At 33.8% G+C, this 144,179-nt stretch overlaps 13 protein-coding genes and 1 pseudogene across 23 annotated transcripts; 7 read left to right on the top strand and 7 right to left on the bottom strand.

The window, feature by feature from the left end:
• Positions 1–33,497: 33,497 nt before the first annotated feature.
• Positions 33,498–98,791, bottom strand: LOC126872939 (membralin). Of its 2 annotated transcripts, none has more exons than XM_050633223.1 (13): positions 98,610–98,791; positions 97,460–97,874; positions 97,161–97,396; positions 96,836–97,064; positions 96,631–96,754; positions 96,278–96,512; positions 96,104–96,194; positions 92,754–92,811; positions 81,347–81,430; positions 70,869–71,001; positions 45,248–45,347; positions 37,927–38,275; positions 33,498–36,067 (listed from the first exon to the last, which is right to left on the bottom strand). In XM_050633223.1, exons 2-13 carry the CDS (start codon positions 97,724–97,726, stop codon positions 35,850–35,852), a joined length of 2,124 nt encoding a protein of 707 aa, XP_050489180.1. In that variant the 5' UTR covers positions 97,727–97,874; positions 98,610–98,791; the 3' UTR covers positions 33,498–35,849. The 2 variants fall into 2 exon arrangements, with proteins under 2 accessions (XP_050489180.1, XP_050489181.1); XM_050633224.1 differs by lacking the exon at positions 98,610–98,791 and adding an exon at positions 98,405–98,590.
• Positions 81,603–87,311, bottom strand: LOC126872944 (cytochrome P450 9e2-like). Its single transcript, XM_050633235.1, has one exon. It carries the CDS (start codon positions 86,796–86,798, stop codon positions 85,248–85,250), a length of 1,551 nt encoding a protein of 516 aa, XP_050489192.1. The 5' UTR covers positions 86,799–87,311; the 3' UTR covers positions 81,603–85,247.
• LOC126872951 (cytochrome P450 9e2-like) lies at positions 87,321–89,606 on the bottom strand (annotated as a pseudogene).
• On the bottom strand, positions 90,122–92,461 carry LOC126872945 (cytochrome P450 9e2-like). Its single transcript, XM_050633236.1, has one exon. The coding sequence runs from the start codon at positions 92,000–92,002 to the stop codon at positions 90,464–90,466; it is 1,539 nt and encodes a 512-aa protein (XP_050489193.1). The 5' UTR covers positions 92,003–92,461; the 3' UTR covers positions 90,122–90,463.
• A 100-nt stretch (positions 98,792–98,891) lies between the features above and the next one.
• Positions 98,892–101,278, top strand: LOC126872946 (putative protein tag-52). Its single transcript, XM_050633237.1, has 8 exons — positions 98,892–99,295; positions 99,368–99,498; positions 99,584–99,805; positions 99,872–100,058; positions 100,135–100,547; positions 100,625–100,762; positions 100,837–101,001; positions 101,075–101,278. The coding sequence occupies exons 1-8, from the start codon at positions 99,199–99,201 to the stop codon at positions 101,237–101,239; spliced, it is 1,518 nt and encodes a 505-aa protein (XP_050489194.1). The 5' UTR covers positions 98,892–99,198; the 3' UTR covers positions 101,240–101,278.
• A 317-nt stretch (positions 101,279–101,595) lies between these two features.
• Positions 101,596–108,658, top strand: LOC126872934 (1-phosphatidylinositol 4,5-bisphosphate phosphodiesterase gamma-1). 2 transcript variants are annotated; one of them, XM_050633211.1, is made up of 20 exons: positions 102,075–102,236; positions 102,818–103,013; positions 103,227–103,346; positions 103,919–104,068; positions 104,158–104,296; positions 104,372–104,534; positions 104,613–104,926; positions 105,004–105,210; positions 105,281–105,701; positions 105,781–106,092; positions 106,176–106,357; positions 106,428–106,605; positions 106,677–106,742; positions 106,807–106,998; positions 107,074–107,295; positions 107,394–107,600; positions 107,677–108,058; positions 108,129–108,268; positions 108,345–108,452; positions 108,530–108,658. In XM_050633211.1, exons 3-20 carry the CDS (start codon positions 103,337–103,339, stop codon positions 108,548–108,550), a joined length of 3,414 nt encoding a protein of 1,137 aa, XP_050489168.1. In that variant the 5' UTR covers positions 102,075–102,236; positions 102,818–103,013; positions 103,227–103,336; the 3' UTR covers positions 108,551–108,658. The 2 variants fall into 2 exon arrangements, with proteins under 2 accessions (XP_050489167.1, XP_050489168.1); XM_050633210.1 differs by lacking the exons at positions 102,075–102,236; positions 103,227–103,346 and adding an exon at positions 101,596–101,747.
• Positions 108,659–110,610: 1,952 nt separating this feature from the next.
• LOC126872952 (uncharacterized) lies at positions 110,611–112,448 on the bottom strand. The gene is made up of 4 exons (XM_050633242.1): positions 112,292–112,448; positions 111,583–111,687; positions 111,213–111,493; positions 110,611–111,116 (listed from the first exon to the last, which is right to left on the bottom strand). The coding sequence occupies exons 2-4, from the start codon at positions 111,680–111,682 to the stop codon at positions 110,820–110,822; spliced, it is 678 nt and encodes a 225-aa protein (XP_050489199.1). The 5' UTR covers positions 111,683–111,687; positions 112,292–112,448; the 3' UTR covers positions 110,611–110,819.
• An 11-nt stretch (positions 112,449–112,459) lies between these two features.
• Positions 112,460–116,430, top strand: LOC126872953 (ferritin subunit). The gene is made up of 5 exons (XM_050633243.1): positions 112,460–112,744; positions 114,930–115,051; positions 115,128–115,289; positions 115,396–115,539; positions 115,617–116,430. Exons 1-5 carry the CDS (start codon positions 112,675–112,677, stop codon positions 115,770–115,772), a joined length of 654 nt encoding a protein of 217 aa, XP_050489200.1. The 5' UTR covers positions 112,460–112,674; the 3' UTR covers positions 115,773–116,430.
• Positions 116,431–116,584: 154 nt separating this feature from the next.
• On the top strand, positions 116,585–119,041 carry LOC126872950 (aurora kinase C-like). Its single transcript, XM_050633241.1, has 4 exons — positions 116,585–117,126; positions 117,448–118,021; positions 118,206–118,731; positions 118,858–119,041. The coding sequence occupies exons 2-4, from the start codon at positions 117,462–117,464 to the stop codon at positions 118,957–118,959; spliced, it is 1,188 nt and encodes a 395-aa protein (XP_050489198.1). The 5' UTR covers positions 116,585–117,126; positions 117,448–117,461; the 3' UTR covers positions 118,960–119,041.
• Positions 119,042–119,601: 560 nt separating this feature from the next.
• Positions 119,602–124,563, bottom strand: LOC126872935 (nuclear valosin-containing protein-like). Of its 4 annotated transcripts, XM_050633214.1 has the most exons (12): positions 124,431–124,563; positions 123,842–124,167; positions 123,257–123,478; positions 122,941–123,192; positions 122,418–122,762; positions 122,112–122,331; positions 121,746–122,028; positions 121,200–121,656; positions 120,938–121,105; positions 120,540–120,866; positions 120,245–120,469; positions 119,602–120,153 (listed from the first exon to the last, which is right to left on the bottom strand). In XM_050633214.1, the coding sequence occupies exons 2-12, from the start codon at positions 124,016–124,018 to the stop codon at positions 120,028–120,030; spliced, it is 2,802 nt and encodes a 933-aa protein (XP_050489171.1). In that variant the 5' UTR covers positions 124,019–124,167; positions 124,431–124,563; the 3' UTR covers positions 119,602–120,027. The 4 variants fall into 4 exon arrangements, with proteins under 4 accessions (XP_050489171.1, XP_050489172.1, XP_050489173.1 ...); XM_050633215.1 differs by lacking the exon at positions 124,431–124,563 and having other exon boundaries at positions 123,757–124,379; XM_050633216.1 differs by lacking the exon at positions 124,431–124,563 and having other exon boundaries at positions 122,941–123,188; positions 123,757–124,379.
• A 1,307-nt stretch (positions 124,564–125,870) lies between these two features.
• On the top strand, positions 125,871–132,370 carry LOC126873476 (cilia- and flagella-associated protein 410). 5 transcript variants are annotated; one of them, XM_050634353.1, is made up of 10 exons: positions 125,878–126,349; positions 126,779–126,844; positions 127,724–127,891; positions 127,964–128,126; positions 128,394–128,465; positions 128,669–128,788; positions 129,046–129,150; positions 129,718–130,020; positions 130,093–130,203; positions 130,273–132,370. In XM_050634353.1, the coding sequence occupies exons 1-10, from the start codon at positions 126,270–126,272 to the stop codon at positions 130,381–130,383; spliced, it is 1,299 nt and encodes a 432-aa protein (XP_050490310.1). In that variant the 5' UTR covers positions 125,878–126,269; the 3' UTR covers positions 130,384–132,370. The 5 variants fall into 5 exon arrangements, with proteins under 5 accessions (XP_050490312.1, XP_050490314.1, XP_050490310.1 ...); XM_050634354.1 differs by having other exon boundaries at positions 125,887–126,349; positions 130,111–130,203; XM_050634355.1 differs by lacking the exon at positions 128,394–128,465 and having other exon boundaries at positions 125,871–126,349.
• A 143-nt stretch (positions 132,371–132,513) lies between these two features.
• On the top strand, positions 132,514–134,290 carry LOC126873478 (protein OSCP1). 2 transcript variants are annotated; one of them, XM_050634360.1, is made up of 4 exons: positions 132,514–132,967; positions 133,087–133,406; positions 133,506–133,783; positions 133,851–134,290. In XM_050634360.1, the coding sequence occupies exons 1-4, from the start codon at positions 132,856–132,858 to the stop codon at positions 134,221–134,223; spliced, it is 1,083 nt and encodes a 360-aa protein (XP_050490317.1). In that variant the 5' UTR covers positions 132,514–132,855; the 3' UTR covers positions 134,224–134,290. The 2 variants fall into 2 exon arrangements, with proteins under 2 accessions (XP_050490317.1, XP_050490318.1); XM_050634361.1 differs by having other exon boundaries at positions 132,514–133,000.
• A 145-nt stretch (positions 134,291–134,435) lies between these two features.
• LOC126873477 (enoyl-[acyl-carrier-protein] reductase, mitochondrial) lies at positions 134,436–136,333 on the bottom strand. The gene is made up of 5 exons (XM_050634358.1): positions 135,997–136,333; positions 135,687–135,923; positions 135,217–135,438; positions 134,927–135,157; positions 134,436–134,845 (listed from the first exon to the last, which is right to left on the bottom strand). Exons 1-5 carry the CDS (start codon positions 136,186–136,188, stop codon positions 134,615–134,617), a joined length of 1,113 nt encoding a protein of 370 aa, XP_050490315.1. The 5' UTR covers positions 136,189–136,333; the 3' UTR covers positions 134,436–134,614.
• A 364-nt stretch (positions 136,334–136,697) lies between these two features.
• Positions 136,698–141,317, top strand: LOC126873475 (solute carrier family 12 member 9). The gene is made up of 11 exons (XM_050634352.1): positions 136,698–136,807; positions 136,892–137,008; positions 137,224–137,503; positions 137,607–137,741; positions 138,036–138,373; positions 138,430–138,643; positions 138,728–138,997; positions 139,083–139,290; positions 139,372–140,160; positions 140,240–140,668; positions 140,761–141,317. Exons 3-11 carry the CDS (start codon positions 137,236–137,238, stop codon positions 140,957–140,959), a joined length of 2,850 nt encoding a protein of 949 aa, XP_050490309.1. The 5' UTR covers positions 136,698–136,807; positions 136,892–137,008; positions 137,224–137,235; the 3' UTR covers positions 140,960–141,317.
• Positions 141,318–144,179: the final 2,862 nt, after the last annotated feature.

Genomic DNA, 144,179 nt, shown 5'->3' with positions numbered 1-144,179 from the left:
CGTGTTCCTTCGAATTTAGATTTCTTGAACGAAGATTAATTTTCATAAATACGGACGTTCTAATTGGAATTAATCGTCTCAAAATCAGCGAAAATTTCAATAGTCACTATTTAGCTTATAAATTATATTTGACGTCGCGAGAGCTAATTAAATAGGACAAGTGTTTTAACGATACTCGAGTGGAGAGTCGAGCAACAGATTTCCTATATTTAGCGATATAACAAAACAATTGTCGAGATAATTACGTCTTCTGTACCGTACATAATCATCGCAAGTTTTTAAATCCTCTTGTATATTAATTTTCATTCAAGTATTACTCACATGCGACACGCGCTTTATTCATCGACTTGTTTTCGTTTAAAGTTTACTCGATCAACCGACTTGCTCAATGCTCGTGATACGTACTCTGCGATTGTTGTTAAACAAATTAGCCATTAGGTTAATACAAACTTTCTTGTCCTTAGTCATGCAGACTCGTTTGATTTTCTTTCTGATTTCGATTCATATATGTAAAAGATCATATCGATTCTATTTTTCTATTCTCTTATGGTAATGGTAAGGTATAACGTTCTGCGTAATGGATGTCCTCAAACTTTCGAGTCCATTTCTTGTGAAATTTCAAAACATAACGCATAATTATTTCAAAATAATTGGAAACGGTTTAAACACAATTACTAAATCCAAATAACTTTAAATACCAATCGTAAAATACCAAAAGTGCGAAATGTTCAACGTCTGAAACGTAATACCATAGGACGCTTATGAGAACGAAATATTTTGTGTCTGGGAGAAAGGTACGGGCAGAGTTGGTGAACAGAGTCTTTTTCCAGAAAAGAATCATAGAAAACAGGGTGAGAGAGTTGGGAATAGAGGAAGGCCGGATGTAAGGTAGGGGAAAATACGGGGTAAGTTTCCGTGACGTGTAAATCACGCTTTACCAAGAGCTTTTGAGTCTGGCAGCAAGGTTCGTTGAAAAGTTAACAGGCCGAGGAATGAGAGAGGGCCGTGTTCCCTTGCGCTTGTGCCCAACATCGTCGGGTACTGCTTTTACTTAATGCTTTCTCCCAGTTTCTTCTCCAGAGGTGTTAAGTAACGAGCTTGTTGTATATGAATGCCACCGGCAAAAACGAAGCAATTCTCACCGGTGATTCTGTTCTTGAGTTACTTATTTTTTTCCATGGTGAACTTGCTTCGTCGGTGCCCGTCGTCGTTGGCGACCATGTTCTAACCAAACCGCGATGGGAGAGAATAAGAGTCGATAGAATATGCTATTTTACTCGAGGGTTCGTTTCTCAAATAATTATAATCAAACCTTTCCACGATCAGATGTTCCTTCGAAACCGCGAGACTATACAAAATATTACTTATTTATTATTACATTGTAATTTACTACAAACTGAATTATTATATATTGCTATATATTATAACGGAATAGACTTTTTGGCGTAGAATGATATAATGTCAGGGAAACTAGTACACATACATATATGTAGTATCGAGGAAAAAAGCCTATGGCGGCACTCGATAGCAAATACCAGCACTCGACACTAACTAGCGTCGGACGACGGCAGCGCAGTGGTTAGCGCCTTAGGTTACGAATGTTCCGGGACCCGGGTTCGAATCCCGGCGACCGGAGTCCAATTTTTCTTCCACGATACAAAAATGAGAAGAAAAGCAACCGTACCCAGCAGCGACATCTACATCTTAAGCGCTACGGTACCACATATATGTTATGACGAAATTTGATACTGACCTCATTGTTAATGTAGCAAAAAAAACACAACTGGTTTGGTAACATGAATACTACAGCCGCTACAACTTTTATCCACAATTGACGAATAGATAAAAGGAAGAAAAAAATGAAATAAACTCGGATTTGCATGATCTATCTATCTATATATGATATAGAAGATATTTTACACATATACCCGAGAAGGATCATATTTTTAGATAGGATACATCCGGTAAAGGACGCGTGGAGCTCGACACGCAAGGAAATTTACAGAAAAATAGAGGTATCTTCAAACTCGCGTGTGCCGCGATTTCTTTTGAATCGAACATTTTTCAGGACTCACTGGCAGATCAAACGAAAAACATTCTTGCCTCGGTACAATCGCGACCCGTGCACACAAGATTTCCAAAGGATCTGCCGTCGCGTCCCGTCGAAAAGTATTCGAGATCCGATGAATTCCGAATAAAGGAGGCGCATCTGGAATCCTGGAAAGCGGAGCGACGCGGTTCTGCCGGCGTGCAGTCGCTAGATGTTCAATGCACCTTGAATTTCGAGCGCGTCTCTCGCACTACTTTCACCCTTATATCGCCGGAAGTATTTCCAGTTACCTAAATATTTCCTCTGCGAGAAAAAGACTGTTCCTCTTCGTTAAATGACCAGTTTTGCGTAGTCTTTACTAATTTAGTTCCGCTCGTTATATTATTCTTATGAGCTTTTATTAGTCTGTTAAGCGTTATTGTTTATTTTTCGCTTGTTACTTTCGACATAAAAACATTGTAATCGTAACGAAAATTAAATTTCAGTTTGGAATCGAAATTCAGTTAGGAATCGAACAGTCAATACTTCACGTTCGTCCAAGTCTTTTTCAAAGAAATCTCAAACCAAAGAACTAGTGAATCTAATCCTAGATCGGGATACTGTAAGGAATCTCACAATTCCTCTACTTTGATCCAACCATGCCACAAATGACGCCGTAGTCGATGCCCTAGTAACATGCTACGTAGAATATCGTCAGGCACGAAAGTGTTAAAGTTCCAAAAGGAAGAAAGAATTCATCGTTTATACTCTATGGATCAGGTTATGGTGCACATTTAGGAGTACGGCTGCATCGGCTGATGCGAATCAGCCACGTGGTTGGAAAACGGAATGACGAGTCCGTATAGAAAGGCATTGACGCGGACGAATCTATATTCGCTATACACTCCAGGGACGGTCCTTATGAGAGATATCCTCAATTACTAACCATCAAAGGGATTTAGGAGCAAGACCAGATTAGTTTAAGCATCTTGTAGCAACAGCTGCTATATGGGATTGAGAGAGATGCTGCCGAGAGAGCAAGCTGACAATGGATAATATTGTATGCAGTACCGAATTAGAGACTAATTAAACCTAAGTAGCTCTAATCATAGATCCTGTACTATGCTTATGTAACGCACTCTAATTGAAGATGTACATACTTAGGATCCTTCGCAGCTGTTTACTAATGCATTCGAGATATCCACGTAATTCCTATCAATCTTCTTGAGCTCCAAATATTTGCGAATGTCCTAGGCGATTTTGAACATTTCCTGAAAGCTCTTGTACCTTTCCTTGCAATTTCCAATCTTTCCCACGAAATAATCTTTTCGAAATCGTAGAATTAAGCTTTAATGTTTGCAGATTTTTTTCATTCGTATGGAAAATTTAGTCGATTTCGATGGTTCTACGAAAAGATTAAAGCATTCCTAAGATTTGATTTTCTCACATTTTCGATTATCGATCATATTTGGCCATTGGCAACCTATTTAGATAGCACAGTCGCTTGCATGTGATTTTCAGGGCGACAGAGTACACTTCGATTACGGGATACAGACCAGCTTCCTATGTTTCTACGTGTGTTCTACGTAAAAAACCGTACTTTGCATATTTATTACAAGAAACGGTTGGCACACGTCCCGCGGGAGGCATTCGGCTTTAAACATCCGCTCCTTCATGCGGCTTATATCTATTATATCTGCGAGATAGCGAGACGATCGATTGACAAGAAATACATAATGCGTGCGAGGTCGACAATTATTGCGATGGTGGCCGAAGAAAGAGGACAGCCACGGTGGGAAAAGCGCAAGAAAAGCGATAACAAGTCGTTTCCTTTCTAGCGTTTGCTTTGTTATCCTCCGACATCAGCTTTCTTCGCGGAACTTTGTCGTCGTTTACGCCTTATGTAATCTTTTCAGCGAGCGATACGTTCCAGGGAACGTGCGAAGGACTGCGGGTATAAATAGCTGGGAACTTTTGCGAAACTCCGCTAGAGAATATTATTACTGGCTGATATTCATGATATAATTTATTTGACGAAGCGTATGAGTTCTTCACCCACCTTGGAAACCTGTTAGAAAAATATATTACAACGAAGCGATAGCCTTTCTTATTTGCTTATTTTACTACAGAAACGTTCCTAACTTCAACGATTCGACAATTTTACACACTGGCTAGAAAATGCCAAACAAATCGATCGAATAAACAGTATTCTTATACAATTTGTCCTGGATCGACTTCCGTAAACCTTTGCTCCACTTCGGTCATTATTGCGTCTCATAATAACGTTGACTAGGTAGCTACAAGCAGCAGCACCTTATTTAATAAGAGCAAGAAATCCGTACGCGTCGCCACAAAGCCTGAAAACTGTTTACCGAGCCGGTGTGCTGCAATTGTAATAATAATGCCATTGTTCTTGCAATCGGCGCGACATGCACAAGGAAACGACGATGGCTCGCTCGCGAAACACGCTGTTCGAGAAGGCTGGGCAACCAAGAACGAGTAGACGACAAGAACGACAAGGAAAAGGAACGACGATGACGACGATGATGGAGGCCACCGGTGAAAACCAATGTCAAATTAACAAATCAAATTTCTCCGAGAATTATTTCAGTGCGAGTTGCTAAACAGCCTGCGGCGGAACATGAACCGCTGCGACGAACCCGCGCGTATAGAAGCGTGGAAAGCTGCCGAATTTAATTCCGGTTGGTCGAAAAAAAGAATAAAGAGCAACCGACCGTAGGCCGACTCAACCCGATTCTGTCAGAAATTCTGACTTTAGCTTCTTTGCTCACGAAAATTTTCATTAATGTAATTAATTAACTACTAGCTGTTCGATGAGACGTTGCGTTGGTGTTCGCGTACCTCGAAAATTCTTGCATCTTTTGTGTTATTCTCAATGTATGAATGATGTGACGAGGTTGATCGTCAATCGACAGCCGATATAATTATTATTATACACAAAGCTTCTGAACAAATATGTATGAGCAAAAGTAACATTTCATCTCAAAAATACTGGACTGAATGAGATCGTTTCCTTATGTAATTGCTCGATGCTCAGAGCTTCCAGCGCATTAACGGAATTAATATGTGGACATTTTACCGTACTCTCGAATCACCGGTTGAAAAGCCTATTTACTTTCTGACACGTGAGATTACGCTAGACCCGTATTACATCGATTACAAAGACGTTCATGAATATTTAAATAGGATAGTGTAGTTCAATATCTCACGGCGAGCTGATGCGCCTGAATAGATAATGATGGCTACAATTTTCGAGCCACCCAGCCAGACAAAACGTTACGTGCGGCCTATGTTCTACCAGAAAATCATTTCCTTTCTATCGATCGAGAATTTTCCTAAAGATCTTTTCCCAATATCCAGTTCCTCTAAGTACGACCAACATGTAAGTTGTCAGACGAGGACGATTCTAACAATAGTGAACAATTTTTTGTTCTCGTTTCTTTTAAATTTCCTAAATTTGGTTTAAATTTCGTAAATGTATCGTTTGATTATTGTGCTATTTTTGGGAAAATGATGCATCAACTAAAAATAAAGTGGGAGGTAGATAGAAATTTGTCTCCTTGTTAAGTTTTCACTATATATATATTTAGTATGTGTTTTGTACATTTTGTATATTTCATGTTTTCATATTCGATTTAAGGACGTATGGTCAAAGTATAATGCGTATTTCATATACATTCTATAATATATTTTTCTATATATTCTATATATATTTATTCTATAAAATTCAATATCACTTAGATACCCAAATTTCTAAAGAAATTAGTAAAAGTGAGAACGTTACACGAACGTTGTATACGTTACCAAATACAATTGCTACTAACCGATAATAAATGAACGTTAAGAAAGTATTAACTAAAATTATTACCTAAGAAAAAATTGTGTACGAAATAAAGACGATATTAAAAAACATTGTATCGTATTTATCGTGGAAAAAAATCACACGGTTTAAATCAGACGATTAAACGAACAACCTTATAAAGAAAATGGAATCGAACGAATATTTCGATGGTAAAAATAAAATTTTCGTCTCGTTTGAAATTGTGAATCGTTATCGTATTTATTTTCGCGTACAACTGTTCCTCTCTCGCGATTTCAGTACCGAAACTACGGTAACTCGATCCACGAAAAATCATTTTCGTTTCCCTTCTCCATTTTCGCTCGGCACGAATGAACCTGGCTACTCGCATAAGTGGATTCAAACATGTCGAATTTAACAAGTTTGCCAACGCAACCGTCTGCTGCTCGATGTAAGCGCTAACAAAACTCTAATGAGAACGAGGCCTCGAATTAAGCAGAACTCGGCGTAATTGAAATTGAACGAAATTGGAATTATCGAGAATTCGATTAACAGCCAACTCGAATTCACGGTGCGAGCGACTTTACACCGTATAGCAGCGTAAGAAGTTGTATTTTAAAAAATATATCTGGCACACATTGTCCGGAAAGAAATCTAAATATCGCAAGTATCACGATAATTTCGAAAAAATTATTCGAAAATAACTTCTAATTTTGAAAATAATTCCGACTAACAATCGCGTTAGAAAAACAGAACACAACGATCGATTCAAGGCGAATTAGAAATATCCGATTCTTAACGGAATAACGTTCTTTTAAATCGTTCCATCCTCAAAATGTAATTTAATTTGCCATGCGAACGACACATACGATTTTCCTTAGATCCATTCAAAGGAAACGCGTTTCAATCACCTTAACGACCGGCTATTTAGTACAGCTGCTTATTCTACGAATGGAAACGGAAGAAATTGTTGTGATTGTTCCTGTCGTCAAAATCAGGAAATAATTTATCATGGAATATATATATCGCGGCCCCAAGCTGCGTTTAACCTACTGTTTTCATGGTAAATGTACACTGATATGCGATTGTATTTTCCAGTAGCAGTGGCGGCTTAAAAGCTCGCTGATTTCCATGTGTTATAAATGCGACCGATTCGCTTCATGCCTGCCATAAATTGCACGACATTTCGAAGAGTAATTGTGGACACTAATTCTGTATTCGATTCGCAACGGATCGGGAAACAAGAGACAGAATTCCGTCAAAAACGTTCCGGGCTTTTTGTGCTTTTCATTAGTGTCATATGATTTGAAGCCACTTCAAAACTCATCAAAGGAAAATTATTCTCGATTATAGACCGTAATTCTAAATTTATGCAACACCCGCAATATCTGACGAAATAAACGTTTACAAATATTACAGATATCACGACGGTAGAAAAAGAAACGGAAGCTTAACGTTCCGAAGGAGAAAAAGATACATGCTGCTAAACGCAGTCAGTTCTTCAAATTACAATCATGCGAAATCCGAAGCAAATCAATTTAAGAGAGATCCTCGGTTAGAGGTTACCGAAGAAATCCAGAACGAATAGACGAAGCTGATAGAGAAGAGGGGTTCGCTGAAGGGTGGGTGGGTCGAGAAAGAGGGGACACCCGAACCACGTGAAATCATCGTCCCTGAGGGATCGACCAATCGTCGCTATACCAGCCTCCGAAGATAAACTCTTGGCACGTCTTCATTAGAGTTTTCTAGTCTATTTACGGGCATGGGGGACTTCTCTTATTACTGGACCAGAAACAACAACCGGCTCATCGGCGGCGTTCGATCCGCATAGTTCGCTTACGTTTCGTTCTATTTCTCCTTGTATTTGTTCTCCTGGACTACGAATTTTCACGCTGTTTCCCTGTGTCCGACTCTTCGTACGCGTTCATTCCCGTTTCCCGTTCGCTCCTTGTATTTTCAAGACCGTATCCTGGTACAAAGTGCAACGAAACTCTCGTTTAATGGTACTTTCGTCGAAACCATTTGTGACGAAGACGATGGAAATGCTCAAGGAACGAGCCAATAAAAGCATTCACTTTCTTTAAGTAATCGTCTTCGCGAGATGCCTCTTCCCGATGGAATACAAAGTCTCGTCGACCATTGGACAAATTATTTGTTAGATAAGTCCCCCCGCCTCTCCCTCTACTAAATTGTTTCTTAATAATTGTCAAATTACTTTACAGAATTAATCGATAAGATTTAATTAACCGCGTACGTATTCAAATTTATTTTAGTTTGAATTTTCCCCTATGGATAAACCGCAATTTAATCTTGCATTGTACGCGAGACAGGGCGTTAAAAAATAAATGTGTGTATCGTTTCCACTGTTCTCCATATTCCCCGTAATAAGAACTGATTTGCTCCATATTATACCCTACAGTTTCCCTACAGCGAGGGTTCACCTAATAACCAGCTACTTACTCTTCCGCGTAATACTATTATAGATTAACAACATTGGACTGTCACGCGCTTCAAACACTTTGTTATGCAACTTTCACCCTCGTGTAAAGAGGAAAATTTAGGACACGACATGCTAACCCTTTCGTTATAATCAAGTATAATTCTTTTTTTTAAATAATTTCAAAGGAGTTACAATAAAAATACATTATTGGGATATTAATGTAAGAACAATTTTTAACTTCTGAACGATATCTCTCATCTTTATTATTACTATCTATGCATCACCGAAATTATCCTAAAAATTCATCCGCTACTAAATTAAAAAAACTTGCCACAAAAAATACAAAAATGAAAAGAAGCAAAAAGTAGCACCCATGGGTTATCCATGCCATTCGAAACATTACGATCATTATAAAAGCACGTCTCGATTCCGAAAAGGGGCATAATTATGCAACGCTGAGTAACGTGACACCAAATAACCGGTGGAACAGTTCGGAAACTAAAAGAGAGCAGAATCGCGGCTGAAATCTCTGCAAAACGAAACCATCCCCGGTATTATTATCAGGCTAGCCTCCCCCTCTCTTCAGTTAAAGCTACAATTTCCTAACGACTTTTAACCAAAGGGGTGAATACAGGGCCGGCCATGGATCCTTGGTCGAGACTCGGCTTCGAGAAATCGGAGAGTAGTAGTTTAAAATAGGGCAGAAAAGGTAGGTGGTCTTCAGCAACCAGAGAACGTGAACAAAAAAAATACTTCTTCCATGGGAAATTTCAATATCCTGGTTTGTACTTTGCCTGCCTACTTGCCTTCTACGATTCACTAGGGAGGACAAGAGCGAGTAAGACAAAAGAAGCAGAGATGACGGAACGAAGGGAGGGAGGAGGGAATCGTCGCCCTCGTGACACTCTCGAGAGGTTCTTCTTCGTTCGTGACTCCAGTAGACATCGGGGGATCACTTCTTTCTGTTGGTCGGTTCTCCGGCGAGAGCCGTCTTTCGTACCGGCTAATTTAATTCTTAAACCGAGAGTAAGGGTGACCGAGTGTGACGAAAAAAATAAAAGGAACAAGGAAAGTCCACGAGCTTCTATGGGAAATGTGGGAAACCAGCGAGAGAAGCCATTGCCTTTTACGGCGTTTGGTGTATGCCTGATGATAATTGGTATAAGTGTTACTCTCGGCGAGGGATGCGCTCTTTTGAGCCACGCTATTTTCACTGATTCGCTTTTTTATGTCTCCGCACGAACGCCTTGCTCGTTGGGATCAACGGCGTAAGAGAAGGAGACCTCGTTGTACGTTTCACGTTTGGCATGATACTATGTTCGCTATGGTACGCGGAAAGACCTAAGTATACAGAGCAAAAGCAACGCGCGTTAAAGGGACGCTCAAAGGAAAGGCAAAACGATGGAAGATACTTAAATGGTCGTCGAATGTGTTTGCGTTCAAAGCGACGAACCGTGAATGAAAAAGAAACGTGTCGTTCTATCGAAGGAAAAATAGAGTTTTAGAAAATCTTTTTCTTCGTAAAGAGAGCAATCTTCGTAAATTTATTTGGGAGAGCGATTACAAACGGGATGAAACGACATTTTTCGAGTTGTGAATCGAAAACCCTTTCCTAACAATTTTCTCAATTTTCTAATATTCTACCGAGATTCTATCGTTAAAAGTTTGACCAAGCAACAGCAGACCAGTCGGTAATTGCATCTAAGAGTCTCTTATTTCGCATCGCCTCCTTATCACGAGTAATCTTGAAAGGATAGCTGTATACGAGAGTGAACGTAACCACGGATCGAGTAAATGCGTTAGACTGCGAAAATGGATTATTTACCCGCCTTTTAAGCTGCCTGCTGAGAAAGCCAAGGTAGACCCCAAAGACATCTTCTAACGACATTGCGGACACCAGTCGTGACCAGCTTCTTCTTCCAAAACAATGTTAGGACATGGAAATTAGAATCAAAGGGGTACCGCGATAACGCGCTTAAAGAGAAAGATGCATCAGGATTCATAACGTTTTAACGTCGAAGAATGCCGAGGTATTCGAAATCGACCACCTTGATCTTTTCTTTTATGTCCACGTAAAGAGACAAGCTTCTTCGTCCGACTTAATTTCCAAATCCGATAAAAAATCAATCAATGTTCCAAAAATAGCATCCATTTTTCCAAAATATATTGTATATTCGATTTCGTCGATTTTCGTTCCGCGAAATGCGTTTTTCTTCGCACGCTTCAGTATCACAACACCGTAACGAGATCGTTAGTGGACAAGAAAAGACCAAATATTTACCTTACCGCGCAGAGATTTCTACGCGACGACCGTTGGAAAAATAGAAGCGAGATATACCAGTATCAAAAGCACATACGTTCTTTCTAACGAGTCGTTCATTGTACAGCAGCATATTAATCAGCCAAAGACGACAAATATTATAAAACTTTCTCGAGTCAACCATTACGTAACAATATGTTCATAAGAATTTTCCTGCCATTCTTTCTTGAGGATGAAAAAATTAGCATAATATTCGATATAAGAATTATGGATATTTGGTAAATCAAGAGGTCGCGTAGGAGACATTGATCGGATCAGAGGTATAGAGAACAATGACAATGACAGCTTGATGGCGAATCACGTCAATGGCAAAGGCATGAACGACAAGGCCGATGTCTGCTGGCGTGGAACAACGAAATGGACGAACGAAGCAGCACAACTGGGACGAGATATTCTCTAACAAAGGCGACATAAGTTACATAAAGTGGTCCTATACGCTCCCAGCCGACTGGCTATTCTTTACTGACTACCATATATGGGAGAAACACGGCCACGTAGTCGTGGCAAAAGACGCACACGACGACGACGACGACGGCGGCGGCGGCAGCAGCGGCGACGGCGACGGCGATGTGGAGGCATCGCTCTACTCTTTGAACAGGCATACAGGTGAAATACCAGCGCAGCGGAGCACACGATCAACGATATACAGACATAGCATGGATGTTGCTTCTCTACAGCGGACAAGCCGAGCCGGAAAATAGCGGAGCGGAGAGAGAAGGAAAGAATAATCCGTGTATATATATATATGCCTCTATATACAGGGTGTAACGCGGGTAACGAATGTTATTGATGTCCAGCACGATAGTACAGGATGGCACGCCCTTATTGTCATTTTATACGATACCTGCCTCCATTTTCGGTCACAAATATCGGATAACGGCGCGACTCCGTCGTACGGGTCGCCCCTTTTTTCGGAGCGTCGTATACGACGACGGCTATTGGCTTCGTACGGCAAATTGGACGACGACGGATCGTTTCCCCATAGGAAAATCTGTTCCCGCCAGTGTGGAGGTGGTAACGTTTTCCTTTTCATGTCCTACTTCTTCCATCCTGCATTTTCTTCGTCTCTCTTTTTCCTTCTTTCCTTCCTTCTTTTTTTAAATTCTCACTTCACCAAAGCGTAATTGCCATTCCAACCGTAGCTATTCCAAGGATCGATTTTTATCGCATATAACAAATAATTATAATTTTATCAGTTTGTTGTATGTTTGTATGCTGCACGGTAAAACGCAATACATACAGCGCATCGTTAAATGCACGATAAATTACGATACAGATACGTCGATACATACATTAAGAAATTTCTTAATGATAAAGGAACAAGAAAAATGAATCGGAAATTGTTCAAAGTACGTAGCGGAATTATGTCAAACATATGCGCACGCGACATTTTCCTTCTTCCTTTTCTGGTGCTTCTTCAATAAAGTTTTTCTCGATGTTCGAAAAAAAATTTTTTTGAAGATTCTTTTTGTTTTGAATATCGACTAAGAGTAATTAGAACTGGAATTATCGGAGAGTATAAAGGACTTTGTCCTTTTCGATACATGGACGCGTGTAATTACATGGAGTAGATACTGATGGCAAGCGTAACGAATGTGCTGCTTTTCATTACGATGAAAAGGACGATGGTCGATGACGAAGTAACAAAAGGTTACAGATTGCGTAGGGATTCATAAAAATTACTAGTTATGGAGAGTAAAAGCTTTCGATAAAGGAGAGAGAGAGAGAGAGAGAGGAAGAGAGAGATGGCCAGGAGGGAGTCCTATTAAATAATAACTCGAATAAAATTACCTTTTCATGCGTTGCTCTGTTAATTGCGCTAATATGTACAATACACAAAAATAGTATTAATAGTGTTCTATGCCTTTTTATTATCCCTTCAAAACAAAACGGGCATTCCAAAATTTTGCGATCCGACTGATTCTGGCTCAGGATGTATTAAATTTCGAACACAGTCCGTTATTCGCGTATTAAAATCGATATAAGCTGTCGATTCAACGCGTCAGCGCGTCCTCTATGATCGTTTCAACGGAAAGAACCTCCCCCGATAGACCGTCGATTCAATGCGCAAACGTATTAAAAACCCAGATGAATTGCGACAGAAAAATAAAAAATACACCGGATTTACTGTTTTTTTTTTTGCGATTTTTCTAAATAAATAATACGAGACAATGCTCCTCACCACCCTCTATTTTTCTCTGTTTTACTGAAAATTCCACCAAACGAAAGTGCGCGTCCACCAAACGAAAGTTTAAAGTACCAAGAGAATTATCGTGACATCCAATCGAAATACAGGTGGAACAGGTCTGAACTTCGAAAATCTGCTCGACCCCGTTCAACCTCCTTTTATGCATGAAAATGCCGCTCGTTTCCATTCCATTATAAATCCAAAAACTGCCGCGCGTGTTTCAAGTGAACCGAAAGCATTAACACTGATTATTTGGCAATTGCAGAAGATTATCTCGAATTAAATGTGAGCATTGTCGATGGATATCGAACGGAGGTACGTTTAGGACACACGACAAAATCGATAAAGTTCGCTCCTGCGAACCAGCCAAATTAGCGACGAAAGTAACGAATACGCAAATTATTATTATTATTTCATTTTGAAACAGTTGATCCGCGTTACATAGGAGAACAACTCCCGGAGAGGGTGAGGTACTCGTAGAAATAGGGAAAAACACGAATAGAATTGGCTACAATTCTATAAGAGAAAATTCGGCGACATTCGTCGCCGCGCTGCGCCGTGGCTAAAGCGAATTCTCGGTGTCTCCGTTGGGAGTTGGGTTCCGGCGGAAGTCCCTCTCTCGGCTTGTGAAATGAGAAAGCCGCCCCAGTCCCCCTGCAGCGATGCAGTCGATATCCGCCATCCATCAGCCTCGAGACACCAAAAACAACGACTATTGGGTTTCGCGCTACCGCACATAACAACCAATCACCCGCAAAACAATCGGTTGTATACCTGCGTCCTACAATTGATCGATACGGGAACAATAAAGTAATTAATAAAAATCCGCCCTTAACTTGGACACTCACCTACGACGATTTTCTCTGAACGTGATCGAAAATCACCCACGATAATTGATTTGAGATAGTTGTAATAATTCCGATAAAGCAAAATTGAACGCTAATTATGACTAATTAAATCAATTATATCGTTGGTGATATTTCGCCTGTTGGTCGATTCAAATTAAAAAAGACTCGAATTGGAAAATCGATCGATTGAAAATAACTCACCGTTCCATATTATGCTTTTCAATGATTTACTTTAATTTCGAAATTTGTTCTCCGAATATTATTCATGAAATTCGTGTAACGAGATATCTGTTTACTTCTTCGCGTATGAACATTATTGTTTATTTTCAATTACAGCTGCAATTTTGCTATTACGAGATCGAACGAATATCGAGTTTCAAGGTATCATCGCATTCTAATTTAAAGAAGTTTTGAATTTTACGTATAGGTGAACAGATTTAATCGGTTCATGACCTTTTTCTTCCTTTTAACGTTTGTTAAATAATTCTTTGGGTATTTGTTAATAAGACGACTAATAAAGTAATATTCACTCCTCGTTAATTCGAAACTGATCTTTCAGTGGAAAATGTTTCTAGCGAAGTCAAAATTTCCTACGCCCTACGCGCTTTAAAATAATAGTATGCGATGTTGGGTGTTTATCGAGAGTAACGAAACACTAATAAGCAGAAATCTTGATAGCGAGTCTCGTTGTATAATTAGATTCGTTTCAAACTTTAATATAACGAGAAAACTCAGGAGTAAGTAGGCTATCCATTTACTGTACATCGCGAACCAGTTATTGGTTGATAAAAAGAGTAAAACACCGATAATACTCGTTTAAACGTTTCTCTTTTCTTACTCGTACTTGCGATTCAAGAAAGCCTAAGTATTCTCTCGTTCTACTCGAATCCTACTTACTAATTAATATATGACGTACTGTATTTTTTGATAATTTCAAAAATTCGATGTCGTAATAACATATAACGATATCAAATTAAAATTGAAAAATTTTGTAACGAAATCACTTTGCAAAACACGGTATGATCTACGAAGATGACTCTCCAATTGGAAACATCTACGTTATAAGCCGTACTGCATAAAAATCGTGAGCTTCAACATTTATACATTGTTGAAGGTTATGAATATCTTGATACACGAGTTGGATATCTTTCAGACTGCGACAGCGGATACTATCATCGTTCTGAAGAACATTATAAAATCAGCGAAGCAGCAACATTGCAAGTGTAGCAACTTTATAGCCGTGTATAATTGATGCTTCAGCTTGAAATAATGAACGTTTATAGACTGTAACGTATTATTCTTCGAGGTGCATAAATGTCATTATAATTTACAATCTAAAATTAGTCAATACCCGCCTGTACATCCCTTTCCATAAGTATTAAGATATATATCGTAATCAAGAGCATACAAAAGAAAAAGATATTCACGAAATTTTTATAATATCGAATATATGAAAATATACGTTACGATGATTTTTTGCTGAACAATTTTCTTCTCTTATTATTACCTTTATTTTTCCAATGAAAACACGCAATTTTTTCATAATTAGTTAATGAATATGGAAGCACGTAATTTTACGATAATTGATTAATTAATTATCAACACGACTACGGTAATAAGGAGACCGTGTGATTCGAATGAGATCGGTTTATCCAACCAGAATATTGCGATAGAATAAAACTGTGTAACGTTCCATCTACGAATATATACATCGCACATTGTAAAATATTAACGCGGAAGGGAAAGGTAGCTTCGTGTGTTCCACTTCGATAAAAACCGAAAGTTAACGTACAAAGGCCAATTTTCAATAGAAATTCGTTACAAGTTCGGCCCGTTCTACGTCAGGTTAAATAATTAAATAATAAAAATAAATGATTAAAAGTTATCGCTAACGATTGCTTTACGATGGGCAAGACATATCCGACCCGGCCAATTATACTTTAACAATATTTTGGTTGAAAATTTCGTCAAAAATTGGACCGTTTCATCAATATTCGCCTGTAGGTTTGCCCATTATTCTTAATATTCCGAATTTGTTTCCAGACTAGTAATTCTCCATAAGAGACAAGAAATCCTCGTGCCTCTGATCAATGTCGTATCGCGATGTTATGTCGTTAAATCTTCAAAGATGTATGTAACTCTATATGTTCATGGCGCTGTAGTGTTATTACCTTCCCATTTTCTGGTTCGAAGTTTTACTTTCTTCGACTTCTACCTTGCAAGCAAAAATTTCCTTAAACCGATGCGACATGTAACGACAGCGGGAATAACGACGTTACCCGTAACATGGTCACGTCCTCCGCGTTAAGTGACGACCAAAGTGTTAGCTATGCGTAAGTAGGTATATATATGCGTTAGCCAACAAGTAACGACGTGGTTATCCTAACAAGTATCACTGTGTAATGTTATTTTGGTATCGAGACTACTCAGTACCTTTTACCTTACCAACCTCCCAGAGATACAATAATAAGAATTTCGACGATAATACCCAATAAAACGTGAAAATTATCACGGAAAACATACACATTACGGAGAATTGGTCGTGAAGAATTTTCTTGCTCACCTTACTCTCTGGTCAACTCTTTAACGCTAACCGATACGTCTTCCCGAACGATTAAACGAAACTAGTTGTTTCTCGTTCGCGCTCACTTCCTCCAATTCTCACCCTGGTAACAGATTGGAATCTACGGTTGCCAAATTGATTGTTGCCGATCGATCACCAAGTTCGCGCTAGATCGAGTGGCAAGATATTGGTGTACGGGCGACAAAATGCATCACGGCGCGAATACTTGGCGTCTTCGCGCGATCGATCATTGACACAGCACATGATCGATACGTTTGCCGTCTGATGGAAGTTCTGCCGCGGCGTATACGCCAACCGACTGGACACGAGTTTGACACAGCCCGCCCAAGTATTTGGCAAATGACGACAGATAATCCATAATGATTCGAGGTCAAGCATTGCACGAGCTTAATATATTGCCACCGTCAAAAATGTCAGCGAACAAAAAAGTTTCCGATCGTTATACGCGATGAGTAATATGGCAATTATTTTAGAGATAGAGAGAGAGAAAGAGAGAGGTTCACGGCTTTTAACCTCTTAGGTACGGTTGAATTTTGTGCGGGGCTGTTTCTCTGTACGGCAGAGTACACTGCAATGTGTGACGGATAATGATATTCTCTACACAAGCACATTGGAATGAAGTTTTTGATAATTAAATTATAATTTTTCTTAAAGATATGATGCATATACCTTAACTTTAATAATTTACTTTAATGATTAATATTACAATTGAGTGTGATATATTTTAGAACACGGTACTACACATAGACCCACGTCACAATTTTCACACTCGTAGCACGATTGTATTTTTCAAATTGCTCTTCGTTTTCTATTTTGAAGCGATATTTTGAGATTGAAAATTCTAAAAAATTATAAGGATACGGATCGGCATGTTAAAAAGAGCATCTAGTAATGGTATATTTATTTTAACGAAAAGCAACAATTGATGCCTAACACTGGTGTATCAAAAACAAAAACTATATATTCTGTCTGTATATTGTTAACACTGTTATAAAACGTTGTGAAGGCAAAAAAGTGTGAAGCAAGACAAATGAAAAAGATCATTTAGTTCAAACGGAGCGAATGAATCAGTAGAGTGAGTCACTATAGTGGCACATCGTACCTGAAAGGTTAAGACGAGAATATAGGTGCGATAGGACCTCGTCGACTGATCATTTGAAAAATTGTAGATTAAATTTTCTTTTGGAATAAAAAGAAACGGATACGGTGCTCTCTCCTAATTTCCAGTATTCACTCAAATTTTTTAATATCTTTTGTTCAGCAAACATGTCAAAAAAAAAAGTAAAAAATAAAAAAATCACCAGCATTAACGCGTGAGAGTTCACTAATAGACTTCTAAGTAGCCCGAGTCAGACCGTAATACACTAATAATTCACAAAGTGATTCTTGCAACGCTGCGCGTTACGAATGTGATACAAGAAAGATGAAAACTCCGGTAATTGGCGAAACAAAGTATTGATAAAAGTAATTTTAAGAAAGTAGATGGCCCAACGGGATGAAACCTGAGGATAAGATAATATATTGGAGGCGAATTGCAATGGACAGAATCACCCCTTCGCAATTTACTTCGAGGCAGCCAGCCGGCCTCACTCTCACCCTCTCTCTATACTTTTCTTCCTTTCTCACTGATAAAGAACCTTCTGACAATCAATTATCCATCCAAGACGAAACAAACACGGTAAAAGAGATGCAGACCATAAACCAGCGAAATACAACTTGATTAATAAAAGTCGAATAGTGCATCAAACTACGACTAACAAATTATTCCACAGCCTGATAGTTTATCAACGCCGAGAACTCTTTCCTTTGAGAACTCGTAATAACTAGAAATCTAATTTTGATGTTACTTGTTCCGACCGTATTTTTTTGTATCGATGACTAGTTGCGTCGGAATTGAAATTCTAAGAAAAAGGCATCGAGCGGGGATCTAATCATTTTCTCCAACTTTGATCGTTTGTTAATGATAAAAAGACACGCTTGAATCGAGAATAATACAAAGTTGTAGTCAGATGAGACAACCGGACTTAACTAAAGTCAAGATAGAATCTTGAATATCGTAGTATTGGTTGACGCTCGAGAGCCTTGTTACATGTGTAAAGTCCCCCTCAACGACGTACAATCTAGACAATTTCAGCAATCCGAAATGTGATGTCGGATTTAACCATCAAGTCCTCGCTTAGCCATTATGATAATAATAATTAATACACAACAGTAACTGCAGCTGCAAACTGTGGACTAAGATGCGCCGTCTAATTCCTTTGAGTTTCTATGAAGAGTACCTTGTATTTAAATGGAATACAGTAGCAAAGCTGGTTATTAAGCTTGTTCATATACAGGTTAGATTTCTCTATCGTCCACAGTGTGCTATTAACTTAGCTTCAAGCACAGATTGTTATAATAGCGGCAAACTTGCAACGAATTGTTGCCTTTAACGGACCAATTACTTCGTGTAAATTCCAAATCGGATTAGAGTTTGTGCAGTGGATTGCCAACGTAAGCTTGCAATTGAAAGACCATTCAAGAAATTAATGCTCACATTTTCGCCTCTTTCGCGTTGGAGATAATTTGTTTCGTATCTTGATATAACCACCAATTAAATTATTTAAGCATCCATCGGCTTTCGTTGTTCGTGGGATAACGAAATTATATTATCAGTTGTCGTTTTACGTCCTTTATAATATCTTGATTCCAATTCAACAACGACAGATGATATTTGATGTGAAATTTAGTTTAAACTCCAACTTCCAAATAAATAAATTAAATTGAATAAAAATATTTGTTCGAACGGAACCATGTAGCTACCAGTAAATATCACACATCAATACAAACCAACTTTTATATCGATGAAAATCTTTTTCCGAGTAAAATTTTAATTCTAACCCTTTCAAACCGGTTGGCTTCTCATATTCGTCGTTTTATGCTGGAAAGAATTAGATACATAGGGAAAACGAAAAGTTCGGTTTGCAACAAAACAGAAGCAAAGCGTGGAGAAGAAGAGCTAAAAGGAAACAGAATTGGGATGAGTCACACTCGAGCGGATTCCGGCTTTTAGGACATGACTTTTCCGACTTATTGGCACTGCCTGAATAAATTTAATTCCGCCATTCTCGACGGGCGTCGCTCTTCTATTCTTATCTGGTTCGCTAAGAATTTCATCTTTGTGCCCTTTTCGATACGTCCCCGTTTCAATGATACGTCCTCCTAGACAACGTCCTTGAAAAGACGGATCCTTGTACAACTCCCTATATTTATTAGCTAATAACTGCAAATTTACTTTTCCTCGCTTCTCTTTTCCTTTCACTTTCCTCTTTCGCCTTTGTCTTTTCTTTTTCTCCTTCCCGTTCCTTTCCTTTTCCATCTTTCTCTTTTTTCGTTTGGTCGAATTCCTGATGAACAACCCTGAATACGAGGAGATTTTTAATATAAGTACCGAACGATTCGAAGGATGCATTTCCTTCGACGTGAATGATCGCTTCAATTTCTGTTTGCATATTCAGATGCGATCAATCGTGAAAAACGGGTCGGCAGCGGATATTAAGATTAGACAGATATTTCCATTGTGTGAGTTATTAAGAATCCGCCAACAGTTATGCCGAATTCAAGACGAACCAACTTTCTTTCGACCAAATTCGCGCGTGTTTCTCTTTTTCTTTTATTTATCAAAACTTTATTATTTTAAACTGTACTGTGACGTCGATGGTGTAACAATGACATTGCTGCATTAAAGTCCACATTAATCATCCACAAAAAAAGGGCTGATACTGATTAAAATTTGTATCATCTATTCTGATTGCTTGCGTAAAAACAACTGACTCCTTGGAGACAATATCTCTAATTGCGCACGTGTATTCACGGAAATGAACAGCTACCATAACTTCAAGAATAAGTATTTACCTACATATGTCCAAATACTGTTTTGGCTATATGTTCGAAGACGGCAATTCGATCCGTCTTTTATCTTTTTCGTAGAAACGGTTAACCGTACCGGTGTGTGTACATAAACTTTACTTTCTTAGTAATCAGAATTAGCAAATGTACGGAACAAGAGTTCATTAGTTTAGACTCGAATATTACACAACAACCTAATATTCTGTGACAAATGTTGGCTGACACGTTCACATCGACATAACGCGTGATATACGAAGTACTGTTGCGGCTTAACGCGATCTACCACGCTAGTTTCACGACAAGAAAGGAAAGGAAGGGAACTCGCGTTATAAATAAAGCGGCACCAGCTGCTACATACTGATAAACCCGAAAGACTAGCCATGCGCGAAACAAAGGTTAACTTTGACGGCCGCTAACCTATACAAGCGTATAGGTTCAAGCAGCAAGCGTGATGAAGCAGCCGCGGGAAACAGAACCCTATGATACCGGATGTAAGTATCTTTCGATACGTATTATAGACGTGCTTCCGTTTGACGATGGTCGATCCACTTCCGCGTCTTCTATTTTCGAGCGTGTTCAATCCACTGTAAAATCGTTCGCTTCCAGTGAACGTTCGTACACTCTGCCTGCTAAAAATTTGTAATCGCGCGTAATTACATCAAGCATATCCGTATTTCCTGTTAGATTTCATTATTAATATATTAATAGCGCCTGACGTAATATTACATCCCACAATTTAACCATACACATTACAAAACTCGTAGGGTTACCGAGTTCTTAATACTAAGTTAAAAGATGTTCGCAATTCTTGTACCAGAAAACATAAAAAAAAGTCTCAACTGTTTTATTAAACGATATCTTGCTCTGCCCTGAGCGTGAAACGAACCAAGAAATTGCGTTGTTTGCTAGTAACGAAAGACGGAAAAAGAAAGAAATACGAGCCAGAACTGGATATAGTTTGCCATTCGTAACGAGAGAGAAAATATCCGGTGACGAAGAGGAACTGAGCGAAATATGACGCTCGTCATTTGTAAATATAATTCCATTTCCAATTTTTGTTGAAACATCGACGTAGTAACAAGAGAATTTCTCATTCACAACGAGTCTATCTTTTAACCAATATCGATGCTGATTCTGATTCTCATCCTCTAATGAGCGGGCAAGAAGCTTAAAAAATTGTGAAAGTTTACCATGTCGCATATAGTTTTGTAGCACAGTGAGGTGTGGAACTTTATTTCTGGAACTTAAATTCTTCACAGTTGGAATTTAGTTTCTCCTATCGCCTATAAATGCACGCAAAATTTCATAAAGCTGGAAGGTTCTAGTAACTATGACGAACACCTAACGAAGGAGAAACGAACTTGTTCGAGCAATTTTCAAAATCGTCGTACTCCCAAGTACCTATCTAAGTACGACCTGGCCGCGATGATCAAAGAGAAATGGTGTCGAGGTATATGATACAGCGGTAATGCGGCTAAGTAATGCCATTTTCCACTCGAATGTACGAGTTAATGCACTGACAATGCATCCAATGCACATGACTGCTTGATTTTCCGATAAACGCGCACTTGATGGATTTAGCGCGTCTGGCTGGAAAACGTTATAAATCGAAAGTTTAACGTTTCACACCCGTTCGAATTTCCTCGCAAAAATCCTCGCCTCTGTTTTATTTGCTGCAAAAATTTCCACAATCCGATAATTACTTGTAGAGCTGGTACAGATCTCTCTTTCGTTCGGAACTCAATTAATCGGGGATCCGCAACGAAGCAAAATTTCATCGATGAAGGATCGAAAATAAAAAGATTCTGTAACGAGAATATGTCTGACTGGGAAAACGTAAATCGAAGTTTCAGCGTTTTACACTTGCGGCAAATTCTCCTTGAAAAATATCGGGAGATTATCATAAATATCGGGATGTTTTGCAAACTCGTAACAAAATTAAGAAATTTCCATATTCTAATTCGTCGTTTAAAGCAAAAGAAATGAACAAGTTGCTGTGAAGCTGTAAAACAGAAGAGTATTCGCACTGTTTATTTAATGTATCGTTATAGCATTACGAATGTTTTAATCAAGAGAAAAGTGTAAGCGAGATTCGATAACGAAGAGAAACTCGAAGGAAAAAAATTAAAGAAAAGATCAATATATTCGTGTACGTCTCGTACACGAAGACCACGACACGATGCTCGAGAAGATCCGAAAACGGGGAAACACGAAAAGAGACGCATGAACGTCTCTCGCCGGCGTCGTGAAACAAATTCAGTTTCATCTGTAGCGTCGTTTCGTACTAGTCGATTACATTGGCACCGAGTATTCAAGAGCACCAGAGTAGGTGCTGCATGGATCGTGGTTTGGATGCAGCATGGCACGCATAATCATATTGGCATTCTATTAGGCAGCGTCTTCTCCCTGGCAGCTTCGGCTTCCTCCCTTCCGCCTAACACTCTCTCCACGACCCCCTTTTCAGGCTCCCGTATACCAGACCGCTGTGCAACCCTCCATGCACACGTCAATCGATAGTACAACGTGATTATAATATCTTGCTCATCCAACGAAATAAAGACCAGCGGCTCTCTGGTTGCTCTTTTCAACTTCATACTGTCTCACGATCAGCTACCAACAAATTTCGAAGGTGAATAATCCTCAAGTTTTCCCTCAAATTTCAACGAATATCATTGACAATCAGAAATTTTCTAACTTACAATTACGAAGTACGATCAAACGAAAAGGCCGTATTACAGTCTTGCGAAGATTAAAAACCCTCTATATTCTAACGTTACTTTTAATTACAAGAATTAATCAAAGCAATGTTTTAACGTAAACGCTTTAAGAATCTAGATCATCTTCCGGCTTACGTAAATATCCAATAATTGATATATCATCGGTAGAACGCAGAGCAATGAGGAAAAGGGAAAGCCAATGGAAAGCATTTAACAAACCACACACGAAAATCAGTGAGAGAACGCTGGAATTTCTGCAAACACGCAAGAGATCAAAAGTATCGTGCTCGCCTCTGTCTGATTCGAAAATGCAGAAAGCGTACGCGCGGCCAAGGCAACTGGCGTTTTGCAAATCCGTCAATATTCATCTCACTCCCCTGTTAACACATGTGAAAACGATCAAGCGTAAGGGAAACTACCGCGCCTCTGAAATCAGCCGCTCTCAAACGTTAATATACACATATATATGTATGTACCTTTAATTTTCGCGAAATGAATTCAGTCAAAAATCGTTTACCAACATCTGAGGTTAATTCGAAATCCACGAAAAAGTAACTAACATTGATCGATTTAAAGTCAGCGTCATATCATATGCAAAAATTATAAATTATTATAATCGGACAATATGATGAAATTATAATACAATAATATATATGTGATACGACAGTTCAAGAAAGTTTAGTTCGAGAATGCGGGCTAGCACTCTTTTAAGAGGTTATTTTTGTCCATCAATGAAATCAATTTCCACTCTCTGCGACTTGTCTTTTCTGGTCTCGTAGCCACGAAAAAATGGTACAAAATTAACGCCGTATACATGGGAATTTCACCAACACTGATTCTGAACGATTATGCAGACGAGAACCAACGCTAACGATAACGTGACCCATAAGTTTCGCTTAACCACAGGTATGAAAACCACAAAATTGAGTTTATAATACATCGCAACTTGACAGCGAGAATAGTACCGTTGGATTTTATAAAGAAATTATTATAACATCAGAAAGCGGAAAAAATTGTGAAAATTGAATATTATATAATTGCGACGTAGGTATCTTTGGTATTTCAAGGACATACATATTGAATATAAACAAATGAAATGCTTATGGATAACAAAGTAGATATATCATTGATGCAATAGACATTAACACAAGATGTGCAATATTCTACGTAACTTTTCCTTATCATTTTAATTAATAACGTAGAAAATTTTTAGATATACACTTTGCATCCTCTATAAAGAATGTTACAAAAAGGAAAGATCTAAAATTTTAAGGGTCTACTCACGAAAGAGCAACTTGTTACGAATTGTTTATTTATTCGCAATCGTTTCCAACGCTTTTAATACAAAGAGCAGTATTTTTAAATCCGACTCTATATACTTGTAAATTAATTGTACCGGTAGCGAGAAAATATGCAAGTGAATGTAACGGCTTCCATAGCAATCAAAGTAAGGGAAGAGGTGACCATAAAAATAATGGAGATACAAAGAAGTACGGACTTGCCGAAGTGAAAAGCAAATTCATGTGATCGACAGTGCGTAAAATTATTCGACGAGTTATTATTCATGTTGGCTTTTACAGTGACCATGGAAACGAATCGAAATATGAAAATTAACACGTGTGAAAAAAACGAGACATTTTTCCATTAAACAGCGCCATTTATCTCATACGACTTTCATATGGCAGTTTATCGTGAAATAACCTTATTCTTTGGCGTTTCGACGTTTTAATACTAATTAACTACTGTGACATAGCTGAGCAGAAAAAATCTAGGACACCCATGGCTCTAATAACAACAAAGAATAAAATCACTACCGATCCTTATCCAAGTGTCTTTTGCGTGATAACACAGTCACACGAAAACTTTCGACCAATGGAAATAGTAAAAAAAAAATAGGAATAATTGGTTTAAAAACCATCGAAAAGCATAATAGATTATGAAAATAACATTGCACGGCGTGAATAGAAATCGGTGTTCCATTAAATACAAAATCACAGGAAATAGCGAAGACAAGGGATGATTATTAACCAGATCATAAATATGGAAAATGAATCACCCTTAAAGGAGGGCTCCAGCCATTCTCATTCAGGGCTCCAGCCTCGAAAAATACAAAAATTTGTCGCATAATTTTTAACACGATCGAAGCAACAGCTGAACGAGGAACGAGCATGAATAGAAGCGACGCGAATCGATAATGGAACGGTACAAGCGAAGCGTATAAAAATTGCATTATCTGTTCCTTGACGAACACCTCGTCGGATTTAATAATTTGACATCGACGATACGAATTCATAATTTCATTGCACCTACTCCGAACCTGAAATTACTTTACCAACCGGAAAATATATTTAAAAGGCAGCACTATTTCCTCGAAATTATAATAGTTTATTCATTGATCGTGACGCGACAATTCCATAGGAATATTTTACATATTTTTTTATTAATACAGGATTTGAAATGACAAACAACGCAAGTGCAAAAAAAACAGGAAACAACTTTTTTTATTCTGAATGGGTATTTGAAAACACGCAGATTTCCCCAATAAAGTTGTGACTGTATCCACGAGTTTTTCAAATGAAACATTTCGTCAGTCTTGTCAGCACCTTTCTTCGGAGCCCCACCATGTACGCAAATGTCAAAGCGTACACGAAGATAAAAAGGGCGAAGGAACCAAAGAACCGACGCAAGGAAGACGATCGTTTAGCATGCAAAAGAAGTAAACGTCGTTCATAAAGGACAGGAGGAATTCACAATGGACCAATAAGCGAATAATTCTACAAGAACAAATGAGGGTTAGCGAACGAAAGAGGGATTGACATCCATAATACCATAAGATGCCGCGATATTATTTATCATCAATCGCGATACTTTATTTTTCAATCAATGAAGAAAACCATCGATCTTAACGCATTAATAATATTCAAGGAAAATGTAGTCTGCGCCAATAATTTTGTTCATCGTTGTATCTCGGAACCTTAGTTACCTGAAATAATTAAAATCAACGATTGTATCGCAAATGTTCGAGTTAATGATCGTGTGATGTTAAGTTAGTACCGTGGGAAGACTTACGGGAACAACGAGTTTCCAGGCTTACATAAGTAATTACCACGATCGATAGGAACCGCTCATAGAGCATCTAGGCGCAGAGAGGCAAGTCGATTTAAATAGAAACCCGAGTGCTTCGTCTTTACAGTACTTTTCCAGCGTTACTCCGAACAGGTAGACACTTCTCTAACAATCTACTCAAACATCAAACGCCTCCCTTTCACATTCACGTTCACGTTCACGTTCACATTTACGTTCATCCTACATCCTCTACCCTCCTCATCTCGTTCTCCGCCAATCTCTCCAGGCTTTTTACAGGTATACACTTCACTATTATTCCGCCGTTTCCTTTCGAGATCGAGCTATTATATTCGCACCTTTGCGTACTCGCCAAAAGGATATAAACTCGCAAGGATCGTCGTCGAGGTACGACTAGAGGAGAAAAGACGACGACATTTTTTTCTCATTAAGAAAGCTTTAAATTCGACTTTTGAATTGACATTGAATTGACGAAAAATGAAAAAACGAACGAGAAAAAGAAACAGATAGCGTTCCTTTAATGGTTGATGTATCTAACAAGATGTTCAAGTGGATTCACGGTAAAATTGTACGACAATATCGCTTTTTAAGAGATAAGTCAACATTGGCTCTTGCCTTTATCACTTGTGAAACTTTGATATACCTCGCGCTGGAAAGGAATGGAAGGAAGGCTCTTGTGAAATTGTTTCTAGAAACTCCGATGCCTCGCGATTCATTAGAATTATCGATATATAGCAGGCCTGTTTCCTTGTCTTTTTCTAAATACTAAATTTCTTACTTATCTAAGATCCATTAAATAAATGCCTATATTCTATGAAATTAAGCGCATTTACCATAAATATGAGTGTGGAAGGTTAAAAACTAAAAATTTTTAAGGATTTGGAAAAAAGGAAAGAAAAAGCACTTGAAAGAACTCGATGCTGCGAAAGGTAAGAGAGACGTGACGTAAATTCGAAAAGGCTGGATTACGAGCACGAAAGACGAAATCTTCTGGCAATTCACGCCTTTATAGAGGAAAATTCGACTCAAAGGAGCGTGCTAATCGGTTTGATGTCCCCGCGAAGTTAATTACGAACGAGGAGTCGCAAATCGCGTCCGTTAAATTCGTGTTAATCGACCATTTGATGTTGTAATTACAATATTGTTGAAGCCTTTCCTATGTACCCGCGTAGGAACGTAGCCAGACCATCAGAGGAGTTTCAAACTTTGAGAATATCGAACACCTACTTTACCCCTTTCCGTTGATTTCCGTCAATGCATTTCACGGGTATCGTCGAGAGATTGTTGCCGAATCTATGGAAACTCGTGAAATTTACGCATCCAACAGACCAAAAAATACACCGGAGTGTCAAACTCAACTGCAGATATAAACTGATCAGAACGTGGAATGCGTTAAAGTTTCTGTAAATTTTCCTGTAAAATTTCGTATCATCTGATAATTGAAGTATGGACAACGATGTGAATTTTGAAATACTGAATGGGAAGTGAAATGCGTTCTAAAGTCGTTTAAAAAGCGGCAAGTACGAGAGAATTTTTCAGTCTAATAACTCTTGTTATAAACAAAGTTCAAGTATACTTGAAATAGAATACTGTGTTGTTGTAGAGTGTCATGTAGAAGCAACCGATCGACCAGAGAAGTCTCGTATATTTTCTTCGGAAAAAGGAAATCGACCCACATATACAAACAATCGTTTTAAAAGGGTAGCGAGACCATTTTTTTCTGTAAAATGTTTTATTACTTTTGCAAACAAATTTTACGCTCCGATGCTAATTATAGTAGAACGTAGTTTAATAACAATAAAATATTTAACACATCTGCACAAACGTGCAATTATCGAAAATAATATACCGAATGGAGTCTGGAGACGAGCAACGACGCGACGTGCATAAAATCGCACCGACAAATCACGTTGATACGAAATCCTGGCGAGTGTATTTACTCATTCTTAGAAGGAAAGTCGGTCTGCGTTCGAACGTTCCAAGTAATTGGGCACTATTAGCGCGAATATGTGAATCAACCGTTCGATACGGAAGTATCGGTAGAACGTACGAAGCGACGAAAACGGATCGTGTGTGAAATTAGACATTCACGCGATTTGATTAGATTGGGAATGGATTAATTCGATCAAGTGGAACCTAGGATAGGAGGGTACGAAGTTGGCAACCTCGAGTGGAAATCAAGGGGAAAACCCTTACCATAGGCGTAACGAATGAACAGCGACACCAGCGTGGAAATTTCCACGATCGTGCTTTAAAACGCTGTCGTGTTTATTCGGATGTATGTAAACGCGTTCTCGCTAATTCACCTACCATCTACGGTAAAAGATTTTATTTCTTCTATCACTGAACTGGATGGAATTTTAAGTTGCATCGAAGAACGATCTTTTTAAAGCGTATATTCGTTATTGGGACAATCGATCGATAACGTTAGTAGTAGCGTCATTTTGTAGTTGATATTTATAACGGTGTTTGTATTGCTTAAACGATACAAATTACACGGTAAAGTAAATTGTCGACCAAGTTTTCGAATGGCAATTTTTCGCAGATAGGATTAACGATCAACGCGTATTTTGTTAAACACAGAGCATGACAACTTTCATCGTTGGTTCAGGTTGTTTGTTCGAATTTGAATTTGTTAAAAGGATGTATCAGAGAAACTTGGTTACGCCTATGAAGTCTCAATTCACCCTTCATCATGTAGGGTTTAAGCTAGGTCGTATTTCTACTTAGTCTCGAATAAAGATGGATCGTGGAAAACAGTATCGTCTCGATTCAACAGCCTTGGTGACTCTGCCGTTCATAATTATCAACTATCGATTTAGGCGGTTAAAATTAATCGTCTGGCGACGTGTTATTTTCTCGACTTGATGCTTCAAAAGATATTTTCATCTATCGTACAATTTAATAACTACAATATTAAAAATGAGAAATGCTTTTTTAAAGCAATTTATTAGTCTCAATAAATTCGTCTCTAAGGAAAATAATAGTTGAGATAAATGAATTAAAAATACCAAGGTATCTGACGAAGGTGAATTTACAAAAGCTACACATTTCTAGCTAATTGTAAGTTCATCTCCCGCGACAGATAGTCGAAACCGTAGCTCAAAATGCGGGTAGTTCCGTCGCTTTCCAGAAGGGACCAAAGTCCAAGATACTAAAGCTACAGTGACACGAGAACCATTATTATCGAGAAACCATTAAGTACTGTGGTTAACCCCGTATTCGCGATGAACACGCATAAGTACGTCTTCCGAGGGCAAATACGCAAAGTGTACTTTACCACACTTCATCGTTCGAAATCGTTTGGAATCTTGCACCGCGATATTAATATCCTCGATAACCAGTAAAAATTGCATATCGCGTATTCTGAAACTTTAATTTTACTTCGAAGATGAAAGAATCGGGGGAAACGTAAAATAGAGAGTGAAGTCACGATATTTGTGTGACAGCTTATTATCATATCGAAGAAAACTGACTGCGAATTAATAAAATAAATTCTTCAAATTCTAATACCGACAGTAATTTGCACGAGTTTAAACTTGCTTCTGACTTTTACTTTATTGCTTTACAATATGCATCAAAATGTAAGAAAACCATGTTAGTCATTAGCTAATTAACGGCATATCCGACAATAACATTCGTATAGACTAAAGAGTAAAAGCAAATCGTTTAATTCGCTTTGAAACGGAACAACCAACTTTCCACGCGTAAAAGTCGTACAACTAGAATTTAAAGTTACACATTAGTTCATTATTACAATGGCCATAACGTAATAAATGGTAAAAACTTGTATCATACTAAGTTGCGTTGTGTCTAGCGTGTATGGAACGCGGCAGGAAACACGTACAAGGAAACATTTACACGTCACGAGATGAAACCTATTGCTTGACAAAAGGAAACGGAGATGTCTGTGTTTCTTCGGTTTATATTTCCATTCTACGAAAAACATAGTATAATAGACATATAATAAACATAGATAATAAAGATATAACAATAGCGATATAGCACAATAGCGATATAGCACAATAGCAAAGACAGAGATTCTATAATCTCTAATCTCTATCTATATAAACAGGATAAATATCGTATTGCAGGAATATACGATATGCTAATAATGCGGACAGTAATAACACTATTCGAATTTCGATCAAAAAGAAATACAAAATACGCTGACACATAACCAAAGAAATAACATCGTCGTAACTAACTCGGAAATCACGACATCCCTGACAAAGTACACATGTATATCTTTCTAAGAAAGTTGTTTAAAAGACAGCGAAGCCGAGGATCAGTCGCGTATGCTTACAAAGTGAAAATCGCTTAATATCGAGTGGTACAAAGTGTAGATAGGATGCAAGAACTTTAGCAACGGTCTTTATAATACTAGTTATGACTTGTTCTGCAAGCAACAGTCCATTGTTTCGCGGGTAAGCCGTTTTTATTAAACCGGATGATTATTCCGACGTCAAGCATCGCCGATAGACGATCAGAAAAAATCGACAGTTGTTACAGAGAAAGTCATTAAAAACGAGCAAAAGCTTACCTTATCGCATGTCTTCGCCTCCATTCAGTTGTCCAGTTACCAATGACTTTCGACGTCTATTAAACACGATGAGCTTACGTTATAGATAATACTGGAATATCTTGGTTCGTAGCAGGAGATCGTGACACGATGCTTCTTCGTAACCGTTAGCGAGCAACTGAAAGGGCTCCACCGTCTGGAAAATTACTCGCGGTCAGATTTCGTTGTTATATTTTGTCGGCTGCCAATTCATATAATCGAAACGAACCGAGCGAACGAGAAAGTAAATAAATATTGGAGCGATACGAACGACTCACGTAGAAAAAGCGTCGTAAACGTGACGCGCCCGTAATAGCCTCGAATAGAACGCTTTCAGTGATAACAACGCGCCTCTTGGAGTTGAATTTTTCGAATATAATAATTACATAGTATCGTTTCTATAGTACACGCTTCGCATAGCCTTAAGTAAATTGTAGAAATCCTTTTCATAAATGCTTCGATAAACTATATTATTTAATAAACAACCTGAATCCTCTTAAACAAAACTCATTCCCGTCGCTTGAATGAAAAATATCATTTACCCTTGTTAATTATTCGTTTATTCACACATCCACTGCAAAATATAATCGCATTAATTTAAACAAAACCTCATGCTTGACGCGAGCGTTACAAAATAATTGATTAAATAGCCAATGTGACTTTAATTAAATTACTACGTTTAACGACATAAAAAAATAATAAAAATAAAAGGACGGCTATGTACTATTCTTTAAGATCTATAAACATAATCAAGATTCGTATAGCGAAAATAAAGATACGATAAATGTTCGTATAAGAGAAATAATCTGTTGATTTCTTACAAAAGAAAAAGAAAAAAAAGGAAATGTTGGTCAGTGCTTGCGCAGACAGTCGATGTGAGAGTTCGATAAGAGAAGTATCGTAGAAATTCCTACTCTTTTACGGCGTAAATCCGATTCGAGATGCAGAAGAAAATATCCTAAGAAACCTTAACCACTCGTTTATGATCTGTAAATCACGGATCGTTTATTATTATAGACTATTTCGAAAGAAACTGAAAGGCTTAAGGTCGAGAAAGGAAAGAAGAGACCGAAGGAAAAATCTCGAAAGAGAGAGAGATAAGATATGAAAAAAAGAAGAGAAACATAGCGAAAGATGACGATGAGGTGAAGAAGAGTTGAATAAAAGAGCGAAAGGAAATGGGAGAATGTACTTTTGTGTGGACTTGTAGGAGTGGAAGGCAACCCTGCGGGCAGCCAATCAAATAAAGTAGTCCGAGGTTGCTTTGCTGGATGCAAATTCGGCCCCCGTGGGCTTTCTGTTTTCCTCTCCTTCCCTTTCTGTCGCTCTCACCAGTTCGCTGCGCTTCTCGCCCTCTAACTCTGTTGGAATCTGTACACGGACTTCTGGGACACACGAAAATCCTCTAGCTACCCACCGACACCGACATATTCCCTCTACGTATTGTTCCATCCTGTGAGCTCTTTTCAATCTCGATCCACGAGAAAGCATTCTGCTCGCTTTTCCTCCCAACTCGATACACACGGCTTCTATAAACAACGGTTCTAAAAAGTGATAATTTTACAGATGTTTAATCTACTGCGAAGATGTAATATCGTTAACAAAATATCGAAATAACTATCGAAATTGAAATGAAATTTGTACGATGTAAATACGATGTAAACTCCGTTTATTTTTCGAAAGTTCGTTTACCATTTGTGATAGAATTTTTGTTCTTTGCGAATATATCTGAATTTCATATAAATTTCAAATCGTTATACTGCTTGAAATAATTAAGAGGTTTCGCTTCCATCCCTCCGTCTGTTTATAAGTTCATTAAAATTCATAGAATTAAGATTTGGTATTTGTACAATGGAATTTATACCGTGAATGGTTAAAAGCCAATAAAACTTAACGTAATTATTATAATTAAAGGCCGTACATATTAAATTAAGAAATATAATATAGAAATATAATATAATAAGAAAGAATTTTAAAAAATACGCGTACGCTAACACAACCTAAGTACAAGTTGTAGTATTTCATTAATTTGTAATGAGTGATACATCAAGGTGTTCCACGATCGAAGAAAATCTTAGCGACATCTGCTTAATTCTATGCACGAAATCCAAGCGACTAACGGAGTACGAAGATGCTATATCGATCGAACCCGTGTATCTCCCCGAGTCTGTAACTTCCTTGACCAAGGTGTGTCTGTGTATAGATCGTAGTGGTCGTGCAAGAACACAGCGAACAAACCCGAGAAGGAATCGAATCACGAGTCTCGTTCCTAATTATGCCGTAATGAAAATAAATCGTTACATTTGTACGACTGTCGTGTTCCTTTAGACATTTTCGCGAGATCATTCTCCCCCTTCGTTTCACCCTTTTTCCATCGGCGAGGAAAGGATTCTCTCTTCCTACCGGGAACTTCCTGATCGTCTTCTTCGGCTTCCGCTACGCCACCTGTTTGATTCTCTCCAAGGTACACTCGCTATCTATTTGTCTATTTCGGCATTTCCACGCTTCTTCCCTCCCCATCCGGAAGTCCGCGACTTCGACAGGATTCAACTTCCAGCTAGTAGTTGGCTCACCCCGTCGCTGTCTCGCTTGAACAATCAATTCCAATTTCACGGGAATCTCTTTTAAATCTTGCATTTTCCGTGTTTCGCCCCGGGACCGTCGCGTCGTCTGAGGCTTCCTCCGTGGCCAGAGGTATCCGACAAAGAGAACGATACAACCCGGCTGGAGCGATCATCTGCATCAGTGTTTCCCAACCTTTATCAAGTCATCTCACTGACTTTTTATGATAGGACAGATAATCCGTAATCTTAGCTCGAATTCTTATAGAAAGGCATTTTTAATAGTCTGATCAAATAATTAAAATAATGTAAGACGTTTAATATACAGAGCGTGACAGGGCGCGTGTTACAACCAAATATTTTTACATGTGAAGCCTCGCTCTTGAGAAAGTCCATGTCAAATACTACTGGATTAAATACATTCAGAGAGAAGATCTGGATTTAGGTACGACCACACTAAATTGCAACACCTTTACGTTTATTTGTAATATATCAGTAAGAGCAGCAGTATTATAATTATAATAGTAATAATTATAGCGCAATAGCTATTATGTACAACCAAACAAAAAACAAATTCTTATGTCGTAAGTTTAGGAAAATATTTTACATAGACGTATCGAATTTAAAACCGCTTAAAACGATGAACGACATACATGTTCCCCCTTTTTTGTCTTTTTACTTTACAATCCCCTTAGAACATCTTTCGTCGTCCTTTATACGGAAATGTACAGTGCTCGAACGCCACGAACACATCCTTTTTCTTCCATGATAAATTTACATATACACGATAGAAGAACGTTTACAGTAAAGAATAAATATATGTATATATGTGCACTAAGTATCTCTTAACAAGTTCTGTCACCAATTAATCCTTACATATTATGACCACTATCGGTTAAAATTGATTGCTCGAAAAATCTGTGTTTGATCCTCATACCCACGCTAAAAAATCATGCTCATTCACATCAGAAACACTTGTCGAATTAATTAGAAAGAAGACAAAATAAAAGAAAAATTTATTATCTAATACACGCGACACAAGGTACCTGCGATCGCTACAACAACGTTTCATGTCGGATGTATGGTACAATAAGATTCCTTTCACACTGACCAGCCATTGTAAGCTTTTTCAAATAACGACGCGACAACATGGAAACTTTGCATCGACAAAGTAGAAGATATTTTCACTGACGTTCTTATTAATCTACACTCCTTTTTGTTCATTTCATGTTCCCTTAATCATAAACTTGTGTATAACGTTACAGTACGTAAAAGAATGTTAATGTTTCGCACGACACCGACACATATCTAGCGTACTACAATCCCCTTAATTAACTAAGACCTAAAGATAACGATATTGGAGAACTTGCTGGGAGATACGAATTGCTTCTGACTTCGCTCTGTACAACGGCGTTATCCGTGGAGAGATTCGAAACGTTTTTTCTATAGATTACCAGAAATCACAGATCGATCGAATGAAATTTCGACGAAAACCAAATCATCGATAGTTCCTCGAGTTTAATATACAAACGTGCGAAGCTCAGAAAGAAAGTGCATGCAGGAATGAGTCTTTGACTCGTTGAAAGTCGTAAATAAGATCGTAACGAAAATTTCAGCGATTCATCTCGCGAGATACACGGCGAAAAATTTGAATCCTGTTTCCACTAGTTTGTCCATTGTTCAGCGTACTACGATCAACATTCGTCCAGGAAGAAGAAATCTCTTTTTACGTATCGCGAAACAGGCGAACAAAAGAAAGGAAGGAATATTCACCGAAGGCACTCCAACTTGTTGCGCCCAGGAACTGTAGTCTCGCTATTCTCGCGATGTCGTTAGATACATATAATCGTCGTCACCCGAGAAAAAGAACAATAAATAAAAATCGTATGTTTCACATTCAATCAATCGAATACTACAAACTCTATCCGCTCATCTTTTAAAATTTTCAATGCGAATGACATTACACGAATCCTCCATGATGCAAGTATCTACGATACAAGGTGCGTATACGCGTATACTCGCGGCAACGGAAAGACTCGTTTTTCCTTCAGATCTCGAAAAAAAATCCTATTTTATTCGTTTATATTTTCATGATCTATTATTCATTTTCTCTGTGCTCTTCATATTCCACACATGTTATAATAATAAAATCTGGAATTTGTTTCTCGCGCTTCCTTTTTTTCGCTTTCCTCTATGACCTCGGGGACACAATATGTAACTGCATACGCTAACCTTCCAGTAGAGGGAATATAAATATATTTCGCAAGATCTGGCCCTATACCATGACAAGATTCAGTCACTAGTTATCCCGTTTCACGTCTCGGTCCTCCAATCCCTAGTTACTCGTTAAAACCTAACACCTGACCACCAACTGGAGTCAAACTACTCTCCCTGTGCTCTCACCCCTCCCTTCCCTTCTCTCTCTCTCTCTCTCTCTCCCTCCCTCCCTCCCTCCCTCCCTCTCCTCCCTCCCTCCCTCCCTCCCTCTCTCCCTCCCTCCCTCCCTCTCCTCCATCTATCTATCTTTCTATCTATGTATCTATTTCTCTCTATCTCTGACTGGAGGATGAGCCTTTTTTCAAGATACTTGGATATCGAACTGTTCAAAAATAGACGTATTATTCCGGCCATATATGGTCCATGTTGAACGATACGATCTCTCCTCCTCGATTCCAATTGTCAGCAAACCTCGAGGTCTTCGGTTCCAAAACGATCTATTCGCAGATGCTGCCGCGCTGAAATGACAACCTCTTCTCCTGGACTATCCTGACTATGCAACTGGCATGGCTCGAGGCGTTTTAACGTTTCTCTACTTGTCCTGACAGGATGTCGTTTCCTTACGCGTCGTCTCTGTAGCCTCGATCACCTCGAACCCTTCCGATGTAGAGGTATCGGTGGATGATCCATTGTCTCCGATCTTCGAGGAGGAAGCAGCGTTCCTAGATACTCCCACTTCCTCTATTTTCGGTTGCGTCCTCGCTTCCGCGCTAGTGTTCGAAGCTGTTGACTCCGTGAGATTCTCTGTCGCTAAGATTCAAAGCAATGTTCAGCAGATCCCGGTGTAACGATACGGGGAGAAGCGACGCACACAAAAAGCCATGGGAAGATTGGAAAACGAAATTAAGTGAGTAATTGGCAGGCAGTAGAACCGTGACGAGCTGGGATCAAGATGAATGGAAAAACACGGTGATATATTTAAGTAAGCGTGTCAGCGGGCGTGAAACATTCGTGACATGTTAGATCTAATTAACCCTTTGAGTATTTGTGTCCTGAATAATCTGAACATGAATATATTTCCTATAAACGATGCAAGATTTGCCATGATCGTTAGTACCAGTATGATGGTTTATGTGAACGATATACATATATATAACTTAAAAATTGTTCTTTTATGGAACACCTAAGTATTTGGTCATGAATTGTCATGCCTCCTGTGTTGCCATTGTGCGTAAAATTTTATAGCATAGGAATAGGTTTTCTATAAACATGATCTACTAATGCATAGTTGGAAAGAATCAAAATTTGATCAACAGATAACGTGCTGATAATTGGTATCGTTTGTTCGTTCCACACAATTGGATATTCGTTCAAGTTAGTATTCGAATTGATCAATACCTTACTAAGGTAGGAATTATTCGTTTTATTCGTACCTTTGCTTATACTTTCATTATCGAGGTATCAGTTTATTTACGTAAATCAGATAGAATTAAGAGAGACGCATGGGTACGAAAATAAATGAATAACGAAGAAGATAAAAAAATATTTTGTCGTTGTATGTGAGCGTATCAAAGAGCAGCGTTATCCGACTATGATAATGAGCGAGTTGTAAAAACAAACATCCAACTACAAAGTGTCTTTTATGAAAATTAATATTACATGGCAGATTAATGAAATGTGACCAAGGTATTCTTACGAATTCACACTCATTCGATAAAATCATTCTCAGCCAGGATTCGGAAACAAAAATAGGTATTTTTGTTCCATAAAAATCATTATATCGGTAATTTTAATATAATTTAATGGAAAAATTAGGGAAGAATCGAAATACGTATAACTGTTCGTTTTTGATAGAAGAGAAGGAAGATAAGAACCACTTTGTAATCTAAAGTCGCATCTAAAGTAGCTAGCTTGATAATCGTTTTCCCTTATATCTTGCTTTATTTTATTATTATTTATTATATATTATATAATATATAATATATATTATATATTACACATTATATATTATGTATTATGTATTATGTATTATGTATTATGTACTATGTATCATATATTATATATTACATATTATATATTATATATATATTATTAATCACAGTGACTGCAAAATATTCTACCATATTCATTATTTCATGACGAATTATTTCTAACAGAAATATACAAATTATATAAGTACAAATACTATTCTATGTATCCATTTTACTCGTTGAGAGAATTATGGGCTGCTCGAATCACGGAGAAATACGATAAATAGAATTAAAAGAGGGAAAACTAATTAGTGCAAAGCGTCAGTGCGAATTGGTACATGATCATAAGGTATCGTATGCTGAATGATACAAACGATTCCAGAAGTGACAACTATCTGTAGCAGGAGCTACAAAACGCACTTTCAACATTGTATAATGTTTCAAACCGCATAGTTTTAGCAGTGTACATGCATGCGTTAATCACACAATCTCGAAACAACAAATGAAAATCAAAGCTTGTGTGTGAAAAGTCAAGGTGAGGAACTATGTAAGTGGTAGAATTAATGGAAATACGTTTTCTGTTTTTATCGAAAATGTCCACTTCTGCGCTTACATGGTTTGCCATTTCGACTCGTACATTACAAAGGAATACAAAATGATATATGCAAATTATCGTCTACTTCTACCTTCGTTATTTACCTTTATTATTTTGTTCTTCGGTGGACGAAGGGGTTACTATTGTGACTTCGACTCGTTTCTCCAAATGAACAACGGAAGTGGTCGAATTCGACTCAGCTGGCGATGGACTGTTCGATGATGTTTCTTGTGTCGGTTCAGGTTCTGTGACACCTGCTGACTCTCGTGCCGGTGAAGGTTCAGGTGTTGGTTCTGTGCTAGTCAGTGCCCGATTTAGATTAGGCGAAGGCTGTTCCGGTGAAGGGTCAGCCATGCCAGGCTGTGCATGATTGCGGAACAGGAGATGCTGTAATTGAGCCTGCTGTAGGATCACGGGCAGCTCGTAGTGATGGAAGAAGTATAGCATCGAGTGCTAAAATTGGTAACAGAAACGTGGATAAATAAACTGATTACTTTTTACTCAGCTTTTTTTAATAACTTTCTGTGAAAGGACTACATAAAGGCTGACTCTGTAATAACCCTATAATAACTGACTCTAATTGTATGTCTCTAAGTCCCGACCAAAAAATCGAGATGATAATTTAAAAAGTCTTAGAAAGACTAAGAGATTTCTTCAAACGGTAAACGGTGTCCATTTTTCCAACTGGAATTTCGTTTTCAATAATCGATTAATAAGCAAATTTAACATCATTGATTTGATGGTGTATTAAAACTACGATATTTAGTTTGTGAATTTGTGGCGGTCACTATCGATAGTGTTAGATGGAATATAGGTACGAGATACACGGCCTCGTGATATCGGCTGTTCAACGAAGTACACGCATGTGTGTGTCGCTCCTGCCCAACAAATTTATATGGAAATTCACCAAATTTGTTCTATACCGTTTCTCTCGTTCTCTCCGTGCTCTTCGAAAGCTTTGCGTCATCCATCTCTCTTTATCCCTCTTCGTCATGCTTCCGAACTCACCGCCTATCGCAATACTCTCATTCAACTGTAGTTACAAACATTCCACGCGTGTATATGGGGTATAAATAATTTCGCTGTTACCGTAGAACAAATAAGAAAATTTCTACTGATACAATGAAGCAAGATTGGCCATTTTTGCTCCATCGAAATTCACCCTCCGTTGCTAACATTGGCGAAACTTGATTGGCCGAAATTGGCATAAAACTGAGAAACTACGCAATAATTATTGTCTCTTGAACATGGTAAATGATATCAAAATTCTATGATGCATTCGAACATCTTTCTACAAAATATCTAACAACAGTTACATTTGTCATCGTAATTCATCATAATTTATATTATAACAAATTGCTACATTTTCTGAAATGTTTGTCGGTAGAATATATTTAGAACATCTGTTGTACACGACTGTTATGCAGGTAACAAGAAAAAAAGAAACCTTAAGGTTAGTTCTATTATCTACCTTGTACTACGCTTTGGAATACTACGCTTTTATCCTACCCAATGATACCCATTTTCAGTTGAATGACCGATTCCATAAGTCACATTGGTCAAGATAACACGTCATGTTAATCAAGATCCGATTAAATATTTACAAAGATTACTGATAACTTAGAAACAATAAAGTTTCAAGTATCTATTACCAAAGATGGTAATGCAGTCTTTACAGTCCTAAAGATCATTTTATGTGGATATCGCTCTGATCATTGAAATTTTTCAAAAAAATGTTTAAGTCAATTTATGGAATACCAGTCGCAGATTAACCCATAATTAACAAAGGACAAAGACAAATGTTCTCTCGATTTTTCATTTTCGCATATTCTCGACGAATTATCGAAACGATATTGATCGATACGTTCACGTTCGGAGCGACATACAAATGTAGCCAAGATTCTTCGAAGTGGCCCAAATTGAAGATCCAAAAAGAAGCAACGTCGAAATGAAACGCGTAAACCGATAACTTAGGAGATACGAAACGGTAGAAGAAAAGAACGAGAGAAAAGAAGGGGAAACCGGAGAAAGAAAAGAATTGGAAGAATGAAACAAACGCGGAGAAGTTGAATATGGAAAATAGATATCTCGAGACATCGGGCACCTGTCATCGACATGAAGGAAATGGTATCCACGGTGATTCGTCCGATATAACGAAACGAATTTGCATCGTTTCAGAAAAAAGAACACGTCTACGCGAGTGATAGAGTTCGACCGAGGCAGCTGCCATCGGTTAGGTTCGAGGAAAAAGGATGACCAGGATAAAACGATAGCTAGAGTGAAACAGGTTACCGAGGAAACCGGATTTTCGTTTCCTGGATAATCAACGCCGATGACATCGATATCGACCAGCATATAATCACGCCGCGGGGCTAATCGCCCCGATTTTCTCACCTATATAGAAAAGAAGCGAATGGTTGGATGAGTGAGGATGAGGATGAGGATAAGAGAGAGAGAGCGGGGGGAGGGAGGGAGGGAGGGAGGGAGAGAATAAGCGAGAGCGAGGTAGGAGTCAAAACGATTCGGTTTAACCGATCATGTCTTGTTGCCCGGCGGGTTTTCGAATTTTCCTGTGGTCTAGCTTCTATTCATAAACTCGTTCCGGGGAAATAATTGCCGATCGTTGCTTGGCCGGCTGGTTGCTCTTGTTAACGAGCACCGCTTAACTATCAGCTGATATTAATCGCGACTAGGACAGGAGTAAGTAACTTAATTTCAGCGCTCGAGGAATATTATCAAAATTCGCGATAGCTAGATCACCTGATGGTTAACCGGTCATTGAATATAACCCAAGATGAATATGAAAATCCTCAAGAACAATATCGCTTCTGGAAAAGTAATTTTTGAAATGGTAAGATAGGTATGTATTCGTCTAAAATAGTATTCTATATACAGCGTATGTGATTTAAATAGTTTAATATTTTACATTAAACTACCTCCATCGAATCAAGCGATATTCGTACGAAAATTTGTTTGCATTTTTTCATAGAGGTATTGTTAAATTAGATATGTTGCAGATAAAGAAACTAAAACTTTGAAATACTTTCACGTTAGATTTAATCATCGATTTATTTCCAGATTAGATTTAATTATTGGCTATAAAGTGAAACAAAAGCTATTAAGAAATGACGAATACTTTTTTTTCTTTTTTCTTCTTCTTTTTTTTTTGGATTGGATTTGATTTTTATCCTATTGACGTAGTCTCGTTATTCATTTCAGATAACCACTTAATTATGTATTGCTTTTAAATGTACTAATTTTGGGCTTTTCTAAACCACTCAACAAAACAAAAAATATTTGAATGCGTTATAATTCGTTTCACATAATTTTTCATAAAACGAGATTTCTTTATTATTTAGTTAAAAATATTTAATTATACGTCAAACTAAATACGATCGACTTACCATTACGTATATCAACCATATTATTTTCTTCTAAAAATATTCATTTAACCGCGTAAATTCGCGATCTGCTCGAGATTATTACGAATTCCACCGTACTTTTAATACGCGATGGTGTCATAAAATGAATATTCCTTTTGTGAGCATATAACAGTCGAATCTGTTATTCATTCGTATCTTTTATCGGCTAATTAGCCGCTCCATTGCACTTTAATGGTATTTAATTTTTCCACGCAAAATATATATACAGTACATACCGAACGCAATTATTAACGTAACAGCTAGCTATTGTAACGTCATTAGAGTAATAACTGTTAATACGCCCATCGCGATGATCTAATTATGATTCATTGCATTATCAAAATACGCTATCGAATCAGATTACCTAGGATATAATTGTTGTACTGAAAAATTTACTTTTTTGAAAATTTGCCAATTTCATTTACGAAAACGAAATGTTTACGATTACATAGTTAGTCTTTCTCATTTAACGATAAAATAACGAAAGGAAATCAATTATCAAGGTATGCTATATCGTTCATTTAATTTAAAATTTCTTCAGTAAACTTGAAATTTGCAGTCAACAATTAAGACGATTACGAATGACTTACAGATACGATGCGAAGTAAATACTCATTCGTAGAAAGACATGACGAAATATTGAGTTATATCATACATTTCAAAAAAATTGCAAAACATTTGTATTCGTGTTAAGTCCGCTCTTTATCAGATCTCCAAGAAACAGTAATTTCGAGGTGATAATGACAATTTCATCATCCATTGTTCTTATGGACTAATCTAATCAAACGGAATGAAACATACTCCTTGCAGAGACTTAATTTTAGTCTCTTAATCGAAGATATGATCTCTTTTTCTGGCGAAAGGCAACATGATGTCTTATGATACGATTGAATATGTAGATTAGATATATAACTAAATACATTTAATAACAAATTAATTTTGTATTATTAACGTATATCGATATAGAGCTAATTAGTTCATTATTACAACAGGTATTGTTTTCGCAAAATATTATCAAGCTAGATGCAAGAAAAATTATAAATAACATCCGTGGGGATAAATAGGATTACGAATATCTGAAAATTTTCAAGAGTAAATGGACTTGATTCTGAACGTTATAAAAATGTATGTACAATGTATTCGGAGAGAGGAAAAGAGAGAGAGAGAGAGAGAGACAGAGAGAAGGAGAGAGAAAACTAAAGCAAAGGAGAAAACTAGAACTGAATGGTATTTATGCCCGCTCACTGAAATCCTAAGTTGGCATTAAATTATTCTCATTGATTGAACTGTCAGGTGCATTGTCCTGGTCGCGTTTACGTAACTTAAGTTTGAGCGATGGCAGGGTCTAGACTGCAAAGCAATGGCTCTTCATTCGCTATCGTTACTGTCAATAGCAGAACTTTCACCAGAAGCCACTGGAATTCCTTGTAAAATATTCGTCCTTCGTTTTATATCGTTCGAACTGACGGAAATCAATCCCCGAACACCTAATTATTAAATCTACCGCGAAAAGAACTCGGCAATATAGCTCACTATACGCTGTGGACCACGACTCTTCTGGATTGGACAACACCTCTTTTAATTTCTAACAAAAAGTAGCTATGTTGTATTTTCATTTAGATATTATAACGATTCAAAGTTTTAATCAACTTTGCATAAAATCTGTCTCTAGATAAAACATGAATGTGAAAAAATGTAACCAAAATTTTTTTCATTCGGTTACACTTATTTGAGCCACAATTAGTCTTTCTCGTCCATCAAAACGAATCCACCCTGTAACGTTCCTCGTCATTATGGTTCTCATCGATTTAATTCAGCCGGCTTCAAGCGTCCAATCGAACGAGCTCTCGACCGCACAAGAGAGAAAACATATTTTCACGCACGACGAACATCCGGGGCTAAGCAATTTGAAAGGCAAACACATTTGCAGCCCTCTTGAGAAATTCACGATCGATGTCAGAAAGGAGTGATCGATCGGTAGGCGGTAGACGCCAAAGGGGAAAAGTACTCCGTGACATAATTTCTAAACGCGTGTGCTCATTGTTTGCGCAGAGTTCTTTGATAACCACCTCGAACGACCACCACTGTTAAATTCGCCAGGAACATATTTATTCGGCCGAGTGTTTCTCAAGTAGGTCGCAAAGTATTCTTGATTAATGCGCAGGTTTTCAGTACTAACGAGAACAAGTGTTCTTGCGCTTTCTACTTGTATTCCTGTTGGAACCGCTTACGATTATTTTACCATCCACGACGACTGCTCGTTTGCGTCTTAATCCGGAAACATTTTACCCAAGTACACGCAATGCTAGACTTTGAGATATTCTCATATTTTTCTCTTGTTAAATCGGTATATTTTAGAACTGTTTAACTAAATCTACTTTCTTTTAAAAAATTATTAACAACGTCTAATAAACGTAAATCTCTGGTATCGTATCCTTTCTTCGCGCTATTTAATTGTTAAGCAAGGGTACTGAAGATATGCTACCAAAAATGACTGAGTTACGAAGAAATGAAAAATATTATTTGCCTAAAAGTGTATCTTGAGCGACGATATCAGTTGAATCATAAAATAACAATAATAATAGTGTTTATTTGTAATTAACGGGTAAGAAAGCTTGTAGTTACATGTTACTACAATTGGTGATTAATGATTGCGGACCGTGTTGCAAGCTGATAGTTTGATAAAACCTAAAGATTTACAAAACAAGTCAATAATATTACAAAACTGGTTAGCAATTATGCATACATAATATTTAACAATTTGAGGTAATAGTTGGATAGGGTTCGGATTTAAAGAAAGTAGAGAAATGTAGAAGTTTACTTCGTATAAGATATTAGGGAAGATGATTATGTTATGGTGCGCCGCTGCTCAACGGTCAATAACTCCAAACGCGATTGAATAATTCCGCAATCATGACAATACTAAGACATAGGTGTATTAGTTAAAATATGAGGCGAACCTAAGAAACTTGGCTTATACTGATTCTAATTGGATAATTTGATTTTTATATTAAAGAGATCAAATAACAGAAACGTGTTCAAGATGAGGACGAACTAAAGAATTATAGAGCACGGCGTACATAGTGCAGAAATATTGGGAAAAAATTTAGCGGTACGATAAATAAAGCCAAGTGTTTTGTATGAGGTATGAATTACAATACTTGTTAGCAGTGAACTTGAAAAGAAAGGTTGTTAGAAAAGAATATTCCACGATCACGGATGTGGTTGACAATGGATAGATAGAGGTGAGTTTACGATTGAAGTGAATTATATTGCGTTTGGAATTGTTAATTTCTAATCTGTTTCTGGGGCATTATTGAGTAAATCTATCAAGATCCCTCTACAGGATAGTTGCATCTTTCACACACGCAATTACTCGATAAATCTTGAGGTCGTCGACAAAAAGTAACATTTTGTTGTGCAAGAAGACAGAAGAAATACCATTTATAAAGAGGATAAAAATTAGCGGACCAAAGTGGGATCCCTGAGGGACACCTAAGAGAACAGCAATTGCCTTCGAGTAGCATTCATTAAATTTAACAATTTGAAGCCTGTTAGCGAGGTAACTATACTGTATAACTAGGATAGGTTAACATTGAAGCCAAGGGATTTAAGTTCTAAAATAAGAATGACATGGCTAGCAGAGTCAAAGGCTTTACATAAACCAGTATAGATCGAATTTGAGGTGAAATGTTGAACCAGAGACAAAGTCATGTTTTGTTTGTCAATTATTAAATTTTTAAGATACAGTGGGACGTGATTAATAAATTTCGGTTGCCTTTTATGGTCTTCATCTAAACATTGATTGATTGATATTATAAGAATGAGAATTTAAAACAAAATAGCATTACAGTAGAAATTTGTATTACAACATGTAAATATTTACTTTCATAATTTTTGCCCTGTGAATATTATTTCGTAGATGTCTACTCTCCATAGTTACCAAACAATATAATATGCAAGAAAATTCTTACACCAACCATTTATCAAAAAAGATACTTACCTGTATGAAAAGCCAAGATGTAACAAGGGCCAAGCTGCTGTACTGCCCATTAAATCGGTAATGATATGCGTAGAAGGAGAAGTGATAGAGGTAAAAAAATCTGAAACAAAAATTATTTCGTCTATAAGAAGAAAGCATGCGGTTTTACTTTTATGTATTATATCATATTTCTATCAACACCAATGTTATTTAACAGATTATATAATTCCCCGATAATCACAATATAGCGGTATCCGTGCAACAACATGGAGGCTTTATCGATCAAATCATATCAGGTTCCTACCTATTGAAATATCAAGGCTGGCGCGTTATCTGGGACGTCATTACTATGACTGGAAAATTATAAGTAATGCCACGTTTACAATTTTTCTCGTGATTAAATTTTTATACATAAAACTAAACGAAAATTCCATCCGAAATTAAAATACGAAATAACAGTTTCTAATAACAACATAGCAATATATCATTTACAACATCGCCGTTTAGATAACAGAAACTGATAGCACATTTAAAACAATAACGATTTACTTAATAATAGTGATACTCAGTGAAGAATGATTGCGGAAAATATTTAATAATCAGATTTAATACATATATTATTCGTAATCGTTGCAGTTACAGTAGAGCAGGAATATTGTAAAAACACGTAAAGATAGCTACGTAGTAATGTTACTAGCTATTAAATAATAACCACCTATTTATTGTAATTTATCGAAACGTTTTTGTATCGTTATAAACAGGTTATTTCGTTTACTAACGTCCATGGGGTAATAAAATATTTTTAAACCGGCAAAACTTTCCGATTTCGCGTCTTGAAAAATCATAAAGTTCTTTCTCATCGCGTCAAGAATTAATCCACCTCTAGTTTATGGTAAATAAAACACAGAAACATTTTATCTCTTAATCTTCTTCTAACTTAATTACTTGTTACGGTATTTCGTGCTACCGCGTTCGATGAACAAAGTCGCAAAGGTTTTTCTTCATAATGGTTGCTTGCAACTGTCCGAAACAAGATTTTAATTTGTTTGTTGAAAAATTTACACAGTAACTAGCAATTTATAAATTCATTATTAGAGCAATTAACTTACTTTACTAACTCAAAGAACGTTCCATTTATTTCTTACCTCTTAGTAAAGAATGAGAACCACTGATCCATAGAATATTGAAAGTTTTTTCGTGCCAAATTTCGTGTTTTCCTCAATGATCATAAAAAGGACGTAGGATGACTTTTTTTACTTTCCGCCTCATCTTACGGTGGCCCTCGAGGTGATATGGGAGGGGTTGTAATCAAGTGATTTTTACGAGTAGCTGTTACGGGGTAGCCAATATTTGCGGTTCAGGGTGGAGTTCAGAGTGCAACGCCAACCTTAAGTGAGGAAAAGCTGGCACGCGAGGAAAAAACCAAGAAAAATGGTTATCGTGTACACCCTCGATAAATAATCTGACTAATTTCCTAACATTTATGCTGAAAATTCCTTTAACTTTCCATAGCGCACCGTGCTAACCCATAAAATTTCTAGTAAATCTGCGGAGATCGCGATCCCAAAAATTTCGTTACAGATGGTGATGTATCTGCTGACTAATTTACGCGATGCAACGCCATTTTTGCATGACATTTCCTTTCCCGTTAGCAAGTTATAAAGCGTATAGGAAATATCGAACGTTTACGATATCTTCCAAGTTTAACGAAAATGACATGTGTCATTAATACTTGACAAGCGATACGCAGAAATGTTTATTATATTCAACCGATTATCATTATGCCTCGGATGTGTATTCATGAAAACTTTATGATGAATTTAATCCTGAAGTAACTAATTTTACATATTAATGATAACGTGATAACCACGTTGTAGCGAAGTTGTTGCATAATTATATTTGACGTTCTGTATGAATATTAAATATATTCAGTTTAAATAGTTATAATTAATCATATGCAACGTACCGGAGACCTAGGAAAATAGACTACAACGCGAAGATGCTACGAGCAAATATCCTTAAACCATCGGCCGCTAAATTTCATATTATCATTTATAAATATAAAATAATCAACAGTATAAGAGAGAAGCAAGAATACAATATCAAGCCAATGTTATCATTGACTTTGCCATTGATGATAACAGATTAAACTTTACACATGTTTGGAATACGTTGATAGTTGTTACTTAAACAATGACTATTTGTCCATAAACGATTTCATCTCAAAGTACAACTCTGCCAAAATCTTACATCGTGCGAATTTATGTACGTCAAGCAACGTTCCAAAAGCGTTCTGCATTACGTTTTACGATGCTGTCAGTCGTAAAATACAGTTTAGGGGTCCGGTCCATTCCGATTTTCGGTTTAGTACGCAAGTTACACGAACATCTAGTACATCGAGATGATCAGACGAAGGATATGTAACCTAGATCACACGACATAACAGGTGCAAACCTTTATAGTTTTCCTTGGTATATTATTCTGCAAAAGCAATGAAATATTTACAGAAATTGAAGGATTTCATTTCCCCAAGTATATTTGTTGAAAAAATAATATTTTTGGATATATCAAACAGAGTGATAGTTTAGTAACGGATATAGAAAGAATAACATGTTTATTATTATTTTAATAATAAATTTATCTCTGCGATATTAATTTGCAACATCGACTAGTTTAGAGTCGATGAACCAAAGACACTATATTTGTTCTAGTAGATACTGCCAGTCAGCCGGCCTTGGCCAGACAACGAGAGATTCGTCCGAACGGATGATACATTCTCTACGTTTGCATAACAGGATAATTCGATTTTAACGTAAGCGCCGAAAAAATAGAAAAAGTGGAAAAGCATAAAGATAGGAGGATAGAGTGCAGAAGGAAAAAGGATAAGAAAGAATGCACGATCAAAATCCCGAGTTACGTATTCCGGGGACATAGCCTCTAAAGTGTCCCACGCTCAGGGAACCGCAACCATCCGACGACGATTCATACGTCTTTCCCGAGAATAGTAAAGGTAAAGAGGGGACTGGAGACTCTCCAAACGCATTCTGAATTCAGTGAATAGCACTGCCCCTTCTCTGGATCGCGAGAAGGGATACCTTCGGACCTTGACGTAAGATTTTTACAAGTTACCAAGTTCCGGTCCATTCCTTTGAATTTTCTCGCACAATAAATTCTATCATTATCGTATCAGCTGTTTGTCTACGTATCTTTAAATGGCTCGGACGATTCATTTATTGATACACTTATACGATATCTATAAATATTGATAAACAGAATATATCTATAAATTGATGAACAGAAGTAAATTCTTTTATTAGTTTGAGAAGTAAGCTACGAAATATTCGTTTAATATTGATATTTAAGAAAATCATGGTTTGATAGAAATATTGAAATAGAAGTACAACTGCAGATTTGTAATTTGCAATTTGCAGTTCATCGTTTCCGAGCAGTGAGGATTTACGATGCAATATACGGGTCTCTGGGTGGAGCAGATCACACGAAATGGTTTCGCCAGGGTGTACTTTGTCTTTCGTTCACTTTCTCCAAGGGCACAATTCATGATAGCCCAACATACCGACAATGGATTTACGATACACACCAGTCGACAGTTTCCTATAAAATAACCACTCTGAAATATCGAGATGGCCTGTATTTAATTCACTTCGGGCAACATTTTGCGTAATCCGGAGAATAGGGAACAAACAAACTTCTAAATATATCAGTGAACTTGAAACAAAAGACGCGTTGCGTAACGCTGATACGGTTAAAAGAAAGGTGGCTTTCAATGGACGAAACGGATATCCTTCAATGTTTTTCTATACAATGATTCGGAGTATTATCTTCTTCTGCCCGGTATATTACCAGAAAATGGTCATCACTTGATAGAAGCGACAAAAAGATAAAGAAAAATGGAAACCGGAAAAAGAAAAACGGCAAAGTATATTATGAGTATGTAGTAGTATGTAAAAGTATGTAAATATAAGAAAATGAATAGATAGAGACAAAACAGCCAAGAGAACAAAAAATAAAGACGAACGAGAAAAAAAAGAAGAAGAAATAGAAAAAAAGAAGAAGAATAAGGAGAAGTAGAGGAAAAAGAAGGCAAGAAGGGCTATTCAATGGGGGGTGTGACCGTCTCCATAACTGTACGGTCCACTCGACTAACGTAAGTATATTGTCAATCAATCCACGGTATAAAAGCAATCTGAGGTTCGGTCGACGGGGTGGCAAGATCCCGTGGGGCGTGGATGGGCCGATCGAGCCAAGAATCTAAGGAACAAGAGAAAGGAGAGTGGCTCTGGAAAGGAAGAGAGTAAAGAGTGCAAACAATCCCCCCTTGGTCCTAAGAGAAGGAACGAACGGGAGAGAAAAGTTGATAGAAAAGGAGAAGTTCTTTACTCTGGCCACTCGAAGGGCCCTGCCCAACAAGTAGGATGAAACGAAACTCCTGCCAGGCTCTGATACCTATACTTATACTCGGTGGGCACGAGTGTACGTGCGTCGCGGGATATGTGTGCCGTATATAACGAACGACCAGCGTAACCAAACGGATATAGCCGATGCTAGGATATATCTAAAAATGTCGCCGGAAGACCTCGATGTTCTCGGGAAAGTGACGTGTCCTGCTCATGCCGAGTTCCGAGTGCTAGGAAAATATATCGATTCGACTAGCGGAAGAGACAATGATAGGAATAAAGATTCTCAGATTCATGGACTTTCTTTCGATAGTTCGTTTAAATTTATCGATGACCAAAACAGACATTTAAAATTGACTCGTTTCAAGTCTGATGAATCGGCCGTTTCGATTTATAAAGATTTTAGTTAATTTTCTTTCTTTCAAAGAACAGAAACGTGACAGGATTTTCCGATCAATCTAATTTGTATATAGCATATTTTCCTTTAAGAAGATGCTCGAAAAAAGAACAACGATGAAGAAATAAAGGCGGCGATACCGACAGAAATAACTCCTATCTAGGTAAGATAACGTAGATGACTTCAACCATGCACCAGCAAATAAGGTTACACATCCCTTATAACCCGACGGGAAGTTGTCTCTGCAGCGTCCAACGGAGAGTGGGCTGGAGTAGCGGAAAATGAAATAATATCGGCGCAAACACACGGGACTGGACGCCAAAAAGGCCGTGGAGGATAAATACGTAAGAGAGTTTACGGATGTAACGGTGGGAAAAGGATATTGGAAAGGAGAAGAAGAAGAAGAAGGAGGAGGGAGAGAAGAGGTGGAGGAGGAGGAGGAGAAGAAGAAGAAAAAGGAGGAGGAAGCGGAGAGAAATTGGAAAGCAGGGAACGGAAGAAAGACGAGATACGTCGTGGGATCGTACCACGTGGCAAAGCTCTTTGGATACCGCAGGTTTTTCGACGTTGAGACGGCCAGCAAATCTGGATAATGTATTTACAGAATCTTACGTTGTGACCCGTCGCAGTCACGTAAAAATTGCTCGTACCATCTTTTTGCAACGCCCTCTCGATCCTCGAGCTCGTAGTTCACATGATAAATTTTCTTATCAGATATTAAAAAACAACGAATGCGAATTCGGATTTATAGACTACCGTGACAATATAAAAAAAACGAAAAATACGAAATAAGATCTAAACCACTCTGTGAGAATTGTTAAAGCAGATACACGAACCTCATGAAATCCGTTGAGTGCGATAGAATGATCTCTTTCAGGCGTGTTGAGCAAGCAAGGCGTAGTAAGAATCATTAATCATGCGCTACCACCTGTGGACCACCTCGAGTTACACTCGAGAAGTTCGAAAGAGAAGGACGAAGAAGAATAGAGTGGCACGAAAGCAGCCTCCCAAAGCTCGTACCAGTTATTGTACGGCTGGCAGGTTTATCCGGCCTTTAATGCGTCCCACTGCATTATACCAGTTATATACAAGGTCCGTGCTGTAATAATACAGAATAGAACGTGGAAATTGTTGATTATTCCATGGAAGTATACCGGATTACCGTACACCATGGCGTAGAATGTTACATCATGCTTCTGGAGTCAGAAAAAATGGCCATGGTAGCACAGTTACGCATTCTATTCTACGAAGACCAAAACCACTTTTACAATTTTATTATCACTTCCATTTCGTTCTTGCGAAGAAATATTTGATGTCTCGAGCAACCCGATAGAATTCAAAGAACATTGATATTTTACATGTGTAAACCTGTTTAATCTATCGAAATGCAGTTAGAGAACTCCGGCGTAGCTAGAAACCAACATTAAAATTGATCGAATCGAAATGGACATTAGAAACTTCCGATAGAACATCTACATATGTACGCGAGTCACGAAACTCAAAACTTTCTCTAAAATGCACGAGATGGTAATCAACTGTCCCAAAGGATCACATCGATTGCTAGGGAAACGAGGATTCCCTTACGCATTTACGAACTCGTGACGGTCGCGAAGCAGATTCAGGAAGATCGATGATACGATGATCCGATAACCGTACGGTATGTCGTTAATATTTGATCGCGCTACGTCCAGAAACTTTGCGGTCACGCGTTCAGTTCGACGATCGCGATCCTTCCACTCACGGGACGATCGAATGTGTAATTTCCTCGCTATCTTTAATGAATGATTATTTTTAAAACCCAAACTGAGAAATATATTTTTTGAATACGCTGGTTAGTGAATATTTGCACCGAATTTTTGTGTACTTTCCAGTTGGTTTTCTGATAAGTGAGATTGAAAGAGCGAAATTAATCGCAGAGAGAATAACGGTTAATATCTAAAGCAGCTGGTGTAGGTTCAAGCTAGTTTCCATTAATACACACCAGCAGAATAAACCGTTTTATTGTAGGCGTAAAAAAGCTTTCGCGACTACGTCGATTGCAAGTTAATCGTTTTCCGTAGGTCGGCTTTTACATCACCGAATAAAGTAAAATTGCTTATTTTCCCAAGACGATAGAAGGCAATAGAACCATAAAATGCGTCTTTGTAGACAGCATAGTGACCACTTGGAAGCGGTGGTATGTGGCTGAATTAGAGTTTAAGAGATCGCTTGCTAGAGGCAAGCTGCTCGTGCAAATCGTCAACGGTCTCAATTGGGCGAGTTTCCATGTCTTTCTAAACGATTGTAATTACTTTCGAACATTCGAACGAATTTAACACGTCCACTCTTGAAATCGATTTACAATATCCCGATTTTTACACATCTTCTTTTCGCTTGAATTTGAACATATAACGCGTTAGATTAAAATTCACTACATTAGAATCCACTTCGAAAATGTCTAAATTGTGAAAATTGTTTGTGTAACAAACATGTAGAGTCTATTATTTACTGGCCCTTGGTTTAATAATATTACTAGCCAATAAATGAATATCTCACAAGATATGTAAAATAAATATAACATAAGACACTTTGCCTCCCTTTTCATGGTAGACTCGTTTTCTAAGTGCGTTGAAAAAAGCCAATCGCTAGGTGGTATATGGAATGACACAAGCGGTGCATTACGTTCCACTACCGGATTTCACTTGTCATTAGATGACTTTTATCGCGTAATGTATAAAATCGATATCAAAACCTCGAATCTTTTTGTTCATTAAATAAGAAGCACTTCTTCTAATGACATTAACAATCGATCAAAGATTCAAATTAATTACGAATTTGTCCTGTAAAAGCATTTTATATCTCTGCAAAAATACCTTATTAAGAAACAAATATGAAATGGTTAACCGATGAGCGCTCACATTAGCAGCACAATCTCCACGAAACGAAAATAAAAAGAACACCATGCATCCGGTAGATTGCTAGATAAGCCATTTTCATGGAAGCATAGCAGAGGAGAGCAGAGTCGACAACGGCTTTCGTTGCGACGTGATACCACTCCACTAATTAGACATTAGCGCAACAAACAACCCCAAGGTACCGTGTACCTTGCTTCCACCCTGTCAACCACCTCCAGAAACCGCCCCAATCCTCCGGGCGGAATGCTCAAGTTACAAATTAACTTGCAGAGATCATCCGTTTCCACCTCGACGCTCACCGACGCCTATTCGGATCTCTCAGAGTTCGCTCCGGTGGAAATTCAAACACAGACAAAAAAAGAGAAGCGACACGATCCTGCGCACCCACGACTAGTGCTCTCTCCGTTAATGTATTTTAAATCTGCAGTATACGGCCGTGAAAGAGACTAAATCCATACCTCCAATCAATCTTTCTTACGAATATAGCATCAAAAAAATTTTCGAACACAATTATATTGTTTGCTTACTAGAAGAGTGACAAAAAATCAGCAATTTAACATAACCGCACGATCAAATTATATTATTTAAGAAGGAAAGCGTGACAACTTAACCATTTTCGAAGATTGAAAGCTTCGAATAACTTAAATTTCCTTATTCGCGTTCAAGTAATTTATACCTTATTCTTATCGTGACAAGGATACAAAAAATATAGTAATAACAATCCTACAAATTACAAACCTACAATCAAGTCAATTGCAAGGTATCGTTAATCACGACAAGAGTTCTCAGAATTATCGTTTTCGCGGTTCAGGGCCACAAGAAGGATGACGCGTTAACAAGTAAGAAACAACTCGATTGCACAAGATATTTTCAATTTGATCGCTCCGACGCTCTCGTAATTTCTTCTACCTTTTTTCCTTCGTTTCTTGTTTTTCTTCCTTTTTTCTTTGCCTCTCGGTAGACTAGACAAGATAACTATGACAAATGACGAATCATCGAGGCGTTTCGATTACGCAAGAAATCGGAAAAGTAACGAGGATTTTATCGATATGCGAGAGCACGACAACCATTGAAACGCCATGGAAACGCCGCTTGTGAGTTATGCTACAATGCTACATATCTTCGCGTTCGGAGGCTCCGTGTTAAGGTTCAGACGAGAAGAAGGAAAGCGGAAGAAAGATAGTGAAGCAGCTTGTAACCAGAGAGCCGTGAGAAATTCGAGAAAGAACGGGTGGGTCGAAGGATACCAATTATGAAAGAAATCACGGCTGATCGCGTTTAAGATGTGAAATTGCGTCCATTTTTGCCCTCAGCTTCATTAAGGACTTCGAATCAGCGATAGAAGAAAAAAGAAAATAAAACTAGAGGAACATATTTTTGTCATTGCTGGTCTTTTTAACAAAGCTATTATTCTCTCATAGATAAAGAAAAACGTCGTAATCATTAGTTAGGAGATACTTGTAATGCCAGGTCGTCTCATAAAATGATTTTTACGACATAAATTCCGAAAAGACATTGCAATTCATTCGACGGTTGGGTTTTGATTCTGACGAAGAAACAAAGAATTGTCCGAGCTGATCAAGTACACGCAAGTTCGCGGCAAAAGCGTTTCGAAAAATACCGTAGAAGTTAAAGAGTAGAGGATAACCGTATTTTTATAATTGAAGGAAGCTTCAACCGTCTGGGTGTGACCGTACCCTGGCAACCGAGCCAAAGCTTTGCCTTTACCGAACCTTAGAACTGCAAGAAATGCGAACGGTAGAGGGGATGAAATTGAAAAGAGGAAAGCGAAAGAAGAAAAGCGTAAGTGAGAGAAAGAGAGAAACGAAGGGGAACCTACAATGCTCTCTCTACTTCCACCGATCTTCCCTCTCCACAATCACCCCTTCGTAATTAACCTCCATTACGGCAGTTTTCTGTTACTCAGCCATTCCTGTCCGAACAGTCCCCTCCTGTTAACCACCCCCTGTTCGATCCACCAGAGGGATAGAGTTGCCTGTTTCCTAGGAAGCAGTAGATATCGGTTATAGTTTATTATTCTTCTAATGGAAAGCAGCAGACATCCTCCTAGTCCTTCTTTCCTCCCGCCAACCCAGCAACCACTTTTCACCCCGTTCATCGTATTCATCGTCGTCGATGTCTACGGTATGGTAGTGTCGTAATCGTCTTACGCTTTCCAAGCAAGCTCCTAATTATCGCGAACTCCGTCTCGAGATACATTTCCATGGATATCTGGTACGGAGAATTGCGGATTTTCGGAGTATGCGAGATAATTAGAATTATAACGAATAATTGGGGGTCGCGACTCATTGCTCGAGTAAGCTTTAACTCTGTCTCTTGACTGTCTTCTAACCGGTGAAACACCGGAGCCGGTTCGCAATAGCCTCCTAATTATCAGCAACATTAACACTTATATGAATTTACGTAATGAATGAATTTCACGATTTCAATTACACTCGTGTCAAACGCGTATACGATACGTTACTGAATATTTTAACGCTACAACTAGCGAACTAATTCTTCGCAGTAATTTTATGGATACATAATATAAATCATATACTCTAATCTATAAATTTCGATCGAACTTTTTCCAATTAAATCGCAAGTAAACGCTAACGATATGTGATTCGTGGCGAACATAAAATTTTCTGCTCCGTGACTAAAGAAATTGGAAAAAAACATCGCGTAACTATGGAAGAGCAAATATCAAGGAATTAGGAGAAACTTTGGTGTATCCGGCAATATGAAGGAACCATGGCGAGAACTTCTTCGGCTGAAAAGCTTCCGTATCGGTATTTATACGTTAAAGGGTGGCGAGCCGGAGGGTGGAGGAGGAAAGGGAAGCACGGCGCCATTACTATGCAAATAGATTCAGAGTGACACGACGAGAATGGGCCATACCCCGGTGCACCTAACTGGCGCCCGTCAGGACACCATTTAATAGTGTAGTTTCGCCTGCACACGCCGCCGCACTCGCCAACCGTGCGCCACCCACTGGTCGAGCCACCCACATCAGATCTCCCCGCACCCTTCGTGCCTCTCGCTTCCGCCATCGCAACCACCAGACCAGCGTCACCAAGCCCCCGATACAGGTAATGAAATTGTCCATGCATGAACCGACGGGGTGGCAAACGTTTGTTCTGCGATCGAGCGAATACGTCGTTGCGTGCCTTTTGCGCAGCGAACCAGATTCCCGAGGATTTGCAGGAATTTCAGGTACACAAATGAGTGCCTATACGGCGCGTACACGCTCGCGCTAGAAACGCGATCCGACACGACGTCACGGTTTTGAAACGGGTATATGGCCATAGCTAGGTCGAGAGGAGACGGTGCCGGGACACGTAATACTACGTACACAGAATCCCAAAGGATGGATGGAAATAGACGTGATAAAAATATAAACGAGATGATGAGAGACGAATCGCGCGAGCAACACGGAACATCACGAAATTCCTCCACGGTAGATTTGCAGGCCGCTTTTCGCATCCACCGCTGCTTCCGCCTCTGCTAATGGCTTCCGTTTCGTTTCGTTTCGTTTCGTTTCATTCCATTCCATTCCTTCCTTCCTTCTTTTATTTATTTAACCAGTGCTGCTGTTCGCACGGTAAGATTTCGTCTTCCTCTGGAGGTATAGCAGGACGATGTTTAACAGGAAAATGTACACGTGTAGACTTTGGATTTTAAGGTGGGGTAAGGGGCTACGAGAGAAATAAGTGTGTGCAGCGGTGGAAGGAAAGCTTTCGCGTGAATTTTTTTTATTTATCTACAAGAAAATCACACGGGGAGAATATGATAAGCCCATTTCTGTTGATTTTCTAAGTTTGATATTCTTTTAAAAGAGGGTAAGTATATATTCCGATATAACAGAATCGGAGATTACTAGAAAAATTATTCGAGATAGAATTCTATGACTTTAATTTCCAAAATTGCTTTGCAACAACAGCTCCTAATTTGCCGCTTTAATTCGTTTAGACGCATTTGAACGCATTATTATTTTCATTACTTACGCATATAGAACGAATCATATGTGGCACAGAAATAAAATTGATAAAAATATACACAAGGTGATGAGAGATGGATCACGAGCGACAACACAAACATCACGAAACTTTTGTACAGTAGGTTCCCTGCTTGTTTGCGCGCGCGTATTGTATTATCCGCTGGTTTGTTTTCTCTTTGTTTGACCACGTGCGATTTTTAATATAATGAATCCTTGCGCGAGCGGTCTGTACGAATACAAACCTATGATTTTAAACATTACACACGGACGTGTGATATCAAAAACCAGATGTAAAGGAACATGACGTTCCTCCGTAACATTATACGTTAGTTTTATAAAGCAGAGAAAGCAAGAATTGCAATCGATCTAGATATCGATTAAATTGTAATATCTTTTTCTAGGTATATAGATTTAATATCAAATATCAAAAATAACGATTAACGAGTTTTGTTCGGTAATGTTCTGACGATTTAAGTTATTTATACAGGATACTTATTTACGCACGTTGTCGTAATTTGTAAAGCCTAACGTTGTCTCATTGAAAAATGATACATTTCCCATTAACCAATTGTGGATTTTTCTGTTTAATTGCTGCGTTTAACTAGGACCAATATCTGCTCGGATTCGGTATTTTGCTATTTGCTAAACGCTCGTAATGGATAATCCTTTTTCAATCCAACTTAATACTCCATAGAATTTAATATCGATTGTCAAAAACGATAAGATCTTCTCAAACAATTCAATACGATAGTAATCTCTATTACCCAAATATTTCGCTATTCAAACATTCTATTATTTACACAGTGCGGTATATTCTTTCCATTGCTTCAATATAAAATTGATATTACGCAGGTGCTTTCGACAGAATTAACGTTGTCCTCGATCGAGCTGAAAACACGAGTACATATGTATATGCGCTCCTTTATTTTCAGCTTTATTTATCACTTTAATTACAATATTCTATCTATAACATGTATATTTAGGTACGTGATAAAGATTGATAATTTTAGTATGAATAAAAGTACTCGAACGGCAGGCCATGGTTCCCGAGTGCAACAATATTTTTCAGAATGATTGTCTCTGTTTAAAATGAGTGTTCTAAATCTTAGGGACGATGGCATACGTCTTGTAGACGCATGAAAATGTATCTTGCGATGAACATTTATAGTCTTCTCGCGATGGGAGCGATGCCATTTTGAATTACGCATACCATGAATAAACAGGAATTTCATTTTGACGATGTCGTAAAACTTGGTCCGGGGCCGCGTGCATTTCCAAACTTCTACCGAGCCGATGCTTTTGATGACACACGAAATTAAATATGCAGGCACACTGGCAATATGTGTTTCGACGAATACTCTTTCCATTGGCGGTACTTTAAACAGACGCGATACCCGGGGGCTTGTCAAATGAGATATTTATCGGCGAACGTATATTCCACTTATTTAGGATTAATTAAACATTAAAGAGACAACCTATGCTTGCCCAAAAATCCCATGAACGTTCTCGCTCGAATCAAGCTTGATTTTCCAAACGTTCTCGTGCATAACAGAAATTTAAGAGCATCGTTCGCATTTTATTATGTGCTAACCACTTTTATTTGAACATTTCGGTGGGGCACGGTAGCCGTGATCCAGAACAAACGAGCTCATAAATCTATGGTACGGTATTTACCAGTAAACGTTATAAAATTATTTCGATAATCGTCTTAATTCCTCGCGATGATATTCGGCGTTACCGAAAACGGAAATCAAATGATCGCCGCTTTAAAAGCACTGGACAAGCGTTGTAGGCGAATGAAATATTAAAACTCCGCGAAACGGTTCATAAAATTTAGCGATATCGCTGCGGATCGATCCTCTCTCCCCGGGTCCGGTACCGGTCCAAGTTAATTTGTTACAGAATATTCCGTCCGTTTCGCCTGTTTCATTTTGTCCCGGCTCGCTCTTCGAAATGATATTTGCACTTCGCGGAGGTTGCCCCGGCGATATTAATATTTCAATATTAACGACTTTGGATTACCGCGTGTACGTTCCTCGACTGAGGAAAAAAGACACATACTCGACTTGTCTTGGGTATTTTCAGCTGCCACGGACCGTATTAAAAAGTTGCTAAAAGAGGAAGGAGTTAAGAGCGGTTAAAGATTTTCAGAAAAGTGACGAAGGGTGCTTAGAGCACAGGAGCCATCGAGGGTGCTTCACGAGTCCCGGATAGCCAGACTGCGCTAGCTGACAAGTACGTGGAACTTTTGAGAGTGATCGAATTACTGTGCTCGATATTCTTATAAACAAGAGGCGTGTCGAAAAGTAAACGAAAAGAAAAGTGAGAAAATTGGCGTAATCGAACGTAATCGAGAATATGAACAAATTTCATTTCCAATGACCATTTACTTGGTTGGTTCTGCATTTGTTGACTCTTGTTCGTAAAGTCGATTACATAGCAAATAAGCAATTGGTTATACACTGTCAAAGCTAAGTCGAAAAAAGAGTAAGGGAACTGCTAATGATTAGTTCCTCGACATTATTTTACAGGCTAATGCGCATACTTTCTCGTTCTCGACCCTTATACCGAGTTAAAACACTGCGAATCTGTATTCATTTCGAGGCCTTCCCTTCAGCGACGTTGCCTCGATAACGCGAAGAAAATATCGTTGTGTGCAGATTGTTATCATTCTCGTTAATTCTCATTATCCCTTAATTTTATAAGCGTATCCCAGCGGAAGGCTCGAGATCGAATATTCTTCCGTACAACTACGTTTAACACATTCGCTCCTTAAGACGACAATATTCATCTTTTCAATGTCGCCGGAATTTCGTGTTGGGATGTGAATTATAATACGCCTCGAAAAAATTCAATTTCTCCGACATAGTTATCGTGCGAAAAAACTCGCGATTCGCACCAGACGATTTTCAATTTGTTCAAAATGAAATTACAAACAAAGATGCAACTATGTATATAATCCCTCACACTTACAATCTTTCCTTTTTTGTAATACATTACGAATGCTATTTTGCGAATTACTTTATATTAAGAACCATCGTTGAAATGTATTCGAAAACCAGTTCGTTGCTTCCTCAAATTAAAAAATTTTGAAATTTTATATCAATCGATTTGATTAGGAAATTGATTGACAAATATTGTGGTAGATATCAATGTACGCTATGTTAACGTTTCGTCGACAGAACTCAGAGTAACGCAGCAAGTAACATAAGATCGATTACTATTCCTCTCTTTAGACAAAGCATTTTTCTGAACATAACCAGCAGTTCCTGTTTGGTATTCCAAACCATGCTGCCGGTAGTCAAGAAAATTAATTATGTTAACTAATTATCTTAGGGGGACTAATTTTCTATCCACTGTTTACGATTAATCATGTGTCCTGTGCGGTAAATAACGTACCTACGTTTTCGTTTCGGGAAAACAGCACTATACCCAACACCTTCTGCATAATGGTATATCCGCAGCATTGAATAATTCAAATTCCACGACAAATAAAACGTTATCGAATTGCGACTAAACTTTCTAAATCTTCCACGGGTTTATAAAAAAGAATTTCCAGCTATCGTGTTCTGTTACATCGTTCATCTTCGTTCCAAGACTACACGAATCGATTTGGGTTTGGACGATGGCAGTACATATTTTTCAAATTTTAATTCGAAAGAATAAATCAAACAGAAATTAACGCTGTCGCAAAAACATGGATCGAAGAGGACAATCAATAAAACAGATAAACAAATGACGTTTAACGCTATTTAAATTAAGCATTTTGAAGAAAAGGGAAAGGTAGAAAGAGACAAGAAAAATAATGTCAGAACGCGAACGACGAGGATTTCTGTTGGGCAAGCTGAAAATTCCTAAACAAGGGGTCCGAAGATGGTATCCTTGTCAGGAGAATTTTTCGCACGCGTCGATATCGGTTTCATATCCAGAGCTATCGATCTTCGTAGCGGGGTAAGACGTAAATCCATACGTCTAGAGGTAAAAGGAACCCCCTGTGGAGGGTGTTTCGGCACCCTGTCGCGTGGACAAAAGCGTTGACCGATCGTATATAGACGGAATGCGAAAGGGCGATCTGTGGAAAATGAAGTCAGCTCTTGGTTCCGTCAGCGTCGGAGCCAGAACACCGTTCTGGCTGGCGCCTGTCTGACGCTTCTCTGCTTCCATGCATCCCGTATCACCGTCCTATCCTAGATACCCGAGACGAACGCGACACCCTGATTAAAACGCCAACTCCGTGTGTATCGAGCTTCATCCCTTGCCATTTCCTTCCGAAGTCCACCTCTAGGAGGTAAACATCAGAGGTTGGTGGAAAGTAATTATAGGTTCTTGCGATGTTGCCCTCTTTGCTCGAATAAGAGAACGAGCAATGTTCAAAAAATTTTCACTGGGAAAGATGAAATAATGTATAAGAATTCTAGCGAATTACGTTTAAAATGTATATAGGAGTAATATTGAACATTAAACATGAAATATATCGGAGCAAATATAGAAAGAGTATATAGAAAGAAAGATTATCTTTTAGATTGTGAATATTTTTTAGATAGTTAACAGGTATAGTTAAGTGGTAAAAAACAAGAAATACCTGTCGAAATATAAAGCTTTAAATAAATAGGTGTTATCAAATATTATTCTATCGTATTTTGAAATTGTTACCTTAAACTTGTTTCTCTGAATTTTTACATATTCGTGTTGCAAAGCTTTTAAAAATATTTAAACACAATTCAATCAACAAACAGGATATTTTCCAACACGAGGAGATAAGATGAAAACATCGCGTTTAAGTACATAATCCGAGTAAACGTGCGTGAGTGGTTTCAAAACAACTGCATAGCTACATAGTAGTTAACACCATTCGGAATCGCACGTAATTCGCACTAGTTAAATAAGAACTATTATTTATCGATTTACGCGTTCCAACAAAATATAAAAAAGATCTCTCGATAGTCTGTTAACGCGATGGCGATACTTATTACTTCGCTCGAACCTTCGTACAATCCCAAACAAGCGAAACGCGATCTCATACCCATTGAAATTAAAAACCAGCAACCTTGTAGATCGTACAACGTTCATTAAACAGCAGACACTCGAATCTCATTTTTCATCCCTCATAAGAAATTAATCACACTCCAGCTACCTTTCGGCAAGCTCTACCGTTAAGGATTAAACTTCAATCTCTCCCTTCTTCGACCACTCTGGAACATCAACCTTATAGTCTTTTCCGCAAATGAAAGAACGGTGTTACGATCAATTTTCGGAGACTTATTTTAGCTTGACAATATTCATGATTCTGTTTGGAACAGCGTCAAGAGATCGAACTGATCGCGGAGGTTGGTAGTTAAAATGATAAGAGTTCGATGGTGGAGAGGCAAAAGGAAGGGAATTCGAGATCACCGGCCCCGCCTAACGGCGTATACACTAACGTAGCAACGCGATGTGCCGAGGGCACGCGGTATACATATAGGTGCAGGTTATGTTTGCACTGTAATTTTCCAGGCAACTCGGCTGGCGCTCCTGCCTCGACAACCAGGCCAGGGGAGAACGATAAAGAGAGAAAGGGAGAACCATCCCCCGTAGAACGAGCCATACCCCCGTGCCACTCTCTCCCCATCATACTGAAATAACACCCCAGGCTGTCCACCAGTCGCACTCGTGGTATGCGTTTATGGGGCCCGTGTTCCGTCTATAAGCTTCTGCTGGCTGTCGGTGTCCGTGGTGTGTGCTTGTTATTTATATAATTGCTCAATAGCCTCAATTACGGGCCTTATTCAATCATAATCATCCTCCGGTGTTATTTGCGGACAAGCCCAGCTGATTGTAAGCACTCGACGCGCCACTTGCGAGCCGTGGCGACACACGCGTGGCGTCGACGCCAGTAATGGCACCCACCGACACGACACCCACCGACGAGGCACCCGCGGCGACAGGATACTAGTTCCTGCGAGAGAACGATGCCTTTCGTAGGGTTAATTCGCCGCTAGCGAAATGTAAATACAGGACAAGTAGAATGGAACGGAAATGACGTGACGCGACGTACACCGTCGGAACTCCAGTGCCCGGATTGAAAATCGATTCGATTCGATTCGACTCGAGTCGACTCGACTCAATTCGATACGATCTCATTCAACTGAATTCAATACGATTCAATTCGATTCGAGTCGATTCGGCAATGCCGTTTTTTGCCGATACTTTCAAGCGTTGGGTCACCGCTTTTCCGCAAGTATGCTTACGGTAGTAATCTAATATGTCAAAGTAAATTCTTTGGTAAGGCCCATACGAATTAGGTATAAATAAACTAAGCAACCAAGTTGCTCGTAAAGGTCAAATCTAAAGGTAAACTTTGCCAACTAAGAATTAACGTTTCGAACGTTGAAGAAGATTTTGGAACAATCTATTTCCATTTTATCTCGCAACAAACTATGCAAATATAGCGAAAGTATGAAGAATTTTAGCAGGCAATTCTCGTTGGCATTAAGAACGCTGTTACCCAAAGTTAGAAAGTACAATGGAATTATAGCTGCGTGAGGTCAAAATTTAGTACCATCTTGTCTCGAAATATAAATTAGAACTAAGGAAGTTGCACATATACACTGATAACTCGACGAACTATTTAGAAAATCTGAGCAGAGCAGAAATGACGCTTATATTAAGTTATTAAATTTTAACGTAGTCTTAAATATCACGATCATTATCACAACCTACGTTGTAACTGGAAAGTTGCTCGTAAATACACAGCTACGCTAATGAATTTCCTTTTGAATTTAATATTATTCAACAAATTGCTCTGGGAACAATTTGCAAATATTCAGTAAACTACTAAAAAACACTTTTACGGTTATTATGCCATGCTTATAATACGAAGTATAAATTAGATGCGAAATATCTTACAAAATTTTGTTTTCTACTTCAAAACGCGAACGAACTTCAACAAACATTTCGCATAAAATATACAATAATGGAAAGATCATAGACAAACTATCAAGTATGTACATTGGCTCGATGCCTCTTTAAACGAAATCAAAATTTTATCTATGTATCATGTAAAATAAACTAAATCATCGGAATAATTTTCATCATGCAACTTCGTTTAAGTAAAATTACATAAACAACAATTGTATTTCTTTAAAATTACACAAGACGGGAAAATACTTGAATTTAAAATAACCTCATACGCATGAAAATTTAATAATCTAAAATCATTAAACCAATTTACATACTACATACCTAATAAATTTTTGGTCCAATTTTAAACTTCCTACGATGTTAATCGCTCTGCTAAATACAATCGTTAATCCTCAAGCGTCACCAGAGTAGTCAATGACGAGCGAAAGTATTAAATTATTACATTAGATCATTATTCGAGCTAATGTAGCTATTTACACGAATTCAGCTTGAAAAGAAGAGACTCCCGTGCCTGTATGTGCACACAAGGTCGGATAAGTCAGCCAAGCAGAATGCTGAAGGAAAAGACAGCCCTTCTAGGCTCAAATGGGACTGAACGTGCGTTATCTACGAACCGCTGAGAATCCAGACCCACGTTACGGATTGAAAGTAAAGTGCACACCCCTGGCGACGACCTAACACCATCGCGTATCGTGAAACTAAGACTTCCAGGTCGCGTTCTCTCTCTCTCTCTCTCTCTCTCTCTCTCTCTCATCTTTCTTTCCCTAACTATTCCGTCGTTGTTCATATCAACTGGAAGCAAATACATTCGAACAGCATGAAAAGAACGATATATGTAAGTAAAAAAGAGAAAAACAAATCTTGATTCCACTTCGGAATACGGTGATAGTAATTTAATTCAATGGAAATGGACGAGGCATTTTCTTCTCTTTTTCTAAAGCAATTTAAATGTCGCCCGCAAACTATGTATCTAGATGAAATTACTCTCATTTATTTAAAATGATATTTTATGATCATATTTATTTAAAATGATATTTTAGAATAGTATATATTCAAACAAAAATTTACGAAGAAAATGATACAAAAATTGCAATGAAACTAAAATATGGTACAATTTTGGTAATTCCCCTAAATGGGGAAAACACAAATATTTGTGTACATCAAACCCCTATGGATCATAATATTTGAATACTATTGGCAATGACAATTCACTCGGTAATCCGAGAGCATCCACGCCCTCGCATCAATCATACTCGTCGCCCACTAGCTCATCCTAATTCTTTGTAATGGATCTCGCGTAGTTCTCATTTTGAAACGTACGTACGTGCTACACACGGGGTGGATTATCTGGGTTATCGAGTTTTAAACACCTAATAAAAATACATATTTTCAGTTTCGCGACTTCAAACTTTATCAAATGGCACCGCTCCAACGTTCTTATATATAGATGTAATTTAATATTCACGAAGAAACGTAAAATCACATCGTAATAATTTTTTCACTACCCGGTTTTCATAACCGTGAAAAAGAAGCGTAAAAAAGCTGCTCGCGTGTGAAAACAAGCGAGAAAAATAATTAAGAGATTCACGGCGGCGGAAGATAATATGGGCAGAGGAGGAGAGAGCATAGAATACACTAAAACCGCCGGAAAGAATAAAATGTTCCGGCCGAGTTAAATTAAAAATACGTTTCGTCGTTAATTATGCACGATTTATACTCGACCCCTCTCTGAAATTATTTGCTCGACCATTACACGGAAACTATATTAATTTGCGCTTTGCATGAAAAACATGTACGCTAGACATGCGATGAAACGCGCACGAAGGGAAATTACAAAATAATCATTAACGAATTGCGATATTAATTTCGATTGCTTTTCGAGGCAACAAATATTTGTGCGAAAGTGAAACGTGCTTGCTTTCCTGTTCATCCTGACAGAATTATCATAAATTGAACATAACCAGGATTTTCTAGCATTTTGCGTCGTGTAACATAAAAAAATTAAAATATTTCCATTTTTCTTTTCGATATATCATCTTTGTTCCGACTTGAAAAATTTTCCAATACGTTTCAAATTAGCAGATTTTCTCTGTTACTTTTATGTTTCAACACAACGACCGATTTTCTTTTTACATTGACGATCACGGGGTTCGAACATTGTTGTTCGTCAATTATTAGAGATTTAAATCTGTTAAGCGGACCACTTCTTTCATCTCGATTTCAGAAGTCAAACACCAAATCCGTATTATCGGACACCACGCACCCTGAAACGCTTCAACAAAGCACTTTTCTAATTGTTTTCGACAACATACAACGTGCATGCTGGCTAGACTACGAACAGTGACCCTTTCCCTTGAACAAATGAATGAAACTCTTACTACCGGGGTTGAGGTTTTAACAGGCCGAGCCTGTGAAACCAATTGCTCGATTGCATTTATCCTCCAGTCTTTAAAACAAGCTCATCGCAGATTGGTTCTTATGACAATCAGTAAATGTATGTCGTATTCAAACGTTGTGAACGGTTCGATATCGATAGATATCGTTCATAAGCATCTGTCTACGTATTGCCACAAAGAAATGTTATTTTGTTATATTATATGAAATAATTTTAAATATCATTACTATATGATACAATTAACTACGTTCATGCTATGGGAATGAAAGCAAGCTCACAATCTTTATCGTCCAAACAATCTGTATAAAGTCATTTCGCATATTCGGATTTCTAAAGGGTTAATAAAAAATTATTCGTTCTATTTTTACGATACAACCAAAGGATTCTTTACTTGTAGAAATTGGGAAGAAAAAATATTGTTCGTAAGTATCTAGGTGTCTACGTATGTGGTATGTAAAAAGAGCAAGAAACACGTGAAAATACCCAATTCTACGAGCAACAGATATCAAGTATGGCAATCACTGAACTTTCAGCAGCTTTTGCCTTCCGGCAATGTCTATTCTTTCGTATCGCTAGCGATTTCCAGCGTGTGAACGAACGAAACGTTACTGTACTGCACAGCATTGATTTCACTTCCAGAGTTTCATTCTGATCCGTAGTAAAAGTATACGCAAGAGAGTCGGACAAATTTGCAAGAAAATTTTTTATGCATCGCGTAGCCCAAAAGATATTCAAAACAAATCGAAGATCCATATCATGATGTTCATGTATACGAGACTTCGCTAATTTAAAAACAAAACGAGAAATTGTTTGTACGATGCGATTCTTTTCCTTTCACAGCAGTAAAAACAAATAAAAAAAAGTTTATAGTTAAGGAGTTAATCATTTTTGTGTATTGACGAATCTTTTAACCTGTAAAATAACTTTTAACTTTAAAATGTTAACAAATCAAACTATCGTAGATCTTTGCATTAATCATGTTCTTCGTTTCGATCCATGTTCCCACCGATAAAGGCTTTGGATTACGAATGATGGGAGAATAGAGACGGGAACCGAACACGAAGTATCGGATAAACCACGTGTAAGCGGAAGTCGAGTTTCTAATTAAAAGCGGATGACCCGTAGAAACAGTCGGTCGAGGGTGTTCGGTGTTACATAGTTGCATACCTATCGTAACCCAAAGTCAGGCAACCAGAACTCTAAGAACTGAAGATCGTAGAGCAGTAAATTGAACCACGCTTACATCTGGTCGATAGAAATGACTTCGGATAGAAAACGCTTTGCGGTTAATCGGATCAGCCCACGGTTACTTTCATCACCATTTTCGAACAATATACTTGTTATTACGACATACTTGCTATCGTCATATATAATTTTCACAAGTGTAGAAATTATTCGTTCAACGTATGAAACACGCCATTTCATTAAAAATTTAGTATAAATTAAATGATCAAACCGTCACTTATTTACGTACTTATTTATATGTGCTTTAATTACTAATAAAAGAATGCATTAGATTAACACAAACTTTATATTCATCTAAATTCTAAAAGGAACGAATCTTGAGACAGCGCTCATTCGCCTTTAAAAAGCCAATTTTTCTAAAAGGGGCCATCACCGTTCATTAAATCTATTTGGTTTACGTGACAAAAACCGATCCGAGTTGAAGCTCGAGCGAAATAGCTCTGGCACGGAAAAGAGATCGAACCAAGTACTTTTCCTTCGTTTTGAGAAAACTAACTTGCACGGATAAAAAGAAGCCGATTACCCTGTTCGTCGAACGAATCTTGTTTATGCAATTAAAGTCGATCTAGTGTAAATCTCGCAGCCAACGACGTAGACTGAACACAATGCAACACATAATTCTGGTACTTGGAAGCGGTACTACAGGAGTATTACCACCGTCAGATCTGCTTAATTGTTGTCTAACACCGGTTGTTCTAATGCTGCGTGTCTAACCTCGAACCTACCTAAAGGAAACCTAACTGTCCTTACGACCATGTTTCGCCAGAGAGTAAAGCCGTTTAGATCTATGCCCTTTCCACGCTTACTACCAACTAAATCAACGCCGAGGTTAAACTAAGCTGATCGGAAAATATATTCCAAAAATTAAGATGTAGCGAATAAAAGAATGTCTCCTTTATGTTTCGTTCTGAATAACATATTAATCCAGATATATCTGAATTTTCTTCTTACTGATATTTTTGAAACAATGTACATATAATTTTCTCTTTATTCGAAATCTAAATCCAACGCATTAAGTAATTCGTACAATGCTACACAAATGTCAAAATATAATAAAACCTTGCAACGATCCTTTCCGAAGAATGATAGACATGGGTTAATCGAATGTCTGCTTAATTTTTGCCCCTTTGGAATTGACTGCCTTATTCATTAAACACAATTTACTTGCATAAAAATGCAAATACTAATTTCAACTGCCAACCGAATAATCAATGCACTACACAATTGTATTATAAATAAAATTTAATCCTTTCAGAGCTAAATTTCTTTGGTCTGTGAAAAAACTGTTCTTCAACAAATTTATTAATTACTCATATAACATTTTCCTCGATATATTTCCTAATTTCAACAATTTTATAGAATTTTATTCTGGAATTTATCATTCTCAATTGCTCCCTGTTTGATCGGAACTTCCTTGTTCCAACCAACTTGATTTCTCAAACTTCCACGATCATTTAAAATGTTCCGCTTTAAACATGTCATCTCCTACCCGCGAGCAATTTCGGTGACCGTTTACTTGCGCGTCACCAATCTGTTCAAACATCCCAAGCAACCGGCGACAATTTTGTTTAATCGCCGTCTAATGTCCCTAATGTTCCGTCCTATACCTTTGTCAGTCTAAGGAAATTGCATCGTGCTTCTCTCTCTCTCTCTCTCTCTCTCTATCTCTATCTCTATCTCTATCTCTATCTCTCGACCGCTGGTAAGACACATCGAGCGTAAAACTCGATACCTCTACGCGAGGGATTTCATCCTGATCCGGCTTTGACATCCGCACACAACCACCGACGGACGGCGAATGGTCGAACGCGACAATTTGCCAAATCTAGGTTGATCGAAAGTATTTATGGCAATGGAGTGACAATCAAACCAATGCGAAAGACAAATCGAGTTTAATAACCACGAGGACCACGTAGCAGGAATGAGCAAACGACCTACGACCTGCATGAACATACGGATGATACACTTCGTAGGCTGCCATAGACCGCACTGTTTAATCAGGATTTCTCTGCACATACCGCGCTCGAGATCTACGCATTCCATGCTAATCAATAAACAGCAATAATTACCGAAGGTATACGCATTCGTCCTCAATTATACAGAAATCTGGTAACATATGCGAATACCGGCCTAATTGTTTCATTAAGAAATATAGATCGGTATTTCTCAGAATGTCAGAAAGATATTTAAATCCTCTGTGACTATGTGAAATTTTGATTTGTTTATATGTAGAAAGGTTTGAATTGATTCCTTCTACATACAAACTAAGGAGTAGCAATTACTATAATTATTGCCATTATTAATCGATATAACAGATGGAATTGATCAGTATTCATCGATCAATTGATGATTTTGAGATTAGGGCATCAAAAAAATAAAAAAATAATTTTTAATAAGTCGAAGGAAGAATTCAGTTGAAACGTAATTTAATAAAGTATCCATATGTCCTGGCAAGGCTTTGTTCAACTTTCCTCGGTACGTAGTTTCAAGCATACAAAAGCATCAACGGCTCGTTCTTTTTTAATTCGCAAACGCGTTGTATATTAAACTCCTGTTGGTCCTCTCGTAAAGTTACTGTGACAAGGCAGGCAAGGCGTTTTATCGTCATCCAACAAAGGCTACTCTGAGACAGAGTAGATACTTTGATCGTTTCAGTTTTAGCCGGAGGTGCACGGGCCAGGATAAAGAGAAAAGGCGAGGTCTGCCGATATGCCCAGAACTACGACTGACTCGCTACTTAATACAGCTTAATCCTTTTTAATTAAATGCTCCTTCGATCATCTCTGTCCCAATCTAAAAAGGACGGGATGTATAACGACCCCTGAGACTTCTACGAATGAACTCGTTATAACCGTGCTCTCCATGACGAGTAAGACGAATAATATTTGAACAGGAATTTCCTATGTTTTCTTGATAATCCTAGCAAAAATAAAATTGTAGGATGTTGGTCGCAAAACAACGCTATTAACAATTTATCCGAATAGTCTGATTTATGAGTTTAGTCGTATTTTTATTAGAATTACCTCAACAACCTATTGATATTATTTTCATAAAAATAGGATAAAAATTACCGTAAGAATTTATTCTATTAATCATGACTGTTTTTAATATTGGTTTTCCAACTTTTACCAAATTACACAGATATAATTCAATAATTTTGCGTTAATCAAGTCCCTAGCGTACCGGATTATTGGCAATTCTACTGCATGTATCTTTCTATACTTAAAAGATATAACTAAAGATTAGATTCTTATTATTTTATACATATTATTTTAAGCAATATTCCTGTTAGAGGAAAAGTTAAAGTTAAGGGTTGCAAACAACTGTGTTTATTACTAAGCAAAATAGGAATTTTAGCGCAAGTGATTCGATAGCTACAAACAGATCAAAACTCACCGTAACCAGTGTCTTTTTGTAACCGGTGTGTGACAGCAAATAGCATCGTACTGATCAGCGATCCAAACGATCAATATGATGTAAAACGCAGTCGTGGTATCGTTAAAGAATTCTGACATGATCGCTTCCATTCCTGAAACAGAATAATTTATTTTTGAATGAATTACTCATAGCATAGAATAGTCATAGAATAGTCAATCAATTACATTTGTGAAAAGAAGAGAGGTAGTCCAACGACCATTCCAACAAAAGCAAGATACGATTTTCGTTTAAAACTAATTTTAACCAATTATCGAAGTTAAATCGTACTTCCGATACATAACGAACGCCGTTCGTTCCTCGAATAATGTAACGACAATTATATCTGCGAACATTTTCAAGTAAATCCTTCCGACAAACGTGTTCTTCCCTTTTCCCTTTGGCGCGTAGTCGTTAATTGAAGCAGCTGCGTTTGAAAATTTAATTCGAACGAAAGAGGAGATTCGGGAAAACGAGGTGGACAGGAAATTTTCTTTGTCCATGAGATTTACTAAGACCGGGTTGTACGATGTTTTTCGAAGCCGTGTTGCTTCGGCTATCGAGGGCCGCATAAACAACTGGGATTATTAATTTGCGGAACAGAGCAACGAAAAGGCGAAAGAGGAGAAGAGAAAACGTTCGAGGGAGCTTTGTAGAAATAGCGAAACAACTTCATGGCAATCGATACCGGCATTCGTTCGCTATCGAACCCACAGGCCCGTCCTATTAATCGAATAGTTTCCGCACAATTAAAAGTTCGCGGCACGCTGTACAAAACCTCTGCCCATGTAAATTTAATACCGACCCCCATGGACCATTATACCGTTAAAACAATACATTTACTACCGTTCCGCCAGCCGTTTTTATTGTTTCCCAGGCGTTGAACGTTAAATCTCACTTATCGGTTGAAACATCGGCTAAGTTATTCCGTTTGAAACAACAACAACAAATTCGATTCTTTTCGTCAAACTATCCGTAAACGAAAATCAGGGGTCTCAAACCGAAAACAATTTGACGAGGGTTTCTTTTTTTTCTTTTTTTTTTTCTTTTTAGACTAACAACGTTTAATAGTGCTCTAATAATCAGAAATCGGACGTGGTTAAGAAAATAGAAATTCGATTTGAATAGCTGTCAACCAAAAGCCATAACGCAAAGGTACATAAGATAACAACCAATAGATTTGCAACAATTTGTCATAAGATGAGCCAAACGTTCCCGCGCGATAATCAAAGAGTCTACTATCGAATCGTCCGTAAGCGTTGTTTCACGAAATGCACGAGAACTAAAAAATAACGTGCAATTTTCTATGATATTTCGTGCAAACTGTTGCGGAAAAATTCTTTGAATTTACATCTCCCAAAATAGATAGAAAAAAAGAGTCTAAAATTTAAGGCTGAAATTTTAATTGCGAGTCTTTGAATTTTTCAATATAATTTTAACTCAAACAGCTATAAAAACGCAAAGGAACGCTGAAACCTTCGTTGAAAACTTTCTAGAAATTTAATATAAATTTTCTCTCGATTCGTAGCTACAAAAATATCGGACGTGCTTATAAATATTGTTGTGTTAAAATTAAAAAGTATTGAGATACAGTTTACAATGCAAGTAATCAACATATTAACGTATCGTATTTTTGACTGGATCACTGAATCATATAGTATAGGTATAGAATAAAGTTAATGTGTTTCGAGGAAAGTATAGAACAATGTTGTACAGCTAGCGTGTTTCCTAATGAATTGTAACGATATGACCCCCCCCCCCCCGGGACTGAGCGGAAATAATAAAAGTATCCTAGGGTGTGTCGTGGCCAGGTCACGAAAGTGCAAAATGACCAACCTGAAATATAACGTTCCAACGTTGATTAATGACAACGTTGAAAGTTTTCCGTTGAAAAATCGACACGATATTTCCTCGATTAATTCACGACATACGAGTGCGAACGCGAACGCAGTCAATTAGTTATCTTACCAAAATTTTAAGGACAACTTAATAGTAATCTATGTTTTAGATTAGATTCGAATTGCAATATTTTTCTGCTATATTACATTTTTATTAGAATCGATTAATCACTGTCGTTTCATATTTTCAACATCACCAAAATCGCGAACATCCATTATATTCCCGTTTCTTACAAAATTGTCGCCAACTACGAGTAATATACATAAACCGTATATTAACGTCATCGTTCAACGGATAAATCACGTGGATGTATTCATTATAATGTATTGTGTATTTCAGGTAATAATAACACACGGTGAACGAAACCATAATAATAACAAACTAGAGATTTGATGTGAATATTAAACCGATTGGCAAAGTCCAATTAATTCTTGAAATGCTAAAAGCGTGTGTACTTTATTTCCATTATTAGAAATCTTTACTTTTGGTGGCACGTCGTTTATGATATATTTTCCAACGGAATCAGAGATTTAGGAGATTCAGCTTGAAGAATCGATCTTAGATAATAAATATCTATCCTAAGCAGTTGAACAGAATGATACGCTGAAACAAATAGAGAAGAGGAATATCTAAAGAAAAGCAGTACGATCGCGTAATTATCTCTGGTCTGTTTGGGCTGACGTACCCGAAGAAACTAGGCACTCGATCTTGGGGGGCTTGACATCGGTTTTCAAAATACACGTTAAACCGATATTAGGCGAAGGAGAGAAGACGCCTGGTATATATTGGACAAAAGGTAGCGGAGCACGCTGGCAACCGGGATGAAGGCACTTCACAACGAAAAGGATGAATGGTTCATGGAGTACGAGGGCGACCTCGGATAATTAGTTTCTTGATCGGACACTGCGCGACAAAACAAGAAGAAAACAACACGAAGAGAATGCTAACGAGTATCCTGCCAACAGTTTACACTCCAAATGTACACGACAAATCGACGAACACGCAACGTGTAACGTTTGTCATAGAAATAACATAGGAGCGGAAAATTATACGTCGACAAAATTATTTTGTACAGTGATGAATGAAAATACTGTCACGAACTAAGATAAAGTGCAAATTTTTTGAAAACATGATTTTTTATTAGGTTTATTTTTATGGTGCCATTTTGTTCTATTGGGACAAAAATCATACATAATTCGATAAAATAATATAGAGAAAAAAAAGTTGTGCATTTATTATTTTTTTATAAAATGAAAGACACTTTTGGAACAACCTAATATTTAATTTTCTTGTAGAACGTAGTCTTCAAGGATGGAAAATAGTTGTGACATCAATTCCAATTCTTGAAACGTCCATGTAGAATCTTTTTAAATATTATGAAATAAAATATACGATTGAGCAAATGGAAAAAAGAATTTAAAATCGTAATGGAACTGTCCATTATTCAAATTGTGGGAATTGGAATTTCAAAGTGAAAATTCGATTGGAATATCGAACATGGTTCATTAACCCGTAAGCGTAAGATGCGTTAAACAATATCTGCACGCGAAACATATTAATGACATTCAAGTAAGCAATATAATTATACGTGTTCAATCATCGAATATCTATCGACAGCCCCGATGAACAATGAACATAATTGGATATTAAATGTCACAGTCTGACAAATGTGCTAATTGCTGTTGAAAATGCCAATATGGAACATATCCCAATGTACGTAGGCGGCGATGGAAATCGAAAGAAGCCATGCCAGGCTGATAATAACGCGTATTATACGCAACAATGGTATAATTTTTACATATATCTTACTAAAATCATAAAAATTATAATACGTTTGAAAAAAATAGAATTTTTTGCAAAGGGTATATGTAAAAATTAGTACCTTCATTGGTACAATTTTTATATAGTATAAGTCAACAAAAAAAAAAAAATTTTTTTTGGAGATTTTCAAGAGAGCGGATGATGATGTGCAATGGACGATCAATGTCGCAAATATCATTATTTGGATAACAACTTGAAGACGCATGAATCAGTTACATAGAGTGTCTAGGCCGAAATGATCTTAACGCTGGATAATGCACGGATAATGTACTCGTTTAAATGCATACTAGCTGGACATTACCTCAGCTCGGTAAGCCCGTTGGCGCAGGCCCTTGGACAAGTGTGCGGCAGAACTACGGCTTCGACATTTCCCTCTTGCTCTTCGCTTTTATAAAGACGTTAAAATTCCTCGAGCAACTACGACGAACGCTCGATAATCTCGCGCGACGGTGAAATTGCACGGGGAACGGTCCAATTTATGTCGCCAGCATTTTTCCACTACGAAAAAACCGATCAAGGGGATCCGTCTCGTTATTTGAGAAAAATTTCTCCGTGTTTCGACAGAAATGACAACAACGAATGGGGATCACTGGATATTGTTAACGGAGGATTCAACATTTACGCAACTTATACAAATACGTTTCGCTTTAATTGCATGCTAAAATCTCCCGCTCCCTTTGTTCTTCCCATTTTTATTTTCTAATTTCTAGAAAACTATCTAACAGAGACATAAAATTTCATCGACAGGTTCAATTAAATAATAAAGGAAAAAGGAAAATATTACGAATAAAGGAAAAATTACAATCATTTGAAAAACATTGCAAAAAAGATTCGAGCATGTCAGAGTTAATAAAGTGTCTTTTTGCGTTTCAAAATGTTTGAGGTATAGATACCTATATCTAGGAAGGAAAATAAAATAAAGGGAAATTAAATGAAATATCACATATAACACAGTTTTTTCCAGCTCCTATCCAATTGTCAATAAATATGATCATAAACTCGATGCATTTGAGATAGTATGAGTGTCAGCATGCGTACGCGTATTCGCCGATAGAGGATGCACGTATGCAGCTCGTGTCAACTATATAGTTTCAAGTAAAATAGCTTCTCACGGATGGAAAATGGAAAATAAAGTCTTGTATTCGCAATAGGTAATAGCAATTTCGTGAAATGCCTGGATCAATGTTACCATAAACCGAAACAATATGTTGGTTTCCTTCTTTCCCATTAAAACAATTTCAAAGTATGATTGTCTATTCATGTAGGAAATTTATATTGTTAAAGAAATAGTTAGGAAAGTAAGCGCGAAAATCTATTTAATTAAGTTGATTACTCTGCATGCGCAGCAAGCGTACGACGCAGTAAGTCAATTATCTGTAAGCAAAAAGTTATGAGTCATAAATCGTTGAATGAAAACTACCTTAACCCACATATGGTTCATTGACTTCTGAGCAAAGAGAGTCTTAACACATAGGTGGGTCGGTGAACCGCGTTCGCGTTAATGGCAATGACTTACGTATCAGGAAAAGAAGATAAGCAAAATTATGGCAATTACAAGGTACAAGCATTGCTAAACGGAATTTTTAGATATTTTCGAAATACTGAACTAATTATCGATATCGTGCATAAAAGTGTATAATATCCAATATCTTTTTTCGTTGTGTAATATAAAACGTAATAATGCAAGTAATAAGTAATTTTTTATTAATCGCGGAATCCTATTATTAAGCTGATTGAAAGACAATAGCGTAATATGTATCGCGCTTGACGTTATAGTTAATACGCGTTCTTTCAAACATATTAATTAAACAAATATATCAATTATAAAAGGTTCCAATTGTAAATCTTGGAACAAGCTCCACTGTTCCGTTTTACGTTCTTGCGCAACATATTCTTCTTCCAAGAATAGTAATATAGCTAATTAAAACAATGACAATGTAACTTAATCCTGTATAAATGGATGTAATACCGGTCACTGAAACATTCTATAAAAGATACACTCTGTAGACAAAGGACGAGGCAAGTTCACATTTACAAAATGGAAAAAGCATAACAAACCGAAAAAGGACTCTCTTCCGAACGAATGAATTACATGTTTAGCGTATTGTAACCGTGGCATAATTATCATTTCTACCACGTTCGATTCCACGAACGATTCTCTGAATCAAAATTAATTCACGATCGTGATTGACAAGATAGATAGATGTACAGTTGGTGACACATGTGACACATACATACGTATTTGTGCACGACGCATACGTTTTACACGGTCTTGCACCTATGCGCATGAAACGGTGATACCGATCGATCATACATGAACATCGATGTCAACAAACTTCAAAATTCCGATGTTTATCGTTACATTCGGAATTGTTTTTTCTTTTAACTTTAAACCATCGACAAGATGACAGACAATAAATATATAATATTCGTTCCTAAATAATAGTTATATTTGTAAAAATGACTAACATACCGTGAGAAATTAATTGAATACTAAATTTGTTATGGCACCCGAACTTTTCGAAAATTAATTCTACTCTTCTGAAAAGACCAATCCGCACTTCTTATTCAGGAATGTTACAACATTGCATAGTAAGTTGAGTAAACCTTAGTCAATTCGTGTTCGATGAGATTGAAAACGAAACAGCGCGCAGTTACGTCGTTTCTGCAGAAACAACTGCTAATAATGTGGTTGATCAGTGGTCAGCTCTCCACGACCGTCGCTTACGTGTCATCGGCGTCGAACAAAGCCTAGCCGACACTAATTTCGTGCGAACTACCAGAACAGGGTTGAACATCTAGAACCTGATGGACATAATATTTCCTGCTGACCGAACATACTGAGCGTACTTGAGCTTGATGGTATCTGGGATTGGACGCACTTGTCCCTAATCAAAGTGAAATGGGGCCAAAACGCATTTTTCGCCAATATGCCATAAAAATGATCGAAATTGAATTAACCCATATCAATTTACTTCTTTATTACTCTAATGATATTTGAAAATATATTACATCCTTTACAATATTAATACAATAGTTTCTCTTTTTATCCTGCATATATGAATGTTTCGAATAATAAATAACGATACTCTTTTATCGAAATCTGACGACTGTACAATTTTTCTGAAAGATGTTACAGGAATGATTTCTTAAATTAGTAAATATACCAAATGTCTTGCAGCGACGATTGTGGATTAACGTTGTCGAAAATCTATTGTATTTATGATTGATAATTTAGCAGTACGGTTGCTGCTTCTGAAAGCAGATTTGGTATCTATATATGTAACCATACGGCATCTCATCTCTCCACATCCGGTGGAAATGCGCCATGGAATCTGGAGTTGAGCAATAGTTACAGAGCAAGTTGTTAGGGTTAGATAGTTGAATCAACATACAAAGCGTCATTGATCTGCTCATGTTCACGAAGCTCGAAACATATGCACAATACGCCTACATATATTCCAGGTAAAGCAAATATACGCTATGCTCGATTTCTCTGTTTCTATCTCCTTTGACCGCATTTGCTTTCAATATAATCTACATTATTCCCATGGTAAATCAAAAGTGTTGCAATACAAGAATAAGATCGTATTCCTTATCAAATTCTGCGCAGAAATTGAACGAACGGATGTTAAATGATGTTTGTGCTGAGATATAGGCCATATTACATCCAGTTATGATAACATCATTTTTGTTGATCCGACATTCGGTGAAAAGGCACAATAGCAAGAATTTACGTTTATTTCTAAACATTATGATCTAACCCAATTTTTGTAGAAACTTCTTAACACGAGTTAAACACGTTACACGCCACGCGTAAAGTATAAGGAGATTCACATGTCGCCCACAGCATTAAACGTCCTAATAGAATCTTTCTATTCAAATTTAAAATCCTAACAGTACGATTACTTTTCTGTGAATAAGGAACGTGTTGATAGAAAGCTTAACCAAGTGCGATATAACGACAGATAACGGATCAATTAGATAACCAATCCCCTGAAAACGACAGTGATATATATCTTTGGCGAAACACGTGTTAGCGATTCGAAAATGTCCCCTGACATACTTGTACCACGATACGGTTAGAGGGAAAGCAGTTTCGACGGGGTCGTAAGCAGATAAACGAAACAGCAGCGAGTGCAACATGTTTCGACCGTGGCTGAAAACGTGTTTACAGCATGTTAGGTGGTCGATCATGCGTCACTGATACGCAGGGGCGCCGGTAACTCCGTTCTTTGACGTTCCATTATGCAAAATCGTCTTCGTAGTCATTCCTGACGCCAAATGCCGCGCGACGCGTGCTCGATTTCACGCGAATTCACACCGATGATGATACGCACCGGTCGCGACAAAATCATGAACGCAACAACCGTGAACGACGAATGGAACTACGGAAATTTTAAAGAGATCGATACAAAAGCTACGCAAACTCGACTCGTATAAGCGTACGTATATAAAGGTCAACAGTGATTTGATTAGAGATAAAATCAAGTCGTCGCGTCGATTTACTAGAAAGAGTAACGTAAATGAAACAAATGCATTTTTCAAAAAATTGATTTGCAGTAAAAGATTGTTAATAACTTCCGTCTCAGAAAATAATCTAGTTTTAAATATTGATAATTGTGGTAAAAGGACAATTAATGATTTTAAAGGAAATAGAAAAAATCCCTTAGCTTTATCTTGCGTTCAAACAACGTTAAATGGGTGTGTATTTTAAATGAATTTCAGAAGAATAAGAAAAAGAAGAAGAAGACAAAAGAAGGATTGGCTGTTATAATGACTTTTCCTTGTGAGAAATTATTTGCTGACTATTTCCGGCGGCATTAAATATTCCACGTCTGAGTTGGACAATCACAGAAGATTGACATGAAAAAAAGATAGCACATAATAGAAAAATATACTTGTATGATAATCAATTTCTTGGAATTGCTGCTATAAATGAAAAAAAGTCAATAACATTTAATATCGAGAGAATTATATAATGCAAGCAGAGAAGCGGAAAAAGGAAGAATACGATTATACGGAGTATTTTTAAAGCTACTTTATCATTGCTTTACCAACACAGCCTAATATCTAAATCGAAATTCTACTAAAGATATGATTATCTTTCGAACGCTTATTTTTTCTTTTTATTTTTCTCTTCATATCTCGAGAGAAATGCTCATCGTCGAGTGACGCACGATGCAACAAGCGTGAAAGAAGATAATTTCGAACGTTCGAGTCAATGATACTAAATTTTCTACCTTATATATATATAGTTGAATTTTCTTTTGGTGTTCATTACCGCAGAAACACATATTACATGGAATAGTCTTTTTCTGCTGAAAAAGAGAGATAGAAAAGTAATAGGTATGTATTCTATAGATAGAAGGACAGAGAACTGTGAACTGGATACACATAGGTATAGAAAGCTGAGAAATCCTACAAGTATCCGCCAGAGAGAGCTGTAGGATGACGGATGGACGGCAGGAAGCGACACAGGAACCGGAACCCATTACTCCAGATAACAACTTCCCTAAGGCTTCCTTTCCTTCTTCAACATCTACTGGTAAACCCCTTATATACACACAACCATAGTGCAACCGGTTCTTGCAGTACGAATCCGGAAATTTACCACTTCTGTTGCCATTTTGCTCGGATACCAGCCGTGCAACTGGTGGCCCCGTGATATACCATAAGCGAGTCGCGAAATGGACCTTGACCACTTCTCGCGAAAATTCATTTCGCTTTATCGACTAGATCTTTTCTGAAAGAAAGCGATTGGTGTACCAGCATCGAATAAAGAAGCTGACTACAATTCCGCCGCTAAAAGCGTAACCTTTCAACACGATTTTTTTTTAAACATATTTTCAATCGAAAGAAGGATTTCATTGCGGCGGAAGGGAAGACGGCAGGCTGAAAGCGTCTGTATATTACATTTGATCAGCATTTTGAAAACCATTGAATAACCTTACTGGAGGATTAGCGATATCGCACTTTATACGGGTCAATTGGATGGCGCTGACGGACATGCGAAGCGTGAAGAGGAGATTCAGGTTGAAATGGAAATGGGCGTCGCAGTGGTAGGGAAACCACCGACGTCGCCGCCACCGTTACTAAATGGGCTCCGAGCGGGTTACCCAACTGTTGCGCCTTCATCAGAAATTTATGCAGAATCCTGGGTTAACCGTCCCGGCCAATCAGCTTTGTAACAGAGCTAACGTCGTATCAGCGAGGGAACGAAACCGAGAGAGACTCTGATTTAGTAAAAAGCCTTTAATATTTTGCGCCTTCGCCATACTGGCACGCGCGTTCCTAACTTCCAACTGCTAGAGCAGAGCTTAACGCATCGCCGATTCAACGGATTACATTTCAATTGCCTTTCAAAAAGATTTCTCTAGTCAGCAGAAAGTCAACCAGAGAATCTTTCAAGTATCGGTAATACAGAATTTGGAAGTAAAGTTCATTATATAAAATGATAAAAAATAAGTGTATCTCTAATTTTCTACTTGTACGCACTCGCATCATTTACTGAAAGCATTGCAACTTTCCAAATGTGCTTCCAAATATTTTATCTAATACTACTAAACTACCTTATTAATGATAAAAAAGTTGATAATCTACTTTATTTTGGATTATATTGAAATTCAAATTGAATACCAATAATTTTCCATCAAGGAAATAACGTATAAGCTCAAGAAATGAGTTCGGTGTGAGTTCAAGGAATGACTACAAAATCAAAAGAAGAAAATACAACTCACCAACAAGAGCCAGAAGCACCGTGAGCAGAGATGCAGCAGGAAACGTTATCGTTAAGTTGAACTCCAACATTTGAAGCAGATCCACTGAAACAAAGGGAAAAGAAGTATATTTCACGTGAAAAATAGGCAAACCCGTGCGTGCAAATGGCTATTCGACTCATTGATATTTTCTAAGTCGAAGGAAATGAAACGAAAGAGAAAAGGAAAGGAACGCAAGAAAGAGAAAGGAAAAAGGGCGATGAAAGTGTTTAAAGAATTCATAAAAAATATACTTTATATTCCATGAAGTAAATGCATGGCGACACGATATTGTATCGAGATCGTTATGCTCGACGACGAACGGTTCGAATTTAATATTTATTAGATACTCCGTGACGAAAAGTTCCTGAGCGAAAGGTTATTACACAAGTTGAGGGCCGTGAAGAAATCGTGTCGCGTTCGACGAGTCGGTTCAAAGCTCAATAAGAATTAATTTCAAAACTTCCTGGATCTCGATTTAAGTTCTCGCAAACTTTCGATCGGCGTCCTGAGATGAGAGACAAGGTCCCGCTTTTCTTGCTACACTCAATCCATACACAACCTTTTATTAATTTATTCCATTCAGTTTTTCGTTTCTATCTTTTCCTGCAATGGCTCCATATCGCCATCTTATACACGATTATTAAATTGCAAATCAAAATTTTAAATTTGCAACTCGCACTTGGTTTTATCGTTTTGTTGTTTCGTTGCCGCTAGCGTAGATTTTATACATTTATAAATTTACATTATCAGACTGATCTATCGACTACGAAGCTTCGCTTTCCAAAAAAGGAACCAAAATTTAGTAGAATACACTTGTATCTTCATTGCTATAATACTTTACGTAACTTTGCTAAATACTTTAGTCACAAACTACTATTCCACTTATTCTTGTATAATAACAATACACTCTCATAATAGCAAACAGTCTCTGTTAGCTACGTTGTATCAAACGCGAAAACAGATCTAGTAACGATCTGTAACGAAAGCAATTACACGAGGTATCAGTCAGATGCACGTGTACTCGATTGGATTTCAAAGTTATTTTTTCTGGAAAATGGAGCTCCGTATAACAAAATGTTATTCCGTTGTTCCGACCTGTTTCGAGTCATAGAATACCCTACGATTTGCCCTGTTGTAAATTAACTTTTTTACTTACATAGGAATGAAGCATACAAAAAGTTCGCATAGAAAATATAATTAAAATATTAAATATTTTTTCATGATTATATGATGAAATTTAGTATTTACAAAAAAAGCAGAAATCTTTAACTCGCCAGTAGTGAAGCTGCACGCTGAACGTTTAATTATTCAGAAATAACTTTCATAAGGGTACTCTCTTCTATAACTTAGTTAAAGCGTGGCAACGTAATTAAGAAGTTGAGCTATTCCCAAACGACGACGCATGTCGCGGCTTCTTTATAATAGCCAGAATATTACCGCTTACAAATTTCCGCCACAAGCTTGGTGTGTTCCGATTTAATGAATTTTAGATTTCAAGATATCGCCCACTAAAACCACTCCCACTGCTTATTAAAACTCTCGAGTCCTCCATCTTGCTCTATATTAATCTAAACTCCGCTTGTTGGCAACTGTATTACGAAATTATTTTTTTACGCAAATCAATGTGTCCACTGCATTTTATCTTTTCAAAATTGGTTTAACAAACTTCGGATAAATAAAATTTTGATATTTTTATCTCTAAGGAACTAAATTCATGGGTATAAGGTACGCGAGATCAGCAAGCCATCAAACAATTTTTCTCTTCTTCATTCCCACGAATTTATCATGTTAGAAATATGCCGAGCTCTTAAAATAATTTAAGTTTGGCAACAATAGTAAACAATACGAATTAAGCGAAAAATAACAAGAAAACTATATAAACAAGAAAAATATATATATGTATAAGTATATAAGAATTTCTTATTTGCTTTAGCCTCGAAACAATCATCTCTTAGACAAGCGCTGCGATTTTAATAAAATATTTAAAATTCAGTCGCTACGTTCGCAAACTGAATATTCACCAGACAAAAACCGACTACGTAAACTTCAAGTATTTTCTCTACATATTTTAGGTAAGGCGCAACGATAAGAAAGCTGAGGTGAGAAAGGGTCTGAAGGAATGCAGAAAAGGGGGAACAAAGGAACGAGAAACGTAAAGAGGAGGAAAAGATTGGATATAACGAAAACAGAATAGTAGAGATAAACATGAACGAAAGACGGAAGACAAGAACTTGAATGATCCTGAAGCTGCCTAAAATATCCCAAATTCACTGGTGGAAAGCAAGAGGTAGTTCCTCCCTACAATGTTTTTCTATGCAAATTTGTATTTCAAACGATTAACCTGGGAAAATAGCTCCTCTTCTACATCACGTTTCAAACTTACAAAGTTTGCCCTTCGCCCCTTTTCCTTTTTTTCAAAATGTAATTTCTAAGTCTTTCGATTAGATAAATAGATATCGAGAAAGATGGTTCATTATCGTTCGTTATCAGCCTACTGTCTAATCGCAAACACTTGGAAAGTCAAGGAACGGGAATGAAATAGAGAAAAAATTGTCTATGAACGCCGGTATCGGCAGTGAGACCATTGTAATTTTCTGATTGGCTATTGACTCATTCGCTAACAATAAAATTAATCAGCGACTATATGGCTGTTTCGAAAAATACTATCAGGTCGTTGAACCCGAAGCTTCCTACTCGTGTCTTCTAATCAGCACAGTCGTTCTTGAACTGTACTACAAAAAGACGAAGACGATATTTTTGATAAAAAAAATCAGTATTGTATGAATAAGCTCTGAGAAATTAATCTCCGTACAGATATTACCAAAATTAGAATTTTTCTGGGATAATACCGAGATATCTTTTGAATATCTAAATATTTCTTATCCTCAAACATCATCTACGTTATATTTAATTTTATATTCTTTTTTTAATTTTATCTTGTTTACGTATCACAATTTTTCTATCATAAACAAACAAAGTGAGTGACAACTGAGCTGTTAAGATTTATAAGGAGGAAGCGATAAGTACATAGAGAAAGAGAAGCAACTGAGATAATAAACTATTATAATCTTCGTAGGACAAATAAAAGAATACGAAAAATGTTCGAAACGTGATTACCTACACTCTACAGACGTAAACATCTAATGCTTCATACGTATGATAGATAAACCGGTTTGGTATCGTGCGTATTTTATTCGAGGTTAACATTATTATGGCAATGCATTAATTGCAATGGCATTGCAAGTGTTTACTACGGAAAGAATATATGGGTTACGTATTCCATCGTTTTGTCATAACGAAACGAAGAAAGAAGAAAGATTCCGTACAACGACATTTCCATTTGAAAAGTGTCTTCGTCGAAACCACACTATGCAGCTTGTATTTTTAGAATAAGGAATTTACATGACGCGAATAACAACAGAGTATAATTGTCGACAGAAAATAATGTTAGATAAAAGTAGAGGTAACTGTAATATATTAGAATTAATAATAATATAAAATAGTAGTTGCCTATAAATGAATCTTATCACTTACTACCTTCGAAACGATGCCATACACTCTTTTCTTTAACAATATACACATATTTATTTCTGTTTGGATCTTTTTACAGTTAAAGGAAACGAAATACCGAAGGTTCTAAAATTTCCAATTATATTGTGATATTGAAATAAAAATTTACATTCGTATTTAATAAGCCAAATGTTGTGCCGCGTTCGAATGAAAATTCACGATCTTAAATTTAATTTCATCGTCGTGTACAAACATTAAATATCGCCGTAAATATTTCGCTTATAAAACAGAAAGATCAATATACACGTAACACCGGCGCACGTCACTCTTAACCAAAGTAACAAACAAAACAAGGAAAACGAAAATGAGTCTAAAAGTTCCTTCTTTCCAGACCGATCCAAAACCCTTGATCAGGAGTCAACGAAAAGTTCGTCTTGCTAAATTCAATAGGTGTTTTCGTCCTTTCAGTGATTTTCAAGCGGAATCTGTGCAACAGATAAGCTATCAGAATCTTGGTCTCCATTAAGGCAAAACGATTGCCTATGCATTTTCGCGGCCCGAGGCCGAACGGTAAGTACGTATAAGGAACAATGTTATCCTTATTCTCATGGTTAAAACGTTCTGGATCGAACTTCTCTGGGTCAGGAAAATACTTGGGATCACGATGCAACGCGTAAACAGGAAACCAAACGATGTTATCCGGATATACGGTTAAATAGTTGTAGCCAGATTCCGCTGGAGGCAGTTGAAACTTTTGCGCGCACAACCTATCGATGAAAACTATCGGAGGATATTTCCGAAGTGTCTCTGATGTCACCATTTCCATGTACTCCATTTTCGAAAGAGCCTCGTACGAAATAAACCCGTTTCCTTCTTCCACATATCGATCCACCTCATTCTGTAATTTCTCTTGTACGTCCGGATTAAGCGCCAACTCGTGAACCATGTAACACATCAAGGTGGAGGACGTGTCGAAACCAGCCAAAAAGAAGATGAACGCCTGAGCTGTGATATCATCGATAGTCATCTGATGTGTGGCAGGCTTCTCCTTATCCCTAGCCTGCATCAAAAGGTGAATCATATCCGGTCGAACGATATTTTGCTCGTCCCGTGCCTTCACGGTTTCAGAGACGACCCTATGGAAGAAGTTGGCGGTATCACGTGAAAGGAACGATAATCCCGCCATTCTGGTTAAACGTGGATTCATACGAAATAACAGAAACTTGAGTAACCGAAAAAGACCACCAAAATTCGTCGCATCCGCTCCTTTTTTATAGAACTCGTTGTTCCGATTTTTCAACGAATTCACACTTATTCCAAAAGCCACAGTGGCAATCACGTCGTTGGTATACCTAGTGAACGCATCTTTCGCCTCTATCGAACACGACAACTCTGGATGATTGTATAAATGGTCGACGAATTCCTCAGAACATTTAGACACCAGCTCGAACATGAATCTCATCTTGCTAGCTGTGAAGGATGGACTCAGTGTGTTCCTCATCTCTCTCCATCGATCACCTTTCAAGGAAAACACGTTTTTCCCGAATATCGGATCTATTTTTTCGTTGATGAAACTCTGATGATCGGGAAAATGCTCAAAATTCTTCACAGCTATCTCCCTGATCATCTCTGGATCCCGAATTACCACAACTGGCGTAGAGAAATCCATCATACCGACGTACCTTGCGTTCGGATAATAATTGTAGACGAACGTGCAATAATCGGGAAGGGACACGCGACGGGTGAACAGTTTCCACGCGGATCCAAATACAGGCATCGCTCTCACATGAGGAACGTGTCTCTTTTTCCAGTAACTGTACTGGTGATGAAACAAACTGATCAACTTGGCTAGACTAACAACGATCAAGCCGATCACTAACAACTTGAACGAAAAAGAGAACGACTCCATTGATGACTCCATTACCACGAGGATGGATTACGAGCGTCGACTCTGTCTCTAGTCACTAGGAGGAATGTTATAAATATGGGCGAATACATATACTCGATTTATCGTTGCACGAGGGACAGAGAAGGAGGGAGTAGAATGTCTGTTGCGTCAACTAAGTGAACAAACTGCGTTCTTCCTCGTGAATATTCTGAAAATACATTTTGTAGAAATTGTTGCTATCGATCCTGCCGCCCCTTTACAAATTCACCGTACAGAAATAAAAAGATAAATGGGAATTAAAGTGGAATTATCGGCAACTACGCAATCTCGTTTCGAAATCCTTGCATTGAAACATTGATTTTTCATGTCCTAAATTGCGCTCGCTTTTTACCTTTTTTTCTTTTTTTTTTTTTTTGTTTTTCTATATTCCGCAATACACTCTATATAAAAGATTTGAACCTCTACTATAGATTTTCGAAAATATAGTCACGAAATTAACATAGTCACAGACATAAAGTTCATATTCATATGAAGGAAAATATATGAAATTTTAAGATTTGTTTATACGACTCCACTGACAAATGATAATTCTACGAAGCGTAGAATTCATGAAAATTCTTTTTACTATCTCATGGCCTAAACTGATGACGATATACTTTTATGAAAACAATCTACAAAAACCGATGCGTAAGTGTTGTAAAAGGAAATTTATTTGCAAGTCTACTATTCTTAAATCACATCCCGATGGCATAACGATAAAAACGCGTACGAATATGTCTCGTTTGAAAAATTCTATATTATATCAGTGATTGTATGCAGTATAGCAAGTGAACTGTTATTCTAGACTTTTTAACCCTCTTCGAACGGCATTTAACTCTAACAGGGCAATGTATCATAGCTGGTTTTAACACTAAGACACTAAACAAATATACAAATTCTTAGCATTCTGTACAATAAAGAAGAAAATTAATTATATCGTTATTTGGTTATTTGCAAAAAAGCTACTACTATATATATAAATACTAATATATGTTTATCATATACCGAGGTTAATAAAGCCTCTATTCTAGCATTTAATAATCTTGTATATCTAAGTCAATTATCTCTTAAATTACTACGCTGTTTAATGTGAAACAATAACAAAATACATACTATGCTCTTTGTTGCTTGAATCGACAAAACTTAAGATAATATTACTTGGTGGTAATAAAATATCTACAACACGTGTTTACTTATTTAATTACGAAACACATAACTCATAAAGTAACACATAAATGTAAATGCTTATCATACGATTAAATCGTATATCAAAGTACGTTTAAGGTATTCTTTTTCCTAATATAATCAGAAATCCTGCCACAGGGATCGGTATAAGACTATTTTTTGGGAATACAAAAGGAGTTCGCATCTTCTCGCTAGGTTGCAAGAAATTTATGCAAAATGTGAACCATTAAAATTTTAACTTCCATCAATACGAAATGATCGGTGATACATTTTCGAAGTCCAGCTCCAAACGGCGTATACGTGCATGGAACAATGTTATCCTTATTCTTTTCGTTAAATCGTTCAGGATCAATTTTTTACGGATCAGAAAAATATCTAGGATGTAACGCGTACACAGATAACCAAATCACCAAGATATAAAATGATACCATCGTATCCTAGCTCCGTTGGAGAAAATTCGAATTTTCGCGTGCATTGCCTATCCATGATAATTAGCATCGGATACTTTCTAAGGGTCTCCGACATTACCACCTTCATATATTCCAAAGTCCAAACAACGATCTATCTCATTACGTAATTTTTCTTGAATATCAGAATTTAGGGATAACTCTTGTAAAAAGTAACACATAAAATTTGAAGATGTATCAGTGCCAGCCAAGAAGAAAATAAATGCTTGTGATACGATATCGTCAATGTCCATGTGATAAGTAGCCATCTTTTCCTTATCCCTGGTCTGTATTAACAAATGTAGCATATCCGGTCTGACGATACCTCGTTCTTCGCATTCTTTCAAATTCTTGGATATAACTTTACGAAAAAGGTTTAAGGTAGCAACTGGAATAATCGTGATCCCTAATATATTGAATATTCGTAGACAGAAATGCATTAACAACATCTTAACGATACTGCAGGTGAAACTAGCTAAAACATCTTTCCCCTTAACGGAAAACTCGTTGTTTCTGTCTTCCATTGAATTCACACTGATTCCGAAGAAAACTGATGCAATCACGTCGTTGGTAAACCTAGTAAAAGCGTCTTTCGCATCCATCGATGAAGTATATTCTGGATGATCGTACAAATAATCGACAAATTGTTGCAAGCACTTTGATATCGAGTCGAACATGAATCTCATTTTGCTAACAGTAAAGAAAGTAGAGAGAGTATTCCTCATTTCTTTCTAACGTTGACCTCGTAGCGAAAAAATGTTCTTCTAAAATAGAGGCTCCATGTGCTCATCGATATACAATACGTTTTATGATATGTAAAATGCTCGAAGCTCTTCACGGTTATTTCTCGAATCAATTTCGGAGCACGAATTAATAGATTTGGCAAGGTAAAATCTATCGCTCCAATGTATCTTGCATTGGGGTAGTAATTATAAATGAAGTCACTATACTTGATGAACAATTTTCCACGGACAAAAAACTGGACCAAGTATTGGAATGGATCTAACATGAGGCACGTTGTTCTTTTTCCAATAAGTTTGTTGTCGATATATCGTTACAAAGAACTTGAATAAGGTTATCGTGATCAAAGTGATCACTAATAGAGTAAACGCTGATGAGGTCGATAGAATCTCCATGGCACTCTCAGCAGCAAATAACTGTCGTCTGTCAGCTACAAGGTTACAAATACGAACCGAGCACATGTACAAAGTTTAACGTCAAACGGTGGAGGAAGGGAGAATACAGAAGATGACGTCATTATTGTATTATATCTGTCCTCCTTTCTGTACCGTGACAAGAACAATTTAAGCAACTTCAATTCACGTTCGATTCGAAAATGAAACGAACATACACTCCCATTGACAAATATTAGAACACATACATACCTGTTTATGCAAAACGTGGTATTTGATCTTAATTTTGACTAGATAGGTATACAGTCGAAGGAAAGGTTAAAGGCGTGATAAAGAATGGTGCGAAAGATATAAATAATTTCCTCTGTCTCGATACAGTATTGATCAATAAAGTATAGAATTAGAATTCCATGAATTTAATCATATTTGATGTTATGGAGCGTACAGGGATTCGTAGTCGTATCATTTTCACATAGTTTTCTCGATGCATATAAAGTAGAACAAAAAAGTGAAACAAAGAGCATGTCGGTAGAGAAATAGAACGGAAACAAAATCACATATACGGAAACTTTATTTATAATCAAATTTTCATTATTTGCTGAATTTTATTAGTCGCAAGATACAAACGTGATTAGATACCTTTCGATAAGAACGTTAATCAAACTTTGTTTTCTCAAAGATAGAAGAAAATGATTACAGAGAGAAACCCATATCCTTAAGAAGAGAAATATACATATAGTACAAAGTAAAAGAAACATAAGTCAAAACGATCAAATAATAACAATTTTGAATTAAAATAAAAATGAAACAACAAATTATGTATACATTTGTTAATGTACAAATAATAGTTAACCGTAATATAAAGTTAAACAACAATATATACTTTATGGCGTACCTAACTCTTCCTCTTCTCCAAAGTAAGCCAAAATCCGTGTTCTGATGCCGGTGTAAAATCAATCTTCTTGTACACAATAGGAATTGTTGTTTTTTCGTTGGGTTTTATAATAAACTTTTCCAGCAGACGGATTATCAAAAGCTTAGTCTCCATTAAAGCGAAACGATTGCCAATACATTTCCTAGGACCTAGTCCAAAAGGTATATACGTATAAGGATTAATAGTACTTTTATTTTCGTTGCTAAACCGTTCAGGATCGAACTTCTCTGGATCGGGAAAATATTTAGAATCGCGGTGAAGCGCATAAACAGGGATCCAAATATTGTCATCAGGATACACTGTCACACTTTGGTAACCTGGCGCCGCTGCAGGCAATTCGAATTTCTTTGCGCAAACTCTATCGACTATCAACGATGGAGGATGCATTCTAAGCGTCTCGGATATTACCATTTCCATATATTCCATCTTCGACATAGCCTCGTAAGAAATTTCCCCGTTTTCTTTTTCCAAATAATAATCTACTTCTTCACGTAACTTCTGTTGAATATCTTGATGCAAAGCTAACTCGTAAACCATGTAACACAACAAAGTAGAAACAGTGTCGAAACCGGCTAAAAAGAAAATGAACGCCTGAGCTACGATATCGTCGATGGTCAGCCGATATGAGGGTTGCTTCAAATCTTTGACCTGCATCAAAAGATGGATCATGTCTGGTCTAACGATGCTCCACGTTTTCCTTGCAGTTACCGTTTCGGAAATCACATTCCAGAAAAAGTTGGCCGTTGCTCGAGACAGGAACCTCAGTCCTGCCATTCTCGTTAGACGCGGGTTGAACCGAAATAACATGAATTTTATTAAACGAAGCGTACCACTGAACGAGGAAATATCGATTCCTCTTTTGTAGAACTCGTTGTCTGGATTCTTGAGCGAGTTTACATTTATTCCAAATGCAACTGTGGCGATTACGTCGTTTCCGTATCTAGTAAAGATGTCTTTCAGCTCCACCATCGAGTGAAATTCTGAATGTTCGTACAGATAACTCACGAAATCGTTCGAACACTTGGATACCAGCTCGAACATGAATCTCATCTTATTGCCTGTGAAAAATGGACTCAATGAGTTCCTCATCTCTCTCCATTGATCATCTTTCAAGGAAAATACATTTTTCCCGAAAATCGGATCCATCTCCTCGGATACGAAACTTCGATGATTTGGAAAATGCTTGAAACTCTTTACGCCTATTTCGTTGATCAGCTCTGGATCTCGTATGATCACCGTTGGCGTAGCGAAATCCATCACCCCGATGTACCTTACGTCAGGGTAATAATTATAGACGAACATACAATAATCCGGGAAAGTAATACGACGAAATATGACTCTCCAAACAGTTCCAAATATCGGTGCTGCCAGTACGTATGGAACTTTATTCTTCTTCCAATAGGTGAACTGTCGGTATATTATCGGAATCAACTTCGCCGAAGTAATGATGATTAAAGAGATGAACAATAACTCAAAAGTAGATAAAAATAATACTTCCATCGTTACGAAAACGTGTTAGGACGAACTGTCAACTAGTAAGAGACTATAGCGTAATCGTTAACAAATATCTCTATATAAAGGAAACGAATAAGGTGGGAGGGCAACAATTTTGCAGGAGGACGGCCATGGATAAAAGAGTGTTCACCTCAGATTTTCAGATAATCGATATTTTTTAGATCACTTTCTGCAGATAGAAACATTTTTAAAGCAGTATCAACTTGAATTTTATAAAGCTGCAGATACGGAAATCAATTAATTCTGTCACGTGGAGTTATCAGACATAGAGGGCATTTACCTCTTGGTATCGGAGATTAAATTAGAGATTAATTATCGAAGAAAAAATCAATAATTCCGTACAAAATATATTTCCCAGCGAATTAAAATTATCTCTTCCGTGCGTATTTTACCCCTTACACTTGTATGGAATAAAAAAACAACGCCATTTAATATTCTTTCAAACTGAAATGAGTAAAATTAATTCTTGAGAACGCAAAATCTGTTGATTGCGAATCGTAAATTTATGTATATATTTATTATTATCTATTATGTATATATCTATTATTATTAAATTTATGTATAATCATTTATAATATAATTTAGCAAAAAGAAAATATTAAATCGTCAAATCACATACATAAAACAAAACAGCTAAAGATGCGATAAAGAGAAGAAGTAGTCGATATTCATAATATTACGAAAGCAAGCACAACAAATGAAATTCTTGATTCAATTATCAAATTTAATCACTTACCAATGAAGACAAAGATCTGATGATGCGAGTACCGCAGTAACATCGAAATGGAGATAGTCTGAAATAACCAAATACGTTACTGTAAATAAAATGTAAAAAACCGCAAAAAAATAAATTTAATGTCCCCATGTTATAATTTAAAGAATGAGATCTGGACGGATAGTCATACAAAAGAGAGTTATTATTTTTTCCAATTTCGAATCTAAATAAGATTAATCGTAATGAACGAATAATTTGAATAAAAAAAACAATAATCTTAGTAATAAATCTTTCCTTTTTCTATTTTTCTTATATATCGAGTAATATGTATCAAAGCGGTAAAAGTATTTATTATTTCGTGAAAAGGGATTGCAATAAAGACAGGATACGAAGCAAATTGCAAGCCGAACGGTTGCACTCGGTTACCAGGTTGAGAGCGAATAGTACAATTGAATTGCGAATGGTTCAGATTGAACTAGCACCTGACACCCCGAGATAATTCACTATTTACTATGAGCAACCTTGGTAACAAAAACGTTTAATAGTACTTTGCAGATGCGTCAGTGCTATTTACGAGCTACTGATACAAAAGAGACAAAAATTCCATCTAACCTAAGATCAATGTATAAATTCGATTAGAATGTGGAAAATATTTTTTTGGAATATCCCTATCACTTCTCATTTCGGAATGAAAAGACTACTACTTTGTAGGGTGTAGATTTTACTACTTTGTAGAGCGGATTGTAGATTTTTGTAAATTTTTCATATTCTAGCTTAGAATCTAGAACAATATTCATTAGAATATCTACTTTAGTATATTAGCATATTTTAGAAAACACCTATCGTGTATCACATGAAAACGAATATTTGCTTTCATTAAAAAAATAATTCACAATACTTTTTATTTGTATAAAATGATTCTCCCAATAATTGATAAGTAACAATATACGAACAATCAACCAAACCATCACATTAACGCTTAGTAGTATATAAGTACTAATTTTGAAATTACATATATTGGCTCTATGATTAGCAAAGTCAAAAGACTATATCACCACTATTATAATAATGAAAGTAAATGTTTGATAATAATCCTATTTAACATTAAAAATCTTGACATTAAATAACATTTGATTGCTTACCTAAATAATTTGTCATACAACTCAACATTTCAGATATATCCTTTTTGTAGATATTCAATTGTGCACAGCAATACTTTATTTAAGTACATCTTTACACTTTTTTGTTATTTGAATTGTATTTATCTTTTATAATTCCTATGGAAATTTTAAAAATTAAAATTAAAACTTTTTATGTATTAATATGTTCAAATATTATTATTGGTGTCTTTTTAATATACTTTCACAAAATTTATCTTGCTTTATATAATAACCTCAATGGGATAAATTAAATCAATAAAAATATGAAAGCAAAACACATTTTGTCTAATTTGATCGAAGAAATAAATATAGTCTTCCACAACAAAAAAGAAGCATTGTCAATTAAAAAAGACAAGAGAAGAATATTGTTTCAAAGTGTACATCGTGCTACAACGGAGGGTATATACCCAATGTCATGTGCATATGACAGAGGAGATACTGAGTAATACATAGATGACGACAGTTCCGTACACGTGACTTTACGGTGGGTTGACCGAGGGTGATCCCAGGTAGAATACCCCAAGCACTGAAGTAACATTCACGTGTTGTGGCACGAGATTCATTTATCTCCCATCTCAACCACAGGCTACATTCAAATATTTTCAATGCTTTATGCGAAATATGTATTACAATGAATCTTATGAAGAAAAGGACACCACATTTCATGTAGATTTTTTAATAAATTCTATTTGAGTTAAATTGTTTTCACTAAATTGTTATTATACACGATGAAACACGCATAAGAAAAATCATTTTTTGTATGTAAACATTTTTGTTTGTAACGATACCGAATTATAGCGCTGTAATCACTGTTTCCAATTATAGGAATTTACATAAATTTGAAATCATTGCAAAGCAATATTTAATATTAAAATTTATACTATAATAGCAATGATAAAATTAAATACAAGAAATTGAAGAAAAAGATCGGATACTATGTTCAACTAATATATGTACATATATACACATACATATATAATTCACTGGAATGTATAAGTCACCTTAATGAATAACAAATCTTGCAAATTTTCTATTTGAACATTTCTTCTACTCAAATTATTCATGCATAGAATAATTGGCTTTTCACTATATCCATCGTGAATAGCTAGGTATGAACTAGATGTAGACTGCCGCACAATGCATTGCATTTGAATCATGGTTAGTAGTATGCAATATTACTCATTTGTTCGCTCGCCGTAAACCCATTAAACACGAGTGGAGCTATTCGTTGGTCCGTATATGATCCAATCACTTCCTAACACCCGGGGAATACCCCGAAATTTCACAACCCATCAGACATGCGTGCTGTTTATATTGGAATGTAGTATTCGATAAATATTGACGTAAATTACTTATTCAATTACAAAATATAAATTATCTATTAACAGAAACTGTCGAAGATGATATTCATTAAAAAAAAAAATTTAACTACAAAAGTAATATTTTTGTCCTATATCGATCGCAACTAAAACAGCGATTAGTGAAAGTAGCCATCATTAGTAATTTAAATTCCAAGATTCTTAACAATCGTCTCTTACTGCAGTCTCGTTGCAGCAAAACGTATTTGAGAACAATTTGATACAAAATTGCCAACTTGGGGGTCTCTGTAACGAATATGATACCTCTAATAACGTTGATTTATACCCGACGGTTCAATTCCAAGGGGATCACAGAATGTAAGGGTACAGGTGGTTGGAGAGTTATACGCGGGTTACCTCAGTGCGTGGTTACTTTAAATTGATTGCCATATCCTTTTACACGTACTGGGTTGTCGTGTGGACACGTGTGATATCAACCCCTTGACGGAGAGGAATATATCCGGATCGAAAACACGTAGCATATGAAACTAAATCCAATTTACACTTCCAGAACATTCTGGAGCTATGATTATCATATCGTAATGCGATATTATAACACCGAAACGTGTAAATCGTAATATCAATAGCTTCATTTTTTTAACACAGAAATTGCAGGGAAAAATGTAACTTAAAAAAATGAATAAATTTATAAATCAATAAATCATGTATCTTAATACATAAACTAATAAAAGATTTACTTTGTTTTACGTATAATATCAAATATTCAATCTCATATCAAAAAAGAAAGAAATTTAAATTCTATTTTTGATTGTTCGTATAATTGTAAATTACAAACAATGAACGAGATATTTAGCATTGCATGCGATTATTACTAAAAACAAAATATACTTACAAAAACTAACATGATAAAAAATGCAGCAAGATACGTAGTTCTAGCCATCCACATGTTTACAAATCGATAATGTTCTCCGGTCACCACGTTTCTACATAACAAAATTAATATATAATGTTACAGTACTAACATTAAATAATATAAACAAAAAGAAATAAATTTAAATGTATTTACCGTAAAAAACCTTGATTATCTTCATGCTCTGCCAATGTCTTAATACTCGCCATCAGTAAGTCATCGTATCCTAAGAGTTCATCAAGTATTAATCTGGAGAAATCATCGCCAAAGCATTTGTCATTAACAGGATCCAAAGTAACGATTTTTACAGGAATGTTTAATCTTTGCCGTGCTACAGGTGATAATCTCAAGAAGCCATATTCCAATGAATATTCTACGATATAACCATCTCCTGAAAAGAGAGCAATTTGTTAATAAAATATTTAAAAAATAATTATATAATCATTAAAGTCATCAAATTACTATTATTTTTGTTTCCAAATTTTTTAAGAATTATGGCATAACTATACCTGCTCTAACTTCAGAATTTGGATCTTTTAAGGATTGAATAATGTCTTCTTTATTAGACTTATTTGTATCCTGCACTATAGTATTATTTTCTGTATTTGTTAATAGTATCTTCTCATCTAAAACCTGGAATGTTAACATTTCAAACACAATTTAATATAAGACATCCCGCATATAATATATATTTCATATTTATAATATATTTACTTCGTTAGTATCTCTGTTCATTTCATTCCATTCCAGTTTAGTAGATAATGAAGGACTTGTTGTAGTGTTAGTAATACTTAAATTTGGATCTTGAGTTTTTCCAGGCACAGTGGCACTTCTAATAACTATTTCTTTTTCAGACAGTGTTAAACTGTCGTGATTTTCTTCATTCGATGCATTATTTATATCACGTTCTTCATCAACAGCAGATGGTTCGATATTGATAAATCTAAAGATAAAATAAAAAAGTAAAATACTGTATTAATAATTATAATAATATATAATATGAAAGTTTCATTTTTTTATATATTTTATCCCTCCTTACCCATCTCTAGTTAATATTCCTAAAGCACTAGTTAAGTCATCAACTTTTTCTTGTCGTAGTTTCTCCTCTTTTGCGTAACTCTTTTCTATACTATAATCTTCTCCTCCATTTCTAAGTATCTCAACTCTTAATATACCATCACGAGGCCAATCATCTCTTATATGTTCTAAACAATTAGTTGGTGCTCGTGAAAATACTATGTGAATGTAAGCCAACACAAAAAATGCTGCTATAGCCTAAAATACATAATTTTAAATCTTTTATTAAATTTGAATATATTATTTTTAAATCATAGTTACCTTCAATAAAACTATAAACTCTATAAATCTTCTGACAGGCCGTGGAAATGTTCTGGCATAAGTTAATGCTGCTTTAATAAATATTGCATGGAACAATCTATCCCTTACATTAACTAATGGGTTTTGATTATTATTATTCCTAGCAGTATTCATACTGTTATTATTTAAGACTGGTCGAGTTGGACTACTTGTATTATGATTGTTATGTACAGCTGCACCGTTCTGATTATTCGTTATTGGTATTGTAGCACCATCCACTTGTGGCATTTTAAATATTATATAATATTTGTATTTAGTGGATGATGTAATAGCTAATAATTCTGTTTCATACTACTTCTATGTATGAAATCTCTTAAAAAGTGCTTATACATGTCGTGTATATACATTTCCAAATCAAAGTGAATTCTTAAATATCCTGGAACAAATAATAATGATAATATTAAATTAAAATTATCATATAGTATTACATAAATTTGCATATTTTATAAAATTTTCATCTTTTACATAGTTTTTATAAGTTTTCACCTATAACATTAAATTATATATAATTAAAATAGATAATACACAGCATTGTTAAAAACTTATTTTATCTATATGGTTAAAGTTGTATTATACATCTACGATATACATTTAAAAATTTCTTTAGCATTTTATTTCATAATCAATCATTTTGCATACAAGACTGCATAGAGACTATATAGATGACTTGCATATCATAAACTTTACATATTAAATTTGTTATTAATAATAACAACTACAACTAATGTGGAATATAACCTATAGCATAAATTCTGCATGCAATATAACCTATTTGGCAATCGCATTTTTACGTTTCAGATTATGATACTTATAAATATAACAGGATCACTTATGCACAATATTTCTTTTCAGTTACATCATGATGTCAGATAAATTTTTATTAATTAAGAAAATAAATAAATGTACCAATTACATATTTTGTTATATAATTAAATAATTTAAAAGACGTCAGTAATTACATATCAAAAGGAAGTATATACAACGTTATACATTTTATATTTGTTATGAATACATATATATCTCTAAATTAATTGTTATTCACCGGACGTGACATTTCGCAGCTGGCACATGAATTCGTAACTTTTTAAGATACAAATCAGCCATATCGTACCTTCTTTAAGCTGAACGTTGTATTACAACGTTGTATTTCTAAAGTTTTATTGTTCTCCTGCGTGTCACTGCAGATAATAATAAATTTATAACAGTACCGCTTGCAAATATTAACAAATTTAATTTTTGTCAAATTGTCACTTCATCATCATATGTTTTGATATTCCACAACTTGTATTATAATAGTCCCCAAATATTACAATATGAAATGTGACCAACATTATAGCACAAATTTTAAAAACTTACCAATGTTTTATTCCCTATTCATTTTTATTGAAACTCTTGATCAATCACTAAAAAGACTCAGCCAATAACATAATATTCATTGATACGTTAATTTTAAATTGAAATGTTTAGACGTCAAAAAATATTGTAAAGAAGGATAAAGTTTTGAATATTTTAACAAATATAATATTTTGTAAAGGAGCATATAGTTAATATAATATCAAGACACTATTAAAAATATATTGTATAATTTTATGTGAATTCATACGAATAAATTATCTTTAAGTAACATATTGAAGGTATAACATATTGAAGATAAAATCTATTATTTAGTAATATCATCAGTTGCTGCATTATTTACAATTATGAATTCTCCAAGATCACCACAAACTCCTCTCAGTTTTGAATTGAAGAAAATCATTAATGATAGAAATGTTTTAAGTATGCGTAGTCGCATGAAAGGTATATAATTAATAATTTATGCTTTTATCAAATAATTGTAAAATGTGAAATGTATAATGTTTATATTTCCAGTTCTCAACAGTATAAATGAACATAATCAAAAACAATATGAAGAGAAAGAAAAAGATTTAAAGTTTCAAGCTATACAGGAAATTTTAACAACAGAAGCTACATATTTAAGGCAATTAGAAATTTTAATGGAGGTATTATTCACATATATTTACAGATATTTGATAACATAAATATCAATGATAGAATAAAACATAAGCATATATGTACTTTTTTCAGTATTTTGTACAACCCATAATAGAAAGAAAGTTATTACATCATAGTTTACTTTCAACATTGTCTGAAAACATAAAGACATTATATAATGTTAGTGGAGAATTAATAAAAGAACTAAAACAAGATCCAAGAAATATTGCAGGCGCATTTCACAAACTTGCTCCATTTTTTAAATTGTATTCTGTTTATGCTTATGATTATGAACAAATTTTATCACTACTACAGGTATTTGTTATAACATTAGTTGATTAGTTAAAAATTACTACTATATAGAAAAATTTCTTGTTTTAGATTAAACAAGAAAATGATACTGAATTTAAAGATTTTATTAGTAAGCAAGAAACAAGACCAGAAGTTGGTAGAAAATTACCTTCACTATTAATTACTCCAATACAAAGGGTACCTAGATACAAACTACTATTGAGAGAAGTCTTGCAACATACATCTAACAAACATAAAGAATATAATCTTTTACAAGGTAATTGCAAGATAGCATAAAACAATATCATTTCAGTTTCAAGTATTATATACTAAATAAATTGATTATTTTACAGCATGTTTAGTAGAAGTGGAGAAAGCTGCAAGACATATAAATACCTTCATTGAACAATATGAAGAATCACAAAAATTACTAAGACTTCAAAAATGTATTGTAAACCCAATTAATTTGATAAAACCCGGTAGAAAATTAATCAAGCAAGGAGCATTAATGAGAGTCTCTAGACGAGGAAGCTCTGCATATAGAAGATATTTTGTTCTTTTGAATGACATTTTATTATATTGCAAAGGTGATCCACAAAATTCATTGACTGTATGTTGTGTTTTACCATTGAATAAGTGTAAAATTGAATCTGTTTTGAGTGGTGGATTGTTTTGTGTTACTTGTTTAAGTGAAACACTTTTACTTTATTCTGAGAAAGATGATAGTAATTTATGGATAGAAGCTATACAAAATTCTATAAAGAAGGTATTATTGAAAGATAATAACTTCTCTTACTTAAATATTAAATTTAATAACTGATTTATATTATCTTCTTATTTTAGTATGCAGAATGTAGACAAACATTAAGAAAGGATAGCAGTTCAAGAAAACCATTACGGCATAACAATCTTAATTCATTTCCATCTGAAAATATACCAATAGTCGCTGGTAAAAGAAAGAGATCATACAAAGAAACGGAGGTGTGTATGATACTCTTTGTCAATTTTAACATTTTTTTACTCTAATAAATTTTAAAAGTATGTTAAATTAACAGATTAATCTAGATGCATCAAAAATTACATATTTGAAAAAAGATAATGAAACAGATGCAGATATACAATCAAATAATAGCTGTTTGGTACTTCTAAAAAAATTTAAAAGATTTAAAAATGACGATAATTCTAAATATATTAAGTCTTGTGAACAAAACATCAATTGTGTAAGTTTTGATATAATGTTTTATAAATATAAAAATGTTGATACTCTATAATTTATATACAATTTCTTTGCAGAAAATTACAGATAAAGAAAATGTACATTTTACAGAATGCAGTACACCATGTTTATCTCCTAATAAGTTTGCAAATTTTAAACAAGAGTCATCAACACTCAAATCCATCAGTGCATTCTTTGCATCTCTTGGTTCATCTTTAAAGGAATTCTTTTGGTTTAGGTAATACAGTTTTATGAAATTATTAATAAAATTAACGAAATAACGAGATGATCTTTTAAAATCCCGATATTTTCCCCTCGACTTTCCTCATGAATTATTTAAACGTCTATACTACTAATAAAATTCAATGTAGTTTATACACATATACATATGTACGTATATTTGAACTATTCCAAACACAGTCATCCGTACTCTAAAAGTAACAAATATAAAAGAAATAAATAACTAGATATTTATATACAAAAATAAAATAACATATCTTATAGAACAGAAATTACTAATTTAAAATACAGATGCAGCAAATATATTCTTTCTATTCATGATTATTATATAAAAAAACAGTAGACATTATCATCATATAAATATAATCTTGTGTAAACATAAATAAGATACAGAAATCCCTAGATAGGACTAAATCTGGCTGAACTAAACGAAGACACTCTGATACCTACAAATGATAAGAGAATTGAATTTTTTATAATATAATTAACAAAATATCATTTCGAATCCAGGTAGGATAAATTTTAAAAAGTGTAACATAAGATAAAAAAGATAATAGAAATTTATAAAAAAGACAAGTAATGAATAATATAAAATAAATACTACACATTTTATGTTATACTATTAAATACAGAGAAAGCAACATTTTTAAATGTTATATTTTATTATCTATCACTTTAATATGTTTAAACAATACTTTTTGTCTTTAAATTTATTTGTTAGGGTATATACGAAACTTAAATGAATTTTGTGGTAGGTTATGTTTATGTCGCGTTTAATAAATGAAATCTATATAATAATACAATAAGAAAAATATTCCTTTAAAACTACGTATAATTATCTGGTTTAAAAGCAATTAAGGAATAATAAGTTTAAAGAAAATATAAATAAAACATTAAAAAGATTTCTTTTCCTTTTAACCAAAGTATACATATGTATATATTTGTATATACATATGGTGAAAAGCATTTACTAAAACAAGTAATATTATCAATATACACGTATATTAAAATAACTGCAAGAAAGTTCTTAATTTCATATTTATAAATAGGATTTAATAATAATAAATTAACTGTATAAAATAAAACTAATGTCCGAAATAAAGTTTTACATATTTTAAACATATGTTACATGTAACATTATATTATATTATCATAAAAGTTACTCAAAAATTGTATGCATATTCATATATATGTATATTGCAGATGCTTCTATATTCTTTGATGGAGCTAAAAAATTAAAGAATTTATACACTATCATTTTTTACATAAGTAGTAATTGCAATTGAGTATACTTTGATATATATATATATCTGTGGATTAATATATAATATTTACATTAATTTAAAGCATAACAAAAACTATGTCAATTTAGTTTCTTTATTATATAAAAGTAATATAGACTGATCCAGAATCTTTTTAAAATAATTATATGTCAATTTAAATGGGAAAACTATAATAGAACTTTTTAAAAATTTTTTCCTCTTAATTCTTTTATTTTAAACTATTATTGCATCAAATTTTTTAATTTTATGAACCATACATAGAATCTAGTTATATGAAATATGTATGATTTATTATAGCAAACCTATAATATTTTAAACATGAATGGTATAATACCTGAAATGGAACAAATCATTAGTCAACTTGAAAGGGGAACTGTAGTAACAAAATTTTTTTCAAGAAAAAGACCAGAAAAGAAAACTCTTATGATAAGAAGAGAAACTAGACAAATCGTATGGTCACGGAGTGCAACGTTTAGACCATTTGATGGTTCAGGTAAAAATACTTTAGCTTTTGAAGATATTAGTAGATAATTTATTGCAACAACATTATTTTGTAATCCAAAAGAAACGTTACTAATTTACTAATAAAAATAAAAATTGATTGAAAATGTATAAGAGGACTAACAAATGTGTAATTTTATACATCCAAAAAATAGTTATCCTACAACAATATACAATTGAAATAAATTTTCACCTAACATTTTAGGCACACATTTTGCATGGTTATGAAGATATATCTACAGCAAAAATGGGCAAAATATTATCTGAGGATACTATTTATAGGTCAAAAACCTGAAGGAAAGGTCCTTGTGAATAATGTATATGGGTGAGTTTATGACAAAGATACAATCTAAATCAGTTAATGACTTGCATCTCATAAGCTTTTATATACATGTTTTATATCTCATATTAAATTAAACCATTTTTTTTCTGGCCTGGTTATTATCCATTTTGATATTGAATTAAATATACAAATATATATGCATATCTTGGTGGACATTTCCTTCATTTTTGGTCTACAAACAAATCTGCCCATGGATACTGTTGATATATTGGATCAGCCCTATGGGATAGCATGGGTATTTGATTAAACTCAAAGCTTTTATTATTATGCACTGTTTGCATATATTACAGCAGAACATGCATATGTAACAGAATAATTGAAAAAATACAAATACTTTCTAAAGCTGCTTTTATTTCTTCAAATGCTTAATTTTTAAAAGCATATTTTTGCACATTATATTAACATACAATATTATATATATATGTACTCACAATATAATATATATACATATATATATGTATGTAGTTGACATATATACTGTATTCTATTTTTGTATTCGATATGTTACATACACTATTAAATGCATTAAACAACATTTTGTCATTTGATTTTAGTCGAAATAAGAGAAATCAAAGAAATTAAAGTAGGGAAGCATTCTAAAGATTTTGAGAAGTGGCCAGAAGATGCAAAAAGGATAGAAAATCTTAGATGTTTTGTTGTATATTATGGTTCTGAATTTCGCCTTAAAACTCTTTCAATTTCTGGTAAAATTTATTTTTAAGTTTTTATTTCTTACATAAATATCATTTATACTATAATTTTACAAGTGGCTGTTTTTATATATTCATTTCAGCTCTCAGTGAAAAAGAATGTGAACTTTGGGTAAAAGGATTACGTCGGTTGGTTCAAGATACTATAAAAGCTCCTTATCCTTTACAAGTTGAAAGATGGCTAAGAAAAGAATTTTATGCAATGGAAAATTCAAGGGAAACGTAAAAAATTATATTTTTATTTATAAATTTAAGTTATTTTTGAGATTATTTAATTTGATATTTCATATTTTATAGAGTTACTTTAAAAGATATAAAAGCATTTTTACCTAGAGTTAATTGTAAAACAGCAACGAATAAACTTAGGGAACTTTTTCAAGAAATAGATACAAGAAACAGAAATGAACTTGGCTTTGATGATTTTGTTGCACTTTATCATAAACTCATCTTTGATCAAAGTGTAAGTTTTTTTATTTATTAATACATATTTCTAATATCTATATATGTTGTGTCATCTACTATTTTTGTATTTTTGTAGAATCTTACAGATTGGAGTAAATTACTTAATTATTCTAAAACGGGACAGATTGTTACAGTACAAGAGTTCCAAAATTTTCTAATAACTGAACAACAAGACCCTTTAGGAAATAATGAGGTTGAAGTATCATGTTTCATTAGAGATTATTTACAAGATCCTCAAAGGGATGTACAGGAACCACACTTTACGTTCTCGGAGTTTATCGATTTCCTGTTTTCGAAACAAAATTCCATATGGGATTCAAAATATTCGCGAATTTATCAAGATATGACTAAACCTCTTGCACATTATTGGATAGCATCATCACATAATACGTAAGTATGATTTTTCTTTTGTAGAGGAATAAGTATTATAAAAATAAATAGTCCAGTTGCATAAAATATTCTTGCAGATACTTAATGGGAGATCAAATTAGCAGTGAAAGTAGTTGTCAAGCTTATGTTCGCGCGTTAAGAGCTGGATGTAGATGTATAGAACTTGATTGTTGGGATGGGCCAGATGGAATGCCCTTTATTTTTCATGGGCACACACTCACTACAAAGATTAAATTTTTAGATGTTATTAAAACCATCAAAGAGCACGCTTTTGCTACCTCTGAGTAAGTATAACTATATGTCTGTTTAATTTCTTATCTTAAAGGTTAAAATATAAATATACTTCTTGTACAGTTATCCTGTCATTTTATCCATTGAGGATAATTGTACTTTACCACAGCAACGTAAAATGGCAATTACAATGCAAGATGTATTTGGTGATATGTTATTAGTTCAACCTGTAGATAAAAATGAAACTTCTTTACCATCACCACATGCACTGAGAAGAAAAATTATATTGAAACATAAAAAACTACCTGATGGCGTAGATGAAACATCATTTCTAATTCGAAATGATGAAAGTAGGCAAGAAATGGATCTTCGAAATACAGTTAAAAATGGCATTCTTTATCTTGAAGATCCTGTTGACAGAGAATGGAATCCACATTTTTTTGTATTAACACAACAGAAACTATTCTACACAGATACATTTTCTAGAACCCAAGAAACTGAACACGATGATGATGAAGAAACTGTAGTTCGACGACCGACTGATGTATGTATGCACAGTAAAGACGTTTTGAGTGAAATTTTGGAATTTTATTGTATTATATTTATAATCGATTATAATACAGGGAGTACCGAACGATGAATTACATTTTGGAGAAAAATGGTTTCACGGTAAATTAGCAAGAGGAAGAGAAGAAGCAGAAGAATTACTACGACGTTATTCGCACCTCGGTGATGGCACATTTTTAGTTAGACAGTGTGTTACATTTGTGGGCGATTACTGCCTTTCATTTTGGCGCAAAGGAAAAGTAAATCATTGCCGTATTAAACTGAAACAAGAAATGGGTCAAACACAATATTATCTGATTGATACAAATTGCTTTGATAGTTTATATAGTTTAATTACACATTATCGCAATCATCCATTAAGAAGTCAAGTAAGAATAAACAAAATTAAAAATTGTAATTAAATCTGATATCATGGTTCCATTAATTAACAATTTTGTGATGAAATAAATAGGAATTTTTAATCACGCTTCAAGAACCTGTTCCACAACCAAACAAACATGAAGAAAAAGAATGGTGGCATGCTGAATGTACTCGAACTCTAGCCGAAGAAATGTTAAAACGAATTCCTACAGACGGTGCATTTTTAGTGAGACCAAGTGAAAAAGAAAGCAATTCTTATGCTATATCTTTTAGGTAAAATTTTTTAAAGTATTAATTATTATTTAAAATAATATTTTTTAAATCTACTTTTACTATGTTACAGAGCAGAGAAAAAAATTAAGCATTGCAGGATTAAACTAGAAGGACGTTTATATACTATTGGTACTGTACAATTTGAAAGTTTGGTTGAATTAGTTAATTATTATGAAAGGTACCCGTTATATAAAAAAATTAAATTAAGCCACCCTGTAAATCAAGATGTTATTAGGAAGATGGAATTGGTAGTGTATTTTACATTTTTATTTATTAAATTATACTTTCTGATCTTATCGAATTACTTCATTACATTCAGGATATAGATGATGGATCTGTTTATGGCATTCCTGGTTATATGGACCCTACTAGTTTTACGTCAAAAGTAAGTTATAGTAATAAAAGAGTAACATATACGAAATATATGAGACATTTAATATACTTTAAAGGTGACTGTAAAAGCTATATATGATTATAAAGCAAGGAGGGATGATGAATTAACATTAGTAAAACATGCTATAATAACAAATGTACATCGACAAAGTGGTGGTTGGTGGCGAGGAGACTACGGCGGTAAAAAGCAACATTGGTTTCCCGCTAGTTACGTGGAAGAAATAAAACCACAAGAAAGCCAAGGAGATGTAAGTAATTTACAGGTCATGATCTCAAATATTATCATTAAATATAGTTATATGTTATCTTATTTTTGCTTTCAGTCAGCAGATTCTATGATGTTTGGTAGCCTACAAAAAGGCTCATTAGACATTATGGGTGCTGTGGTTGAATTAAGAGTAGGGGGTCGATCTGGATTAGAATGGATACTAAGAATACAAAATCCAAGTATGTGTTCAGTATTTGAAGTAGCAACTTCATCAAAAGATACAGCACTAGAATGGATGTCCAGTATTAAAGAAACTGCTCAAAATGCCAGTGTTAGAGTAAATACATAAGCTTCCTTGTTTTTAAAACATTACCTAATAAGATTTCAATTTAAATAACCAATTACACTGTTAAATGCATTCTAATTTTTTTTTAGGAAAATCAACACAAAGAAATGGAACGTGCATGGAGAATAGCTAAAGAAATGTCTAATCTAATAGTTTATTGTAGATCCGTCGCATTTAATTTAGACAGAATAAAAACAAAAGGTTTTGTATTTAATGAAATGAGTAGCTTCCCTGAGACAAAAGCTGAGAAACTTATGTGTCAGCAAGAAAACAAGTTTTTTATAAAATATCATCAGGTGGAACAATATAAAATTACAATAGACTTAATTTTCTAGTTAGAAGACGAGAATGTTTACAATTATAATTTTGCAGATTCAATTTAGCAGAGTATATCCAAAAGGACAACGTATCGATTCATCAAATTATAATCCTGTGCCAATGTGGAATGCTGGTTGTCAGATGGTAGCACTGAATTATCAAACTGGTGATAAATCAATGCAGCTTAATCAGGCAAAATTTAAAGAAAACGGCAGTTGTGGTTATATTTTAAAACCGGAATTCATGTTTAGAGATGATTTTAATCCGTATGATAAAAACTGTTTACATGGAATAGAATCACTTAAGTTTTCTTTAAAAGTTATTGGTGCAAGACATTTAATTAGGTCAGGAAGAGGTATAGCTAGCCCTTTCATTGAAATTGAAATTATAGGAGCTGATTTTGATTCTGGTATAAAATTAACAACGAGAACAATACGTAAGTATGAAAATGTGATATTGTGATTAAGTATTTCGATACATAGACAGTGGTAAAATTAATATTATAGCTGATAATGGATTTAACCCCACGTGGAATGAATCTTGCGATTTCGAAGTTTTTAATCCAAACTTCGCCTTCATACGATTCATTGTGCAGGATGAAGATATGTTTGGTGATAGTAATTTTATTGGACAAGCCACTTATTCTGTATGTATAAAATATCTACAATTTTTAGATAACTAAATGAATATGTTACTATTTTTTAATACACTTCTATGTTTAGGTCCGATGTTTACGACCAGGATATAGAAGCATCCCATTAAAAAATAATTATAGTGAAGATCTTGAACTCGCATCATTATTGATACATCTTCAAATTACATCTTCAGCCGTAAGTATAAAATTTCTTTATTATTTATTTCTATTACCTTGTTAGATATATTTCTATATTACAAATAATTATTGTAGACACATTCACATAGTTTGTGAAACCAATACTAAATTACAGACTTTAAGGTGTTTGATACTAGAGATGGAAAAAGGTAAATGTTCAAAATTTGCATTTCTTCATAAAGTAATTCTTACATTTATGTATATAGCATTATATAGTACGAATTCTATCATTTCAGATTATTATTTAACATAAATACCATTACATGAAATACTTTAATCAAAATCTGAAATTAACTGAAATATTATTATAAAACAGACTGGTTATCTACAAGGATTGAAATCTTCAAATTGGAACCAATGATTATGAAGGAATACATTTTTCTTTTTGTAACCACTTACATAGATAATTTAGAGGCATTATATGCTATGTATAATATAAACAAAGTAGCTATTACAGTATTGAAAAAGTAATAGATATTAAACACAGCCGAATATGAGAAAACGCAACATCTTTAAAAATGTGACATATTAATAAGATGAGATTCAAAAAAAATCTTTATTATATTTAAAAAGATCATTGTGATTTAGTATAGACTATCTTTATACTTTTTATGTAAAGAGTAACAAATCAGGCACTGACATATCGAGATACATTCAAGTTGTATTATATATCACCTCTTTCATTCAGACAAAAAGAGTAGATACGAATAACGAGGCCTTCAGCTATGATATATTTTAGACTGAATCAATATGTACAATACGCTTCTAATTCTTTTAATTAGAATGGTATTTTCATATTAATACTATTTATTTATTGTTTCAATGCTATATAATTTTAATTTAGTAATGTAGTATATAAAAAAACTAAATGATGAGAGGCTCATTACTAAATGATATACATACATGTGTATTGCCTTTCATGTAAAATCATAAACTCTGGGCTATATAAAATGAGATATAAATGTACTTATTGAAGTAATGTATCATAAAATTATGTATTCAGTAATAATATTGGAAACTAGAAGAAAAATAACTCTAAAAATAATTAATTAAACTTACACACTTATTAAGAAATATTACAATAAGAATGTTATATCTCATTTATATGTTATATATTTTATATTCATAACATTTTTTTATCATCGTTCCTATTGATACTAACTTTTATATTTAAAAATAATGTTACTATAAACTACTTGTTAGAAACAATTTTGATATAATTTTATATAGTATATTAACCTTTTCGCTACCGCCGTTTAAGGAAAAAGTCGTTATTCACAGCCCAAGTTTCAAATTTTCTACATGTTACATAATATGATATATATTTTTACATATATAATAATGGGAAATGATAAGTAAACAGTCTAAACAGCTTTTAGAATGCGTTACATATTTGTGATGCGTGGTAGCGAAAAGGTTAAGCACATTATTTGTATACTTCATGACTTTTCGTTTTACGTTATAATTAAATAATATACTATTATTTGGTAATTTTAATAGAAATTTAATTTAAAAAAATATAATTTTTTGTATAATTTCTTGTTTTTATAAGGATATATTATAATTATAATATTTCACTAATATGTCTTCATTTTGTAATAGTTAATTTAAATATATAATAACAATAACACTATTGATTAAATCAGCTTCGTAAAATCACATATATGATTAAAGTGATAAATTATTCCAATAGCACATACATATTAAAAATATATATATATGTATATTCGGTATAATTAAATACTATGTACACAACCAATTCATAAAAATGAAGAATAAAATATATGTTATTGTTTGTTCATTATTATACATCTTATACATATCTTTTACAAAAAAGAAAATGAAATATAGAATTTGCTTAATATGAAATCAAATTTAATTTTAGTAACTTCAAGTACTAACTGTAGAACTATTTTTCATATATATTAAGTGCATTAATGCTGGAAAAGAAAATTACATTCTTCTTTATTTCTATATATTTAATGAAATTCATTTCTTAACTATAGTCTATTTTATATATAGCCATGTAGTCTTAATCACATATAGTTATATAGTCTTAACATAATCTTTTAACTATGAGTTTCTTTCAGAAAGTTTCTCTCTGTTATTGCCTAATATATATAAAAAATAATTAATGTAGAAATTAAAAGAAACGATTTATGAAGTATACACTTTATTAGATGAAATGTGTCAAAAAATAACACCATATATATTTATTAATTCTAAATGTAGAATTCTGCATAACTGAAAAATGTAAAATATTTTGTTATGGATAACTTATTCATAACTTATTCATATAGGGAATTTTTAAAATATAGTAGATATGAAATTCTGATTTGTTTTTTTAACTTCAGTTGTAAACAAGTTACAAACTATTCTTAAGATATTCATCAAACAAAAATAGAGCTATAGAATGATCATTTCCAGTTAATAAATTCTTCAAATCATTTATATAGCCGGCCAAATCTCGAACACGATCAGTCTGTGGTTCTATGAATCTCTCTTCAACATAATGAGCAACACCAGCATCGTTTATCTTATCATTCTTTGTAATGTCATGATGTATATTCAAGGCTTTATTCGCAAGTTCCTTTTGTCTGTCAAGTGCTTTGGCTAAACTGTGAAGTTCATTCAATTCATATGTTACTTTTCGTTCGTAAGTCTAAAAAAAAGATATAAAACATTAACAAATTTTGACATCTTTGTCTCTTTTTATGTTATACAATATATGAATTATAAAGTGCAACAATCAACATACAGGTTCTGTCAAATGTGGTGGTTGATTGAAGTCCATTGTGTCACCTCGTTTGGTAACATATTTGATTATGTTAATTGCATCCTCCCACAATTCATCAGAAAATTTACGATATAATTTCTTAAATCCATGACGTTGATCTTCATAATTTCCAAAATAACTAGACATTAGCAAAAATTCGAAGCTGACTCTTATATTAGCATTTGCATATGATTGAAGATCAATCAGAGGATGTCTTTCAATATGTCCATATTTTGCATTACAGTTTAACATTGATTTTCCATCTAAAAATTTAAATATTAATATATTTATAAGCACAAAGAAATTTCAATAGAGGTATAAGTCTTTAAAATATTAAATATTTCTGTATCACCTTTTGGTATTGGGTCACATACTGCTAGTGAATCATCATAGCATGTATCTTCAGCAGCAGCAACTGCCAGAAGAATGGATAATATTCCAAAGAACAACATGTTTTCTGCAATTTTAAATAATAAATAAAATATTGAATATTTGTGCTATTTAAATATAAGGGATCAAGTATCTAATATTATTTTAATTTATCTAAAATTGTTAAAATCCATTTTTATTTCTAATATCAGTTTATTAAGGAATTATAATCTTAATAATTTTAATAACTTCAAAGTACATTACAAATGTGTGATTAATGATAACGACGTTAAATTTTAAATAGTATGTGTAACTAATTTCACACTTATAAGAATATGCTAAATTAATAACTGAAAAGCGATAATAAAGATGTACGATAGCCCAGTTACGAATAGAATACTGAATATGGCTTAAGATACAAAATAAATGATGTGGATTCGCACATATAATACGTATATGTCACGCGCCTATAATAAAGAAAGAAAAATTTATATTATCAATAGATATCAAATGCTGTACATCGGTATTTTCGTTATTACATTTACAAATGCGTAGTATCTCATATATCAAATGATAATGAAGTAACATATAATTAAAAATTTTTCATTATTGCATTAATTTTATCTTCTATTTATACTATATAAATATTTGTACATTAATAAATGAGATTGAAATTGCCTATATTCACATACCTGATCAAATAATGTGCTTGTACAAAGGAAGGAAACGTGAATACTCTCGCTTCGACGTTCTTCCAACAATGAACGTTGAAGAACCGTATTCGTTGGTAGTTTTCACACAGTCATAGTCAGCTGATAGGTAGGGCGCATGCGTGATAGAAAGGGGATAGAAAATTCCAGTTCGTCCCCGTCGACTACTTACGAATGATACGCATTTGTTGGTCAATTATTAAATAATCTATGATCGTACATCGTGTTTAGTTCACATACGTTCTCTTATCTAGCTTCACTAAAAGCAGCCTTCTATACCAGTGCGTATAAAGGTTGCTCCCGAAAAGTAAAATTACAAGTGCTTTCGCGATTTTTCGAATTCTAGCCTCTGAAGGAATTCAACAATGAAGCTGATTTACATTTTCCTCGTCACTTTTCTTTGCATCAATGGATCGCTAGGAAATAAACTTCAATGTAAGTCTATTATTTATCTTACAATGTTTGTTTTGAATACTCTTTTAACATTTTTGTGTAAAAACATCGATTAAGGTTAGCATGGTATTTCCTAACAGATTCCATTGTGATTTCTTATCCTCTCCATTTTTAAGTCCGTATTGTCCTTGGACAAACTGTTTTTTATTTCCTAAAAAGATGCTAAACATACAGGTATTTACTAATTTTGATATGTTTTAATTAGCACCTAATAATACAGCGAAGTAATATATGTATATAATTATAATCTGTTCGTGTCGTAATGCAACAACTTAATGCGTATATGTATTCCTCGTAAACAACTTCTTTTCCTTAAAACGTAATATATGTAAGGAAGATATATTGTACATTATTTTCTCTAATTCGTGTTTTATTTGATGTAAAATTTCAATGTGTTTCAAATAACAATATTAAAAATTAAACAATATTAGCTTTAAATATTAGTGTTCTAAAATTATAAACATTATCAATTACCTCTATATTCTATGTTTTAATACATTAATTTTCATGTAATATTATTTTTCTGTTATTTTGAAAGAACATAATTTTACATATTACAATGCGTTTAGACAATCAATATCATTGTTAATATTTAAGATTCTCAACATTATGGTATATAAGAGATTATTCCCTAGACTCTAGACCATCTATATATATATTGTCAATAAAATGTTGAGAATGTTAAATATTGACAATAATATTGATCCTCTGAACACTCCTTTATATTCTTCACCTGACTTTTGAACATTTTAGGTAACTGAACTTATTTGTCATGAATATGATTTCATAGCTCTCATTGTGTCATTATTCGTATGTATAAACATTGCCAGAAATATATATTAGATATTGTGAAAATGATTATGATCCAATGCCTATAATATAAATTTTTTAATTTCCTCGTTCATTGGATTATTTATCATGTTACATGTACTTTTACCGTATATTTGTGTTCTTTGAAATAAATATGTATTTCAGATAATTTAACATTATTTTTATGTATAAAATTTGTATATTTTGTATGTTTTATATCTTATATATTTTATATTATACTCTTTATATTCTTAATATTTTTTTAGCCTAATTAAAAGTTATTACTTTATATGAATGAACAAAGATAAAATATTTCAATGTACATTATTATTGAAAATCCATGATCAATATTACTGTTGTACATATAACTAAAAAGAAAATTATTCTATATTAGGTACAAAATACATTAATAAAATAATATAACAATTAGAGCCAGTAATTATACTATAATAAAACTAAATTTGACTTTATAAGTTTTATATATTCTTCACTACTATGTTACATTTTATGTATTTATTTGTAATAATTTATCTTGAAAATTAATTATCTTTTTGTATTAAAAAGATATTTGATACATAATTTTCTAAGCTTCAGAACAAGCTAGTAGACTTTCATGATTCTAGACTGTTAATTAGTAAGCATTATCGACTATCTTATTTGTACAATGATAACACTTGATAAGCTTTACGTGACAATGTAAACGTATTGATTACTTGTTCTAAAGTCCACATTCAATATAAATGTGTACTGTACATTGTTCTGAGAAGTCAGATAATTTAATCTAACCAACCTACTTTACATCATTGACTTTATTTTATAATATCACAAACTGGTTTTTTTTCAGCCTTAAATAAAAGCTTTTAACATTTATTCCAATTTTATGATAATTATTTTTTATACTAGTTTCGTTTTTATCTACTATAGTATATTTGTTGTATATATTAATACATCAAAATACATGTATTGTATCAGAAAAAATTAAAAATAATATTCAAAGTTACACTAACAAAATAATGGCAATTGAAGTAATTTGTAGCTAACTATATATCTTTATACTTATAAAAGATATGAGAATATAATCTTATCTTAAGTGTATACAAGATTTCATTAGATTTGATAAATTACATGTGATCATTACTTTATTATCTATTTATGATTTCAATAAGTAATATATCTACAGTATTGTGAAATGTTACAATAGTATTTCAACATATTTTGTAAAAAATGTTATATATAGTTTTTTAAATATCGTTTATTACTTTTAGCTGTTTTTATTTCTTTATGTATCATTTAAAATTTTAATAAAATATATATTATGTATTTTTATCATTAATAAATACTTAATTAATACTTGTAGGTACATCCAGATCTGTATTTGATATACCAAAGAATTGGACGCAAATGGCTAATTCATGCACGAATGAATTGAAAGCTCAAGTGAATACTGAGATTAATGCTGCTATGACTTATCTTGCAATGGTAATTGCATTTTTTCATTGTTTTACAATGTATTTTGTTGAGAAATATTATATTTATACATTCTTCTTTATTTTAGGGTGCTCATTTTGCTCGTGATACAGTTAATCGTCCAGGATTTAGCAAGTTTTTCTTTGATTCTGCCAGTGAAGAAAGAGAACATGCAATAAAAATTATTGAATATCTGTTAATGCGTGGTCACTTAACAGACGATGTTAGCAAACTCTTGGACATCAGTTCGGTGTGCATTTAGAACTATTTTATTATAAATATAATTTTATTTTAATTTATGTTTTATAATGTACAATTTAATCATATAATTAAAAATATACAAATATTGTTTTTAGCTGGGACCATTGCGCGAGACCTGGAGTAACGGTATTGAAGCTCTAAAAAACGCTCTTGAATTAGAAACTGACGTTACAAAAAAGATTCGCAATATTATCAAACACTGTGAAAAGCCAAAAGACAGCAACTTCAATGACTATCATGTAAGTTATATTGCAGAAAAAATGCATGTGATTACAATCTTAAGTTTATTTCATTGTTCCAAATTGATTAATTTCAGTTGGTGGACTACCTCACTGGAGAATTTCTAACTGAACAATACAAAGGTCAACGTGATCTTGCAGGAAAAATTTCAACTTTGGGCAAAATGATTGCAACAAATGGAGTATTAGGAGAATTCCTATTTGATAAGAAACTTTTGAATAATGAAATTTAATTTGTACTTGAAATAACAAAAATTTTACTCTAACATTGCATATGAAATTATGGCCATATTTAGAATGAACTATGTATATTAGGTGTAAACGATAGAGTCCGGTTGTAAATTAAAACTTTAAAAAGAAACACCCATTGATATAATCGCATCTAGGACCGTACGCATTTTGTACAGGTAATTTAAATGTTGAACTGCGAATGTTATTTGTAAATTACTTTCATTTAAAATCTTTGTAATCAAAACTATATAGCAATAAGTCTCTAGTACTTCTTACACAATAACAATAATGTATTAATAAAAGTTAACATGTAATTAAAGATTAAGACATATACTTTTGAAAGGAATAGTTTCAAATTAATATCGTACGGTCTTACAAGAGACTCGATACTTCGGTATTTGAAACGTATAAATTTTAGTTCATCACTAAAATTTCTAATTTTACGACTGTGCTATATCGTTTCCACTTACAGTAACTTAGTTTTATTAAATTTTAAGTTAGTATCAAAGATATAAATTGTGTTCTATATAAAATATTTTTCTAAATGTGGTCTGTAATATAGACATACAAGAAACCCTGTTTACAAATGTTTGTTAAACTGTAATAAATATATTACTCTTACCAAATAAATGAATATTTTAAAATTCATACAAAACAATACATATTTTGTCCATTTTTCCTAGTAAAATATAAAATTGCTATTAAAATATAAAAAGTACTTTTATTGTAATAGTTTATACTTTAACCTACAACAACAAATGTTTAATTCTTATAAAGAAGCTGTTCTCGTTTATTACAATCGTAATCGTGATGCATAAATGTACATTAATACATTATTTTAAAAATTTATTTATATTTCCCAAAATATTACATCCGTTTATATTGACACACATGTACATAATGATATATTGTATTTCATATTTTAGTTTAAATTAATGATACTAAAAGTAATATATGAACATTAATTATTAATTTAGTACTAAAATTTGATTTTTATCAAATTTTATTGTTATTATTTACTTCCAGACCCATACATCTATTTTACATTCTTAATATTTATATAAATAAGATTTGTGCAAAAATATATATGAAAAATGTAATTTTGTTATGTTTAGTTATTAATATAATTTAATATTAATTTGAAATTATTGAATTTTTTGGTCTTTACAGATCTTATAATACGTAGCGCTGTTAACTATGACTCTCACTTCTTCATAGAGTTGAATATCTTGTAATTTATTTTCTATACATGATGGAATATTCTGGCCAATGAGAATAAAGTGTGGAAATTCGTTATTTTGAAATAGAATTGAAGATACAACGTTTGTAAGAGAATTTGTATTTCTTGCTTTAAACGTAAGTGTTTTAGTTATTGTTATTAATTTCTTAATATAGTTATTTAAAATCTGGACATTGTTTCTTTTATTATGTAAAATATTTTTAAAATATCAATTCATTGTAACCTTATAAATAATACATTGTACTTTATTCTTTAAATATTGTTTATAAAATTTTTATGCGAAATATGTGTATATTTTACAGACTTTTAATTTTTTTATTAACATATAATGAATCTTTGTATAATTTTATAATTTTTAATTCTTGCATTATGTAATAAATTAATTGTTTATTAGAAGACTTCTATTTGTTAATGCTTTATACTATTTTCAATCATAGGTTATATTTAAGCAATGCTGAAGGATAAGAGATCTAAGTCTCAAACACAAAAGGCAATTTCTCAAGTTGAAAATAATCTTAAACAGTTAAAGATATCAAAAGTAAGTTCTGTATTGACTGAGAATACATCAAGAAATACAGAAAATTTAAATAGTACAAACAGTCAATGCAATACTTATTTGGCAAATATCAAACAAATTAAAGAAAAGAGCTCTAAAAAGTCAACAGAATTGATGCCGCCACCTAAATTACCTATATCTTCTAACACGATAGCATATATATCAAATATAACTGATGATGACAAGGAAAATAAAACTGAAAAAAATAGAGACATTGAGAAGAATGTAGAACAAAGCAATACAAATAAAAAGAGTCAAAGTGAAAAGAAGTGGGTTTTAACTGATTTTGATATTGGACGACCATTGGGAAAAGGAAAATTTGGAAATGTTTATCTAGCTAGAGAGAAGAAATCAAAATTCATCATTGCTATGAAAGTATTATTTAAAGCACAAATACAGAAAGCTGATGTGGAACATCAAGTTAGGAGGGAAATAGAAATTCAAACACATTTAAGGTAAAAAATTTTAATATTTATAGTAAAAAGAAAATATTGACTGTTATCATAAAAACTTCAATATCTTAAAATTTATTTAAATTTAAAATTACATTTGATTGTTCCATCAACTTTTGCTACAATATAAATAATATCTTTTATAAGATGAATTAGAGTAAATGTACCATTCTTATTTTTCATATAGGCATCCAAATATCTTAAAAATGTATGGATATTTTCATGATGATAAAAGGGTATATTTAATTTTGGAATATGCCCCAAATGGAGAATTATTTAAAGAATTGAATGCACAACCAGAGAAACGTTTTGATGAAATTAGAACAGCAACATATGTATCTCAATTAGCTGATGCTTTAAAATATTGTCATAGCAAAAAGGTGATACATCGTGATATCAAGCCTGAAAATTTATTACTTGGTATAAAGGGTGAATTAAAAATGGCAGATTTTGGATGGTCTGTCCATGCACCCTCATCTAGGAGAAATACTTTATGTGGTACTTTAGATTATTTACCACCAGAAATGGTTGTTGGAAAAACACATGATCATACTGTAGACTTATGGGGACTTGGTGTGCTTTGTTATGAATGTTTAGTTGGTAAACCTCCTTTTTTAGCTGAAACTTATGATGAAACATATATAAAAATTAAGAAAGCTCAATATAAATTTCCAAACTTTATTAGTGAAGGTGCAAAAAATTTAATATCTAAGGTGAGCTGTTATTTTATGTTTGTAAAATAAAAAAGTGCATTATTAAACTAAATAATTAAATTAAATAATTAAAAAGTTTGACTATATGAAAATAATAAGCGATAACTTTTCATTTTTTTATTCTAGCTATTAGTAGTTGACGCAAATCATAGATTACCTTTAGAAGATGTTTTAAGACATCCTTGGATTGTGCAAAATCGAACAACAGAACCACATGTACCACAATGAAGTTGTTAAGTTAATAAGTTTTATATTTTGCCTTATAAAACAGTTATATTTCATTAAAAAATATTTTTCAGCAAGAAATCTATTTTAGATATTTTTTTATATTATTCCTAATATTGTTATTTTATACGTAAATTAAAGTATTATATAATTTGAAACAGTATACTACATGTTTTTTAAGACGTATATTCTATTACGTTTATTTCAGTTTTCTTAAGTCGAATTTACATTGTTATGTTTATTAACATCGTTGTTGAACACTGCTTTCATCTTTGCTTTCTTCCGCGGGTGAAATAAGGATGAAAGGTGTTCATCCACTGTGTACCTCTAAAGTGAAACAGTGTAAATTCGGCTTTAATTTTTGGAGTTTAGCTTATTATATCTATATCAGACTGAAAAACAAGTGATATTATAACAATGAATTATAAGTAATAAATTGGAATAAAAAATATAATGTATAAGAAAATTATGTATATATTAAGTATTTTAATATTATTGGAATATTTGTAGGTAGTAAATTTACATAAATGTCTTTCATAAATACAATGTGTTTTTATGTATACACATATTGTGTATATTAAGAAAGTGTATATTAAGAAATAAAATCACAATTAGTTATTTTTGTAGGCAAATAAATGAAATAAGTAATTATAAAAAACTTTATTTATTGACAAAAATTGAATCATAAATTTTTTTTTAATAATTTTTGTATACATAGTAAGCTTAATTCTTTTTTATTGAACTAAATAAAATTATTTTCATTATTCAAAAATATATCGAACATAAATTTGATTTGTTTTATAAAAATGTCATTAACACTTCCATATTGCATATATTCTACACTTAAAAAATAAAGAACATCGTCAGTTTTTATTTTAAAACAGTAAATTAAGATCTAATATATTACATTTACATCTTTGATCGACAGAGATGGACACTAGAATGCCTCAACTACAAAAATGAGGCTAAGGCATACAATATGTATTTTTTGCGTGAAATTCACTGTCATCTGCTTAAAAGTACTTTGTAATGGAAGATTTTTTACATGTTTATTTCAGATTTATTTTTATTTCACGTTTCCATAGGTTCCATGACTACATCTACTATAGGTGTATCTGTTGGAGTTTCCATAGGTGTATCATCGGATTTCTTTTTAATTGAATACAATTTTTTTAATTTTTCATAGTGTTTGATATCCTATAAGTTATACATGTATTGTTGTTATGCAATTAACCTATATTTATAAAAATGAATGTTTATTTTTTATTAATGAAACAAATGTGTTTACCTTCTCTTGTACGGATGGTCTTATTTTATCAAATGCAACTACGAAATGTCGCATAGAGATTTCTGGTTGTCCTGAATAATGCATATCCATTAATTCTCTTAATGCTTCTATTCCAGCTTCTCTGATTAAAGCTGCTAAGTCGGCTCCAGTATAACCATCACATTTACTATTATATCCTATTTCTTCAAGATTTACATCTGCAGCTAATTTTGGTTTGGTTGCATTCTATAAATATACGTTTATTTCTAAGGAGAACAAATTTGTTTAAAATGTTTTTTGAAAACAAAAACGTTACCTTTGTTAGTGCTCTTAAGATGTCAACACGATCTGCTGAGGTAGGCAAATCAACATATAAAATCTTATCTAATCTTCCTGGTCTTAATACTGCTGGATCTATAATATCAGGACGATTGCTCGCAGCCATTAAAAATACTCCTTGTCGCCCTTCTACTCCATCCATTTCAGTCAACATTTGATTTACAACACGTGAAGTAGCAGAATTGTCACCTTCTGATCGTCTGGGACACAATGCGTCCAATTCGTCAAAAAATATAACGCACGGAGCAGAATTTCTAGCTCTAATAAAACACTGTCGAACTGCTTTTTCACTTTCACCGACATACTGAAATAATAAAAATAAAATATTTAATAATTGCATCTTATAATATTTATTATAATCATCTAAATTATTACCATATTTAAAAGCTCTGGTCCTTTAACAGAAATAAAATTAATACCAGCTTCATTTGCAATAGCTTTAGCTAGTAATGTTTTTCCACAACCAGGTGGACCACATAATAATACTCCAGTTGGTGCTGTTAATCCTAGCGCTATAAAGTGTTCGGAATGTCGAATTGGAGCCTAGAATATTAAACAAAAAAAAATATTTCATATCTTTTAAACGTGTATCAAATTATTCCAATATTTTTAATTAAGCCAATATAAATATACTTACAAGTATAGCCATTTGCAATTCTTCTCTAATATCTCGTAACGAACCGACATCATCCCATGTAACATCAGGTACTGTTGCAAAACCTTCTCTTTTGGCTGATGGCTGAATTATATGAACAGCGGTTTCAAAGTCATTGTGTTCAATATATAAATTTGATAGTCTTTCTGAAGGAAGTGGCGGATCATTACGCAACCAAGTAAGTAACCCTGTTAAATCTGGAGATTTGGAATTTTCTTGTATTACATCCATTTCCAAAGTTGCTTGATGATTCTCTGCATTACTCGTTTTATTTAACTTAGAAACATTATTTTGATTTGAGGTAGATGGTTCAATGGTTACTTCTTCGACTAAATTACTAGAATTTTCAAAACTTTCAGTTTTTTTCTTAATAACAGTACTATCTTCTGGAATTTGTGAAGATTTATTATCTGGAACCGACTTCAAGTCTTCAAGTATTCTAATAAGAATATAAGAACATAGGAAAATATAATTGACCATATTAAATAAATTAATTTTAAAATACTTATTGAATATTTAAACAGTTACCTGTCCATAGCTGCCATAGCTGCTTCTCTAATTAATGCAACTAAATCGGCTCCAACAAAACCTGGTGTAAGTGAAGCTATTGTGGATAAACTAACATTTGGAGCAAGTGCTACCTTTTCTGTGTGTACAGCTAAAATCTTTGCTCTTGCATCTCTATCTGGTATACCCAGACACACTTCGTGATCAAATCGGCCAGCTCTCCTTAATGCAGGGTCCAATGAATCAGGTCGATTTGTTGCTCCAAGTACTAATACCCTAGTACCATTTTCTTTCAAACTGAGTTCTGTCCAATAACATATTTTCTACTTGAGAAATTATTTTAAAATTAATGTAATTTACTGTAGTTTAACTATAATAGTAAATTACCATCCAAACATGATAACAGTTGTGCAACAATTCTTCTCTCCATTTCTCTTTGAGCTGTGGCTCTATGTGGTGCTACAGCATCTATTTCGTCTAAAAAAATTACACAAGGTGCTATTGCAAGTGCCTGTTCAAATAATTCTCGAATTCTTGCTTCGCTTTCGCCTGATACTCCTGCTACCAATTCAGGTGCTGCTACTTTCAATAATGGTATATCTAACTCCTAGTTTTCAAAAATATTAAATAAATAGTCAAATAAAACCAATTATTGACACTAGACCAACTATTGACACTAAAATAGTATCTTACTCCTGCAATAGCATACGCTAATAAAGTCTTTCCACATCCAGGTGGACCATGAAGTAAAAATCCTCTTGGTGGAGATATACCAAGTTGCTTAAAGATTTCTGGATGTTTCATATGTGCAAGTAATTTACATACAGTTTTTAAAGCTTTATCATTTCCTCCTATGTCAGCAAATGTGACTTTGGATTCAGAAATTGGTATCCCTTTGACTTTTTTTATGAACATGAATTGACTACTATCACCCTCTTTATCGCGTTGTCGCTTCTTTGAAGATTCTACCATTGTGTTTGAGGTTGTTGTAGTAGCTGCTGTGCTCACTGTAGTAGTTTGTTGTATTTCTTTACTAGGCTATAAAAAGTAAATGAGGTAATGTCTCTGGTATAACATTATTTTGGCATAATAGGCTTCATGTATCAGTACTATTATTTCGATGTAGATTTCATATTAAATTATATTTGAAGTAGATGATATTTAACAATAATAAGTTTAAGAAATGTAACTCTATTAAAGAAAGCTTTAAATTTACTGTTGTTTGTTGTTCGACTTCTTTAGCATGCACAGCTTTTTCTGTACCCGAAGATGGACCTGGTTTCTGTTGATCTTTCTCCACAATCTCAGGTTCATTTATTTTATTTGAATTTGATTCTACTTTGCTTACATCATCATCACTACTAATATCTATAAGTTCCTTATCACTGGAATTTCCATTCTGTTTGTTTTGTGATTTTTTATACATTTTTAAGAGCATTCCATCTAACATAGTATTTTGGGGATCTGACTAAAACCAATATATTTCTTTCAAAATTTACTATATCATACTTAAATATTATATCTATATATACCTCGACATCAACTTCTTCCTCTTCATCTTCATCATCATAAGCAGGCCATTCGCGAGAACAATATTTCTTTGCAAACATTTCTGTAAGTTCATCATATGCTTTACGCACTAATATCCTGAAGGGACCTCGCTTTTTAATACGGTAATCTCTATACTTCTTTTGTAAAGCATCTGCCATTTCATTAACGTCAATATAGACTTTATTTTCATTTTCATGCATATACTAAAACAATAAAAAAATTAATTATTCAGAAGTACTAAAGTATAAAGTAGAAGATGTACTAACATATTATCTTAAAACAATTAATGATTATATTAAGTAATTTTCCACAAAATTAAAAATATTGAAAGACATAAAGATGTTCAAAGTGTAAAATAAAATACAATTTTATTTAAAAAAGCGACATTATATACAAGTATTTAACTAGTTTGTATAAAATTATTTATATGCATTACACAGTTATTGCATATTATATTTTAAGGTTCAATGCATAAATTTACCACGTAAACTGCATAATATAAAAAGTGTTGATTTTAGACACTTGTTAAATTAAAAATTCTAAAAGTTATAAAATAATTCAATCACCGTTTGTACACGTGATATTAGTAATTGATCCCGCAAGTATTTATGAGAAGAATCAATTTTATGTTTATTATTCATAGTTTTTGATTTATAATCTCCACTAGATCCTTGTAATGGAATAATATCAATCGAAGGATTCAATTTTCCAACCTTCTGCATTTTTCTAATGTCAGGCGTCATGAACACTGTTGCAGAAATTAAATGATCACTAAAGTTTTATTTTTACTTCCTTATATGTTCCAACACGTGTTATCATGTACGTATCAACATTCTTTAAACACAAGTGCGTCTTCGATTTTAGGAAACTTCAATACTTTAACTATAACCAACTATAACGAAAAGAAAAAGAAAAGAGTACATCGGTAAAGCGGGAACAATTTCCCTAGTAAATTATTTCACAAAGCTAGAAATAAAAAAGAATAATATATAGAGTGGAATGTATTCAAAGTCAAAGATCATTTCAAACTATAATTACGCTATGAAAAATTATATTATATAGTTTATTAATCTATAGAACATATTTTATAACAAAAACTTTCAGCATTTGTTGATAATATATATTTTACTATTTTTATATATTTTTCGCAATTACTTGTAAAAGAAATTTGAACTTAATTAAAGGAATGAATACGAGTCGTATAGCTGCATTATCAAAGGTGAATAGAGAGATCGCTGATGCAATGTTAAAAAAAAACAGCTGGAAGATCCATACTAGAAATAAGGCCCTCTATCTGCAAACGGTCGAACTATATGCATATTTCGCTTGCACGGCGAAAAATATACATTCATATCACCGACCAATGAAAGTTAAGGACGAAAAAAACATAAAAATTGCTTAAAAGTTTAATTAAATATTAGAAGTACATTGCTTTTTTTTGTATAGATTACAGAAAAGCCACCTTGGGAGTAGAAACAACAATCAGGATGTCACAAGCACCCAACAGGAACCAACAGCAACTAGCCGTAACGATCTTCGTGGAAATGATTATATGTTACGATAAAAAATAAAATTATTTATTGCAAATAAAATGTATAATAAAATAAAACAAACTAAAATAAAATATAATGAAATAAAATATAATATAATGTGGCGGATCGGTATCAACAGGACGCCGACAGGTCGAGGCATCAACGCGACGCAGCAGGACGCGACCAGGACTTGCGCTTTGTATCAAAGCATTTCTTTAATAAAGTGCTCACGACTTATAGACTGTAATAGTGATATTTGAACAGATCCATCCTCTACAATAATATAATATAATATAATATAGCATAAAATATATTTAGAAAGGTTTTCAATAAATCAGAATAGTTTAACGGCGTATTACAGTCTTGTTATTTATCCTTTCTATTATTCAATACTATATACCAAATTATATTCTCTTGATACAAAATCGAGACTGACGAAAATCTTTTTCGAAAACTCGAAAATTTCAACTTTAAAAAAATTCCTGGAATATGACGTAATTTCCAAGAATTAGCGAAATTGTGCCACCTTTTATGCTATTATGTTTTCCTGATACAAAATTGTTCTTTCGATCGACAAATTTTTTTTGACGACAGAATTTCTCAGAAAATGACGTCGTTTTCAGCAATTTCAAAAGGTTTCAAATATTTCTTATGCTATCTTATCCTCTTAATACTTACCAGTTTTCTCGAACCTTTTCGTCATTTTCTACGACTTATTTCTTGAACTTATAGAAATTGGAAAGGATTTGAGGATTGTGATTGTTGAAAAGATTTCAAGCAATTAAAACCATTTGCTTATTTGCAAAATAAGATTATTGTAGTTATTCAATTTGCAAATTTACAATAATTGTACAATTTTACAATGTTTATAATTTTCTGTATAATAATTTATGTAATTGTGCAGTTTTACAAAAACTTGATTTCGTTGCTCAATCAATAGAGCTAAAACAACTTCTCGTGCGAAAATAATGATCGGAAAGTCATAAAAGTCGTGGTACAACGTAGCGTTTTGCCGTTCGTTTTCGAATCGACACTAAGCGTTTGTTTTCGGTCAACTTTGTACAGCCCACGTGGTACAAAATCAAACGCACATTTCCCCTCTCGCTGAGCACACATACATTTCTCCTACCAAAAGAAGAAACCAGTGTATAGTTCGGCCATTCAACCGCTAGAGGCGGTAATTCGTGAAATGTACCTTTGGAACTGGTAGAATACATATCAGTATTGAGAATGTTTCAGTATTTTGTGAAAGCTTTGTAATCTTACCGTATACCGTAATACTTTTCAATTAGTTGATGGCACACCATCATGGCGATGGGTTTTGGTTGCGTTTTTGATTTACAGTTAAGAAATTTGTAATGATGGTCTGAATCGCATATTTTTTATAATTGTTATTAACATCTGCAAAATCTTTTATTACTACTTTATTTCAAGTATATTTATATGAATTACAAACTTCATAATGGTAAAGTTAACAGAAGAAATGGTCGTGGCTCGGACGCGAATGTCTGACTTCTCTGCCGTAAAAAAACTTAATTGTTGGTAAGTGTTTATAACGATATTACCCTTCTCAAATGAGTTGTTATTTATTCTACTACTATGTAATTGATTTTATGTGTAATTATATTAAAATGACATGTTCACTGTAGTACATGCTTATTTTTTAAAGAGTTCCAGTAGTACGATTTATAGTTGTTTTATGTTCTTATTGGAAAATAGATTACTCCAATAATTATAAATATTTTAGGTTTTGTTATATTTAATAGAATGAAAACATTTCTTAATAATGATAAAAATAAATACAAATTAATAAAGTTATTATACATGCTTGTATTTAATTTATAATGTTAAACAATTAGTAAACTATTTCGAGTTGTCTTTTGTGAAATAATTTTTTTTTTAAATATTTATAAATATATAATATACAGCTAAATATTTACATAAATTAATTTATTTATATTGTTAATATAGGGGTACAGAATTGACTGATGTAAGCATTTTAAGGAAAATGAAAAATGTGGAAGTACTGTCATTAAGGTAAATAATTAAGATCATAATCTTGAGATTTATATATATATATATATATATATATATATATATATATATATATATATATATATATATATATATATATATATATATACACACACACACACATATATACATATAAATTATGTAGAAATTATTACTTGAAAATTGTTTTATAAGAAGAGTTCATAATAGTAATGATCTCACTTGTTCATAATTTTTAATGCATTCTCTAATGCATTCCTACTATGGAGAGGTTTATATAAACCTCAAGATCATAGGCACAACCTACTACCTCAGAAGTTGTTCTACCCACATATTTTGAATTCATTGTAATATATTTCAATATCCTTGAAGAAAAATAAAACTAATTTGATATAAATACTGGCACATAATGTTTTTTATAATGTATATTAAGAATGACATCAATATTAAAAATTCTATTAGTAATATAATAGATTTTATTTAAATTAATTTAAATGAAATGGAATTTAGTGAAATAACAGCATTTATTACACATCTAATATATAAAATATACAGAATAGAATGTATATATATAAGAATAAAAAAAAAATAAATATATAAGAATATAATATATAATCTCATTTACTTAGGTGGTTACACCCACCTTTCTATATGAAACATTTTACCTTAGTGATCCTATGTATTTTAAGCATGTAACTTTCTATGTTCATGTAACCTTATATTACAATTGGGTTTATATATTTTGATTTTATTTTGAAATCCATTTTTGTAATTTTTAGCAAAGCTAAGTAATTGTAATATGGCATTAAAAATATAATAAACTTTAATATAAACATAAATAACATGTAACATATTCATATTAATACTATATTATATTTTAAAATCTTTTTCATTTGTTTATAGTGTTAACCATATCAACACCCTTGCTGATTTTCAATACTGTTTAAGTCTTCAAGAATTATTTGTTAGAAATAATAATATTGAAGATTTGAATGAAGTTTGTTATCTTCAAGGTTTACCAAATTTAAGAAATTTATGGCTTGGTGAAAATCCTTGTGCTGAGAAAGAAGGGTATTGTGTATGGCAATTAAAAGATTTATTAATTATCTGAGTAGGTTAGTTAAGTAATTTATTTATTTCTAGTTATCGGTTAGCAGTTTTAAAAGCTTTACCAAATCTACAAAAGCTCGATGATGAAATAGTATCACCTGAGGAAGTGCAAACTGCATTAACAAGAGGTCGTGTTTTAGTCCATCCTCTTGACATGTATGCTTCTCCACCACAATCAGATGCAGTTAGTCCAGAGGTAAAACTATTTATAAAAATAGGCCTTCTTCACACTATATTTGTATAAATCATTTTTTATTACTTTGCTATATATAATGTCTTCATTGAAACTTTGGTTTTATTAATGATATATGTTGTGCAAATATTATTAACTAAATCTACCATTAAATTTTAATCTATTTTTTTGTTTAATCCTATCATAATGATTTCATAAAAACAGAATGTTATGATATGTTAATACGTTTTTAACAAAGTCTTAACATTTGAATAACATTTACACAATTAGGATATTACTACTGAGTATATTGAAGAAACTGAAGTGATTCGACATCGAAGATATAGTTCCTCAAGTGATCAGGTAATATAAAATTCAAGCTGTATCAATTATTTTTATAATAATTTCATTTATAATAATTTTATAAACCTTTTATGATAATTTTGTTATAAAAATTATGCATTATATTATGTTCTCATTATGCTATGACATATATAAATATGCATACATTTATTTAATGTGCAGGTATAATTTGTTATAAGACTTATAAAACTACTTGTTCACAGAGAAGTTTTGAAGAAACACAACATGCTCAAGAAGAGTACCATGATCCAGATCATAGAAATGCAAATTATAATGCATCACCATCACACCATTATTCTCAAAATAATCAGTATACGTATGAGGTAAGTCAATTGTATGTTTATTTTGCATGTAAAAGGATTTATACTAATATGTTTATATGTGTAGTGAAAATATGAAAGAAAATAATTATTCTATATATTAAAGTTCTCAATAAATTGATTTTATTTTAGTACTAAACTTAGAAATATAATTAATTCTCCATCTTAGTAACATTGTTGAGCAATATATCTAAATTAATATTTAACGAATAAGCATGATTTTATTATTGCTCCTTTTGTCTGCAATCATATACTGACAGCAACAGAATGGACAGTCAAAGAATCAAAGCAAAGATGACACTATACGTACAGAGTCGCGCAACATCAGTGAAAACGTGGCCACTAACACTATTGAAATGATCAAGGTACATCCTATAGATTGCACAATGTTTGTGCAAAGTAGTAATTTACTTCTAGTGTTACCTTGATAGTTCTAGTGTTCATTAGTTAAACTTATGCGTTACTTACAATTTATCACTTAGTGATATTGTTAATTTTAAATGGTTTTCCTTAATTAATAAACAATATGAATCAAGTATAATATATTTTGTATATTTAATCATATGCAATATATACTTGTCTTTCTAATATTTCTATTTGTATTAATATGAAGAATAATTTCAAAAACAGAAATCATTGTGATTTTAAAAAAAAGACCATAAATTTTATTGTTTTGTGATGACATTTAAACATTTTTGTATTTGGTATTAACTTTTACAGTAGCTTTAATTTACAGAAATAGTTTAGATTCCAGTTTAAAATAAGTAGTTATAATGAATGGTTCACTGAAGCATTGGACCATCCAATTATCAATTTTATTAACAAATACAAACTAATCATTAACTTAAATTAATTTTATAATATTCTATAAATCTTAAAAATATTAGATATAAATGCACTACAAATACTTTTTGAATTATAATTATTTTTAGGAATATGATGACCGACCAGCAATTTCTAGACATAATGGAGATTATGATGACAGAAGATCTTATGCAGAATATAGTAATAATGATACACCACAACGAACATACGCACCAACATCTCCAAGGACACAATACTCTACAAATGAAATTATAGATGAAAGACGGGCAGATAGAAATAGTTATGACTACGATAATAGACTGAAATCTGAATATAAAGAACATCATGACCATAGAATTAAAGATTATGAAGAGCAACATCAACCATCATCTCAACCTAGACGAATGGCAGTTCATCATAATGTAGAGAGGGTTAGAATTAAAAATTAATGTTAATTTGAAACATGTTGACTCTCTTTCTAGCTAAAATAATGAACAGAATAGAATTTTTCAATATTACAGGAAGATTTAAACCAAGTGCATGGATGGGTAAGACATTCAGATAAGGAGAAGTGTAGATCACAGTTTCACTATCACAGGAGGCCTGTTACAAGAGTATGTTTCATGTGTTTTTATACAAATCTAGAAATATGGAACAGAAATAACAAAATATTGTGATTTTAGAATTCCAACATTTTATCAGCTGTTTTATGCTTAGTTAAAGAGCTTGACTATCCGAGTTTGGAAGTGGTAGAAATGGCAGTTAGAAATCGAATGGATGAATTAGAAGAATGATGTTTCTGACGCCGTCCCCAAAATACTCAGGGGACGGTTACCTTCTCTCATATGGGTAGTGTTTCTTCAATTCCAAGTCCTGAATTTTCGGATTCTCTTGATAGTATGGTAATTCCTTGCCAGTGTATTGATAACGATGCAAACTGTAATCTTGATCATCCTACATATGATCGGCATTCGATCGATGATAACGCTGATAAACAAAAAGTTCGTCGTAACGGTTATGTGGAAACTTGTTCAATGCGAAGTCCCAAAAATATATCTGTTAACACAAATTCAAAATATTTTGGAAATAATCAGAATGCATATAAACTTAGGGACTCTGTACCAGATAATTTAATGTCAGTAGTTGGTAACTGTGAAGAAAGGAAAACCAATGATGTTAGAAGAGTGGCAAGTAGTGACAGCATCCCCCGCAGTAACTTTAATGGTTTAGCTCTAAGTCCAGGATGCAGGGTTTTGAGTCAGGATTGTGTAAGAAGATCAAAAAGTCCCGATGTTAGAAACACAATTGTCCCTCTTCGCTACATTCAGTCAGCAAAAGGTACTTGGACATATAATTTGTAAGTTAAATTGCAAATAACATTAATACTCTCTCGAAATAATAATAACTTCTCTTAGAAATATATTTCGAGAAATTCCTAAACACTATTAAGATAATCATTGCATAATTAAAAAGAAATGGCATAATTGTGTCCAATTTCTGAAGAGAATATATATATATATATAAATATAAAATTAGAAACAATTGTGATATTTCTCCAAGGAGTAAAAAATAAAATTTTATCTCAATTATTTGGATGTAATATACAATGTATGAGTATACTCCAGATGACACGTTTATGTACTTTAAGTGAATAATGCAAAAATCAGAAATAATGAATTTTGCATTGTTTAGAATAAATTTAATATTTTATTGCATTAATAAGGTATCGAATGCAATGTCTTTTAACGTTACATTAATTTCGGTATAATGTTATTTATAATTTTCACAAATATAAATAGAGTTGTGTTTTTAAACAGCCAAACAGCTTTTTATAGCAGTTTGTTTAAAATATTGCAGAACTGTTACATATTTTCAAAGAGTTTCTATAAATTACGACGTGATACAATGTACTTAAATTACAATTTGTATATAAAGCATATAATCAAAGATGAATTTATGTCGAATTAGACATTTAAAAACAAAATATTAGATAATTTTAAGTTAAGCAAGACATTCTACTTACGTTTAATACCTCCAAAAATTGAATCTTTGCAATATACAATAATTTATAAAAAAAAGGTAACATAATTGCATATACACTTATACAAGATATTTGCAAATTTTTGAGCAGTAACCATGATAATTTTTTAAATGCTATTAAGTACCACAGAAGACCATAACAAAACTTTATGTACTGCTGTAGTTTCTTTACTTTCATTATTGTTTCTATTGACAAATTTATGTGTGCGTTAATAGAATATAAATGCAATAAAAATTTTATTGATATTAATTGAATTGTAAGCAGAATTATATTTATGATATAAGTAGCATAATGTGAAAATAAGATATATGGAGATTGATTCTGTGCAACAACACATACTACAGATTAATATTAGACTGATAAATATGTATAGCATATTTTTTGGAATGAAGTCTTCATATGTTATAAGTGGATAAACGATATAAAAACTGAAATAACAGGGCTACTAAATTCTTTCTACAATGTAAACCGTTCCAAGTAACTAAACCAATTTCGAACTTAGATTTAAGATATTTTATAAAAATGCGGAACAAAATATTTTTTGTTATATATAACCGTCCACTTATATTATTTTATAAATAATTAATGTTATTGTTAATTAGTATTGTTAAAAGAATGATTATTATAATTAGTTGCCTGATATCTGTTAAGTGCAAAAAGCAGATGTTAAATGTTCTTTTCTTTTTTAACTTAAAACATGTTTTGAGACGAATTATATATAATAAAACCAACAGTTATAACACACGTCTTTTATTACTGCCAAACTTTTAGACTGGAAAGAAAAAGTTAACATTGTTACTTAGTAATTCATTATTCGATAAATATTAAGTTTTTTTTAAGAGAACCAGTTATTTATTATAACAAATTTTCTTAATCAATATATACAGTTATAATTGACTTATTGCAGTTAAAACACTAATGTTTTACAAAATAAATTAGTTACGAAGGTAACTATGTATTGATTTTCGCAAAATCATTTTTTCATTTAGTTATTAAATGGATTGAAATATACAATTTGAAGCAAAATGCAATGTACTTACTTCTAAAAGGATAATTGTTCACAACTATAAAATAGAAAATATCGCGCAGTCTCATTTAAATATATTACGTCGATTAATTTTATGTACATTTCTGTCGCTAAGACGACGCTATCCGTAAACTACGTGTAAGTACTAAAATCATAAAAGTACTCTATTTTTTAAAGTGGAAGTGAAAGTAGGAAAAAATGTCATTATATGCAACACCAATACTTTATTTAAACATGGGTGGTGAAATGTTATATGTTTTGCGACAAAGATTGAAGGCACAAAGGATAAGTGTTGATAAAATTATACAAGGCTAGTTTAATACTATACAAAAGAGTATACATTGTATGCTGCTAATTTATATTAAATAATTGTGTATTTTTTTATATATTTTGATTAATTTTAAAATGTCTTTTTCTATTTATATACAGTGTTAGACGAGGTAACTGCTGCTTTACTTAATCCTAAAATGCTGTCTTCTGTATTTGAGGAAAAATCTTTGACTAAGATATCTCTTTTACGACCTACTTTAGAATGTGTTGTATTATCATCAATAATGAAACTTGATAAAAGTAGTATGAATAAACTGTTCGATCTAATGATCATGATGGTTAAATATCAGTTAACTGCAGCTACTGGTCCTGTAGAAATTGTATTGTTAACATTAAACCATACAGATGCAATGCGTGACATGGTTAGCAATCCAAATGCTCAACAATGTATTGGATTAGTACACCAAATGGTAACCGATGTAAGCATTTTACTCATTGATTAAATTATTGATATGATTATCATTATCATTATTATTGATTATGTTGAATTTCTAAAAACGATTTACTGATAATTCTAGTTTTATGGTACATTAACTTTTGAAGAAGTTTGGAATGCCAGAAATGATTGTTTGAAAGAATTAGAGTATTATTCCGTGAAAGTATCTATACTTCTTAGACTTGGATTACAAAATGATGATGGTAGCTTTAATTCATTCTACCATAAATACAATGAAAAATATAAAGAAAATAAAACTCGCCTTTCTAGTACAAGATTATGTGATATAGATTTGAAAACTTACTGTGATGGTTCTTTTAATCTTTTTGGTGAACGAGGTACAATACTGGGCAAAAATATGTAAGTGTCAAATATGAAATTACCAAATTTTTCAAAGATAGAAACATATAAGAAGCATATTATACAGGTATTCGATGTTGTATGGCATATCAAAACTAACTTCTGAACAAGAAAATCATAATTACGTTAAAGAATGTGGTACAAAAGCAGAACTTGGTATGTTAGCTGTTCAACTGGGAACTGAAGAAACTTTGTACAAACGACCTTTTACTTTGAATTTATTTTCAACTGAAGATAATGATAATACAAATATAGAATGTGAGTCCGATTCTAAGGAGGACAGTCAGAATGACGTTACAGTTACAAAATATGAAAAAACGAAATTTAATGAAGATTATAAAACGAAACTTGATATTATACGTACAGATCTTTTTAAAGATGATCATGAAGACATAAAATACAGCATGAATTTGTTAGAACTTTTAGATAAAACAGAATAATATTATTTAAACTTATTTTTTCGATTACGCCATGATAATTAATAAAATAAATAAAAATTTTCTTTAATTTGTTATTTACATTCATATATATAAATATTTCGTCTTGTACAAATTAATACATCTTTTTACATAGAACAGCAATATTCCAGTTTGTGTAATATATAAAAAATCGTATTTTTATAAACATTTTATATTATGAATTATAATTAACATTACTCTGCATTAAAATTTTATTTAAAAGTGCACTACAAAATATGTATCACATAAACATTAAATTAATGTCTCTTGCACAATAATAAATATAATTATTTTTAGTTCATATAAAAGGTACTAAAGATAGAAGAAATGCAATGTTCTCAAAACTAAGTTATAATCTAAAAGAGAGTTTACTTTATAGCTTAGTCATATCCAAAATATATTTCACTCCAGTTCGACCATCAGTATGGAGTGCATTAATAACAGCTTCTTGATACTGACAAAATGGAACTAACTTATGTGGTGGAGCTTTTAATCTCTTATCCTTGAATAATGCTCCTAATTCACTAAACATCTTTTCACGCTCTTTGGAATTCATATTTACCTTTGTCCATGCTGTCATCCAAAATCCTTTTAATGTTATATCCTATTTAATTTTTAAGATTATTAACAAACATTACTTACTTAATTATACTGTACATTACTTTACAAATTTTAATCAATATACCTTAAAAATAAGTGCAGACGTTGGAACTGTTAAAGGTTCTCTGGACATACCACCATAAGTTACCATAATACCTCCATGTGCTAAATGTCTTAGAACTTCTAATGCATTTTGCCCGCATATACAATTAAGAGCTAATTTTGGTGAAGGTAACTTTTTAGTTTTAAAAATCTGAGTTTTCCTTATTTCATCTTCAGTAAGAATTTCATCTGCACCCAAGCTCGTCAAGTAATTCTACACAGTTTTTATTAATCAATGGAAATAAAAATTTAATTTTTTAACTGTTTTTATACCTTTAATTCTTCTATATTAGGTCTGTCCCTTATAACACTAACAGATTTGTAATTCCATATTTTACATAGTTGAATAATCATCTGTCCAACAGCTGAATTCCCACCATTTTGAATTACAGTATCACCAGGTTTTAATTCCACAAAATCTTTAAGCATTCTGTACGCAGTACATGGATTTACATTTAACATACTAGCTTCCACAACGCCAACTTCTTTTGGAACCTAAGATTTTAACATATATCAAATTTTGAGCTATTGTGATAAATATTAGGTTGTCCCAAAATTCTTTTTTGTTTTATAAGAAAATAATAGATGCACAACATTTTTTGTATTATATTATTTTATTAAATTATATATGATGAATATAAAACAAAAAATGTTGTGCATCTATTATTTCTTTATAAAACAAAAAAGAATTTTGGGACAACCTAATATATACAAACCTTATTACCTGAAAGCAGATTATATACCTTCAGAAGTTCTTCCACAGTATAATTTGCATGCGTTCTCCATGTTCCTAAATGCGTGCCATTTGGTATAACTCTATCTCCAATATTTAAATATTTTACATTAGATCCAATAGCTATTATTTCACCAACTCCTTCATTCCCTGGAATAGCTGGTAAAGGCGGTTTACTTGGATATTTACCCTGTATTGTATTTATGTCTGCTGGATTAACAGGAGCTAACAACCATTTGACAGAAACCTTTATTAACAATAAATAACTTTTTATTAAAATGCATTAAAAAAAAAATTAAAAATCATTTTAACTGAATTACCTGATTATTTTCTGGTTGATTAATAGATTGTGTTGTAACGTGTAAAACATCTACAGGTTCTCCATATTCTTTATAAAATAAAGATTTTACAGAATCTGTTTTAACACTAGCAGTCATTTTACGAAACGACATAAAATTTGTAACAATTGATCGTGATAACGGTGAAACTAAGCTTCTCATGTATATGACCATTTTATTGTTCTATATGATACCTAATGATATTTATTCAAATGTTTTTTTTTGAATTATTCTTTTAAATAATGTCAATAACAATTGAGAGATGATGCAGTGGATTATTATAATCAGCTATAAACATATGTCTACCTAGATACATTAATATAGGATTTTAATTTACATATATAATATATTATTATAAGCGTTACATGTGTTAAAACAAATTTATTCAGTTTAATTATTAATTGAATGATTAATTATCGTTTATATTTATCAATTTATTAACAAAATTTCTGGGTATTGTTGTTTTGTTATTGTTATATATTTATATATATTTTAAAAATAATATTTGGATTATTTAGATACAAAGAGCTTATATAGTTTGAATAATTTTCAGCACTTATTTGACATATTTTTGTTAAATGTTCCTGTTTTGTGATTATAAAGGCATATTAAAATATTAGTGGTTGTAGCAGAGGGTAAATTGTATCAGGGAGTTGTGCCTGGTTGTACTATCAGTAATACCAAGCGTGAATTAAGAAATTTCATGAGTAGATAGGGAATTTTTACAATATTAAAAAAGAAAAACAAAAAGGAGAAAAAGAATAAAAACACGATAATTTTTTAATCTTAAAAGGTGGTTTCAATAGATAAGAAAACAGTTGTAATTAGTACATTTTGACATGAGCTTAATAATCTCGAATTGTTACAATTTGTACAGTTACGATTTGACATTTCAATAGATGACATCATAAGATTCTGGCTTTATTGCATGTAACAATAGTTTTATACATTGTTATGTACATAAAAGAACTAAGTGGATTAATATAATTTCAAGGTAAATCGTTAAATAAAATTTGATACTTAGACTGTCCTCATTATATCACAATAGTTTTCTACATAGTCAAGTTTACTGTTGAAAGTTTTAATGAAATAAATGAATGACGAGTCTATATATTTTTTTATTATTAATCAATTCCTAAAGTGAATGTAATAATTAAAGTATTATGAAGATTATTATTATATATGATTTTTTGCAAATTATTGATTTAGGAAATTAGAAAAATGATGGCTTCAGAAGTAGGTTCTACAAACAATGAACCTGTACATGTCAAGATCAGTAGTGAAAAAGCTCCTCTAATCCATGGAAGAGGTGTTCTATATAGATTAAGCAATTTCTTTAAATTTGGACGAGTACAACAGGCAGAAGGAGATGGATACGTAGAATTTGGTAGTTTGAATGCGGATAGTAGCCGGACTTTGGGAACATTTGCTGGTGTATTCAGTCCTGTTACATTATCGATGTTCAGTGCCTTGATTTTTATACGCATGGGTACGAATTTTACAGAAGTAATTCAAGATATTGTGTTGAGTCTGTATAATTTCAATGATGAAACTAAATATACATCATCATGCAAATAAACTTTACATTGTAGGATATATCGTAGGCAATGCTGGATTACTTGTCACTTTGATACAATTCATAATTGCATATGGAATTTTGTTATTTACTGTAGCATCTGTATGCGCAATTTCAACAAATGGAGCAGTTGAAGGAGGTGGTGCTTATTGTATCCTTATTTAAATTTTGTTATTTTCAACAATTAATAATCTGTTACACATAAAATCCATCTGTTATTTAAAGATAAGATATCAGTTACTACCTTATGTTTTTAATATATAAATTATTGATATATTAGAATTATTATACATCAAAATATATTCAAATATCAAAAAATTATAATATATAAAATTTTTATCATACATATATTTTCTTTTGGAAGCAAGTTTGCAATGAAAATTATAAGATATTCTGGAATTTTAAATATATTTTATACAAGTTTTTCTTACTAATTATTGTACAGTTATGATTAGTCGTACACTTGGACCAGAATTTGGTGGTTCTATTGGTACATTATTTTTTATGGCTAATATTGTTTCGAGTGCTCTTTGCATTTCTGGATGTGCGGAAGGTTTGATAGAAAGTTTTGGGCCATCTGGTTATTTAGTTGGTAAAAGTGCACTGATACCAGATGGTGGATGGTGGAGATTTTTATATTGTTCTATATTAAATACTGCCAATTTGGTAGTATGTCTAATAGGAGCTGCAATGTTTGCAAAAACTAGTGTTGCAATTTTGGCTGTTGTATGTGTCTGTCTAATAAGTGTTTTTATCAGTTTTTTGGCCAAGGGATATATGGAGGTAATGTTGTGGAGAGCACAAAAATGATCAGAAACGTGATTTGTCTTTTATTACAGATACCAATCCCAAATGCAAATATGCTGGTTCAAAATGCAACAGAACATGTTAATGGCACTTATACAGGATTGCTGTCATCTACTCTTATAAGGAATCTTTACTCAAATTATAGTGCAGATTATTCAAGTAAAGGAACAATGACTGATTTTGCAAGTGTTTTTGGCGTATTATTCAGTGGCGTTACTGGTATAATGGCTGGTGCTAATATGAGTGGTACTTAAAAAGATTATTAATCAAAATAGTTTTTATTTTTATTCATGTTTCAAGTTTTAATATATAATAATTATTTATATATAGGTGAATTGAAAAATCCAGGGAGAAACATTCCACGTGGAACTTTGTCAGCAGTATTATTTACATTTATATGTTATATTCTTCTATCTATTCTTACAGCTGCAAGTACAAGTCAATTTTTATTGCAAAATGATTTTATGTATATGATGCCAATTAATATTTGGCCACCATTCGTGGCAGTTGGTATATTAACAGCAACATTTAGCGCTGGTTTAAGTAATTTGATAGGGTCAAGTAGAGTTTTGGAAGCTCTAGCAAAAGATAATGTATTTGGTGAGTGATCAAAATATAAAGTTTTTATAAATTTCTTTATTTATTTATTTATTTTGTCTACATTTTGTGTGTTTCATATTTATAGGTTCTGGTTTAAATTTTATAATACAAGGAACATGGAAAGGAAATCCAATTGCTGCAGTTTTAACTTCATGGACTTTAGTTCAAATAATTTTACTAATAGGTTCTTTGAATATCATTGCTCAGCTTAATTCAGTGTTGTTCTTGTTAAGCTATTTGGCTACTAATTTAGCCTGTCTTGGTCTTGAACTTGCAAGTGCACCAAATTTTAGGTATCTTTTATTTTGAATTTACCTAATTTTGAATACTTTTAGGTATACAAAGTAATTATAATGCTTGTATATCTTTTACAGACCAACGTTTAATTATTTTACATGGCATACGGCTACAATTGGTCTTCTCGGTACATTAATAATGATGTTTGTTATAAATAGTATTTATGCTTCCAGCAGTATAATACTTTGCCTAATTTTAATCATTGTGTTGCATTTATTTTCGCCAAGTAAAAATGCTCCTTGGGGAAGTATATCTCAAGCACTGATATTTCATCAAGTTCGAAAGTACTTATTAATGTTAGATTCACGTAAAGATCATGTAAAATTTTGGCGACCACAAATACTGCTAATGGTAGCATCTCCACGATCAGCATGTCCACTTATAGATTTTGTAAATGACTTGAAAAAAGGAGGACTGTACGTAATAGGACACATAAAAGTTGGAGAATTTTTGGGCCAGAATATCGATCCCACTATAGAAGAGTATCCACATTGGTTAAGTTTAGTTGATCATATGAAAGTAAAGGCATTTGTTGAACTAACAGTTACGAAAACTGTACGCGAGGGACTACATCATTTAATTAGGATATCGGGAATGGGAGCTATGAAACCAAATACAATTGTTCTTGGTTTTTATGACGAAGAAGCATCGATAGATTTCTTCAAGAATTCACAGTATGCGACTGATATATTTGAGAACGTTTCAACCTTACCAAACAGTACTGCGTTTCCTTTAAGACATACAAATGCAGAAAAAAATCTGGATCCAATACAATATGTAGGAATGTGTTCAGATGTGTTAAAGATGAAAAAAAATTTGTGTTTATGTCGAAATTTTCATACATTAAACAAATTACAAATAACTAAGTAAGCACATGATTAATTTTTCATTAATATATGATTAATTTATATCGTTATATAATTTTTTAATATTGTTGTGTTTTAGGAATTCTTCTTTAAAATATATAGATGTATGGCCTGTGAATTTTTTCCAACCAACAGATCAAGATCCATTTGATACAACATCATTATTTATGTTGCAACTTGCATGTATTATTAATATGGTACCTATATGGAAAAATCTACATCTCAGGGTATTTCATTGTGAAGTTTCAGATAATAATGCAAGTTTGAGCGTCTCAGATTCACATAATTCGATTAACGAATTTCCTCGAGTTTCTAACGAACTTCGTATAAGAAAATTATTAAATATGTTGAGAATATCAGCATCTATTAAACAAATTCCTAATTGGGGTACGCAAATAAGTGGGTTAAAGGGCCATTCTCTCATTGATTCGGCAGTGGAAAGTCAATATGAATCGAGTACTGAAAGTAACGATATCTTAAGTAATGTTTCACGTGCTTATATTTTGAGGTATCTTGTTCAAATACATATTTTATTTAATGTCTGATACTTAACGATTTTGTAAATAACTGTTCTTTTATTATATTCATTTTATTTTACAGTGTGAATCAATTAATTAGACAACATTCTTCACAAACTGCTACAATATTTATATATTTACCTGCACCTCCAATATCAAATACATGGGATGAAAATACTTTATATCGTCAGTATCTCCAACTGTTAACAGAGTTAACAGCAGATTTACCACCCATAGTATTAGTACACGGTGTGAGTGCTGTTACATCGACAACACTATAATAATATGTAAATATAGGAATAGAAATTCATATTGTGTAATTTCTATACAGAAAAGTATTATTTAACGAATAATTTATATGACCTTAAGTTATAATTTTTATATATGCTATGTTTTTGGAAAAATTACGGGATTTAAAAAAATTCTCAAATACCAAAAATGTTTCTTTTTACAAACTAACGATTATGACCATTTCAGCAATAATAATGCGTTCTTATTACAATAAGAAAATCTCGTAACGAATATAGATTATTGCTGTGATAACGAATTTATTCTATAAGAGAATCTTCAAATATAAATATTTTTTAAATATTGTAATACGTCTTTACTAATAAATCCGTATGCTGATATCTTATCATATTCATATATGGAACTACATATTTCTATACAAATTTTTTGTACTGCACCTGATATTAAAATAAATGCAATAAAATAACATTAGTAAGATCAGACGTAAAATAAACTAAGCATCACTTCTATGTACACTTTATGAATTAATTAAAATTTTATACATGCTCATTAATGATACTCAATTAAATGATCGATTCGATAACTACTTTTTGTTGTATGAAATTTTTAAAAGTTGAGGTGACATTCATCATAATCTAATATAGTAGTAGCGAAATTACAAAAATCACTACTTAATCTTTAAATTTTTAACTGAATTATTTTGTAATTCTAGTACAATTGTCTTTATTGCAATGTGTTTATTCATAACTAGGCTATATGTGCAACTAACTAATTTGAGCAATTGTTCAAGACAATGACTAGAGTTAATAGTGGTAGTAGTGTATCTGAAGTATGTATTAAGTTAGAAATGTATATATTATTTGAACTTAATTATATTGATTATTATTGTCTTAAATTTTAAATCATTACGAGTGAACCGAGTTTTAAGAGATTACCAAGAGATCATTGCACACTTGAGCTCTTTCCAAATACCTCGATGGAATCATATTAGGCATAAGTGAAAACCATCCTCAGTTATTAGAGGTGAAAGAAGTTAAATAGATAATTATTAAATTTATTATTTATTAGTTAGGATATATGTACAAGGTTCAAAAAGGTAAGCGTAAAGAGGATAATGGCTTTAATAAAGTTTTAATAATTCTTAAATTGGTTTTATTCACAATATGTGTACATTCTGCAGTCAGATGGGAGAAATGTAGCATTTATTGATATAAGTTGATATCCTAAATCTATCATTATATATTGCATAACTTCTTTTCTTTGTTCCTTCGTTTTCTTTACATGTGTTTCTTTCTCTTTCCTTTTTCTCACTATTTAAAAAAGTACCTGACAATGAACGTGAATGTTATGGGTCCTATATAAAAGCTTTACTGACCGTAGGTTGAGTATGACTAGTTTGGAGAATAAATTCTTTTAAAACTGCTCGTTTTAAGAATGGAAGAATGATTTTTCGTACGAAAATCCCTCTGAATACACTCTTTTCTAAATTTATAGTATTTGTATGTATTTTTCAATAATCTCATGTTTATATCGATTTATTTGTATATTTGGAGCGTTATAGTTAAATGACGATAACATTAGTAAATACAAATAGAACTAATTAAGGGTTGTTGCAAAATGCTAATCATTATTGTTGATGTTCACGTATTGATCATATAGTAATCAATTGTTGCTATTTATTAAACAAGTCAAACTCGTTAACCATTTGCATAACGAAGAAAGCAAGTTCGTAAAATAAATATTTATTCAAATAGTTTTATAGATACTTGTTTCTGAGAAAAAGTATGCAAATTTCGAGGCTAAGAAACTAAAATACAGTATCCGTTTATCAGGAATTATAAAAAGATTTGTTTATTTTCCTGGAACTGAATGATTCTTGTTTGGGAACAGTAGAAGATCATGTAATAGATCACTTGAATTTCTGGTATATTTCCTTCCAAAAATGTCGGTAATCAAAGTTAACGAGCATCAGTTTTAAATTTGAATTCTCTATTTTTTACTATATTTCCATTTCAAAAGACCTATGTATAAATCTTCATATAGGTACATTTTGACACATTAAGTATAAGCAGCAATCGATAATACGTAAATGAGTTTAATTCAGGATATATTGTTGATTTGCAAGTTTAATCGGACAAATGTTCCATTTCTGTTGTACATTAGTTTTTCATAGAATCTCGATATCTCAAAATGATCTTGCCCTTTTTATTTGTTCCGTGTATTGTTAATAGATATAATAAATCGTGTAACACATGTTAACACAATGATACTTTCAACGTCGACGTTCACACCAATTCTTTTCGGTTGGTAAACATAAATGAAAATAAGAGCGTTCAGTAATTGCAATAAACGCGATTTCCTCCGTTAGATCGTACAAATGGAGTAGGAAGGCGGCGTAACATTATTTTTTGATAAATGGAAGGAAGCGAAATGCCTTGTTATGCAAATGTAAAGGAAAAATAGCAGGTGATTTGGATGTTTGACTGATATAAAAGAAGATCTCGCGACTTGGGAAAAATTGGGAAACGCTATGATGGAGAATGATGAATCATTCTGCATATATATCACGCGCAACAAACCGCCGAGTCCAGTCTCAGTTTTAATCATTGTTTAGTTCAAATTAACTCAGTCAATTAAACGCGCTGTCTGGTAGCGACAGCTCGCAGCCATCCGCTGCTCTGAACAATATAGCTTACGTATGGTAATTCGAAATAGCATCCCCGTGAGCACCATATGTCAGCGACATGGAATTAATTATCACCACGGATTCCCTACTGTACTTTACCCCTCGTTTCGTTCGTCCCTTCGATTCGCACAACGCTGTTACTCTGTACTATATTTGTCACGTTTTGTTTAATGCTGACTAATATCGACTCAGTATCAGAGCCGTCGGTATTACGGTATCCTTCGAAATATTTGGTACCTCGTAGGTAGCTGTAAATACGGTTTTATTATAATGCAAACTGATGCAGTGGCATGTTCTGTAGATGTTCCATATACCAACAATATAGTCTTATGCATTCATAAATGAATAATGATGGTTAGTATTTGTCAAGCAAATTGTGATTATAATTGCCATGTAGAGATTATATTTGGTGAATTGAAATTGTAATATCTTAAATATTTCTACTCGAGGATTTAATTTACATCGAATTCAATTTCTGCTAGAGACGTGGAAGATTTTCTATGTTGTATCAATAGATATATGTATAATTATCAATTAACCGTTGTCTAAACTTGTTGCCAAATGTT

This window comes from Bombus huntii, chromosome 14, assembly GCF_024542735.1.
Source record: "Bombus huntii isolate Logan2020A chromosome 14, iyBomHunt1.1, whole genome shotgun sequence".
Lineage (NCBI taxonomy): Eukaryota > Metazoa > Arthropoda > Insecta > Hymenoptera > Apidae > Bombus > Bombus huntii.
The sequence above is the reverse complement of the archived record's forward strand: the minus strand, read 5'-3'. Positions and strand labels throughout refer to the sequence as shown.

Bases quoted from the DNA above. Each gene is read 5' to 3' on its own strand.
- LOC126873475 (XM_050634352.1), top strand. From the start codon at position 137,236: ATGATGGCTTCAGAAGTAGGTTCTACAAACAATGAACCTGTACATGTC. The intron at 137,504-137,606 runs GTACGAATTTTA...TTTACATTGTAG, and splicing joins CTTGATTTTTATACGCATGG to GATATATCGTAGGCAATGCT. The intron at 140,669-140,760 runs GTATCTTGTTCA...TTTATTTTACAG, and splicing joins TCACGTGCTTATATTTTGAG to TGTGAATCAATTAATTAGAC.
- LOC126872939 (XM_050633223.1), bottom strand. From the start codon at position 97,726: ATGCCACAAGTGGATGGTGCTACAATACCAATAACGAATAATCAGAAC. The intron at 97,397-97,459 runs GTAACTATGATT...TATGTATTTTAG, and splicing joins AGTTTATAGTTTTATTGAAG to GCTATAGCAGCATTTTTTGT. The intron at 92,812-96,103 runs GTAAGTATATTT...TGGTTATTTCAG, and splicing joins TTTTTATCATGTTAGTTTTT to ACTATCTCCATTTCGATGTT.
- LOC126872935 (XM_050633214.1), bottom strand. From the start codon at position 124,018: ATGACGCCTGACATTAGAAAAATGCAGAAGGTTGGAAAATTGAATCCT. The intron at 122,332-122,417 runs GTAAGATACTAT...TTTGAAAACTAG, and splicing joins TAGCGTATGCTATTGCAGGA to GAGTTAGATATACCATTATT. The intron at 120,154-120,244 runs GTAAACACATTT...TATAACTTATAG, and splicing joins GACCATCCGTACAAGAGAAG to GATATCAAACACTATGAAAA.
- LOC126872934 (XM_050633210.1), top strand. From the start codon at position 102,839: ATGAATGGTATAATACCTGAAATGGAACAAATCATTAGTCAACTTGAA. The intron at 104,535-104,612 runs GTAAGTTTTTTT...GTATTTTTGTAG, and splicing joins AACTCATCTTTGATCAAAGT to AATCTTACAGATTGGAGTAA. The intron at 106,358-106,427 runs GTAAAATTTTTT...ACTATGTTACAG, and splicing joins TCTTATGCTATATCTTTTAG to AGCAGAGAAAAAAATTAAGC.
- LOC126872946 (XM_050633237.1), top strand. From the start codon at position 99,199: ATGAATTCTCCAAGATCACCACAAACTCCTCTCAGTTTTGAATTGAAG. The intron at 99,806-99,871 runs GTATTTGTTATA...TTCTTGTTTTAG, and splicing joins AAATTTTATCACTACTACAG to ATTAAACAAGAAAATGATAC. The intron at 100,763-100,836 runs GTGTGTATGATA...TTAAATTAACAG, and splicing joins GATCATACAAAGAAACGGAG to ATTAATCTAGATGCATCAAA.
- LOC126872953 (XM_050633243.1), top strand. From the start codon at position 112,675: ATGAAGCTGATTTACATTTTCCTCGTCACTTTTCTTTGCATCAATGGA. The intron at 112,745-114,929 runs GTAAGTCTATTA...TAATACTTGTAG, and splicing joins GCTAGGAAATAAACTTCAAT to GTACATCCAGATCTGTATTT. The intron at 115,290-115,395 runs GTGTGCATTTAG...TATTGTTTTTAG, and splicing joins AACTCTTGGACATCAGTTCG to CTGGGACCATTGCGCGAGAC.
- LOC126872945 (XM_050633236.1), bottom strand. From the start codon at position 92,002: ATGGAAGTATTATTTTTATCTACTTTTGAGTTATTGTTCATCTCTTTA.
- LOC126872952 (XM_050633242.1), bottom strand. From the start codon at position 111,682: ATGTTGTTCTTTGGAATATTATCCATTCTTCTGGCAGTTGCTGCTGCT. The intron at 111,494-111,582 runs GTGATACAGAAA...TTAAATTTTTAG, and splicing joins ATGTGACCCAATACCAAAAG to ATGGAAAATCAATGTTAAAC. The intron at 111,117-111,212 runs GTATGTTGATTG...TCTTTTTTTTAG, and splicing joins CACCACATTTGACAGAACCT to ACTTACGAACGAAAAGTAAC.
- LOC126873476 (XM_050634353.1), top strand. From the start codon at position 126,270: ATGGTAAAGTTAACAGAAGAAATGGTCGTGGCTCGGACGCGAATGTCT. The intron at 126,845-127,723 runs GTAAATAATTAA...ATTTGTTTATAG, and splicing joins GTGGAAGTACTGTCATTAAG to TGTTAACCATATCAACACCC. The intron at 128,789-129,045 runs GTAAGTCAATTG...ATATACTGACAG, and splicing joins ATAATCAGTATACGTATGAG to CAACAGAATGGACAGTCAAA.
- LOC126873478 (XM_050634360.1), top strand. From the start codon at position 132,856: ATGTCATTATATGCAACACCAATACTTTATTTAAACATGGGTGGTGAA. The intron at 133,407-133,505 runs GTAAGCATTTTA...TGATAATTCTAG, and splicing joins TACACCAAATGGTAACCGAT to TTTTATGGTACATTAACTTT. The intron at 133,784-133,850 runs GTAAGTGTCAAA...CATATTATACAG, and splicing joins ACAATACTGGGCAAAAATAT to GTATTCGATGTTGTATGGCA.
- LOC126872944 (XM_050633235.1), bottom strand. From the start codon at position 86,798: ATGGAGTCATCAATGGAGTCGTTCTCTTTTTCGTTCAAGTTGTTAGTG.
- LOC126873477 (XM_050634358.1), bottom strand. From the start codon at position 136,188: ATGGTCATATACATGAGAAGCTTAGTTTCACCGTTATCACGATCAATT. The intron at 135,924-135,996 runs GTAATTCAGTTA...TTGTTAATAAAG, and splicing joins ATCAACCAGAAAATAATCAG to GTTTCTGTCAAATGGTTGTT. The intron at 135,158-135,216 runs GTATAAAAACAG...AAAACTGTGTAG, and splicing joins CTAATATAGAAGAATTAAAG to AATTACTTGACGAGCTTGGG.
- LOC126872950 (XM_050633241.1), top strand. From the start codon at position 117,462: ATGCTGAAGGATAAGAGATCTAAGTCTCAAACACAAAAGGCAATTTCT. The intron at 118,022-118,205 runs GTAAAAAATTTT...TTTTTCATATAG, and splicing joins GAAATTCAAACACATTTAAG to GCATCCAAATATCTTAAAAA. The intron at 118,732-118,857 runs GTGAGCTGTTAT...TTTTTATTCTAG, and splicing joins CAAAAAATTTAATATCTAAG to CTATTAGTAGTTGACGCAAA.